At 38.6% G+C, this 144,179-nt stretch overlaps 1 protein-coding gene across 1 annotated transcript; it reads right to left on the reverse strand.

Moving 5' to 3' along the window:
- Positions 1–64,896: 64,896 nt before the first annotated feature.
- Positions 64,897–104,110, reverse strand: SLC35F5 (solute carrier family 35 member F5). The gene is made up of 16 exons (XM_077779613.1): positions 103,845–104,110; positions 102,808–102,898; positions 102,518–102,659; positions 98,746–98,889; positions 95,675–95,737; positions 93,522–93,603; positions 92,508–92,698; positions 87,116–87,197; positions 86,427–86,514; positions 84,613–84,677; positions 82,890–82,994; positions 79,313–79,472; positions 74,625–74,715; positions 70,645–70,799; positions 70,036–70,129; positions 64,897–67,972 (listed from the first exon to the last, which is right to left on the reverse strand). The coding sequence occupies exons 1-15, from the start codon at positions 103,882–103,884 to the stop codon at positions 70,054–70,056; spliced, it is 1,575 nt and encodes a 524-aa protein (XP_077635739.1). The 5' UTR covers positions 103,885–104,110; the 3' UTR covers positions 64,897–67,972; positions 70,036–70,053.
- Between the last annotated feature and the right edge of the window lie 40,069 nt (positions 104,111–144,179).

Consider the following 144,179-nt stretch of genomic DNA (forward strand, 5'->3'; position numbering starts at 1 on the left):
CCAGCGTTTGCTCTCTGAATGGAGAGGGGGCTGCGGAGCCGGTCCCACCAGGTACCTCCCACTTTTGTGCCCAAATGGGGTGGAGGAGAAGGCCCAGAAAGAGCCCAGAGAAAAGATGGAGGATCCTGTAGAGACCAAAGGGCGAGATGGTGGGAACAGAGCCCCCAGTAGCTGTGGGGATGAACGGTTAACATCTAGTCCCCCAGAGAACAGCGGACTTCTCAGCTCCCCGCAGTGCAGCCCTGCACCTTCGGACAGGGTGGTCCGAAGGACACCCACAAGTCTCTGATTAACTCCGCCCTGGAAGGCTATGTAGTCACCTCCTCGCATGGCCCTGCCAGAGATGTCGGGCCTCATACAGATGCTGCTGTGCTCTGCGAACCAGCCCCATGCTGCCGCTTACTGCAGGAGTCGTGAACAAAGGAAGTGTTGGGTGAAAACCATCAGTCTTCTGAGGGCACAGCAGACCCATCCAGGAAGCAGATCTGGGGTGGTGAGACTTCAGGCATGATATCAACAAAGGAAGTGGGCAGTGAAAAGCCATCAGCCTGTCCGCTGGAAAGAAAGACAGGCTAAGGAGCCTGCCACCACCACAGCCACAGTTGTGGGGCCACGGTGAGTTGCCCCCACCTCCTAAGCTTCCTTGCATAGCTATTGACAAAAACCTGGACACCTTGAAGAATACCAAATGTCAGAGGAATAAGATCTTGGAGGACAGAAGAGAGAGCAAGGCAGACTGCTCGGACACTGCCTGCCCCTGCGTTCTCCGTGCTTGCATCAGAGACTGCTAACTGCCTGCTTCGGGCACTAACACTGTGCAAGTGTTGCTGAGAAGCAACCAAGCACACTCTTCTTTCCTTAGGCTTCCAGAAGCCATCCGGCTAGTGAGGCCTATTTGCCAGGCATGTCCCCAAACCAGAAAGGTTCAGGGCAGCCATATCCTGGCAAGCAACTGCAAAGTTGACAATACAGATGTTTAATTTGGTATTTATGTTATTTTTTATATTAGTGAAATGAAAAGGGATGCCCTCTGGGAATATTTTTAGAAACACTTAAGAGAACAAAGCACATGATGGGCTTTGCTAAGAAAAAAAATGAAATGGAAAACTCGTAATCTTTTTAATGCTCTGGTTCTCAAAGAGTGATCCCTGGGTGACAGCATGAGCAAGGTCTGGAATTTGCTAGAGAGGCAAATCCTGGAGACTTGGCAATCTTTGTTACAACAAACCCTGCAGATGATTTGATGTCCATTTGACTGCATTTGAGAACCACAAGAAATTTGTGTGTGTGTGATTCCTTCTATAAACACAACTTTGGTTTGTGATGTTTTAACATAGTCTGATTCTGCATCAAACAAACATATTATTGCATTTCACAGAAGGAAATGTTGAGGCTAGTTGGAAGCAAAGGAGCAAACATTCCCCCTTTCAACTCTCAGTTAATTCCAATACCCCTGTTGCATAAAACAGGCACACTCCAGGAATATCAACAGCCTGGGAGGACATTTCTAAATGTCTGTCTTTCTGCTCAAGTCGTCAAAAGCAGGACTANGAGCAAAGGAGCAAACATTCCCCCTTTCAACTCTCTCAGTTAATTCCAATACCCCTGTTGCATAAAACAGGCACACTCCAGGAATATCAACAGCCTGGGAGGACATTTCTAAATGTCTGTCTTTCTGCTCAAGTCGTCAAAAGCAGGACTATCAGTCCTTCATATTTTAGGGGAAACATTCCTTCCCCTAACGGCAGGGACATTAAAAAGTCTAGGCAGTAGTATATGAGGAAGAAAAAAAATCACAGTATTTTTCCAGTAAACTGTGGAAGAAACAGAATCGGGATGGAAGAGGGGAGGAAAGGCTGTGAAAACCGGGAGGGATTGTTCAATTCTAACGTTGAGGAATTTTCTTCTCTTAATTCCTTCCCTTCCATTCAGTATCAACTCCCAGCCCCTCAACAGAAGGGACTTTGGAAGGGAACAGCCTAAAGATGAACCAGCTAAAAACAAAGGTGGGGTCCCAAATCAGATTCCCCAAAGCAAGATGGTGGCTCTCTCTGATAGGCAGCACTGGCTTTCAGTCTTTCCTGCCGTCTCTCAGAGCCCTCCCCCCGCCCCCCGGATCTGCTGTCCTTGATATTCTTTCTGGATGGAGCAAAACGTGGCTCTCCTATTATTCTGTTCGCTTCCTCCTTAGGAGCAATGCCAAGGTTTTGCTATGGAAACCAAAAAGTAAATTTTCTCCTTTCTCTACTAATGTGTGGGAAACTGAGGCAAAGGTAGATCACTAACTGTTTTTGCCAGTTCAGTACTCACCTTATGGATGTGTGACTCAGCACACAAATGAGTGGAAATCTAATAGGAAAAAGAAAAACAATGAATTCAAAATGACTTTCTGAAATACAGCCCAAGTTTAAGGATAAAAGGGGCACATATGATTGACCCTCAAATTCTAGTCAGTTCCCCTTGCTCCATGCCACCCATCAGCCAAGGTCACTCAGTGCCAGAAATATATCCCTCAGCTGGGCTGCACAGGCCGGCCCTGTCTTATATTCAGATGGAGGTAAGGTGATGGAAAGAGTCCCATTCCTGGAGGAGGGGTGGGACCTTTGGCCCCCTGCCGTGAGGCCCTCCTTGGTCATGGGAAAGGAATAAGCACTCCTTTTCCTTCTAAATCAAAGCTGAGCAGCACCCACACTCACAAACTGTCCCCTCCTCTAATCAGAGTCACCAAGTCTTTCACCTCTCAAAGCATTTCTGTGCATTTAATTATGCACATAGGGGCAGAAATTGGCAATTTCTACCTTCACAGTCTTGATGCTGGGTACCCGCCTCAAATGTGTGTGGCTATCACCTTCTCTGTGCCTCCAACTTCCTGTCAAAATGGTTGTCTCCCACTAGAGAATGAGCAGAGCTCGCTAAAGTGTTCCCATGTCTTTTGTGCCTTGGCAGAAAGGATCGAGTATACAGTGTTGGTTTCTAAAGAGAGGCTGGGCTGGAGTTCATGGCCATATCCCATCCCCACTAAGGCTTTGGCGCCATTGCAACTGGGCAACAGCTGCCTATCCTCACAAGACCTCCCTGCCCAGTGGTGGGATCCTGGTCCCTCTGGCTTCTTCCAGTTCCCATCACATCTCAGTGCCTGGAACAGACCTCCACAGGGACCCTCTCTGCCTTGTCTTTAAGGATGCAAGACACTCTGACTCAGAGTGGGAGCCAAATTTTTTAAAAGGGAAAAGACAAATTTTAAAAGGGAGGTAGAATAAACCCATGGATTTTTTCATCCTTTGCTGCCACTGAACCACATAAAAATAAAGGGGATCAATTTCCAGACCTCCTGGATGTGATCACAACTTGCCTTTTGCCCGGAAACTCTGCCTCCAGAGTGTTATTGAAAAAGGAGGAAGGAAAAAAAAGATAAAAAACCCCAGGCTGTTTATTCTGCAATTGTCCCTGGAGAAGGGGGCCATCTCCAGATGGCTGTGGGCAGGCAGTGATGGGGTGGAAGGTGCAATTGCCCCAAGCAGATTCTCGCCTGAGCTGGCGACAAGAGCCACTCAGCATCCTATCGCACTGTCATCAATCATGAACTTGGAAAAACTTTCAGTGTTAGAGTTTATTATCAACTCTTAATGAAAATATATGTGTTTCACAAAAGAGTCTGAAAAGCACAGAGTGACTGAATGTGAAATGGCAGAATTGTTTGATTAGGTGCTAGGGCAAAAGTGATCACCTGATTATAGCCAGGAGCAGTGAGGAGCCACGCCATGGCACCATCAGGAATAATGACGTCTGTGCAGCTCCAGCATGGATGGGAGCAGCCTGCTCTACGAGGTACCAGGAGGCTTGGTTCACATAAAATTCATAAAAATAAGCAGGTTTTTATATGGAATACTTGCCTGGCTCTGCACTTGACAGTGCAAATATCATTCCATCCTCATGACCAGGCTGAATAGCAGGAAGCATTATCCTCATTTTACAAATGAGGAAACTGAGGATCAGGGACATTAAGTAAGTTGACAGAGTCTCACTAGGATTCAAACCCAGGTGTGTCTGATGCTAAAAGCCTGGGATCCTACTAAGGAATTGGAACTTTTCCTGTAAAAGATCAGAGACGGTTGGTTTTGTGTCTTTACAATTCTTTAAGAATGGGCTTAGGATGGTAGGATGGACTCTGATCTGTGATAGTACCAAACAAGGTCACCTTCTGGATTTGGCTCACAGGCCGTGGTTTGGTGACTCCTGTTTATTTTTGTTTTGTTATTGTTGTTTTTTTTAACTTTATTATTATTTTTTCTTTCATAGTTTATTGTCAAGTTGGTTTCCATATAACACCCAGTGCTCATCCCAACAAGTGCCTTCCCCTGTTCTTAGTCATTGTACTATGCTCCCATCTGACTTGCAACCTTGGGTAAGCACTTGTCCTCTGGGTTACAGCTGCTTCTGTGGAATGGGTTGAAAAGCAAGCATGAAATGGGAAACTAGGAAATAGGAGAGTGGCCTTAAGTCAACTTCCCAGCACCCTGGGATCTTATTATTTGCCACAGTTACTACCCCAGGGGTGTCTTCATGGTTTTCCATTAGGTAAATCCTTCCCAAATCCAAGGCTGTGAGCAACTAACAGCAAGTGGCTTCAAATCCTTTTTGGAACAGGGTGAGTCTAATTAAACAAACATAAACGAACAGTACAAAATAACATCTAGCCATTCACAGCAATTAGATGTGAAAAGAGGGACATCATTTACTAACTTTAATCTACAACTTCTTACCTTTAATGACTTCAATGGATAAGGCCAATTTTAAACTCAAGAAGCATAGGATAAAGAGATACACTAATTCACCGAATGTTTACTATGTGCATCTTATATTAATTAGCTCTCTCTCCACCTACAAGGGTGATAGAGCTCTGCCAATCTTTAATATTGGTTGAATTTTTTATTTTAAGGATGATTTTTCCCCATCCTAGCATTTATGTTCTCAGCAGATGAACTGAACTGGGTGGAGGTGGGCAGAGAGGAGTACTTCTCTTTCAATCATCAAACTCTGTTCCTTCAGTCTAAAAGAGCCCATTAAAAAAAATAGATGATCAGAGAAATATTGGATGTCTAAGGCCCCTAATTGTGAACAAATCACTAGCAAAAGTGATGGAAATTCCAGGCCTTTCTTCTGGAACTGAGGTTGTTTGGGGCCAGGTTAGGTTTGCTGTGGTTAAGAAACAATCTTGACATCTTCATGCTTCATGTACCCTATGGTCCATTGTGGACTCTGCTCAGCATCATCCACACAGTGGCGCACAGACTGAAAGAGCCACCCCTGTCTGTAACAATGCTGGTCACCACAGTAGAGCAAAAGAGAGTTCTGGAAAGTCTAGCACTGGCAATTCAGTTCTTCAGCCTGGAAGTAACATATACCACCTCCATTTACAACCGATCAGCCAGGACTAGCATATTGCCCCCACTCAACTACAAGGGAACTATATGCCCCGAAGGAGAGAGAACCAGAAACATTTGGAAACAGCACCAGTAACTACCACAAGAGTCAATCGTGCAACTACATAAATTGGGGAAAAGGTATGAGTGTTGAGAAAAGCCAAGCATATACTATATTACAAGTGCCAGAGAAAGAAATAGAAGTTCAGAGATAAAAGTAAATATCCTGGAAGAGAACAAAGAGACAATTAAAAGACCAGTCTAGCTAATCTTACATGTGAATAACAGGATTTCCCAGAATGAGAGAACAAAGAAGATATGGATTGCATATTATAGCATTCTCATAGTCAGAATGATGCAAATCCTGTATGTAGCTCAAACTAAAATTATAATAGAATCCCCATGTGGAGTGGGGAACCTGGGTGGCTCAGTTGGTTGAGCATCCAGCTCTTGACTTCATCTCAGGGCATGACCCCAAGGTCATGGGATCAAGCCCCGAATCAGGCTCCACACTGAGCACGGAGCCTGCTTGGGGCTCTCTCTCTCTTTGCCCCTTTATCTGCTCATGCTCTCTCTTTCCTTCTCTAAAAAAATTAAATTAAAAAATTGTTTTTAATTTTTAAAATGACTCACATGGGGAGGATAAAAGATCAGGTGGTAGGGGTTGGTGTGATGGGACAGAAGAGTGAACATGAGCTGAATCTTTATCTTCCCTCATATGAAATCAACAGATAATGGCTAAAACTGGGGAGAAATTTTTAAAAACAGTAATATAAACAGAGTATTAAGAGATATAGAAGTAGATGCCAAGATATCAACTGAAACAGTTGAAGTGGTTGCCTCAAGGAGCAGGGAATTGTGATAGATGTACAAGGGATGGCTATTTCTTGCAATAAGAACTATTTGACTCTGTGCACCACACATACTTTGATAAAATAAAAACCAAAATTAAAAAAAAATACTAGAGAGGAAATAATAAACTATTCAATGAATAGTATTGTAACCCAAAGATGTAAAAGATCTGTAAGCTGAAAACTATAGAAAACGTATGAAAGAAATTGAAGAGGACAAAAGAAATGGACAAACATTCCATGCTCATGGGTCAGAAGAACAAATAATGTTAAAAAGTCAGTACTACCCAAAGCAATCTACACATTCAATGCAATCTCAATCAAAACTGCATTGACATTCTTCTCAAAGCTAGAACAAACAATCCTAAAATTTGTATGGGACCAAAAAGACCCCACATAGCCAAAGTAATCTTGGAAAAGAAAACCAAAGTGGGAGGCATCACAATCCCAGATTTTAACCTCTACTACAGAGATATAATCATTAAGACAGTATGGTATTGACACAAAAACAGACATGTAGACCACTGGAATACAGAACCCAGAATTAGATCCACAAGTGTATGGCCAACTAATCTTTGATAAAGCAGGAAAAAGTATCCAATGGAAAAAAGACAGTCTCTTTAGCAAATGGTGCTGGGAGAACTGGACAGCAACATGCAGAAGAATGAAATTGGACTACTTTCTTACACCATACACAAAAATAAACTCAAAATGGATGAAGGACCTAAATGTGAGACAGGAAACCATCAAAATCCTAGAGAAGAAAACAGACAACAACCTCTTTGACCTCAGCTACAGCAATTTCTTACTCTACACATCTCCAAAAGCAAGGAAATAAAAGCAAAAACAAACTATTGGCATCTCAAGATAAAAAGCTTCTGCCCTGCAAAGGAAACAATCAACAAAATCAATAAAACTAAAAGTCAGCCGACAGAATGGCAGAAGGTATTTGCAAATGACATATCAGATAAAGGGTTAGTATCCAAAATCTGTAAAGAATTTACCAAACTTAACACCCAAAAAACAAATAGTCCAATGAAGAAATGAGCAGAAGACATGAACAGACACTTTTCCAAAGACATCCAGATGGCCAACAGACACATGAAATGATCCTCAACATCACTTATTGTCAGGGAAATATAAATGAAAACCACACTGAGATACCACCTCAGATCAGTCAGAGTGGCTAAAATTAACAACCAGGGAACAATTGATGTTGGTGAGGATGTGGAGAAACAGGAACCCTCTTGCACAGTGGGTGGGAATGCAAACTGGTGCAGCCACTTTGGAAAACAGTATAGAGATTCCTCAAAAAAGTAAATATAGGACTACCCTATGACCCAGCAATAGCACTACTAGGAATTTACCCACAGGATACAGGAATACTGATTCATGGGGGCACATGTACCCCAATGTTTATAGCAGGGCTTTCAACAATAGCCAAATTATGGGAAGAGCCCAAATGTCCATCAACTGATGAATGGGACAAGAAAATGTGGTTTATCTATACAATGGAATACTACTTGGCAATGAAAAAGAATGAAATCCTGCCATTTACAACAATGTGGATGGAACTGGAGGGTATCATGCTAAGTGAAATATGTCAATCAGAGAAAGACAGATATCATATGTTTTCACTGATATGTGGAACTTGAGAAACTTAACAAAAGACCATTGGTAAAGGGAAGGGGAAAAAAGAATTTCAAACAGAGAAGGAGGTAAACCATAAGAGACTCTTAAATACAGAGAACAAACTGAGGGTTTATGTAGGGTGAGGGGGACTGGGGGAGAGGGGAAAATGGGTGATGAGCACTGAGGAGGACACTTGTTGGGAGGAGCACTGGGTGTTGTATGTAAGTGATGAATCATAAGACTCTACCCCCAGAACCAAGAACACACTGTACACAATGTATGTAGCCAACATGATGATAAATTATATGAAAGAAAGAAAGAAAGAAAGAAAGAAAGAAAGAAAGAAAGAAAGAAAGAGTTGTAACAATAAAGGAGAAATATAAATTATTGACAGTCTCTTATGCTACAACACAAGTCTCTATCACACAAATTAGCTCAAACACTAGCAGTAAATATAGCAGTAAATAAAGAAATCATGTCAGTATCATGTGGAAATTATTTTCAGAGGTAGTGTTTCCCAGAAAGCTCAAGTGTTTGCAATCAAGTACTAGCAGCTGACCACAACATCTGCTAAAACACCTCCACGCACAATCTGCAAAGAAAGTCTATTCTGTACACGGTGTCTGTTCACTCTATGCTTTTCTCTTGGCTTAGTTTGATAACAGGCTCATTATGAGGTTCCCCTAATCTTTGCACACTATCCATTATTGCTGTACTTAGCAGCCTCAATCTTTTCTTACTCCCCTGACTATCAGGCCATGCTCATTTTTGATCTGCTAGGTAGAGTTCTATATTTGCTATAATATATCATTATTTATTGGGCAATTAAACTGTCTTTTAAACTATGCTGGTAGCTTTATTAGGATTCTTACTGTCTTTTTAGTGCTCTGGTTACAAAGTAGCTTAGGTTTTGAGTATTCTTCCCTTGACTTTATTTTTTTTTTCCATAAGGCCCATTCTTTTTAGTGTATGATTGCACAGAATATGAAGGTTTTCAGAAAATTTTTGTTGTGTTATAACAGAAATGCATGTACTTACTATCATATACAAATGATTTAAATTCTAAGCATTCTTTTAATAGTTACAAAAAAAGAGCAGTGGACAGAATTCCGAGATGACCCCTAAGATTCCCCTATTCTGGTATAACAAACCCTGTATGATCTCTTCCCCTTGAGGGCAGAAAGGACCTGTGAATATGGAAAATATACTCGTGTTCTAAGTGGCAAAGGTGAAGAGATTTTTGCAGATATAATTTAAAATACTAACCAGTGATTTTGAGGTAATCAAAAGGGAAATTACCCTGAGTGAACCTGTCCTAATTGGGGGAGCCTCTGGAAGACAAAAAAGGTCAAAGACATGATGCCTTGGACATTCTCCTGCTGGCCTTAAAGAAGCAAGTCACCATGTGTTCCACTGCTGCAAAGAAGTGGATTCTGTCAAGGGAGCCTGGAAGATGATTCTGAACCTCAGATGAGACCCCAGCCCCAGATGGTATCTGAATTGCAGCCCTGTGAGACTCTGAGCAGAGGATTCAGCTAAGCCATGCCTGGACTCGTGATCCAGGGAAACCCAGTAATAAATCTATGTTCTTAATACCTGCTTTGTTAGTGGTAATGTTACACAGCAACAGAATACTAATACATACAGAAACAAGTTATTTTGATTTTTCCTACTCCTTTGATTATCTTAGTTTGGAGAAGAATTCCCCACAGAAGACAAGGAACCCAGAATCTATAAAAGAGAATTTTGAATAATAGATTTCCTAATATATATTTTTAAATATTTTTATTTATTTCTAGGAGAGAGGGAGATAGCGTGAGCAGGGGAGGGTCAGAGAGAGAGGGAGACACAGACTCCGAAACAGGCTCCAGGCTCTGTGCTGGCAGTCAGCACAGAGCCCGAAGCGGGGCTCGAACCCACAAACCACGAGATCATGACCTAAGCGAAAGTCAGATGCTTAACCGACTAAGGCGCCCCGATTTCCTAATGATTTTTAAGCTATATGATAAAAGTCACCATGAATGATTTCAAACGCCAATACCATGCAAGAGGAAAATATTTCCAGCACACATCACTTAACCACAGAGGGTGTGGTTTCTGCTGTGAATAGAGGGACCCATATGACATAAGCCACTATGTGTACAGCCATGTGATAGGCATGATGAAAGGCAGGGTGAGGCATAGGTGATACAGAATATACTGGAAGCTTTTCTTACCATCCTGACTGAGAAGCTGAGTTAAAGTTGAGCTCCCAGTATCTCGAATTCAGAGCTGGAACTCCAAGTGTGTTTTTCCATAGAAATAATGACTTAGCAGCCTATTGGATCTACAGCATAGCAGACACTCCATCTGCAGGTGGCTATAAGGAAAATCCTCCAGCAACTCCAACCAGATGTGGTGAGAAGTGAAACTTTCTGCTCAAGTGACAATAATAAATACCCTACAATAAGAGAGTACACTGGAGTCACACAGCCATTGGACTTTTCTGGGCCACCTAAACTTCAGTAATAATTAACTTCACAGTAATATTTAAATGTACATGATAGGGACCCTCCATTAACCACAGATTTTGCATCGTTTCTATTCAAGGAAGAGATAAATCTTATAGAAAACAAAATCTAATATCTAGGCCTGGTTGTCTAAAACATGCCTCTTCAAGAAAAGTCCTGAGGACAGTACACACTCTCCTGTTTTCCTCTGTAGTCACAATGGCAGCCTGAACTGTGAGTTTTAGTGATTGCCACAATCACCCCCCAAAATTCAGACAAACGTAATCAGCAAAATTAACTTCTGTTCCAGAGATTGTATTTATGAAGGCAGAACACCAGATACAAATATTTCAGAAAGAATTTTTAACACTGACAACTGGAACAGATTGAGCACCAGGAAGTTATCTTGGGGAAATACACCTAACCTTTGGAGGCTGATATTTAGGAGTGAAGAGTCACATTGCCAGATAGTCTTCCATGTGATACCAGGGGGAGAAGCAGAATCCTGGCTGTATGAGAACGTGCTGGGTGGCATTTCTGAAATGTGGGCCATTAAACATGTTGAACAAAAAGGAAAAAGCAATTACCCAAATGATTTAGGCTTGTTCCAAACCTCTCACATGAAATAACCAGATAATTGCAAAGGATTTATCTTGTATTCTGGGAGTTTGGGGGATGTGTTCGTGAATCATTAATATGAATTTTCCCATTGTCCACTTGCATTTACTTGTGTGGAGCTCTTCCAAGGCCACAAGGATACCACCACAGAATTCCAAGATAGTGTGTTGGCAATGGAGCCTGTGATGACGGATACAGGTCCCAGGGCCAGGAGGAACAGCATCGGCAAAGTGGACAGCCAGTGACTCCTTCATTTAAAGACCACGCAGATCAGACGCAGCTCTTTCTGGCCCTGTTGGTGGCAACACCGTTTTTTAGAGCCCAATCAAAAAATTAATGGGAATCTGTAGGATGCCTCAAGACCGGCACTTGGCAGCATGCAGGGCAATAATTATGCTCAATTACAGCCTAGCATGTGGTTTCTGGAACCATAAAAATCTCACATCAAACTAATCTCTAAGGAAGAGAAGAACCTGTTTTGACTTTTTTTCCTTTCTTTTTTCTTTTTCTTCTTTTTTTTTTTTTTGCACTGCTAAATATTAATTCCAAATTTCGTCTCCAGAGGGCTTCCACCATTTCAGATTTGTCACCAGCTGCCATGAAATCCCCAAAGCCAAGGCATTAAGCAATGGCATCCATGTCTCCAGGGAGCTTCAAGGCCCATCCTGAGTCAGGGATGAACCAAAGACTCTGACTGCCCCACCTTCTGGAAACAGATCTCCACTGAGGTATGGTGAGAGAAAACACAACCAAAGATCAGAGTCGACCACACAGAAAATGCCCGCACCTGGTGGTGGGTTCATTTTCATTTTAAGGTCTCAACCAGGCCTGCTTGTTTGTTACTTCTTGTGACCACACACTCACCGGCTGTTTTGTAAGAGAACAGAGGAAGCCAAGCCAAACAAAACGAGAGAAGCAGAGGGACAACAAGGTGGGCAGATGCAGAGGCATGAGCTTCCTCCCCACGGTGGCCTCCTCCCTGCCTGAGACTCTGCGCACAGAGGAGGGAGTCCAAAGGCTGAGAGCTGACATGCTAAGAATTCATTCATGCTCTGTGATATTAAGAATGTCTCAAAAACATTAGCTTCTTGGTTTCCATTTCTCAAAATGTATTTATCCTGTTAAAAACAAGACAATGGGCCCCAAATGGAGTCATTCATGCTAAGCCCCACATCATCAAGCTGAGACTTTTATGTAATTACAGTGTTGACTGTCTCAGAAATGGAATCTTAAACCAGCCAATCAAGATCGCCTGAGCAGTACTTGTTAGGTAATCTGCCCCATAGGATCCTGCCACCCCCTAAAGTGAGGTGACCTTGCAATAATCAGTTAGCCTTTTTGCCCTGCATAACTCCCTTCTGCCTATAAAAGTCTTTTATTTTGTACAGCGCCTCAGACCTCCTTCCTATGTGCTAGACTGGATGCTACCCAATTCACGAATCATCAAATATAGCCAATAAGATCTTCAAAATTTATTCCATTGAATTTTGTTTTTTCAACAACACTCATATCTCAAGAGATTCCAATTTGGGCTGATTTATCCAGGAGTCCCTGATTTCTCTGTAACACTAGGTAGCAGAATTCAGTCAGATGCAAGAGAGTCTGATGTGGAGGAGAAGAAGAGGGAGGGGAAGGACTCTGACCAGGAAATTGCCATCAAGTAAATTACACAAATGACCAGTAATATACAATGAAGTAACTATAAATGTCTGCAATATTAGAAGAGAAAAATTATAGTTCTATCCTTATAAAATGGTCATAAATGAATTGAATATATTGATTATCCAAAGGGCCCCAATGTACCATAAAATGTTACATAGAGAATAACTCTGTTTTAAATTTGATAAGAAATTAATATGCTGACTTTAAGCATTAAACATTTGATCTGCCTCTGTAGAATTAAGAATCAGTTAGAGGATCAAGTTAGATGTCCTGAGATAAGGAAAAACAAAATGTCAACTTTGAGTGACAGGATCATACCTTTCTTTTCTTCCATAAACTATCCAGTAGCAAATGGAGATCAGAAATTGGAACAATGACTAAGCAAGTGCTTTGAAAAATACACCGTTCAGTTCCACAGCTCACCACTAGGTGACACAGAACATTCAAGAGGCTCAGAAAACTCAAAGGCAAGTCTAAATTTATAAGTCTGATTTGAATCTGAAAATAATTCCAGGGTAAATGACCAACATTTCTCATATTAACTGTTTATAAAGTCAAGTGTGTCTACTACCCTTTGCCTACTGCCCAGAGATTGTCTCTGTGTGAGGGGCCTCTAAAGGACCTTTAGTGTAAAGCTAAATAACATGCAGTTAGTGGGGGCTGACTGGGGCAGCCAGGGAACAAAGATTGTCCATCTAAAAGCACCAAGAGAACTTGTGTTGCGGGCATGGGGACAAGGGGCATGTGTAATTTGGACTCCTAATTCCCTTGAAAATGTGTCATTAAGGGAATTTGTGACTTCTGAGGTATTGGTCACGAATCAGGAAAGGCTGGTGCTAAATACTATGGAGAACTTCAACCCCAGATGAAATAGAAACTTGATTCCATTGGTCTGAGGTCTTCTCTGTTCATCTTTCTTCTGTGTCCCTAGAAAATCATTCCCTCCATGCTGTCATGCTGCTGCTGGCTTTTCTGGTGTGCCATGTTCCCAGCTCCACCTTTTCCCAGCCCCTCCCATCAAAATTTAGTGGCCTTAGGTCCTCTTCTAAGACTAATTCTCTGCTAAGGAAGGAGGGTCAACTAAGGCATTAATTGTTAGTAAGGGCTCATTGGGATGTCCTTAGCAAATCTCATTTGCATTTTAATAGAGGTATTTTAGGCCTTGGTGGACAAGTTAATAATGAGGGCTTCCTGAGAGACCAGTGAGGAAGATAAATTAGAGCACCCTGACATTCACTGAAGGGTCCTGTTCCTCTATGGTCCATTAATATTCTGCTCCCAAGCACTTGCAGGACTCAACTGTCTCCTGTAGCTCCAAGCACCTCCTGAAGAATTTTGTGTGTCACACCCTCTCAGGCACACCTCACATGCAAGATCCATCCCTCTTAAGAATCCTGGTGATGCTCCCCTATTCTGCCGGCATGGGCTGCTCTCTCCCAAGAGCTACCAAGCTTAGTGAGTCCTCTTGTGATTCCTGCACCACTGGGGCACTGAGAACCAGGCAACAGAGAAGGACAGGGAGAGAAAAGTGGAAATCTTAGACTTGGTACAAATTCACACTGTGCTGAGAATTCACAGATTCCTCATGACCCTGTCCCCACCTTCAGTGTGCCTGGAATCTCTATAGACTCACCAGGGTAAGTGAGATGTCAGCACAACATTAAAACCCAGGTCTCTCTAGCTGTAAGAAGCCCCTTGCACACCCAAGAATTTCAATTCTTGCAGGTTTTTTCTCCCTCACTCCACACATTCCTGTAAATGCCCAGGCTATGTCTTACATGTGAGTGAGCACTGAGAAGACACCGTGCCACAGCTCTGTCCCTCTCCCCAGGGAAGCTGCCACCCACAATGGCTTTCACCTCTGGTCCAGTCAAGAGTGTGTATCTGTCACTAGTCTCAGAAAAGTTCAACAAGGTCTTCTGGGAAGGGAACCTCACTCTAACGATTGTATGCTCTCTAACTCACTTAAGGAGGATGTAGAGCACACTAAATACTGTGGGATCCTGGGATTCAGCATTATGGGACTCTAAGGCCACATACAGCTTTGTCTCCATATCTGGTTTCAGGGGGTGCATCAAGCTATCCTTGGAATCCTACTTCCTTACTAGGCCCTACTAAAAAATATATGGGTTCCCATGCTGGATTCCTTTTACTCAAGACTCACTCACTCTCCCTAATGTGGTATTCCATCAAACCTCCCTCCCACATGTCATGGAGGTTGATCTGCAGGCTGGACTCTCTACAACATCCTAACAAGGATGGCTCCCTCCCTAGAAAGCAATGGCATGCTTCTAGAGTTACTTTACTTGGAGGTCTTGTCCAGTCTAAATGTTACTATAAAGCACCTCAGGAGTTCAGATCCATATCCTCAGGCAGGCATTGGATTGGTTATCAATGAGGCTTTGTGAAGCTCTTTCTTACCAAAAAGCGAGACTGGCCTCAGGACATGCTCCTGTAACAGCAAGAGAGAGCCTTTCATCCATGGCTGAAGTACCACACCACATGCTGCAATGGAGGCAGAGACCAAGAGAAAAAGAGGCAGGTGACAGAGAGGGTGCCTCAGAGGCCCAGTGTGTGAGGTCATTTATGGCCTCAAGTTAAACCATGCTTTTGTTGACATGGCTGAAAGCCTGAGGTCACCAGAGGTATTTGTTGGGTGTTGAGAATCACAGGGCTGTGCAACTCAGATGCCCAACATTATCCAGAAGTAGAGTTAAAATCATCTGCTTAAATACTGAGGCAGGTGACTCCTAAAAAGAGCCATAGACACAGAAGCCTCCAACACATGATTCTGAGCATCCCCTGCTGAAGCCCTTGCTGTAGTTTTCAACCCCAGACTCTGCTGGAAGATAGAGAGCACTTGGATGACCAGAGGAAAATGCCAAACCATCTAAGGTCACAGCTGTGACTAAGACTCTCTCCTTGACCAAGCTCTTCTGGTCCCTCCCTTTGACTAGGCCTCATCCTTCCTTTGACGAGGCCTCATCCTGTGTCCAAGACTAACCTAGTCTTTTTAATTTTTTTTTATGTTTATTTATGTTTGAGAGAGAGAGAGAGAAAGAGAGAGAGAGAGTGAGAGAGAGCATGGAGGAGGGGGAAAGAGAGAAGGAGACACAGAATCCAAAGAGAATCCAAAGCAGGCTCCAGGCTCTGAGCTATCAGCACAGAACCCGACATGGGGCTCAAACTCATGGACAGTGAGATCACGACCTGAGCCAAAGTCAGATGCTCAACTGAATGAGCCACCCAGGTGCCCCTAGACTAACCTAGTCTTAGCTAAGAATCATGTGAAACCACTTCCCATCCTTGATATCTGATCACCCTTAATATATGACCAGGTTCCTCATCGCCCACCTTTGATGTCTGTCCTTGTCCTATCTTCAGCAAGAATCCTCCCATTCTTGATGTCTCCTCTTGGTAATTTTCTAGCTGCTGACCCTTTTACTCAGTTTGTTACTTATAAATCCTGACTTGTCCTTGTATTCAGAGTTGAGCTCAGTCTCTCTCCCCTATTGCAAGAGAGTTGACCCCTGTTGCAGTAATCTTGAATATTATCATCTTAACTAGTGTCAGAATAATTTCTTTTTAATAGCTGAGATGCCTGTCCAAGGTATGCTGGTCAAGGACAGAAGCATTCCTGCTTTGGCCCTCAGTCTGTAAGAATAAGAGCTGCATCAGGCAGACTATACAGGGGGCAGTTCTGGGATTCAAAGCCTGAAGAAGACATTACTAGAAAGTAGGAGCAGAGAAGAAGCTATCCCCTCTGGTCATCCTCAAACCTCCACCCATGCTGCTACCAGTCTGACATCACACACACTCTCAGTGTGACATCTCAACGTTAGAGGGAGCTGGGTCTGGAGTCCCAGCATGGTGAGGAAAGGAACCAGAGCTGGGTGGCAGAAGCTCTGGAGTGGACAGAGGGAGAGATGCTGGTGAATGCTCAATAGGGGGGCTGCCCAATTCACTCCTTGGTCTGTAGAACCTGGTGTCACTCAGTGACAACGCTGGGGACAGAGTTCTGAGAAACAGCAGAGTGCAAAAGACTCCTGCAAAGACTACTTTCTGTTAACCTTCCAGAACAAAATTAAGGTGAGGCTGATGGAGACTTTTTGCAGGTGTGGTGATGAACATACTAGGGAGACAGAGAGATACAATTTCTGCACTCACTCTTAGAGGCTGTATTCTCCAGGATTCCTGGTTGCAAGTGACAGTAACCCAGACTATTTTAAGTGGACGGAAGGAACCAATTAGCTCATGGAACTGAGAAGTACAGGTTTTAATTTGCCTGTTTCTAATTTTTAAAATTTCTAATTTGTCCATTTCAGGCAAAATTCGATCCAAGGGCTCAAATTCTGTTGTCTGGAAATTGCTCCGAGTCTACTTTCCTTTCTGCTAGCTTCATTCTCAGGCAGGCACTCTCTCCCCTTACAGGAGGAAAGAAGACCATGAGTTGCTCTGGGCTTAGAGTCCACAGGCTAAAAATCCAAGGACAAAGAGCACGACTCTTATTCAGTATTGGTCATATGTCCATCACTGGGCCCATCACTGTGCCCAAAAAGATACATGCTCTGACAGATCAAGCCTGAGGGAAGCCCTCACTTTGAAGCCTGGGGGTTAAGGGGTGGGGTGGGGTGGTATAAGAACTGTACGTTGAATGGGAAGGGTTACGTCTCCAAAAGGAAATAGATAATCTGTCACCCAGAGAAGGGCTGATGGACGGGCAAACCAGCACCCACTCAATGGGCTTGTGAAGCCTTCCTACTCCCCAAATGGCATCAGAGTTAAGTTCTGGAGCTCTGAAGACAGGCAGAGATAAGTTTGAGTCCTTAGGATTTCTATTACATAATCTTAGCAAATAGTTTCATTCCTTTAGGCCTCAGTTTTCTCACTGTGCAATGGGAATACAACCTACACTGTGGGAATGTTGGACAAGACTACATGTTCACTAGATGTTAGATGGGAATAGTCCTCCTTCCCAACCTCGCCCACCACTCCAGATTGGATTCAACTGAATGCAGGTAAGGATACTAACTGTTTATTTTCATGGCCATTTCTCCACTTCTTGTATACAGTAGGCACCTAGCTGAGATTTGTAAATTAAGTAAATGATGACAGAATTAATATATTTCTAGTAGATTTCTCCTCTTCAGTGTCAGCTTTCAAGCCTTAGCAAACAGAATTAGTCATTTCCTTCTCTTTACCTGTTGGCAGATTTTATTAACTCCTCTTACAGCGCTTATCAGCAAGACTAGAACCAGGCCTCCATGTGACTCAACTCTGGATCCCACTGCTGGCATAGTGCCAAAGCACAGTGCATATTGCTGAGTATAAAAGATTACCTAGTCCATAAAGGCCATATATGAAGGACTCACAGCTAATATCATCTTCAATGGGGAAAAACTAAGAGCTTTCACCCTAAGGTCAGGAACACTACAGGATGTCCATTCTCACCACTTTTATCTAACATAGTGTTGGAAGTCCTAGCCTCAACAATCAGTCAACAAAAAGAAATAAAAGGTATTCAAATCAGCAAGGAGGACGTCAAATTTTCACTCTTTGCAGGCAACATGGTATTCTGTCTGGAAAATGCAAAAGGCTCCACAAAAAAACCAAAATGCTAGAACTGATACATGAATTCAGCAAGGTCTCATGATATAAAATCAATGTTCAGAAATTAGTTGCATTTCTATACACAAATAATGAAGCAGCAGAAAGAAAAAGCAAGGAATTGATCCCATTTACAATTTCAATAAAAACCATGAAATACCTAGGAATAAACCTAACCAAAGAGATGAAAAATTCACACATTGAAAACTATGGAAAACTTATGAAAGAAATTGAAGAAGACACCCAAAAATAGAAAAACATTCCATACTCATGGATTAGAATATATACTGTTAAAATGTCAATACTACCCAAAGCAATCTACATATTCCATGAAATCCCTATCAAAAATAACACCAGCATTCTTTACAGAGCTAGAAAAAACAATCCTAAAATTTGCATGGAACCAGAAAAGTCTCTGGATAGCCAAAGCAATGCTGAAAAAGAAAATCAAAGCTGGAGGCATTATGATTCCAGACTTCAAACTGTACTCAAAGCTATACTCATTAAGACAGTATGGGACTAGCACAAAACAAACACATAGATCAATGGAACAGAATGGAGAACCCATAAATGGATCCACAAATGTATGGCCAACTAATCTTTGACAAAGCAGGAAAGAATATCCAGTGGAAAAAAGACAGTCTCTTCAGCAAATGGTGTTGGGAAAACTGGACAGTGACATGAAGAAAAATGAACCTGGGCCATTTTCTTACACCATAAACAAAAATAACTCAAAATGGATGTAAGACCTAAATGTAAGAAAGGAAGCCATTAAAATCCTAGAGGGGATAACGAGCAACAACCTCTTTGACCTTGGCCGCAGCAACTTCTTACGTGACATGTCTCCACAGGCAAGGGAAACAAAAACAAAAATGAACTATTAAAAAGTTTTGCACAGCTAAGGAAACAATCAGCAAAATTAAAAGGTAGCCAATGGAATGGGAGAAGAGATTTGAAAATGGTACATCAGATAAAAGGTTACTATCCAAAATCTATAAAGAATGTATCAAACTCAACATCTGAAAAACAAATAATCCAGTGAAGAAATGGGCAGAAGACATGAATAGACACTTTTCCAAAGAAGACATCCAGATCGCCAACAGACACATGAAAAAAAAAATGCTAACATCACCAAGAAACAAATATTCCAGTAAAGAAATGGGCAGAAAACATGAATAGACACTTTTCCAAAGACATCCAGATGGTCAACAGACACATGAAAAAATGCTCGACAATACTCATCATCAGGGAAATACAAATCAAAACCACCTCACACTTGTCAGAATGGCTAAAATGAACAACTGAGGCAACGACAAATGTTGGCAAGGATGCAGAGAAAGAGAAACCCTTTTGTGCTGCTGGTGGGAATTCAAACTGGCTCAGTCACTCTGGAAAACAGTATGAAGGTTCCTCAAAAAGTTAAAAATAGAACTACCCTATGACCCAGCAGTTGTGCTACTAGGTATTTATACAAAGGATACAGGAGTTCTGATTCGAAGGGGCACATGCACCCCAGTGTCGTAGCAACATTATGTACAATAGCCAAATTATGGCAAGAGCCCAAATATCCATCTACTGGTGAATGGATAAAGATATATAGTGGAATATTACTAGGTGATTAAAAAGAGTGAAATCTTGCCATTTGCAACAATGTGGATGGAACTAGAGTGTATTATGCTAAGTGAAATAAGTTATTCAAAGACAAATATCATATGACTTCACTCATATGAGGACTTTAAGATACAAAACAGATGAACATAAGGGAAGGGAAGCAAAATAATATAAAAACAGAGAGGAAGACAAACCATAAGAGACTCTTAAATATAGAGAACAAACTGAGGGTTGCTTGCAGGGTGTTGAGTGGGGGGATGGGCTGGATGAGCAAAGGGCATTAAGGAGGACACTTGTTGGGATAAGCACTGGATGTTTTATGTAAGTGATGAATCACTAAATTTTCCTCCTGAAATCATTATTACACTCTATGTAACTAGCTTTGATTTAAATTAAAAACAAAACAAAATCCTAAACAGAGTGGTCTGGGACACCCAGTCTGGGGAGGAGAGATTAATGTGTCACCATTTTTCTCCCTATCACCAACAAGTTGGGGGTTCAAGGAACAGACAGCAGGCCCACAGTGGAGGAGGTACCCGCCTTCACCAAACCATGCCCCTCTGTGCTTGGTGACAGCATACCTACCAGAGCAAGACTGACACTGACCAAATCAGACAGCCCCTCCTCCAGACCAGTGCAGCTTCCAGTTTCAAGGCACCATCAGATATTGGTCCACTGGTTTTTGATTTGACTTGTCTGATTTGATTCTTGATCAATTCTTATTTTGTGTATATGTATTTTTTTCCACTCTTTCCTTTCTCTTATTTCTTCCCTTCTCTATTCTAGTTGTTGGTTTGTTTAAGCAGACATTTTTAATCTATTCTTTTTAAACCTCTGCTGTATATCTCCTTTATTTTCTTCTTTCTCTGGATTAAGCCATATAATAGCTCTGATTCTCTACCTCATCAATTTTTTTCTTCTTTTCTTTTTCTTCGCCCCTATCATTTCTCTCTTTGTATGGGTTAATGCTTCTTCTACAACCCCCTTTAAAAATTTTTAACAGTGTTACTTCAACAAGAAAATCAAAGCACACCTGGCGGAAGCTTCATATCACCACTAAAAGTAGGTAGATAAATCAACATGAGTCACAACAACAGAGAGCATGCAACACACTCTAAAAGCAACTTCTGAAGGGCCAGGCCCTGGAAAGCATATGACCTCTTTTTAATATAGTAGTATTCACAGGTGCAGGACAAATAACAAGCTATTAAAACACATAAAGGACAGAAAACTAGACAAAATGACAAAATGGAAGAATTCTTCTCAAACGAAATTCCAGGAAGAAATGACAGCTAGAGAATTGCTCAGAACAGATATAAACAATATATCTGATCAAGAATTTAGAAGAAGAGACATAAGATTAATAGCTGGGCTTGAATAAAAGCATAGAAGACAGCAAAGAACCTATTGCTACAGAGATCAAGGAACTAAGAAAGTCATGATGAATTAAGAAATACTGTAAAAAGGTGCAGTAAACTACATACAGTGACAGCAAGGATGGAGGAAGCAGAGGGGAGATAAGTGAAATAGAAGATAAAATTATAGAAAATGATAAACGTGATAAGAGAGAGATTAAAAACAATACTAGACCATGAGGGGAGAATTAGAGAACTAAATAATTCAATGAAACATAGTAATATCTATATTATAGGAGTACGAGAAGAAGAGAGAGAAAAGGGCAAAAGGTTTTACCTGAACATATTGTAGCTGAGAACTTCCCTAATCCGGATTTGACAGACATCCAGGGGGCACAGAGAACTCCCTTCAGATTCAACAAGAATAGGTCTTCACCATGGCATATCATAGTGAAACTGGCCAAATACAAAGATAAAGAGAGAATTCTGAGAGCAGCTAGGGAGAAAAGGGCTTTAACCTACAAGGGTAGACACATAAGGAAAGTAGCAGACCTGCCCAGTGAAACTTGGCAGGCCAGCAGGGAGTGGCAGAAAATAATCTAGGTGCTGAATAGGAAAAATATGCAGCCAGGAATCCTTTATCCAGGAAGGCTGTCATTCAGAATAGAAGGAGAGATAAAGGCTTTCCCAGGCAAACAAAAACAAGGAGTTCATGACCACTAAACCAGCCCTGCAAGAGATCCTAAGGAGGACTGTGAGTGGAATCCTGGAAAGACTAAAAAGGACCAGAGACATCACTACAAGCATGAAAGCTACAGACAACACAATGACAATAAATCCATATCTTTCAATAACTCTGAATGTAAATAGACTAAATGCCCCAATCAAAAGGCATAGTGTATCAGAATGAAAAAAAAAAAACAAAAAACAAAAAAAACCCAAGATCCATCTATTTGCTGTTTATAAGAAACTCATTTTAGACTTGAGGACAGCTTCAGATTGGAAGTGAGGGGATAGAGAACCATCTATCATGCTACTAGACGTCAAAAGAAAGCTAGAGTAGCCATACTTTTAAACAAACTAGATTTTAAACTAAAGACTGTAACAAAAGATGAAGAAGGGAATTATATCTTAATTACAGGGTCTATCCATCAAGAAGACCTAACAATTGTAAATGTTTATGCTCCCCGATTTGAAACACCTAAATATATAAATCAATTAATCGCAAACATAAGCATTCTTATTGATAAGAATATGGTACTTGCCAGGGACTTTAATACTCCACTTACAGCAAAGGACAGATCATCTAGGCAGAAAATCAATAAAGAAACAATGGTCCTGAATGATACACTGAACCAGATGGACTTAACGGATATATTCAGAACTTTTCATCCTAAAGCAGCAGAATACACATTCTTCTCATGTGCACATGGCACATTCTCCAAGATAGATCACATACTGAATCACAAAACAGCTCTCAATAAATATAAAATAATTGAGATCATACCACACATATTTTCAGATCACAACACTATGAAACTTGAAATCAACCACAAGAAAAAATGTTAAAAGCCTCCAAATGCATGAAGGTTAAAGAGCACCCTACTAAAGAATGAATGGGTCAACCAGGCAATTAAAGAAGAAATTTTAAAATATATCAAAGCAAATGAAAATGAAAACGTGACAGTCCACACTCTTGAGGATACAGCAAAGGCAGTCATAAGAGGAAACTAGATTGCAATCCAGGTCTATTTCAAGAAACAAACAAACAAATCCCAAATACAAAACCTAACTGCACACCTAAGGAAACTAGAAGGAGAATAGCAAAGAAACCCCAAAGCCAGCAGAAGAAGAGAAATAATAAACATTAGAGCAGAAATAAACAATATAGAATCAAAAGGAAAAAAAAAAACCAGTAGAACAAATCAATGAATCTAAGAGCTGGTTTTTTGAAAGAATAAACAAATTTGATAAACCCCTAGCCAGACTTCTCAGAAAAAGAGAGGGAGAGACAGAAAGACAGAAAGACAGAGAGAGAACCCAAATAATAAAATCATACTATGAAAAATTATATGCCAACAAATTGGACAACCTGGAAGAAATGGATAAATTACTAGACACCCACACACTACCAAAACTCAAATGGGAAAAAATAGAAAATTTGAACAGACCCATAACCAGTGAAGAAATTTAATCAGTTATCAAAAATCTCCCAATAAGTAAGAGTTCTGGGCCAGATGGCTTTCCAGGGGAATTCTACCAGACATCTAAAGCAGAGTTAATACCTATCCTTCTCAAGCTGTTCCAAAAATTAGAAATGGAATGAAAACTTTCAGTCTAATTCTATGAAGCCAGCATTACCTTGACTCCCAAACCAAACAGAGACCCCACCAAAATGGAGAATTACAGGCCAATATCCCTGATGAACATGGATGCAAAAATTCTCAACAAGATATTAGCCAATCAAATTCATCAGTATATAAAAAGAATTATTCACCATGATCAAGTGGGATTCATTCCTGGGCTGCAGGACTGGTTCGGTATTTGCAAATCAATCACTGTGATACACCACATTAATAGAAGAAAGGATAAGAACCATACGATCCTGTCAACAGATGCAGAAAAAGCATTTGTCAAAATACAGTATCCGTTCTTGATAAAAACCTCAAGAAAACTGGGATAGAAGGATCATACCTTAACATCACAAAAGCCATATATGAAAGACCACAGCTAATATCATCCTCAATGGGGAAAAACTGAGAGCTTTCCCCCTGAGATCAAGAACAAGACAGGGATGTCCACTCTCACCACCGTCGTTTAACATCGTGTTGGAAGTCCTAGCCTCAGCAATCAGACAACAAAATGAAATAAAGGCATCCAATTGGCAAAGAGGAGGTCAAACTTTCACTTTTTGCAGATGACATGACTCTCTATATGGAAAACTGGAAGACTCCACCAAAAAGCTGCTAGAACTGATACATGAATTCAGCAAAGTCACAGGATACAAAAATCAATGTAGAGAAATAAGTTGCATTTCTATACACAAATAATGATGCAACAAAAAGAGAAATCAAGAAATTGATCCTATTTGTGGGGCACCTGGGTGGCTTAGTCGGTTAAGCGTCTGACTTTCAATTAGGTCATGATCTTGCGGTTCGTGGATTCGAGCCCTGCGTCGGGCTCTGTGCTGACTGCCAGCTCAGAGCCTGGAGCCTGTTTCAGAGTCTGTAACTCCCTCTCTCTCTGACCCTCCCCTGCTCACGCTGTCTCTCTCTCTCTCTCTCTCTCCTAGAAATAAATAAAACATTAAAAAAATTAAAAAAAAAAAGAAATTGATCCTATTTGCAATTGCACCAAGAAACCAATATCTAGGAATAAACGAACCAACGATATAAAAGATATGTATACTGTAAACCATAGATAGCTTATGACAAAAACTGAAGACACAAAGAAATGGAAAAACATTCCATGATCATGGATTGGAAGAATACATACTGTTAAAATGTCAATACTTACCCATTCAGTGCAGTCCCAATCAAAACGCATTGGCATTCTTTTCAGAGCTTGAACAAATAATCTAAAATTTGTATAGAACCGCTGAAGACCCTGAATGGTCAAAGTAATGATGGAAAAGAAAACCAAAGCGGGAGGCATCACAATCCCAGACTTTATCCTCTACTACAAAGCTGGATTAATCAGGACAGTATGGTATTGGCACAACAACAGACATGTAGACCAATGAAATAGAATAGAGAACACAGAAATGAACCCACAAATGTATGGCCAACTAATTTTTTACAAAGCAGGAAAAGGTATCCAATGGAAAAAAGACAGTGTCTTTAGCATTAAATGGTGCTGGGAGAACTGGACAGCAACAGGCAAAAGAATGAAACTGGGCCACTTTCTTATACCATACACAAAAATAAGCTAAAAATGGATGAAAGACCTAAATATGAGGCAGGAAACCATCAAAACCCTAGAGGAGAAAACAAGCAATAACCTCTTTGACCTCAGGCACAACAACTTCTTACTCAATATGTCTGAAGGCAAGAGAAATAAAAGCGAAAATCAACTTTTAGGACCTAATCAAGATAAAAAGCTTCTGTACTGCAAAGGAAACAATCAACAAAACTAAAAGGCAACTGATAGAATGGGAGAAGATATTTGCAAATGACAGATCGGATAAAGGGTTCATATCCAAAATCTATAAAGAACTTAACCAAACTCAACACCTGAAAAACAAAGAATCCAGTGAAGAAGTGGGCAGAAGACACTTTTCCAAGGAAGACATCCATATGGCCAACAGACACATGGAAAGATGCTTAACATCACTCATCATCAGGGAAATACAAATCAAAACCACACTGAGATACCACCTCACACCAGTCAGAGTGGCTAGAATTAATAACTCAGGAAAAAACAGATGCTGGTGAGGATGTGGAGAAATGGAAACCCTCTTGCACGGTTGGTGGGAATGCAAACTGGCACAGCTGCTCTGGAAAATAGTAATGACGTTCCTCAAAAATCAAAAGTAGAATTACCCTATGATGCAGCAATAGCATTACTAGGAATTTCCCAAAGGATACAGGAGTGCTGATTCACAGGGGCACATGTACCTCAATGTCTATAGCAGTGCTTTCAACAATAGCCAAATTATGGGAAGAGCCCAAATGTCCACCAACTGATTAATGGATCAAGAAGATGTGGTTTATATAAATAATGGAGTACTGCAAAGCAATAAGAAAGAATGAAATCTTGCCATTTGTAACAATGTGGATGGAACTGGAGTGTATTATGCTAAGTGGAATAAGCAGTCAGAGAAAGGCAGATGTCATATGTTTTCATTCGTATGTGGATCTTGAGAAACTTGACAGAAGACCATGGGGGAAGGGAGGGGGAAAAATAGTTTCAAACAAAGAGAGAGGCAAACCGTAAGAGATTTTTTAAAAATACTAACTTTTAAAATATTTTTTACTTATTTCTGAGAGAAAGAGACAGCGTGAGCAGGGGAGGGTCAGAGAGAGAGGGAGACACAGAATCTGAAGCAGGCTCCAGGCTCTGAGCTGGCTGTCAGCACAGAGCCCAATGCAGGGCTCAATCCCACAAACCGTGAGATCATGACATGAGCTGAAGTCGGACTCTTAACCGCCTGAGCCACCCAGGTGCCCCAAGAGATTCTTAAATACATAGAACAAACTGAGGGTTGATGGTGGGCAGGGGAGCGGTGAAAATGGTGATGGGTATAGAGGAGAGCACTGCAGGGGTCCAGCCTCTGCAGGTCAGAGCAGTCCACCTGAAGAGGCTGGCTCCGTGTCTTCTTTCGCCAACGCCAACCATCACTCTCTGGGCCAACCCTGGCCTGCAGAGCCTGGACACTGAGAACTGTTAACTTTTATACCCCTGGTATTTAATAGATGTAACAAAATTTCTATAAAGAGTTTCCGTTCTTTAGATGCAAAATGGCCCATTCTAACTTCAAGCCAAAACAAACAAACAAACAACAAAAAAACAGAAAACAAAAGCAAACAAAAAACGTTGTCTTCTGATTACTCAAATCTTTTACCTCTATAACCGAGGAGGGCCTGCAGCTTCCCTTATTTGAGATCCTATCCAACCCGATGCTTACTTACTTACTATATACATGATTACACTCCCGGGTCCCTGTTCAGGCGCCACTCTGCAGGGGTCCAGCCTCTGTAAGCCAGGGTTGGCCGGGAGAGTGATGGTTGGCGTTGGCGAAAGAAGACATGGAGCCAGCCTCTTCAGGTGGACTGCTCAAATTTATTTTTCAGCTTAGGGTTTTTATATGGCAAATTCAAACAATTATGCTTAAACAATTTACATTTTTTGAGTACAGTCATAGGATTTCTAAGTTTTCTTGACAACAGTGATTTCATGGTACATGATTTCCACTTCAACCAATAAAATTTAACCAGGTAGTCATAACAAAGTTTTACATATTCTTTACTACGTATGGCAGGGTATCTAAGGATAAGCGGACTATCTCCAATTTTGCTAATTGCTACAATATTCATTAGACAACATCTGATTGAGGGGGCAGACATGATATTTAGGTACATTCCATTTTGGAGGAAGGTGGGAACTTTGGGCGATTCTGGTTTCATATTAACCCTAGAATAGACAAACAGCAGAAGTGAGAGTAAAAGGTACAGACAAAATAGAGAAGAAGAATTCTTTCGGGGGTTCTTCTGACTGCCTTGCAGTCTTTTCTCACAGGTTTTTCCCTGGGCCTTGCCATCAGGGATGACCTGTGCAGTTTTGGTCTCTGGCAGGGCACTTGTTGGGATGAGCACTGGGTGTTGTATGTAAGTGATGAATCATGGGAATCTACTACCCCAAAACCAAGAACTAACTGTATACACTGTATGTTAGGTAACGTGACAATAAATCATATTTTTTTAAAAAAAGGATAGTGGGCCGCCTGGGTGGCTCAGTCGGTTGAGCAGCCGACTTCGGCTCAGGTCATGATCTCACAGTTCGTGGGTTCAAGCCCTACATCGGGTTCTGTGCTGACAGCTAGCTCAGAGCCTGGAGCCTGATTTGGATTCTGTGTCTCCCTCTCTTTCTGACCCTCCCCTGCTCACGCTGTCTCTATCTCTCTCTCAAAAACAAATAAAACATTAAAAAAAATAAATTAAAAAAGGATAGTGATTGACCATACAGAATCTTTTAAAATCTACTTGGCTACAGCTTTTATAAAAAATCATAGCTCCATCTTTTAAGAACCTTTGAGGCTAAGTATTAATGTCAAGAACTCACCATTAGACTTTACCTGGGATATCTATAGATTTCAGTGAATTTCTCTTTTCTTGAGGTCCCCAAGATATCCTGAGGTTCCTCAGCCTTTCAGGAAGTGATCTTTCCTCCTCACCTAGTAAGGCTGCTGGGAACCCTGTAAGCAAGGTAAAAGGCCAGGTTTTCCAGGGTACTTTTATTGTCTCCATAAAGGGAAAACTCCTAAAAACTATCTGGTTCTATCATATTTTATGCATACTCTCAAACATGAAATTCAAATCAAAGCCTTGGCAATATAACTAATGTTATCAATTGTGTCTTGTTATAAAGAGAATCGATTTTTTATTTCTTTTATTTCTATTATTTTTTATTTTTATATAGTTTATTGTCCAGTTGGTTTACATATAACACACAGTGCTCATCCCAACAAGTGCCCTCCTCCATGCCCATTAGCCCCCTTCCCCTCTCCCCCTCCCCTCCTTAGTCCTCAGTTTGTTCTCCTCATTCAAGAGTCTCTCATGGTTTGCCTTCCCCCCCCCCCATTTTCCCCTTCTTCTCCCGCTTCATCCTCCGTTAACTTCCTCCTAACCCACCTATATGTGCAAACATACGGTATTTGTCCTTCTCTGCCTGACTTATTTCGCTCAGCATAACACCCTCTAGATCCAACCATGTTGCTACACATGGCCAGATTTCATTCTTTCTCATTGTCATGGAGTATTCCATTGTGTAGATAAACCACATCTTCCTGATCCATTCATCAGTTGATGGACATTTAGGCACTTTCCATGTTTTGGCTATTGTTGAGAGTGCTGCTATGAACATTGGGATACATGTGTCCCTATGCATCAGCACTCCCGTGTCCCTTGGGCAAATTCCTAACAGTGTAACTGCTGGGTCACAGGGGAGTTCTATTGTTAATTTTTTGAGGAACCTCCATACTGTTTTCCAGAGGGGCTGCACCAGCTTACATTCCCAACAGTAGTGTAGGAGGGTGCCCGTTTCTCCACATCCTCACCGGCATCTATAGTCTCCTGATTTGTTCCTTTTAGCCAGTCCGACCAGCGTGAGGTGGTATATCAGTGAAGTTTTGATTTGTATTTCCCTGATGAGGAGGGATGCTGAGCATCGTTTCATGTGTCTGTTGGCCATCTGGATGTCCTCTTTGGAGAAATGTCTGTTCATGTCTTCTGCCCATTTCTTCACTGGATTATTTGTTTTTTGGGTGGAGTTTGGTGAGTTCCCTATAGATATTGGATACTAGCCCTTTATCTGATATGTCATTTGCAACTCTCTTTTCCCATTCTGTCAGTTACCTATTAGTTTTATTGATTGTTTCCTTTGCCATACAGAAGCTTTTTATCTTGATGAGGTCCCAATAGTTCATTTTTGCTCTTGATTCCCTTGCCTTTGGGGATGTGTCAAGTAAGAAACTGCTGCGGTTGAGGTCAAGGAGGTTGTTTCCTGTTTTGTCCTCTAGGGTTTTGATGGTTTCCTGTCTCACATTCAGGTCCTTTATCCATTTTGAGTTTATTTTTGTGTATGGTGTGAGAAAATGATCTAGTTTCATTCTTCTGCATGTTGCTGAAGATGGTTCTCCCAGCACCATCTGTTAAAGAGGCTGCCTTTTTTCCACTGGATACTCTTCCCCGCTTTGTCAGAGATTAGTTGGCCATCCATTTCTGGGTCCAATTCTGAGTTCTCTATTCTATTCCATTGGTCTATGTGTCTTTTTTGGTTCCAATACCATACTATCTTGATGATTATAGCTTTGTAGTAGAGGCTAAAGTCCGGGATGGTGATGCCTCCCATTTTGGTTTTCTTCTTCAATATAACTTTGGCTATTTGGGGTCTTTTGTGGTTCCATACAAATTTTAGGATAGTTTGTTCTAGTTTTGAGAAGAATGCTGGTGCAATTTTGATTGGGATTGCATTGAATGTGTAGATTGCTTTGGGTAGTAATGACATTTTAACAATATTTCTTCCAATTCATGAGCATGGAATGTTTGTCCATTTCTTTGTGTCTTCTTCCATTTCTTTCATAAGTTTTATATAGTTTTCACTATACAGATTTCCTATATCTTTGGTTAGGTTTATTCCCAAGTAGTTTATGTTTTTTTTTTTTTGTGCCGTTGTCAATGGGATCAGTTTCTTGATTTCTCTTTCTTTTGCTTCATTATAGGTGTATAAAAATGCAACCGATTTCTGTATATTGATTTTGTATCCTGCTACATTGCTGAATTTGTGGACAAGCCCCTAGCCAGGCTTCTCAAAAAGAAAAGAGAGAGCCCCCAAATAGACAAAATCATGAACGAAAATGGACTTATTACAACCAACCCCTCAGAAATACAAGCAATTATCAGGGAATACTATGAAAAATTATATGCCAACAAACTAGACAACTTAGAAGAAATGGACAAATTCCTAAACACACACTCACTACCAAAATTCACACGGGAAGAGATAGAAAATCTGAACATACCCATAACTAGTGAGGAAATCGAATCAGCTATCCAAAATCTCCCAACAAATAAGAGCCCTGGGCCAGATGGCTTCCCTGGGAAATTCTACCAGACATTTAAAATAGAATTAATTCCCATTCTTCTCAAGCTATTCCAAAAAATAGAAATGGAACGAAATCTTTTGGACTCATTCTACGAAGCCAGCATCACTTTGATTCCCAAGCCAGACAGAGACCCAGCAAAAAAAGAGAACTACAGGCCAATATCCTTGATGAATACGGTTGTCAAAATCCTCAACAAGATCCTTGCAAATCGAATCCAACAGCACATAAAAAGAATTATCCACCATGATCAAGTGGGATTCATTCCTGGGTTACAGGGCTGGTTCCACATTTGCAAATCAATCAGTGGGATACATCACATTGACAAAAGAAAAGATAAAAAGCATATGATCCTGTCGATAGATGCAGAAAAAGCATTCAACAAAATACAGCATCCCTTCTTAATAAAGACCCTTTGAGAAAGTCGGGATAGAAGGAACTTACCGAAACAACATAAAAGCCATCTATGTGAAGCCTTCAGCTAACATCATCCTCAACGGGGAAAAACTGAGAGCTTTCCCCTTGAGATCAGGAACATGACAGGGATGTTCACTCTCACCACTGTTGTTTAACATAGTGCTGGAAGTCCTAGCATCAGCCATCAGACAACAAAAGGAAATAAAAGGCATCAGAATTGGTAAAGAAGAAGTCAAACTTTCACTTTTCACAGACGACATGGTACTCTACAAAGAAAACCCGACAGACTCCACCAGAAGCCTTCTAGAACTGATCCATGAATTTGAGAATCAATTTTCTATAAAAGTATAGTTAGCATACAATATTATATTAGTTTCGGGTGTACAACATGGTGATTTATTAATTATATACATTATGAAATGCTCATTACTGTAAGTGTAGTTACTGTGTGTCAACATACAAAATTATTACAATATTATTGAATTACATTTCTTATGCTGCATTTTTTATCCCTGTGACTTTTTGTTTTATAGCTGTAAGTTTGTCCCTCTTAATCTCCTTCACTTATTTTATCCATTCCCTCTCTTCATTCTCCACTGGAAACCACCAGTTTGTTCTCTGTATTTATGAATGTATTTGTTTTATTATTTGTTAATTTATTTTTTAGATTTCACATATATGTGAAATCATGAAAAACATTTTTTTAATTAAAAAAAAAATCACCTAGTCCAATCTCCTGACCTTACAGATGTTGTCGCAGACACCCAAAGAGGTTAAATAGTTTGCCCAAAGCCACACAGCTTACCAGTTGAGCCATGACTTCCAGTCTAATACTCTTCCTTCTACTTCATACCACCCAGACCTTGTCTGGTTCTCCAATGCTACTATGAGCAAATACACACTGCTAGGGATAAAGTGAAGTCCTTGGTCCTCTAGAAGGGATGCAGCATCCTCATTACGGAAAGCCACCAGCAGAGAGAGCAGGGCCATGTCCCAAATGTTCAAGGATCATTCATGTGCTTCATCTCACATATAAGAGCATTTTCAGTCTCCAAGGGTTTCCTTTTGCAACTTCTACTTCTCTAGCTTAGGCAAGGTCAGCCATTCCTCCCCAGCTCCCACAATACATGCACACCTAACACAAAACCATTCATGGGGGAGGCCACCAGGCCTTCTATGGGTTGGAGATTGAATGTGAAAGGCAGCAATGGGTTGTTAACTTGTTCTCCACACTATTCCATCCCATCCTCCATCTGAAGGAAGAGGGCCCAGCATGCCAAGCCAGTCTCTCTTCTTTCCTAACCATTCCTAAATCCAATTTGTGAAGGCCCAGGTGCCCTTCTCAGTTAATTTCTATTGAAAACAGAATCTACCATTACCACCTTCAAGATAGTTTATGCTATTCTCCTCGAAGAACATTAAAAGATATTTCTTTTATTCACTCATTTGTCCAACAAATAGTGACTCCAATGTGGCTGGCACTGAGCATACCAAAACAAATAGATGAAGAGTGAAGAATGTATCTGCCGGCTAAGGCATCTACGTAACCCAGTAATAACATGTGTTTCAAAAATTCCTAAAGCAGAGAATCCTCCTCATTCACTGCCTGCCTGCCACCCATGATATTTAATTCAAAGAAATGCTTTGAAGAGCATGTCTTTAATAGATTTCTAATTAAGCAGAAAGGTTCTTTCAGGGTAAGCTTGATCTTTGACTGCCAAAAGATGTTTTTCTTAAAGATAAAAAATGAAAATAGCAAGTGGGTTCAGACTAATATTGCTAATAGATAATATTGCTAGAAGAAAGGTTGAGGTGATATGTTCACTGCTTCCTTAACACTAGGAGAAAAGCCTGCTTCTAAATTTAAAGTATGTCCACTGTTTTAATGTAAGAAAACATGTAAGACTCTATCAAACATCTCTTTTGAAGGAGCTCAGAAGAACCCAGTGCAATTTTCTCTAGGACTCAGGTGCACAGAAATTTATCTCAATGAATGAATTTGGCTCTGCATAAACCATTTGCTTCCACTTTCATTTGTAAAGAATTCATTCTCTTTGCAAAGTTAATGACCCTAACTTGTTAGTGTTGGTTGAGCTTCTGGAATGTTCCCCAGTATCTTAATGCTCCTTCCTTACAAGGCATAAGAAAGTATCCTTTGTAGTATAAAAAGGGACATTTTGGTTCCTTGTTTATCCAAATATCTAACTTCTGAGTGAGGAAACTGAGACCGAGAGTGTTTTGCTCAAGAACACACAGTGTGTTAGCACTAGAGCCAAGACTAAAATAAGCTTCTTAACTCCAAATTGAGAGTTATATTTAGAGGAGCCCATTAAATAATTGTATTTTTTTTTTGAAATTTACATAAGAGTTTACTGATTGTTAAGGATCTATTATGTATCAGGGACTTTACATACATATTTCTTCTTTTAATTTTTACATAAAACCTCCGTATAGATAAGGGTCATTAAACGATGCTGCTAAAGCATTTAAATATCATCACATGTAGCACTTATGGTATACTGGGTACTTTCTATATATTATCTCCAGTTTTCACAAAAATCCTGCAGTGCATGATTACTCCTATTTCATAGATAAGAGACTTGGTTCTTTGAGAGATGAAGCAATTTGCCAGATTCACACAGCTATAAAAGGATGGGGCTGGACCCAGATCTCAAAGCCTGTGCACTTCCCCTATAATGCTGCCCATGTAGGCAGCCAAAGATACTCTTCCAACCTAAATAAACAGTATCAGAGACACTCCTCCTCAGCAGGCCTATTGTCTCCCACAGAACACCATACCCACAGCATTGCATAGCTACCTCCAATGACTGCACAACTAGTAAAAGTCCAGGTGGGGCTGAGTGAACTTTAGAACTGTGGTGCCACATGAGGGGATCTTGCTTTGGGGTCTCAGGGTCTTCTGGGCCTTTAGCTTGTCAGAGTCAAAAACCTGACCCTATCATTTCTTTTAGGGGCAGCCTGTGTCCTTAGAAATAAATTCATATTAGCCACATGACAAGATATTAATCATAAGAATTATGATAATGATATTCATAAATATCACTTATTGAGTCTATGTTATATATGATGGGCTTTGCATTCATTGTCTCTAATTATTATGAAGCTAGACCTACCTGCCTAAGAGACAAAGCCCATTTTCCATTCAGGACACATCGTCATGTTGAATTATGGTGCTGAAGAGTATCCTAAAGAAAGTGAACAAAGAATTCTTATGGAAAAGGTAGGGGTCTTACCTCATTCTACAGTGATGTACTGAATATCCCCTAGTAAAGGATCATTGCCAAAAGTTGATTTTTCTTGTATAACTTGTAAATGTTTGGCAGCTTAGTCTACAATCAGAACTGAGGATGTTCAGTGCTCAAGTCTAGCCTAAGTCTATTGTTGTTTGCTTTTGGGGCTTTTATAGGGCTCCTTAATAGTGATGTTAAACACTTATGCTATGATGTCTAAGGCCACAATCTGCTAAGATTTTGAGAAATCTTGTCTGTGTCATCATACGATAGATAACACATTTACAAATTGGATCATAATATGTGTCACTTCTGGGAAGACTTAAGCAGTTAGGTAGTCCTTTCTATTGTACCTTGATTTTGATAATTTTTTGTCCTTATATTTTGGGAACAGAACAGTATGTTAGGCCAAGAAAGCCATATCACATCTTATGATGCATAGTGGCAACAACATCTTGTTTGTATCCTTATCAGCAAACAAGACCAAACTCATTCTAAAAAGGAACTTATTCACAAAGTGTATTAAAAGCCGCCTACTCTTGGGGCGCCTGGGTGGCTTAGTCGGTTAAGCGTCCGACTTTCGCCTAGGTCATGATCTCGCGGGTCGTGGGTTCGAGCCCCGCATCAGGCTCTTTGCTGGCTGCCAGCTCAGAGCCTGGAGCCTGTTTCGGTCTGTGACTCCCTCTCTCTCTGACCCTCCCCTGCTCACGCTGTCTCTCTCTCTCTCCTAGAAATAAATAAAACATTAAAAAATTAAAAAAAAAAAGCCGCCTACTCTTTTGTAGCCTTTGGCGCCTTTTGGATGGCCCTGTAAAGAAAGATCATGACAATAGGAATGAACTGGGGAACTTCGGGTAGAAGCCACTGATTCTAAAACATGGAAAAGTAAGAAAAGGTGAAAGTGCCAGTGTAAGTCCATCCTCCTATGCCCTCTGGAGAAAAAGTATTTCCAAGTACTGGCTCTGAGTCCATGGAAACACTTGATATATTCATGGAGACATTTAACATGCTGACCAAAGGAGAGAGAAGGCCCAATGCATTCTGAGCATCGAGATGAGGTAGTATTTCAATTCTCCTGCTGGAGCATATAACCATAGCTCAATTAGCCGAGAAAGAGGTATTGAATGTATAAGAAAGGCCCTCCATTGTTGTCAAAAATATACCAAAATGCTAAAAATGCTAAAATCAAAATGATGGGTTGAGGTTAGATACAGGAAATGATGTAGACAGGGTACAAAAGCCAAGTACAAAGAGTCATATTGGGCCAAATTCAGACATGACACAGCTCCAAATATAGACTAAACATTAGTGATTTCTGGAAAGTTTTCTGCAGATTAGTTTCATCTGTTACATGCAGATTACATTCATCTTGACATAGTGCAGTGACTCAGTTTATTTTGACTACCTACATGCCATTTCCTTCCACAGCTGTACAACATTCAGATACACATAAACAACATTAGTCTCACTTAAAAATCATACATAGAAACCAACTGGGTCTGGGTATCAGTTCAATCAGCCAAATGTTGTTTGGAAAATTGTCCACTCATCTGGGGAAAAAATAAAGTGATATCCCTTATCTCAAACTATAAATAAAATTAGAATTCTAGGAGGACTACAGACTTAAACATCAAAAAAAGGACCATAAATATAAATATATTAGAGATAATATCTGTAGCTATGGTGGCCTGAAAATGTTGGAAGATCCTCTCCCCAAGAGACAAATAACTGAAATGTTTTTATTTGTGTAAAACTACTCAGTTTTTTTTTAATTTAGAGAGAGAGAGCATGAATGGGGAAGGGACAGAGAGAGAGAGAGAGAGAGAGAGACTGAGAGAGAGAGGAGAGTAAGAATTTAAAAAGTGGGTCCCATGCTCCATGTAAAGCCTGACGTGTAGCTCAAACTACAAACTGTGAGACTGTGACCTGAGCCAAAATCAAGATCCGGATGCTTAACTAACTGAGCCACCCAGGCACCCCTCATATTTTCTTTCTTTTTTTTTTTTAATTTTTTATAGTTTATTTATTTTTGAGACAGAGAGAGACAGAGCATGAGTGGGGGAGGGGCAGAAAGAGAGGGAGACACAGAATCCGAAACAGACTCCAGTCTCTGAGCGGTCAGCCCAGAGCCTGATGTGGGACTCGAACCCATGAACCATGAGCTCTGACCTGAGCTCAAGTCAGCTGCTTAACTGACTGAGCCACCCAGGCGCCCCTCATATTTCCTATAAGGACAGCAGGAGTCTGAAGCTTCTTGCCTGGAGGGCTCTGATCCCGCACCCCAGTTCATTTGGCAATGTTAGTTAAGTTTTACTACTAGGGCAAGTCAGCTTTGCTGGTAGGGGCAGACTTAATTTGGAGCAGAGAATAAAAACCCTCACTGGTAGTGTTGTTAATTAAAATGGCAAATCTGGTTTACAAAATGGGGAAAACTTATAGCTCTGCTAGGCTGAGGTTGTGGTCCCGTCTGGGGCAAAGGGCAGCCCAGTCAGGAATTTATGGGGAGAAATGATAAATAATATAGTAATTTATTTCTTAGAAATAAGAAAGCTATGAGAGGGCTAGATAGACTCTCCACGCATCCCTGGATGATCGGGAAACTACACACATGTGCAAGGCAGATTTGAGAGAACCTGTTATAAAAGGAAAGCCAAAGCATACGTGAGAACTAGCTGAATATTGAATGCATTCCCCACCCCAGAAACAGATTCATTGGCAGAGAGTGGAATTTTACAAACTTAAGATATTTGAGCACTAGTGATTCTGCCTCAATCACTAGTTGATCACTAAGCTATGGAGACAGAGAGGTGACCCACAGGAAGTTAGGCTAAAATTTTCTTTTAAAGCATGGAAAAAACTAAGCAAATATATCAGTGGCCACTCACTACAAAGGAAATAGATTCTAAAGTTTAAGTATAGGAAAGTTACAAAAAGAAAGTAAAGAGAACCTCAGAGTGGAAAATCAGAACCTAGAGTTTCAACAAGATATTATCAATATACTGCCCAAAATGTCAGTGTTAAACAAGAATTATGAAATACACAAAGTAATAGAAAAATGTGACCATATTCAAGAATAAAAGCAGTTAATAGACATGAATTCTGACTGTGTCCAGTTGTTTGAAGTAGCAGACAAAGACATAAAAGCAGCTACTATAAGCATGCATAAGTATTAAAGGAACCTATGGTAAAAGAATTGAAGGAAAATACTATAACAATTGAAAATAGAGAATCTTCATATAAAAATGGAAGCTGTTGAAAGAACCAAAGAAAAAGTAGGGTTGAAAAATATAACCAACAAAATGAAAAATGGGATTTAGAATAGATGTGAGATGACAGAAGAAAAACAAAGTCCACAAATTTGAAGATAGATTAATAAATAGATTAATCCTCTCTGAGGAACACAGAGAAAGATGACTGAAGGAAAATGAATGAACAGAGACCCGCAGGACAACATTAAGAATACCAGCATACATGTAATGGGAGTCCTGGAAGAAGAGAGTGAAAGGGACAGAAAAAAAAAACAAAACTGAAGTAGTAATTCCTGAAAAGTTCCTAAATATGCTGAAAAACATTCATAGGCAGGTTCAAGAGACCCAACAAACCTAGGTAGGATAAACACAAAGAGATTCATACATCATAGTCATGTACAGGAGAACAGCATATATATCAGCCGACTTTCCAGCAAGAAAAATGGAGGCTAGAAGGTAGTAGAATGACATACTCAAAGAGCTGAAAGAAAAAGAGTGTTAGCCAATATATCTAGCATAACTACCTTCCAAAGTGAGGGCAAGATAAAGCCATTCAAAGATAAACAAAAACTGAGAAAAGGTATAGCAATCAGAACTGCCCCATGAGAAATACTAACGGAAAACTTTCAGGCTGAAAAAAAATAATGCCAGTTAGTAACTTGAATTCACATTCACACACACATACACATACACACACACACACACACACACACACACAATACTTTAAATGGTAATTATGTGGCTAAATGAAAGATTGCATAAGTAGGTATTATTCTCTTTTTTCTCTGCATTTCTTTTCTAAAGTGATTGCCTATCAATAATAAATAATGCTGTACCGTTGAACTTGAGACATATACAGATACAATATATATGGCAATAATTGCACAGATGAAGGAGAAAGAAATAGAGATGTTCTGGAACAAAGTTGCTGTATTTTACCAGAATCGCTATTATTAAACTGAAGCGGGTTGCAGTAAGTTTACATACATACTGTAACCTAGACCACCACTTTGAAAATTAATGTTTTAAGTAGTTAATACAACATAGAAATTGAAATGGCCTACTAAAAATACTTGTTTAACACAAAAGAAGGCAGCAAAAGAAGAACAAAACAGGCATGAGACACACATAAAACAAACAGCAAAATGGCAAATGTATCACCAGCCATAACAACTAAATTAAATGTGAATGGCAATCATCCTCAATTTCAGTCAAAAGGCAATCATCATCAACCTGGTAAAAAAGCAAGTTCCAGGTATATACTGTCTTCAAGTAGAATGCTTTAGATTTAAGGTCACAAATAGATTGAAAGTAAAAGAATGGGAGAAATATATATACATATATCATGCAAACATCATAAATAGCTAGAGTACCTACATTAATATCAGAAAAAAATAGAATTTATGACAAAAATATTACTAGAGATTAAAGAACACTGTGTAAGGATAAAAGGATTAAAACATTGGGAACCTAGGGGCGCCTGGGTGGCTTAGTCGGTTAAGCATCCGACTTTCGCTTAGGTCATGATCTCACGGTTCATGGGTTCGAGCCCCGCATCGGGCTCTGTGCTGACTGCCAGCTCAGAGCCTGGAGCCTGTTTCAGTCTGTCACTCCCTTTCTCTCTGACCCTCCCCTGCTCACGCTGTCTCTCTCTCTCTCTCTCCTAGAAATAAATAAAACATTAAAAAAAAAAAAGTTGGGAACCTATAACAATTGTAAATATATAGGCACCTAATAACAGAGTAACAAATACATGAAGCAAACATTGACAGAATTGAAATAGACAATTTAGTAGCTATAGTTGGAGATTTCAAGTCCCTTCTTTCAGTAATTAAACTAGAAATAAAAAGACTTGAACAACTGTAATCTAACTGTACCTAACACATATAGAACACTCCTTCCATCAATAGCAGATTACACAATGGTTTCAAGTCCACATGGAACATTTTCTAGGATATGTGAAATCATAAAACAAATCTCAATAAACTTAAAAGGACTAAACTCATGGAATATATTCTGAACCATGGTAGAACCAAACTGAAAATCAACAACAGAAAGAAATTTGGGAAATCCTCAAAATTTTTGAAAAACGTACTTCTAAATAACCTGTGAGTCAAAGAAGAAATCACAATGTTAATTAGATAATATTTCAAACTGAGTGAAAATCAAACCAAACATACTGAAATGTATGAGTGCAGGAAATGCAATATTTTAAAGAAAACTCATAGCATTAAATGCTTAAATTAGAAAGAAGATCTGTAATCAATAATCTAAGCTTGCACCTCAAGAAGGTAGAAAAAGAAGAGCAAATCAAACCCAAAGTAAGTACAGCAAAAGAAACAATAAATATCAGTGTAGAAATCAATAAAATAAAAACAGTACACAAAAAAACCCAACAAAATCAAAAGTTGATTCTTTAAAAAGATGAGTAAAATTGATAAAACTTCTACTAGACTTACAAAAAAGGAGATAAAGTATAAATAACCAAGATCAAGAAATAAAAAGGGATATAACCAGTGACCCTACAGAAATTGGAAGGGTTATAAGAGATCATGAACAACCTAATGACAGCAAATTATACAAATTAGATGAGATGGACTCATTTCTAGGAAGACAAAAATTACCAAAACTGACTCAATAAGAAATTATAAATCTGAAAAGACAAGTAACAAATGAGAAACTGAATTAGTAACTAAAAATCTTTCCACAGAGAAAAGCAAAGCTCCAGATAACATTACCAGTGGAGTTTTATCAAATATTTAAGAAAGAAATGTAACCAATCCTATACAAAACCTTTCCAAAAATAGGCGTCTTCATTTGCCATGATGAAATACCCCAAACTAAAAGGCCTAAACAACAGAAATGTACGGTCTCATAATTCTAGAGGCCAGAAGTCTGAGATCATAATGCTGGCAGGACTGCTTCCTTCTGAGGTAGGAGGGAATTGTCTGTTCCAGGACTTTCTCCTTGGCTTGTGGATGGCCATTTTCTCCCTCTGTCTTCACGTAGTCTTCCCTCTGTCTGTGTCAGTGTCCACATTTCCCCTTCTTATAAGGACACCAGTCAGATTATATTATGACCTACACTAACGATCTCATTTTAAGTTGGTTACCTATGTAAGGACCCCATCTCCAAATTAGATCACATTCTGAGGTACCAGCAGTCAGCAGGTCAGTACTTCAACATATGAATTCGGTGGAGGGGCACAATGCAATCCATGACAATTGGTGAGGGGCAAACATTTCCCAGCTAATCCTATGAGGTCCATATCATCACCCAGATACCAAAACAGGACAAAGACATCACAAGTAGAGAAAACTATGGACCAATATTCCTCATGAAAATTGATATGAAAAAATCTTTAAGAAATATTAGCAAACTGAATACATAAATATGTATGTTTTTAATTACACACCATAATCAAATGGGCATTACCTCAGGAAAGGAAGATTAGCTTAATATCTGAAAATAAATTAAAGTTATATATCATATAAATGGAATAAAGGACAAAAATCACACGATCCTCTCAACAGACACAGGAAAAACATTTGACAAAATCCAATACCCATTCATGATAAAACAAATTTTTTCTACAAAGTAGGCAAAATGCAAATTTCCTCAGCCTGATAAAGAACTTCTAAAAAACCTATAGCTTAGTGTTAAACTTAGTGGTGAAAGACTGAAAGTTTTCCCCTGAGACCAGGAACAAGACATTCCATTTTTACCATTTCTATTCAAAATACTACTGAATCTTCTATCTAAGAATATGCTAGAACAAGTAAAAGGCATCTAGACCGGCAAGGAAGAAGTAAAACTGTCCTTATTCACAGATGATGTGTATAGAAAATCCGATAGCATCTACAAAAAATTTATTAGAAGTAATGAGTAAGTTTAACAAGTTTGCAGGATACAAGACCAATATACAAATATCAACCCTATTTCTGTATCTTAGCAACAAACAACCTAAAATGAAATTAAGAAAATAAACTCCACTTGTGATAGTGAGGAAAAGACTAATTTAGAAAAATGTTAACAAAATAAGGGTAAGACTAAGAACTTCAAAAAGCATTAACAATGCTTTTAAAAGATTTAAATAAATGGAGACATATATTCATAGGTTGGGAAACACAAATTGTTAATAGACAGGGCAATTCTACCCAAATTGATCTGCTGACTCAAATGCAATCCCTATCAAACTCCCAGCAAAATTGTTTTTGTAGATATTAGCAAGTTCACCCTAAAATGTATTTGAAAATGCAAAAGACCTAGACTAGTCAATACAAGTTTGAAAAAGAAAGAGAAATTGAAAAATGCTCATTACCTCACTTTAAAATGTACTATAAAACACAGTAATCGGGAAAGTGTGATATTAGTATAAGGATAGATATATTGACCAATGGAATAGAATAAAGAATACAGAAATATACTCCTACATTAATGGACAACTTATTTTCAATAAAATGCCAAGATAATCCACTATAGAAAAGACAGGGTATTTTCCTCTCCAACAAATAGTGTTAATACAATGGAAGATACATATGCAAACAAATGAATTTAGACCCTTACTTCACACCGTATGCAAAAGTTACCTTAAAATGGACCATAGGCTTCAATATGGAGCTGAAGCTATAGGACTTATAAAAAGAAAACAGGAGGAAATCTTTGTGGCCTTGGATTAGACAAAATATTCTTAGATTTGATACCAAAACATGATCCATAAGAGAAAACATTGATAAATTGCACTTCGAAAAAATTTAACTTTTGCTCTTCAAAAGATACCATCAAGAAGATAAAAAGACAAATCCTGTACTTGGAGAAAATATTTGAAAATTATGTGTTTGAAAAAGGATGTACACCTACATCAGGCAAAGAATTCTTACAGCTCAATAATGAGAAGGCAATTTAAAATATGCAAAAGAGAGGTGCCTGGGTGGCTCAGTCAGTTAAGCGTTGGATTCTTGATTTTGGCTCAGGTCATGCTTTCACAGTAGTAAGATAGAGCCCAGCATTGGGCTCTGTGCTATGCATGGAGGCCGCTTAAGAGTCTCTCTCTCTCCCTCTCCCTTTGCCCCTCCCCCACATGCATGTGTCCGCACACGCATGTATGCGTGCCTCTCTCTCTCAAAATAAATAAATGTTTAAAAAAATGATGTAGCAATTCTACTCCTAAGTATCTACTGAAAAGAAACAAAGGCATACATCTACACAAAGATTTACATATGAACCTTTTAAGTAATATTATTCATTTACTGTGGAACTGGATATAATCCAAATGTCCATCCACTGGGTGAAGAGATAAACTAAGTGTGCTGTATCTGTATGTCTGCATATATAGAATGAAATGATATTTAGCACTGAAAAGAAACAATCTATTGATACAACATGAATATACCTCATAATCATTATGCTAAATGAAAGAAGATGGGTACAAAAGACAAAAAATTGTCTAGTTCCATTTATATGAAACTTCTAGAAAATGCAAATCCATATAAACAAAAGGCAGATCAGTGGTGGCCTAAGTCTAAGGGTGAGAGTGAATAATAACTGCAAATAGCTTTGAGGGAATTTTTGAGTTGGTGAAAATGTCTTAAAACCGGATAGTTGCACAACTCTGCACATTTGCAAAAATAAAACAGTTCATTTAGATTGGGTACATTTTTTGCTTATAAATTAGATCTCAATAAAGTCTTTAATTAAAAAGGGAAAAAGTACTAGAAGAGAAATAGAACAAATGTTTATTAAATATTGTAGAAGCAAGTGATGTGGGAATGAAATAAATATTTTAAAGGAATAATTGACAATTTGCTAAAGCTTGAAAGGGGAGTGGGAAGGAGAGGAAGGGATTAAAAATACCACAAGTTTTCACATCAAAGTTGGTTGTCTAAGCTGCTCTAAGGTGTAAAATGTAACTATTCAGTTCAGTTGAGTTTGATGGGCAATTGAAAATGCAATCCTGGAGCTCAGAGAGATGTCACTTTGAAGGATGCAGATTTGGACACCATCCATGGAGTTGAAATCATGGGAGTGGACGAGATCATGAGCAAGAATGTGAAGAGCAAAGAGGACAGGACAGGACCTTGCAGAATACCCACACCTGAGGGGCCTGGGGAGGAAGTCAGAATAGAGTTGGCCATGGAATATAAAAGGGAAAAATATCTGTGCTTTTATGAGAGTCACCCTGAAGAACAGACATGGTGAGGGGAGACTCACACAGAGACACAGATAGGGGTCAGGCAACGCACGCGCCCAAGTGTGCAGTATTTTCTAGATAATAAAGGTTGAAAATGTGACAGCTCCTGCCCTTTTGCCTAAGCCCATAAAATAGATTTATGTAGAAGAGACGTTTTAGGCGCACCTGGGTGGCTCAGTTGCTTAAGCATCAGACTCTTGGTTTCAGCTCAGGTTCATGATCTCACAGTCATGAGTTTGAACTCCGAGTCAGGCTCTGCTAACTTGAACCTGCTTAGGATTCTCTCTCTCCTCTCTGCCCCTCCCTTGCTTGCTCTCTCTCTCTCAAAATAAATAAGACACATTTTGTTTTTGTTATTATGTATTGTCTTTTCAAGTAGGTAATACATTAATTAATATGATTTTTAAATTGAAGACAATATTAAAAAAAACATAATAGAGCACCTCCCTACCTCCCAATGGATAACAACTTGTAGTAGTTCTCTGCTTTTCTTAAGGAAGATATTTCGAAGGAGACACAGGAATTGAGTACAATTATGTAAAAGGAGGTGAAAATAAAAAGAGGAGGGAAGAAGTTGAAAGAACAGGGAAGGGGAGACAGGGATAGAAGAACATGGAGAAGATACAAAGGGTAAACATGGGAGGTCTTGTGTGGAGCTTAGCTGACATCCCGTGGGTCCCTGTGTCCACCCTGCCTCCTTATGCAGAATCTGACCTTATTTGCTGGGACAGCAACATTGACCCTCCTCTTATATCTGTGCCCACATCTCTGCCTATGGCCTCCCTCCCTGTGAGAATGGGGACAAGAAGGCTTAGCTGACAGCTGCTCAGTTTTTAAAGAGGTACAAGTTGTCAAAATAGTTTTCAGAAACTCAGTTACTAAATGCAATGCCTGCTTTTGGATGTTTTACTATAAAGAACATCACTGGGACAGTTGAAGACCCTTGAATTTGGATGGTGGTAAAGTGTCAATGCTCATATTCCAACTTCAATGGTAAAATTGCAGTTACCTAGGAGAACTCCTTCCACTGCAGGAACTACTAAAATATTTAGAGCGATAGAGAATCATGTGATCAACTTACTCTCAAATGGTTGGGGGTGTGGGGGCAGTTCTTGTACTATACTTGCAACTTTTCTACAAATTCGAAATTGTTTCAAAAAAATTTTAAAAACTCTATGTGAGTGGGTAGGTTGGTTTGATGCTATGTTGTTGGATTGTGCGTTACTAAACCAAACAGAATGGAATGGAAAAGGGAGGTAGGCACGCATTCCCCAGTCCTGGTTTTTGCAGAACTCGGGGTTACATAAGCCTAGAAGTAACCCTGTTTGCCTTGCAAAATGTAAACAAAGGCATTACACTTGCAACAGGGTAATAATGTGCTTTCTTCATCCCAGCTAACAGCAGGACTCCAGGAATCAGACCAAATAAGCCCAGTCAATGGCCCTGGGAAGGTTGGTTCCCACAAAGAAAGGCAATTTAAGTAATTAGCCAGTCTTTATGGCAGGATCATCTCCCAGCCGCAGCGGGGTATGAGGGAGCACATGGCTGTTATGCAATAAAAGCGATTCTTCATTTTTACACTCTCTTCTTCTAACTCAAACTTTCAAAGCATGCCCAGAGAGGACACTTTTCCTCAGTGACTCTGTGGCTCAGATGGAAAAAAGGCTGAGGGCTGAGCCCACCCCGCACATGCTGACAAGCTTTTGTTTCATTTGGGTTTGTTTGTTTCCACATGAAAACAGCTTTATTGTTTGCCCGGATGATAAAAGGAATGTGTGCTTGTTATTAAAACAAATTTAGACAAAAACAAATACAGAGAGCTCTAAAGTTGAAAGTTAAAATTATCTATTATCTTCCCAGCCAGAGAAAGCTAGGGCTCATATTTTGGTCTATTAGCCTTTAAGTTTATGTAATCATAAATAAAAGTATAATTATACTAAAGAAGTGGCATTAGAACCATCATGATCTTTATTTTCCTCTTACTCTATCATAGTCATCTTTATCTATTAATAAATATAAATCTATGAGATCGTACTCCAGAGAGACCTTTGCTCAGATAACCCAAGAGAAAAATAGGCAAACAACTGAAGCAGTGTTACGAGGGCAATGCCTAATGAATATTAAAAGAATGCTCAGCTTCATTACCCACCAGGAAAAGCCATATCAAAACCATGATTACCCACCAGAATAGCTAAAACGGAGACAGATGAAAAGCACATGGTGGCAAGAATATGAAGCCAGCTGACCTATCACAGATTGCTGGGGGTTGTAAATCGGTATAACCACTTTAGAAAACTGGTGATATCTATTAAGACTAATAGTATATGTATACACAGAGGTCAGTAGCTCTATTCCTAGGCCGACAACCAGCAGAAGGGAGTATTCGTGTTCACTGAAACACAGGTACAAGAAGGTACGTAGCCTCACTATCCACTGATAGGTCCTAATTGGAAATAACCCAATGTCCACATATAATAGAATGGATAAACAAATCACGCTATATCTATAATGGAATGCTATATAATAATGCAAATGAAATGGAGCACAATTACACATAACAATGTGAATGACTTCCACACACCTGATGTTGAGAAACAGAAGCCAGCCACAGAAGATTATATGCGGTGCAATCCATTTATAGAAAAGAAACATCAAGAGCAAAAGCTGACTCCTCAGGTAAAGTTAGGATAGATGTTACCCTTCTCAGGAAATAGGGACTGCCAGGGGTACATGGGGACTTTTGGGGTATGGCAAAGTTCTCTTTCTTAATCTAGGTACTAAATACTTGTTCACTGAGTGAAGTTTATCAAGCTGTGCCCTTAGGATGTGTGTATTTCTCTGTATTTGTATGTCAGTATGTAAATATACTACATATTAGTAATCAGTATTACTACACAGGAAGACTACTAATAAGATCAAACTGATCGACTCTCCAAAGCCTAGAATCAATTGGATTACATTCAGAAAGTTTTTTCTCACAAATTGTAGGAGTTTCCTCGGGCACCTGGGTGGCTCAATCTGCTAAACGTCAGACTCTTGATTTCGACTCAGGTCATGATCTCACAGTTCATGAGTTTGAGCCCCGCACTGGGCTCTGCACTGACAGTGCAGTGCCTGCTTGGAATCTCTCTCTCTCTCTCTCTGCCCTTCTCCAAATCTTGCTTGCTCTCCCTCTCTCTCGCTCTCTCTGTCTCTCTCTCTCTCTCTCACACACACACACACATAAATAAATTTAATTTTTAAAAATTATAGGAGTTTCCTTGGGGCACCTGGGTGGTTCAATTGGTTGAGGTCTGACTTCAGCTCAGGTCATGATCTCACGGTTCATGGGTTTGAGCCCCGCACTGTACTGGCAGCTTGGAGCCTGGAGCCTGCTTTGGATTCTGTGTCTCCCTCTCTCTGCCCCACCTCCCTTGTGCTCTCTCTGTCTCTCAAAAATAAATACACATTTAAAAAATTTATAGGAGTTTCCTAATATTTAAGCAAAACAACATCCAAACTGCATACTATACTGTGGCATTTCCACTTTTAACCCTCTCCCACCATTTGACCCATATCTACCTGTCTCCTCTCAGTATGCATTGCTGTGTTAAATAATGAAGAATATCCCAATCCTTGGCCCCTACAGTGACCCCCAAGGGACTAGAACAATGGTTTTTACAAGGGCTTACACTGGACTCACCTTAAACCCACATGCACCTATGCAAGGGCAAGTGAGGTTGTTATGAATTACACGTTGTAGAGATGCTATCGATTGCCGCCTAGCTTCTGCCTTGGGGCTGCAGGAAATGTTGCTTGATAAAGACTCAGGAGAGTCTGTCCCCAGAAATTATTCTCTGCAGAATGAAGCTGCCTGCTCAAGGTTAGGCTCCTTCCTAGGCAGCCTACATCCAGTGACTGGTCCATGCAGGGATACAAAGGCTGACTTCTACATCAATGGGGGACCATGCTGGAGGCTCACCCCAGCTCCACGATTTGGCTGAAGCGTCTGATGAAATGTATCACAGTTCAAATGTGTCCTCTGCGCAGTCTTGCTTCCCTGATCCCTTCCCAGGTACTGTATCTGAGAACACTCCCTCATGAGCCTCCAGGATGCAAAGCTCCAGTTCAAAGTTTCCTTCCCAGGGGACCTGACTGGAGCTGTTCACTTATAAGAGCTCAAAATACATGCTGCGCCACCGTAAGCCAATGTTATCCTGGGTAGGTTCTCGGGAGAAGGTGAGCCTTTAAGTCCACACAGAATTGATTTTGGAGAAGCCAACGTACAGTTTTCCAGATGAGAAACCGCCATAAAAGCTGACGGTTAAAAGCATAGGAGGCCATTTGTTGGGATGAGCACTGGGTGTTATATATAAACCAATTTGACAATAAACTATTAAAAAAAGTATAGGTGGGCAAAGAAAGTGGGGGGAACCACTGCAAAGGCTGGCCTGACCAGAGCAGAATGGCTTTACTGGGAAACAGAGGCACCAGGTTTCATAGACCGATTAGTGTTCAATGCCAAAAAAAAAAAAAAAAAGGCTAGAAATCAGTTTTAATTAAACAGAGACCCTTTGATGATTTTTTGACAAGTGATTAATAGACATGATGCTCTTTTGGACAAACCTAGCAGCAAAATACAAGACTGATTGCTGGGGAGACCGGCAACTTGAAGATCAGCCTGGCAGATGGGGCCACAATCCTAGGAAAGGTGCGATGTGCCCAGGCTGTAAATAGCTCAGGATGGATAAGACGAGAGCCATGAGAAAGAGGAATCAGACTTGTTCAGGGAGGCAACACCAAGCTATTAAGGAAGCAAATATCAGCAAAATGCAAGAAAGCCTATTAAACCAGAGAGCTATCCAACAATGAATTGGACTTCTCTTTGGCAGAGGGGAGCTCACATCCCTGGAGACTTTACAGAGAAGCTGATGGTTTCTCATTAAAGGTACAGCGAGCCAGCAATGAGTGGAAGGTTAAACTCCAGCCCCTTTAATCTCACTTCTAAACCTTCTTCGAAAATGAGGAGGAAAGCTTAACTCTGCCAAGGAAGTTCTACTTCAGTGGCGTTTGTACATGCAGGGGTGAAGCAATGCTTTTAAGTTGCCTCCAAGTTTTCCAGCAGCAGAGGAAGGAACACATTTGGTTAAATTGTCTCCAGTGTGAACATTTAGGGTTTCTTAGAACAACAAAGTGACAAATCTGCTTCCATTTGAAGTAGAAACAGTGCAGGTGGCATCTTGCACCAACCACAGAACAGGAGCAGCCACAGGACTGTTCTCAGTCCCAGCTTTGAACCTGGGGCTTCTCACTGCTGCCTGGCTCACGTGGCTCCTTTCCAACACTCTTGGAGAAAAAGGGATTCCTAGCAGCAGCAAGGCAAGGCTTCAACATCCCCTATTAGTTTCTTCACTCTTGCTGCTGCGGTGGGGCGAGTAGGGGTGTCCATTGCCTCTGCAGTGCCAAGGTCAGCGTCTTCGGGCTTAGCCAGGTGCCTTTCCTTTCACCTTCTAGTTACAATTGGACTGACGCATCCTGGGTCTTTTAAAGAATCCGTTATTTTGTTGAGAGCTTTTCTGGCGACTCGGTTTCATTCTGGAGTTTTGTTTTGATTTGTTTGGGTTTTTTTTTTGGAAGATCTATCTTCATCCAAAATTTTAAAAGGAGCCTGTGGCATTTAATATTTATACTATATTTATTATTATATATTTTTAATGTTTTACTTATTTTGAGAGCAAGCAGGGGAGGGGCAGAGAAAGAGGGAGGGACAGAGGATCCAAAACGGACTTTGCGCTGATAGCATTGAGCCCGATATGGGACTTGAACGCAGGAACCGCAAGACCATGACCTGAGTCAAAGTCAGACGTTCAACTGATTGAGCCACAAGGTGTCCCTATTATATTTCTAAGATCAGTTTCTTTCTTTCTGCGGGACGTCTTTTTCTTTCTCAAGTTTGACTTCATTATATGATGCTTTCTTGTCCCCATCTCACCTTTCTTGTCCACTTTTCTGAAGCCTGTCCTTCTTCATGGCTTCCCACTTAGAGAGTCGATATTTTTGGTTCATACTAAAAAGAATATAAAAACAGAAGGTATCTGACCCATCTCCTTCCTCACACTGTGAGCCTCCATCTTTTGAACATCTGACATTTGTTCCCAGAATGACAGTCCTGTTTGTAGTATCCGCCAGAACCTCATGTGAGCCCAGGCCTGCTGGTCTAGCATGCAGTGTAAGGGTTCAGGGCACATGGGGACCACTGTGTGGTTTTAGATTTCCTGCCTCAAGTTCAAATATCTGAGACCACTTTTGCTCCTGTCTGTTGCCAGGCTAACCGCAGGAGCCAGAAAGGGGAAATATACTTTCATGGGAGAACTGGAGAATCTGTTATGTTGAAGAGAAGAACATTCTTTCAGCAAAAACAAGCTATAAACACAACTGTTTTTCAAAGGACTGAGAAAAAATTGCCAAGAGACACTTTTGAAACCGTTAAAGACCAGAGCAAGCTCTCCACAATTGCCATTAGAGTCAACCTGGATGGGTCATCAGCGATGAGGTTTTCACCTGTGTCTGGTTTCTGCAGGCTGAAGGTCAGACACGAATGTGCTAGAGAGTGTTATTCTTTCCAAGGACACCGATGGCCCATAATTTAGTGCCTAAATTCTTGTCGGTAAAAGAATAAAACCACGTATTCACACAGGTCTGTATGCTTTCAGTAAGAGAGGTTCTAGAACAGGCTTTCCCTTTAGACTTCTTGATGTGTAAACCTTCCCATGTGATGTTGGCTCCTTACCCTGTAAATGACGTTAGGGCCATTAGTTCAGCATCCTGGGGGCTGGTTTACTGCTCTGTTCCATGACCACAGACCATAGCTCTAACTTCAGTCAACAGCAGTGTGACTGTGTTTAGTATGTTAGGAGTCAGAAAATACTTGTGTTTCAACTGGGAAAAAAATATGTGCAATACCCAGGAGAATGTGGCTTTCTTACCCTATTCCCCCCTTGTTTTCTTCAGAAAGCCCTTCTAAAATTCTAACACATATTTCTGCAATTGTTTAATACATTTCCATCTTTTAAGAACAGTAGGTCAAANTTTCTTAGGAATCCTTGCAAAGCCTCTTTACATATATGTAAGAAATGTGCAGATACAGGGGCACCTGGGTGGCTCAGCTGGTTGACTTCAATTTAAGTCATGATCCTATGGTTTGTGGGTTTGAGCCCCACAGTGGGCTCACTGCTGTCAGCAGGGAGTCTGCTTTGGATCCTCTGTCCCCCCCGCCCCCCCGGCTTGGATTCTTTCTCTTTCTCAAAAAAACCCCACAAACGTTTAAAAAAAAAATCTTTTATTTGAAATGCTTTGCATTTAATGAATAACCAGAAACATCCTTAGCCTATTTCTGTAGGATACATTCCTAGAAGTGGAATTGGGAAGGATCTACATTTGCAACAGAGATCACCAAATTGCCTCTTCTAGGGGTTGCTTACTTCTTTAAAATGTAATTTTTTAATATTTAGAGAGAGAGAGTGTGTAAGCACACATGTGAGAACTGGGCAGGGGGGCGGGCAGAGAGAGAGGGAGAGAGAGAATCCTTTGTGCTAACAGCAGAGAGCCCCACGCAGGGCTCGAACTCTCAAACTGTGAGATCATGACCTGAGCTGAAACCGAATCCTTAACCTACTGAACCACGTAGGCATCCCGTATAACATGTAATTTTTAAAAATAATGTACCTTAACCTCATAACACATAAGAAATTAACTGGCTGGCTCAGTTGGTAGAACATTAAACTCTTGATTTTGGGGTTATGAGTTCAAGCTCCATGTTGGGTATAGAGATTATAAATAAGTAAATAATAAGTAAATAATTCTGAGGAACCAAATAAACCCCAAATTTCTCTTTGAAAAAATTAACTAGAAGTGGAACAAAGAAAGACCTAAATGTAAGATTCAAACTATGAGACTCTTAGAACACATGGGTAAATCCTCATGATCTCCGATTTAGCAGTGAATTTTTTGATCTGATACCAAACACAAGCAACTAATATCCAGCATATATACAGAAATGTTACAATTCAACAACAAAAGGACAGCTTGGTTAAAACTTGAGTAAACAATTTGTGACATTTCTCCAAAAAAGATCTACAAATAGCCAAAAAACACAAGAGAAGGTGCTTAAGATCAGCAGTCACTAGGGAAATGCAAATCCAAGCAATAGTAATGTCCAACAACATGAATGTACTTAATAACATTGAACCATCCACTTAGAATGGCTATAATGGTAAATTTTATGTTATGCATATATTACTACAATTTTTAAAAAGCATTAAAATATAGACCCTGAAAACAAAAACCAAAAAGCCACAATGAGATACCACTTCAACCTACTAGAATGGTTATAATGGAAAAAAACATTAAAAATAGAATAAAGCAAGTGTTGGTGAGGATGTAGAGACATTGGAACACTTGGACATTTATGGTCAAAATGTAAAATGGGATAGCCACTGTAGGAAATGGCTGGGCAGGTCTCAAAATGTTAAAAATCGGGTTATCGTTTGGGTCTACAATTCTCTCCAGAGAGATGAAAATATATATCCACACCAAACCCTGCCACAGTTTATAACAACCCAAATGTCTGTCAATTGATTAATGGTAAACCAAATGTGGCATCTCTGTACCATGGAGTAGTGCTTGCCTGTAGAAAGGAATGAAGTACAGATATACACTATAACGTGGATGAACCTTGAAAACATCACATTAAATGAAAGAAACCAGTCACAAACTACCAGATGTTATAGGATTCCATTTATGAAGTATCTTGAACCAGGCAAACATAGTGACAGGAAGTAGATTAGTGGGTGCTTAGAGCTTGGTAGGTTGAGGGCATGGAGGTAACAACAACGGAGTGCATGGAAATTGGGAGCGATGAAGAAAGTGGCTGAGGTGCCCGTTTCGTGACTCTGTGGATGCACAAAAAACTGTTGAAATGTATACTCTAAATAGGTGAGTTGTGTGGTATATGAATTACATCTCAGGCTGTCACAAAACAAAGATAATCTAACTACCAAGGAATGAATGCTCAATAGGGATGGGAATATCAACGATCAGGCTCATGATCACCCTCGCTTGAGAGCCAGTTGGCTCTTGACATTTATCACAGTCCAGCGTGTCCAGGACATTCTCTGAAAATGCTCCATCCAAAGCCCTGGGGATCTGAGAGCCATTTGGTAATTTTAGACCAGTGAAAAATGCGCCAACCACCACATTCACCTGATTCGTCACCATTTAACGCTTGGCTTTTCTCCACGTTGAAGTAAACTATAAAAATGAAAGATATTTGGCGTTCTTGAGGCAAACTATTCCACAGAGCAGACTATCCTAAAGTGACTGAAAAACAGTAGTTTTAGGAACCTGCCAACAAGTTATGTGATTAGTGCGGTCAAGGGAGCAGGGAGGCAGGGGAGAGCTCGGAAAGCCATTACAGCACTCCACTGTGGAAAAGAGCCATTTATTCTATTGTTAACTAAATCTTTTCATTGACCTCATCAAAAGAGCTCCTGCAAAGATCAATTAAGTAAAAGACCAGTAACCCATTGGGAGAAGAACATGAAAATACAGTTCACAGGGGGGAAAATACAAAAATAAGATTTAAATGTGAGAAAGGGTTCATCTTCTCATAAGAGAAAAATGCTAGTTAGTACTATCCCAAAGGGCCCTATTTTCTGTCAGCGTGGCAAATACTTAAAAGCTTACTTAGATGGTGGGTTTTCCGAGGTGTTAAGACTTTCGTGCGTCGTTGGTGCAAAATGAAAACGTCACAGTCTTCTCTGAAGACAGCCGGACAGCATGTAACACCACAGACACAAGACCCGGCTTGCCCTCTTCCAGGGCTCACGCCACATTTCGCTCGTTCCTCGGTCTTGTCTGCCCTCCTAATCTCTGAGGTCCCGTGTCTCAAGTGAAGTCAATAAATGGGCAATAATTCCCTTACGCTTTGGAATTAATTTCTTTTTGACTATAGGAACTGGCTAGGTTCAAGAAAAACCTAGATGCCTTCATAAAGACAAAACTTACAAACAAGTTCCTTCTATGAAGGTTCACAGCTATAAATGTAATCAGTGAAGCTCCCCCAGTACCGCACTGTGGGCCGGGTTAATAGTCCTGTTTGACAAGAGCGGGCATCGCACGCCTAGGAAGTGAGGCCCAGTTATCAGCATATGTGCTACCATAGCGCCCCCTGCTGACCCGATGCAAAAACAAATTTCTGTGGTTGGTTTGCATCAACTTTTTTTTCCGCCCCAAAAGTTGCTCTAAAAACGGTTGCATTTCCTGCGGGCCAGTTGGGCAGGTCCTCAAAACATGAAATACAGGGTTATCTGACGTTACCTCTTCTCTGCTCAAGCTTCCAACTCTATCTTGCGTCAGATAAGCTTGTCCTCTACTTCTCAGTTAAAGAACAAAGAGACCCTTGATACTTCACCTTCTAAAGAGATCGACTGCTCTGGCTGCTGTGTCCTGGCTGCTTGTGCCTTATCCTTCTCCCTTTTTTCAGCAATTCGAGCTCTTTTACCAGTTTTCCTCTTTCAGTCCCTCTGTTGGCTTCTTCACTGGCCACTTTTAACAGCGTGCCCACATTGCACTGGGGCCTGGCAGCCACAAACAACTGGCCATTCCCTCCTTCACTGCGCTTGCCGGCTCCCTACTCATACTTTAATCTAGGGTTTCTGTAAAAGGAGGTCTGTGGATCCTCCACATACATTTCACCTGGCTGCTTGCCTGAAATGTGGCTCCTGGGCTCCCCTGTGGACTTCCTGGAATTCCTGGATTAGAATCCTTATGTGTACACACACACACACACACACACACACTAAAAACCACCATTTTTCCAAATCTTATGCTCTGGTCCAGAAACTTGCCTTATCCTTTAAGCCTTCAAAGTCCATCTCAAAGGCCACTGTTCCTATAAAGCCTTTTTTCATTCCTCAACTGGCTAAATAACCCTTCCTTTCAACTCTCCATAATAGCAACCACTGTAACTGGTGATTTTTGTTTTTCTTTGTTTTTACTTTTCTTATCTTCCCCTAAAAGATCATAAACTCCTTGAGATGAAAGACATTTTATTCATCAATTCATCACTGAAGCTTTGCAAACAGTGCTATCCACACAGGTATTTGTTGAATTAAATGAGCACTTTCAATTAGACAACGGCTGTTTAATATATTTATGATGTTTTTAAAGGTAGACTTTAAAAAATGCTTAACATACTCAGGGGGAAGGAAAATTAAGATGCAAGTCGAATTCTCTCTAAAAGTAAAGGTTCCTGCTGACTAAAATATAGCTCGAAGTTAAGTGAGCCTCTATGTGTGTGTGTCTTGTAGTCATGGTCTTGACCTTCACCCCTTGACCAGGTCTTGACCTTCACCCCTTTCTCTCTCTTGCTAAGCCCAACAGGTCTTGAAGCAAAACTCTGCCAAAGAAAAACAATGTATCACAAAGTTATCATTTCTCCTATTATGTTCCAAACACTAAGGGTGATTTTTGACCATTATGGTCCAAATTAGCTAATGTATATTCTTATATTAAGGAAAATGTACTTGCTTGCCTATCATTAAAATTCAACAAATGGAATTCCAATTTCAAAACAAATGCACTTACCAAACCCCAGTAAAGTGCTGCTGCTGCAAATCCTCAGAGCAAATGGGGTCCTTACTCTTGATGGCTCGCACCTGCCTCCGTCTCCGCCCCTCTCCAGCTCCCGCCAATCCCACACCCTCAGAAACATTTTAGTGGTAATTGCAATGCTTCTTTGGGTTTTTCTGAGTCTGATTTTAAAACGATACGAGACATAATTTTTTTTACCACTTATCAATCTCATGCTGTGTGATGTTTTAATACAAGCTGATGGTAAAAATACTTTCTGTTTGTTAGGGACACATAGTTGCTTGCCAGAGCGCCTCAAATCAGCTGCCTCTGCTGGGAAAACATGTCATCTATTCAGCCTCTTCATGATCTCAGGAGGGGAAACATTTCTCCCACCAAAACCTCAAAGCCAGCAAAAATATGTAAGGATTCCTGACCTTCTGTCAGCCATTTGCCATCTTCAATATTAGCATTTTCCAAACCATATTCTGTGGAATGGAAGTGTCTCCACATATATGGATAGAGATTTATCAGAAAAGCAAGAACATAGGTGGGGAGGGAGGATAGGTGATCAGATAAGTTTTAAAAAAAACTGCAATTTGGCTCTTATGCCCTCTAGGGGCCATTGTTCATACAGGGTATTAAATAGTTCACGTGGTCCTGCCGTGAAGCAGCCACATGTACACAGCTTTCCTAATTTATTCAAACGCGACATTAGCCTTAAAAAAATTTTTTTTGGAACATCTATTAAGTTAATCTTGTGGGACACTAGTATTCGGTAGGACTTGAAGTGAGAAATAGTTTCATGCAGGTATGCTCAAATAATCCATCTAAAATGAATGTCAAAGAAAAATGATCTGAGATGAAAATTCAGAATCACACAAGTACATCCAAGATGGAATGGTTTCTGGACACTGTCCGTGAAAGCAGAGCTAAGGGTTCTGAAGTCATCGCACCCAAAGAAAAGGTCACATAGTTACATCCTTATTTTGGTTGCTGAAATGCTTCAACGGACTCTTGGTTGAACTTCTTGGATTTTTTCGGATCCAATCTAGCTCAGCATAGACGGATGCTGTGGCTCATGGCCAGCCTTTTTTCTTTCCATCACATTTATAGAACTTCCATAATTGATGTTTATTAAAACACTTGATCACTTTCTTCACACTGTTCACTGAGTACATTCCTTGTAAGACTGTGCCTATGCTCCCATAATTTATCATTCCCTACCTAGGCTTACCTATCTGCGTTATTTGGGAGTAACACCAGAAATATTTACTGGCCTGGGAAGTAATAATTGCTCCCTCAGTAAAGCGATTTGCAAACGCACCTGCTGAATTCATACTATTTTTTTAGGACCTGTCAGTTTGATTAGGTCTCAGCTCATTCTGGAGTAAGACAAGACACTTCTGAGATGTCGCTGTGTTGCTGTAGTTTGGTAATTCGACGAAATCATGGTTACCTGCTATTTTCTGTTTGAAGGTAGAGTGTATTAAGGTACGTTAGGACTTTTTCCTTAACCTTTATGAAAGCAGCATCCGTTGTAAAATTTGGTTTCTCTTCACTCTTGGGGTGATTTGGGTCTATGTGGCTAGATTTGATTCTAGTTGTTTCTCCTCAACGCGAATGCAAATATTTGTGGTGTCCAGCAAGATTCACAAGGAGGTGCTCAGACAAGAGGAAAGGCTGTGTGCCTGAAGGAGGAGATAGTTGCCCCTTAAGAATACCATAGAGAGGACATCACCCAGAGGCTAGACAGGAGACTCCCAACTTTCCTTCTCCCACCATCCATCAAATAGCTACACAAGGATCGATTCCCAATTTTCTCCAAAAGAGATCCAGAAACTAATTAATTGAGTGGCCCCCACACACTGGGTGGCTGAGATAATCCCTACCCTGAAATGAGTAGGAAACCCTGAGACACAGCACCCCCCCACCTCCCGCAGAGCTCCTGACAATCAGGTGAGCAACCGTACTGTCAGAGTGGTTATTCTCAAAACAACAGGGAGAACAAAAGCTGGTGAGCATGCGGGGAAAAGAAAACCCTTGTACACTGTTGGCTGGAGTGCAAATTCACAGCCACTGTGAACAGTAAGAAGGCTCCTTAAGAAATGATAAAATACAGGCACCTGGGTGGCTCAGTTGGTTAATCATCTGATTTCAGCTCAGGTCATGCTCTCGCAGTTTGTGAGTTTGAGCCTTGGATCCAGCTTTGTGCTGACAGCTCAGAGCCTGGACCCTGCTTTGGTTTCTGTCTCCCTCTCTCTCTGCCCTTCCCCCCCCCAAACATCAAAACAAAATTTTTTTTTTAAAAGAAACGAAAAAATAGAACTATCATATGATCCAGCAATCCCGCTTCTGGGTGTATATCCTAAGGAGAAGAAATCACTGTCTCAGAGAAGTATCTGTACTCCCATGTCCACTGCAGCTTTATTCACAGCAGCCTAAGTGTGGAAACAACGTAAATGTCTGTCAACATAGGAATGGATAGAGAAGCTGTGGTTCATATATATGACGGAATATTCAGACTTTTTGCAAAAGGATATCCTGCCATTTGTGACAACATGGATGAAGCTGCAGGGCATAATGCTAAGTGAGATGAGCCAGACAGAAGACAGACACTGCAGGGCATCACTTATATGTAGAATCTTTCCTGAGGGACCAGGAAAATGGGGAGACATTGCTAAAACACTACAAACTTTCAGTTATAAGATGAATAAGCCTTAATGATCTAATGTATAGCAGACTGATGATAGTTAATACTTTATCATATAGTTGAAAATTTGCCGAGAGAATACATCTTAAGCGCACTTGCGCGCACACACACACAAAGTAACTATGTGAGGTGTTGGATGTGTTAATTTGCTTGATGGTGGAAAACTTTTCACCATGTACATGTATGTGTTCTATACTTTAAATATACTAACCAATTTATTTTCTCAATTATACTTCCGTAAAGCTGGAAAAATAACGAATAAAGAATAATTAGCTTTAACTTATGTTTCCTGATAATAACAACCGGTGTATGGCCTTCCTTCCAAAGGAAAACTCCAGCTAATACAGCAAGCTGGATAATCCGGGTCTTCCCTCCATGAAGCACCTCAGCAACCCACGCCAGGAGGAAAATGACTCAACTCCTGATCAAAAGACCCAAGACTAATTGTTGACCAACACCATTATGCAAGCACACGGATCTAATATTAAAAACAAAACACTGGATTGGAAGTCAGAAAATGTGAAATTTGTCAGCAGCTTCGTTGTCAGGAAACATAAGGTGGATTAGGGTGGTCACAGAATTATCTAAACTATGACACTTGAGTGATGGTAGACACTGTTGGTAACTATACCAAGACAGCGGCTGTAAACTGGGAGTGTCCTTAGCAAATTAGAACACATCGTCATCCACATTCTGTCCCCAGATATTCTCTAAAGGCCCTTGCAGTTGTAAAACAATGGCTGCATGATTAGTGAACTTTTATCTCTGAAGGTTAGGGTTGACAAATGATTAATTTGTCATTTCAAAATAATTAGGTAGACGAAGACATTGGTTTTATTTATTTTTTTGTTTATTTATTGTTGAGAAAGAGAGAGGTGGGTAGGAGAGAGAGAAAATCCCAAGCAGGTTCTGGGAGGTCAGCCCAGACAGAGCCTGACTCTGGGGTTCCATCCCACGAACTGTCATGAGATCATGACTTGAGACGAAATTAAGAGTGAGACGCTCAACTGACTGAGCGCCATCCAGGTGCCCCAGAAGACAGAAGTTTTAAGCACTGAGAGCAAGATATTTTTTTTTAATGTTTATTTTTGAGACAGAAAGTGAGTGTGCACCAGTGAGGGAAGGGCAGAGAGAGGGAGAGAGAATCCCAAGCAGGCTCCATGCTGTCAGAACAAAACCCAACATGGGGCTCGAACTCATGGACTGTGAGACTCCAACTGGAGCCAAAATCAAGAGTTGGACACTTAACTGACTGAGCCACTCACTATCTCCCTAAGATCCTATTTTTCAGTCTTTTGTAAGTCTTCTAATAAAGTAAGAAATTATCATTCTTTCCCAAAACTTTCATGAATACACTATCCTGAATGCTTTAGGTCTTCCTCTCAGGCACCAAAATTTTTTTTCATGTTCTATTTTCATATTGGTTTTTTAAAAAGCAACCCTGTTGCTCACCTTTCCTTTAGCCCAGTCTGAAGAGAGGAGGAAAAGGGAGAGGTGGGAGGTAGGAAGTAAGTGGAGGAAGAGGGAAGAGTCTGAGAAATAAAAGATCCCGGGGCAGGCATGGTCCCTCCACTGCTGTTTGTGGAGCGGACTTGAGGTGTGTAAGGCCAGCAGTAGCCCCCAGGTGTTTCCTGGGCGATGCCATCTTCACGTGCTACGATTCTGTTGTTTAATGATAAGTGTTCTCCATGCAACCTGGCCTCCAAACGCAAGCGAGCCACTCTGCTTGCACCAAGGAATGCTCTCCTCTCCAATGCTGAGGCGTGGACACCCGAAGCCTCCTGGCTTCCAGTCAGGTCCTGCCAATGGGCATGAATGACAGAAAGAAAAGAAAAGCCAGAGCATTTCTTTGCCTCCTTTGCCTGGAGCAGCACTGCGTGGCTGGGCTTTCCCTGGGTGGCCCTGGCCTCGGGCTTTGCCTCACTTCCTCCCTTCGCCCCATGAGCCTAGGGACGGCGCTGGTGTCCTGTTCTGGGTATTTCTGAGTTACCCCAGTCTTTTGCTTGTTCTTTCAGCTCTTTAATACCTGAGCTATCAATTCTGTTTTCAATTCTGTTTTAAATACTCAAGGGTAGTTTTTGTTTTATTGGTGGAACCCTGACTCTATTATACCCAATAAAATAGCTGTTCTAACTGTGGAGGAAAAACTCACTGGAAGGGCTTATTCGTGGGATGGAATGTAGATCTCCTACAGGGAACTTCCCAAAGGTAATTTGATGATTCAAAAATTTCACCTTTTATGTTGGCTTTAGACCTCACCTGAGGAAAATGCCACTCACTCTGCTTCATGTTTGGTCTCTCCAAGTTGAACAAGTCCACAGGGAGATCTATTTTATCAAATACCTGAGACACATTTAGAGATTCAGGTATGGAAGAATAGCGAAGCGCAAATGTTTTAATAAAAGGAAACTTTAGAAGTCAAATACTTGTTTGCACTAGATCTGAACTGTTTGTTTTTTTACTGAGATACAAAATACATACTGTATACAAATGATTTTACAAAAAAATGAATTAAAAGGAATCATACATATTTTACATTGGGCAATTCATAGTCTATAATCTTTCCCAAATAAAAATAAGCAATGTTTCAAATGACCTTCAAAAACAGGATAGCTTTGGCCTCAAATTATACCAGAATTAGTAATATAAGTAATAACCAGAATTAATTTTATAATTGTGTTTAAATTTAAAAATACTCCAGGATCTTAAAATATGCATTTAAAAAAAAAATAGATGAATAAAAGTATCAAGTTCATAACAACAAATTTCAGGTAAAAATCTGCACTAAATTATCCACACCAAGAAAACTAAACCTAAAAGTGTTTCCTTAATTTATCATAAACATTTCATCTTTCTAAAGTACTCTTTCATTACATCTGGCCTTCTGGGCCTGGTAATTGAAGCTGACTTTTATAGAAAATTATTTCTATACTACTACTTTCCTGGGAGTATTTGAACATAGCTCCTGACTACTCAATACAGACCTATCATATAAAATTAAAATGTTGCCACTTGATCAGAATGATCAAGGCAAGGCATTCTTGCGTTATAAAAAAATATAAATCACAGTATGCTGACACTCGATAACTTCAGCTTTAATTTACTAACCTAAGGGGATTAAGAATATACTATAAAATTTTAGTATAGGAAATATCACAGATGTAAAACAAACCTGCACAAGAATTTACCAGAATTACTATAAAGAAAACTAAATAAATACACATACCTGGCCTCACACAAGTATCTGAGTATTAATACTAATCTGAATACTAAGACCCACTTTAGAGTATACTATTTGAACTTGACCTTACAATGTATCTTGACAACTTTTTGCCATTATCTCATATTTCATGTCATACCACTAAAAGGAATTAGCATTTTCAATGCCGTGTCTACATTTTGTTTAGCCTCTTTCACTCACGTTTTCAAAAACAGGTATTTCAAATGCACTTGCAGAATACACTATGTGGGGAGATCTCTCCCAGCCCATGCCGCCCCTGGGGCTCACCCTGCAGACACTCAGCAGTCAGTTGTTTCAGGGGACCATTCTTGATGGAGGCAAATGCTTTATTCAGGTTCCACTGATGTATCCAAACCCTAACCAATTAGTTACACAAGCTTTTTATTCTATGCATTCATTTCCATATTTATGGTATATCAGATTAAGATGGTGGGGGAAGGCAAAAGGACCCTGACTGTGATTATTTTAACAAGATGGAATTAAAAGATGAAAAAAATCTAGCCGTACTTTAGCCTGGTATTATTAGCATCCCAATTTTTAAGATTATAAACTCACAATACTGAATACACCAGTGACTACTTTTAAATAAAACCCTGAATAATTTTGTGCTACAAAAATCAGGTGCTCACAATTCTAGCTTGGATTTGTTGCGCAGCTTATTTAATGCTGTCTAGAAGCCATGCAGGTAATGAAAACTACGTATTTTGAACACACGTTATATGAGGCAATGTAGTGGGACTCTAATAAGCCTTATTAGTCACTTAGAAAAGTTAGTGCATTTTTTTTTATATACTCAGGCTCCATAAAACAGTCATGGATGCAGACTGTGCTGGAATTTAACTTCTGCAGTGTTGTTTATAAATCTGACTGAAAGCTTTTTCGAGTCCAGATGCTAAGCCCTAACAAAGCAAAACGGAACTATGGTCTAGGCAGTATTACTGCTATTACTACTCTCTCAAGCACCACCCACACTTGCAGTGTTTGGCATTTTCTCTTGAACTAGAGAACTTTCAGAATCACAGGATTTGGGAGCTGGGAGGAACTTAGAGGGCACTGATGTCGCTCCTCAGTGTCCATTTGAGAATAGTGATGGGGCACTAAGCAAGGAAGTCAACATTTATCAAGCACCCAGGCACAGAGGGCCGGGCACTTCCGACTTCACTGTCATATTTCAGATTAAATAATTCTGCCCGAATCAGATTGCTAATGGGGAACAAGGAGAATCCAGCTTCAAAGTTAGTGACTTTTCCTCAGGGTATCTACAAAGTGTGGTGTTGGGCCCAGTACCAGGGGCATTCCTTGGAAACTTGTGAGAAATGCAAATTCCCAGACCTTCTCTCAGTCTTACTGAATGGGCCCTGGNAGTTGGTGCTGATGCACATACAGTGAGAGTCGCTGCTCTCTAGCATGTCATCTCTTGTAAGCTTTCCTTATATGTATAGTAAAGTATAATCTTACACTAAGCTATTAAATACAAAATGTATTACTATACTTTATACTAGAATAAGACAAGGATAGGCTTCAACAAAATTCTGTTTTGATGTTACATGGTTTAACTGACACTGATTTCTTTCCTAAGAAAAATATGTGAAAGCTATTCCAAATAAGCAAATACTGGCAGTAAGATTCTAAAGAACTGTTTACACCTTGTGTCAAAAAATAAGATTCTTGGGGTGCCTGGGTGGCTCAGTCGGTTAAGCAGCCAACTTCGGCTCAGGTCATGATCTCGCAGTTTGTGAGTTCAAGTTCCGCATCAGGCTCTGTGCTGACAGCTCAGAGCCTGGAGGCTGCTTTGGATTCTGTGTCTCCCTCTCTCTCTGACCCTCCCCCGCTCATGCTCTGTTTCTCTCTGTCTCAATAAAAAAAAAAGAAAATAATAATAATAATATTCTTGAAACAAATCTGTATGCCTTTCAAGGACCTGCTGAAATTAATAAGTACTCTTGTCTGACTGATCTTATTTAATTACTTGCTCTTAATTAAAACTAGGTATAGAAAAGCTAAGTAAAGGGGTGCCAGGGTGGCTCAGTCAGTTAAGTGTCCAACTCTTGATCTTGGTTCAGGTCATGATCTCACAATTTTTGAGAATTGAGCCCATTAGGCTCGATCCCAAGCATGCTTGGGATTGTCTGTCTCCTCTCCCTGCCCTTCCCCTGCTAGTGCACTCTCTCTTAAAATGAATAAATAAACACTTAAGGAAAACAAAAAGAAAAACCAAATAAAGAAATACTGAAGGCTTAGAGTATATAGGATCTAAGTTAAGTTAATAAATGTAGCTCTTAAGAATGAAACAATATGTAAAATTAAAAACAAAAGTTCATGAAGTGCCTTGTTAAAAGTTTCACTTCAAAAGTTCCTATTTGGAAATATTTCTTTTCCAACTTTGAAATATCATGAAGATTTCATCTGAGTACTTCTCCACTGCAAATTCCCAACTCAGAAATAAATTCACATTCATCTGAGCAAAAACTCAAAATGTTCTCATTGGATATTTTTAGCATTTCAGCAAATATGCCTAACCAGAGTACTAGTTTCCCCAAGTAACTTTTCCTTAAATATCTGTCAATGATTCCATTGTTTGAGATTCTAATAACATATGTTGGACATGAGAAATTTTATCAGAAAGCATTGTTTTAAATGCAATGACATTAAGATGGTGCTTAGTTTTTAAAATATATAAACCACAATTTTTCTATATAACCATAAATCAGAATGAAAATAAAGTGATCTAAATGAGTTAAAGTTAAAATAAATATTTCAGTTATCATGTAATCATTATGTCTGACAGCAAAACAGAAAAGCTTCATGTCATAATAACAGTAAATTTCCAAGTCATTATTTGCTTCTAATTTATAATGAACTCCACTCTCTCCCCAGTTTACTAAGATTTAAAGGGAGATTACCTGTGCGCATACAGAACATGAACCACAAAACAAAATTATTGTAGAAACAGATATAGCTGATAATAGTAAAATAAGGAAATGGGGAGGCAGTCTAAAAATTGCAAATTTATGTAAAAAGTATACCTCAATTTATCTAAATGAAATTTCTGGTACATGACAGACATACTAAAATAGAACCCTAACTTCAAATTCTGTAAACTGAAAATCTCATATTAGCCACATCACCATTACAAAATAGAAATTAACTCTGCAGATGTCACAAATACTATTGATCTCTTTCTATGAATTCTTCCTAAAATATTATTCAGTAACAAAGAATATCTCAAAAGGAAAGTAGGGAGAAATGAAGGATTGTAACAACTAGAATTGCTTAAAATAAAAATAAGATTTCATTTATTTGCTAATACAATTCAGGGGGAAAATATTTTCTAATTCCTACTTTATTCTTCTTTCAAGATACTTTGTTTCTTCAGTCAGCAAACTGAGGATTAATGCTACATACCTTACCATACTGACTTTGGAAAACCCTTAGCTTCCAGAGAAGTCATACTTTGCAACCCCAAACCGGCTCTACGCGAATGACCGTAATGGGATATTAGCATTCTTCCTGCAATAAGGCTATATTCCTTTGAGAACATTAACATTTAACCTTATGATCTCACTTTATAGAAAAAATAAACTTTATTCATCAGCTACCAGAGGAAAATCAGTTTAATGTAAGGAATTCACTAAGTCAGGCTGATAGAAGGCAATATATCAATTTCTTAAAAGATCAAAATTTATTTAAAGTATGGTGTATTACATACACTTCATGGCTTCTATGAGCTCCAAAAAGCATTCATCGAAGAATTTGTAAGGCTGCTTCATTTTTCAATTTTGTTTCATTACAGAGTCTGATGTTCATCAAACATAAAGTCATAATTTGAAACATTCAATACTGGGATTTAAATTACATATAGGAAGAAGAGTAGAAGGCTGAAAGAAGGAATCAGAAATCCCTATTTTGTCTTTTTTTTAATTTTAGTTTTTCTTATTTTAGAGACAGTGAGTGTGTGTGAGTAGGGAAGGAAGAGAAAGAGAGAGAATCCCAAGCAGGCTCCACACTCAGTGTAGAGCCTGTGACGTGAGGCTTGATCCCACAAACCTTGAGATAACGACCTGAGCTGCAATCAAGAGTGGGACACTCAACCGACTGAGCCATCCAGGCCAGCTCCCCGCTCCAAGTGGTCTTTAGATTCAGAAAAATATAACTGTGGGCCAGGACTGCTCTAACACAGGAAGGGCAGGAGCAGTTACCGGAATGTATCCCTCCCAACACTTGCAAAGGCCTGTGATGCGGCTGCTGTGATCCAAGGGCCTCGATACCTACATGTCTGGGAGATCACAGAATGTAAGTAATCCACAACTTTCTTGAGAAGACGCACCCTGAACTACAAAGGTACAGAAAGGAAGTCCTCAATTGCTCATCTTCAATGGCTGCAGTATTCAAATTAAAAAAATCATTCAGACAAAACCTGAGAGAAAAGATACTAGGTAGATGAGCAAAGCAGCAATAATTTGTAGTTTCAGTTAACTGGTTTAATGATGCTTCCTTCTAAAGAGGTTGTTCATTGATTAAAAAACAAAAACAAAACAAAACAAAACAAAACAGTATCCTAGTGGAAGAAATCTATCCTGCATGCTAACAAAAGCTTATTACTGAGTCCTGGGTGACAATCCATGATCTGTAAGACATGTGAACACAGATCATACGAAAAACCAAAAAAATTCTAAGTTCAACCTCGTTTCCTACCATTTTTACAGAATAATTTAAAAGCTGAATTCTGCTTTCACTGCTTCGACGATTTTACCCTGTAATTTGCTGAAGGTATTGGTGACAAAACAGAAAAAACAGAAAGTACAAGTATCTAGATAATAAGCCTCAATTGAAATTAGTTTGAGCAATTGAAATGTTACTTTGTTAAGTTCTTTTTAAGAAAAAAAGCCTTATGGGGAGCCTGGCTGGCTCAGTCCATAAAGCAACCAACTCTTGATGTCAGGGTCATGAGTTCAAGCCCCATGTTAGGCATGGAGCCTACTTAAAAAAAAGGGGGGGCAGGAGGGGGGCACCTGCATGGTTTAGTCAGTTGAGCATCCAACTTTGGCTGGCTCAGGTCATGATCTTGTGGTTCGTGAATTTGAGTCCCGCACGAGGCTCACTGCTTGTCAGCCTGTCAGCGCAGAGCCCACTTAGGATCCTCTGTCCCTCTCTCTCTGCCCTCCTCCACTTACACTTTCCCAAAACTAATTTTTTTTTAATTCCTCATAAGTTCACATTCTTTACAATGTCTTTACCCTGGGTCATAGTAACAAAATCACTATTACTTTAGCTTTATGAGAATTATTGGGGGACCAAATAGGAGAACAGCTGTTTGTTTTTTAAATTTAACGTCATAAACAAACAATCTTTTAAATTAATATAAAAGATCTCAGGACAAGCAAAAAGATGGCTAACCTCCATTTTAGACTTATGGTAACACCAAAACAACCTTAAAACTGTGAACAACACAAACTGAAGCTAAATTCTGCATAGAGAATTTTTAAAATCAGATCTGTTAAGAAATTTTGAACAGAAATGAACTATTCTCACAAAACTTGAAAAGGAAATGGGTGATTCATCAAAAGTCTAGATGAATCCTGAGACACATGTTCATCCACTGGTGTGTGCAGTGAACAGGGGCAGTTGTGAAGAAGTACATAAAAAACTCAAGTTTAAGAGTTGTAATTAGGAGTATTTTATATTTAACTTAAGCCTGGTAGAGGAAAAATTGAAGTGGAATTTTTTAAGTGGAATTTCTTTTACCTTCCTTGTTATTTGAACCATTAAACATTGATTTCGGAAAACCAGAATTATTTAAGTAAGAGACCTCCAGTTCTAGAGTAATTTGGCACATATATGGGAAAAAAAAAACCCAGAAACCAATTCATAGATCTGTAACACACGAATACATATATATAAACATTTTATTTTAATAATACTCTTTATCACTTCAATTTAAATCATTCCATTATGAAAAGGTCTTAATTGAAGAGAGAATATTTCTTCAAAACTCTAAATTAAGCAGAGCTTTATCAATTAAATTTACAGCAATACAGCTTTAGAAATACATAATTCTTCATTTTACAATAATACTTCCCCTTTAAAAATTTGTCATAGTTTGTCACAGATTTAAAATACAAGGCACCTAATGCTATGAAAGGATAATACAGCATATGTAGTGTGAGTGAACCAGATTTTTCTCAGACATTGATTCTCTTTAAAGTCCCACTAAATTTGCATGGACACACTTGCATAAAGTTAAACTTTTTTTTCTGTGTTGTTAATTTGCAATGTTCTATGAAACTTAAAAATATAACCCGTACCTATTATAGGCAGCTTATTTTATATCATTTTATCTGTAAGAAACACTGATCTATATACTTAAATGATTTCTTGGAAACATTTTCATAATATAGTCCAGCATTTAACAAATAATGTGAAAATAAAGTCTCCAGAACATTAGAATTTTATTCCTTGATTAGTTCAAATTATTTCATCAGCTCAGTTCCTTGAGATGTGTAAGGCAGGTTGGTCATTTAGAGGGACTGTGGATCAGAACGTCTATCACTGGTGATACGTACACAGCTACATAGCAAAGTACTTCATTATGAATTGAAGAAAACAGATATAAGGAAAATATATTTTAGAGTTCCAAAGAACTGAAACTGTTATTTTTCAGACTAGGCACTGAAACATTTTCTACAAAAACCTGCCAGGGATTGTCTCTTCGCTGCATAATGTTCCATTATCAGGCTAAAAATAAAAATAAACAAACACAAAATCGTCATTAGATTACAACCATCACAGCTTTAATTTTCTATAGTTTATAACACAAAAAGCAAATTATCTTAACATCGAAATCTATAACAAACACAGTTTATGCACTTAACAACTGGATACTGGAACTGGAGGGGAGTACTAAGAACGCACGGAAGTGAGTTCCACAGCAGTGTCTGAGGCCCCCATTGCTTACTCCGGCCATGTGGCAACAGCTGTACCCCTGCCACACCTGTCCTTCACTCTCTGCCGCAGTCCATCTTCACTATCTCCCCTTTACCCAGTTCTAGCTCACAAATTTAGAGTCCTTGCCTGGGCAGGGGTGGGTATGAGTGTGAACGTGGGAATAATGCACACATAGTAGGGAGGGAGTGCATATGTTACAACACTCCCAAGCTCTTAAGAATAACTGGGTGTACTTTTTAAAATTTAAAGATGGTGAGTCAACATATTTAGTTCCACTCTGTTGCCAAAACCTCAGTAAAAAGGCAATAAAGGGATTTTTCTTAAGGAAAAAAAATCACATGGACAAAGAGAAGAGCAGAGACTAGAAAACAACTGTTAATCAGGTAGCTCTAAAAGGGGAGTGAAGAGACAACTAAAACCAGAAAGACTGGCATGGTCACAGAAAAAGCAGTTAGACATTTAACTGCCCTGCTTTACTTTTTACAGCTGGTCAAGTGCCTCTTCTCTATCCCTGGAGAAGAAGGGAAGTGTATTCTCTAAAAGGTGTAACAGAGGGTCTCTGGACTGGGAAAATGCCAGGCACAATCCACCATGACTCAGGTAAACGTACCATTTACATCAGCATGACTATGGACACAATCCTTACAGATCTACCCAAAATTACACAGTCACTGCACTGGGATGAGGAGGACATCTATCCTCACCTACCAAAGTGGGAACAGCCACTGAAGATGCTTAAAACAAAGAAATCAAGAAACAGAAGTAGAAGCATGGTGCTGGAAGAGTGTGTGAGGTGGAGGGGGGCAGGGGCGGTGGTCAAAACAAGTGACGAGTTTAAAGTGAGTCCCTGGAGTGGGACGAGAGCAAAAGAAGGCGGGCAGGGCAGGGCAGCTCTAACTCTCTCAACTACGTGCGCATGTAACCATCCTAACAGGAAAAGCCGGAACACAAAATGGCCAAAGGAAAACACACCACCAAGACACTTAGCCCTAGGCTGGAGGTGACTCTGCCACGAAGACGATGACACTTAAGCTTCAAAGGCCAATCTGAGTGCAAGGAGTTAATGTTCTAGGTGAGGAGGGGAAGCCCAGCTGAGTCAGAAAACATTTCAGTATAAACTGCCTCAAGTTATCTCAGAAGAAAGGGACCTGAATCTCCAGAATTTCAGTAATTTATTGTGATCTCTCATTCTAAGTAAATACATAACCACTTGTACACCTGCCAAAAATATATGTTAAATGTATTTCAAGCATTCATTCAGAACAAGATAAAACACCATGTACTCATTTGTCTTGACAGAAATATAAAAGAGTATTTCTTAAAATTTTTTAAAAATGGGGAAATGTTCTTGAAACATTAAGTGAAAAAGCACAGTCAGAGAATGAGGATATACACTATGCTAGTTGTGGAAAACACACACACACACACACATATAGAGAAAAGACTGGATATACACCAAATTAATATATTTTTTCTTACTTCTATACTACAGGAAAAATATTTTTTTAAAGTGTATTATTAAGTAAAATTATGATCCTTAGCGTGAATAAAAGTAATAGTTGAACTTGGGGTCACTTACTTTGAGTCAGGCACTATTGCACATCCCAAGTATTTAAGATTCCCAAAAATCTTATGAGAGAGGAGGGACTACAACAACCCCATTTCACAAATAGAAAACTGAAGCACAGACAGGTCAAGAAACTTGTATAACGTCACACAGCTAGTGCACGGAGAAGCCAGAATTGGAACCCAGGCACTCTGACTGCGGAGTGACTCCCTTACCCTCTAGACAGTATGTGAGATGACAGGAATCAAGAACCTTATTCAGCATGAATACCAGCTAACATACAAACCTGGACTACAGACAACAGCTAACTAGCTCCATCCTCCTGAGAAACACCGTGCATAGGAATGAGACTCTCGCACTGTTCACTGTCTTCTGGAACCCTTAAAAAAATTGTTTTTAAGACAATAGTTAAGGAAAGCTTTAGAACTGAAAAGAGCCCTTAAAAATTATCTCTTTCACTGACTGAAGCTGTGAGGTCAACGCTAAGACTGAGGCAAGATTTCCCAACAACCTGCCCCAAGTTCTTTCTATAGTAGGATGTAAAAATCTTTCTCTCTTAAAAAAGAAAGAAATTTGAGGCGGTGTTACCATATTTTATTATAAATGTTCACACCAATGAAAGTTTTCTACATTTAAAGTCATCACAGCAAAAGAGTAAGCACTTTGGTTTTACCATAAATAAAAACATTTTTTTTAAGTAGTTGTGAAGAAACGGTCTTACCACCCAAAGGATCTAAACAACTTATTTTAATTTTATGTGACATAGTACATATATAAATTATAATCTTTCAATAATTCTACAAAAAATGTCTACAAATTAGTCCAGCGTGATATGATTTTCAGTTTAATTAGCAAGGATTATACTTTTAAAACCTTATATTGGAACCAAATATACCTCTGAATACGATGTTTTCTGCATATAAAGGCAAAAATTCTTCTGATTCCCACCATCACAGGATCCCAATTATTATAATGGCATAGGAGAGTTACAATAAAAAAAGAAAAAAATACAGGGATCGCGCCTGCAAAAAATAACCAAGAAAACTGCACCTAAAAATAAAAGACAGAAAAACAGAAACAATCTACCATTATCATTTAGACAACTTTCTTCTTTAAAATAAGTTTTCCATTTATGAAAACTTGCAAGAATAAGTCAAAACACCAAGAAGATAATACTAAGCACTAATAATGCATTATTAAGTATACTACTAAATATGAGGAATCAGAACTTCAACATATTATTCCACTTGCTTAAATTACCAACAAAAATATCTCTTGCTTGGAAGACGGCCTAAAGGAAAGCCAGAAGGTATGCTTTCCATGTATTAGGGAGAGCACATCTGAGAGCAGAATTATGAAACATTTAGCTTCGTCTTCCACAACACAGTGCCCTTTTTTTTCTGTACTGATTTGCTGATCCTCAAGTAGATCCTCCCTTCAGTTTTGAAGTCATCTTCAAAAACTCATATTTTTATTTATTTATTTTTACTTTTTTATTTTGCAGAGAGAGAGAGAGAGGTAGCACGAGCAGGGTAGACTGGCAGAGGAAGAAAGAGAGAGAGAATCCTAAGCAAGCCCCATGCTCAGCAGAAAGCCTGACGTGGGGATCAATCCCATGACCCTGGGATCATGACCTGAGCTGAAATCAAGAGTTGGACGCCAAACCAACTGAGACAGCCAGGTGCCCCAAAAACTCACATTTTTAAAAACTATGTTATAATATTCTGAGATACACTGTGCTATGTTATGTTTCCTTCCTGAAGACAGCACCAAAACAAACTATAAAGTACAACTTGTGCAAACCTTCTATTAACAATTTGCAACAAATTCTAATCCTGATTATTTAAATAATTTGATTATGTAGTAACAAATGAAAAACTTTCTAAGGGAAATCATGACTTAAGTAAAATAAAGAGAACAAATAGAATAATTTTACTAAGAGCCGTGAGCCAGAGAAGACCAGCAGAAAGCAGAGCCCCTGGGGTGGATCCCGTCAGATGTCAAGGCTGAGGCTCCAATCCATCATTTTATCAGGGTTGTCAAGAAAAGGAAAAATAATGAGATGCCATAAAGTGAAGAAAAATCTTTCTTTCCCTTTGTTAGTCTACCTTTAGCATCTAGATTCAACTAAGAATCAAGAACAATGGTCAAAGAAAGCTGTACTGATGGAGACTTAGCTGCAACCCAGTGGTGTGATTTCCTTTCAAACTACTGATGAAAATAGTAACTCCTATCTTTAAAATAGGCAAGAAAACTGTGCTTATTCTCTGTAAGTATTAAAAAGAAAAAGTGAGGTTTAGAATTGTAAGCAAGACTCCCTCTGGTGGGAAACATATACTACTCCGGTTCACAGCACCATTAGTCAGAGTAAAGGGGTTTTGTGAGAATATGTTTTAGGAAGGATTCACAATGCATAATGCAAGAATAATCACTGACAACTTTTAACATGCTTGCCCCGCTTGTAGACACACACACATAGGCTGTCAGCCTAAGAACACCCAGGAAAGAGCAGTCAGTCAGAGAAACTAAAAAGCCTTCACACTGTTATCAAATTATTGGCATAACATATTCTTGGAATATTTACCAGAATATTTATAATCTAGAAAAGCCACGATGTATTTAAATGACCCAAGACCAGAAAAAGTATGAAAACTTATGACTAATGGAAGTTAAAAATGCAGATCTAACAGGTAAGAGTGATTTCATGAATACTGAACTAAATTATAACTGAGTAAAAGTAAACTTTGTAAAGGTGGGTAAAACCCTAGTTAACTTTTAAAGGCAAAGTTCACCTTTAACAATGCAGTTATTTATGTGTTGCCACATGATAAAAAACTTAATTTGGTTTCCAAAAGCTACAAAGACAATATTTTAAAATGAAGACACTGAGGGGTGCCTAGGTGACTCAGTCGGTTGAGCATCTGACTTCGGCTCAGGTCATGATCTCACAGTTCGTGAGTTCAAGCCCCACATCGGGCTCTGTGCTGAGAACTTGGGAGTCTGGTGCCTGCTTTAGATTCTGTGTCTCCCTCTCTCTCTGCTCCTTCCCCACTCACTCTCTCTCAAAAATAAATAACATTAAAATATTAAAAATAAATAGGGGCGCCCTGGGTGGCTGAGTCAGTTAAACGTCCGACTTCGGCTCAGGTCATGATCTCACAGCTCGTGGGTTTGAGCCCCGCGTCGGGCTCTGTGCTGACAGCTAGCTAAGAGCCTGGAGCCTGTCTTCGGATTCTGTGTGTGTCTCTCTCTCTCTGACCCTCCCCTGCTCGCACTCTCTCTGACTCTCAAAAATAAAAAAAAAAACATTAAACATAAATTAAAAATAAATAAATAAAATGAAGACAATGACAAAAAATTGCCTACATTACTGTCTAAAGCCTGACTATATGTGGATATAAATGTGAATACTATCAGAGATGCTTCCTATGATACAAAATATCAAATAAATAAAAATAAATAAATCAAATAAATAATAAAATAAAAACCTTTATTAAGCACAATAAAAATATTGACAAATGCTGAAATTTCACAAAGTATATATAAATAATGTTGCTTATTAGAATTTTTAAAAACCCATGAAAGTAGAGTTCTCCTGTTTCTATCACAGTTCTGGGACGCCCTACCACTTTTTCTAGAAGGTATCTTCCAACCCTCGATTCCTACTGGAGGCCCAGCCAACTCATTTAACTAGCTGTCCAATTCTAGACGTGAAGACAATCAAGAAAAGACTTGTTATGTTTTTCTAATCAATCATTTATTTATTTTCATTTTCCTTATATTTTGTCCTTATCTTAAACTATCTGAATCCATAAATTATATGATCATTAAATAAAATTAGATCCCCTGTGACACTTTTTTTAAAAAAGCCTAAAATTAACCTTCAATTTTTATTTTTCAAATCTGCAAAAGCTGATGTTTTCAAAATATCAGTACACAAAAGCTCATTTATACAGTAGTCTACCAACATCCTCTTATAACAGTGCCTCCCCAGTCTCACTAGAGCAATTTCGGTCGATATGCAAGATCCTGAAATGTGGAAGGACCTGGATATTATTTAAACCTATAAAGAAATCTAATGATGTGTAACTTTAGTGTTAGGTATATAATATTCACACTCTTTGAAAATGCATGATATTTAGAAGATAACCTAAATTAAGGAGATGCTCTCTGTTAATAACCATGACAAATAAGAACTTACTGAGCCATGAAACAAAGTAAGTATTGGCACAGAACTGTTTTTTAAATAAGAAAATACATATCACTGAGAGTATTTTGCCCTTATCCTAAGAACTGCAAAAAGATCTAAAGAAAAATATCTTTAAAAATTTGATTATAATTTCTACACATTATAAGCTTATAGCTTTCAAGTATTTCCTCTTCTACTTTTATTAAACCAAACCCCCCCACACACACACACACATTTTGTTACTTAATACATGGGGTTCTAAGTTTACAAACACTGAACTTAGTGATAAATGACTACACTACATCTTTTAGTTGTATACACATGGCATGCCTCTTTTCTCCCCGTTACCCCCAGAAGTACTAAAGAAACTCCTCCTTCAGGTGGTTATGTGGGATTCTCTCTACTGTGATGTTATCATTGCCAAAGTATTTATGTTTATCATAAAAGTCCCTGCATTCAGACCAGGACATCACAGAAGAGGAACGGACCACTTGTCCCTCCTGAACCAGGCAAGGAGAAACTTTACTTCTGTTACTCAGATCTATAATATTATCACACTATTATGGAATCTTTGGAATTTATCTTGGAAGTCAAAACACCACGGATTATAATTTAATCATGTGCCCTAACTTTCATTATCTGTTTTAAAAATACATCTAAAATATCTAATGAACAGTTTGCCTTACCTTTTGCATACACATGTCGGCTATTATGGACAGAGGTATTGTAAGGCTTAGTGCAAGTGTGCCTATCAACGATGAGGTAAGAAAGCAGCCCCTAAAAAGGAAGAGAGGAAAACAGATGTTTCTATATTAACAAAGTAAAACAACCAAAGAAAATAGGGTTGGACAGACTCAGGAACAATAAAGCAACTAGGATAATTCTTAAAGTTTACCTTCAAATACTAAAAATACCTTCAAATACCAAATATGTAAGAATAAAACTTTCTAAGTACTTTATGCCTTTTTCCAGATCTGCTTACAGATATTATTGAATTTGCACGAATAGCTTCTATTTCATTAACATTGTTAATAAAATTGTTGAAAGAGTTCTCATAATGAAGAGTTTTATAATGACGATCCTTAGCTAACAAAGGGAACAGCTTTATTAAACTGCCAGGATGATACTTCACACCACAGACTTTTAAGAAAGTGAAAAGCCAACATGGATCTGTCACCAAAGCAAAAATATCTCACCCTCATGAAAACTAAAATAGTCTTCTAACCTGTGCTACTCTTTTGGTTTGGCTTAGCACTGAAAAAAACTGGTTGATTTTTAATGATACTTCCTTATTGCTTTCCATTTTTCTAGTAGTTGTCTGAACCAAACCTAAGCTCTTCATTGTATTTTTACCTTGAACTACCAATGTTGGTATTAAAATTTGAAGTATCAATCTGCATGTGATTTTGTTTAGCTGAAAGAAATAAAATGACTATAAGCATTATACCAAGTAGATAAGCCATTTACACAGGCTAATAGTTTGAGTGTATAAAAGGAAAACAGGGGTGCCAAGCTGTCTCAGTCAGTACAACATGAGATTCTTGATCTCAGGGTCATATGTTTGAGTCCCACACTGAAGGCAGAGGTTACTTTAAAAAAGAAAAAAAGAAAAAGAAATTATAAGATAAAACCATAATGTATATAATTAGGACTATAGGCCCATGGAAATTCTAGTCTACTAAATTCTAGCTCAGTTTAGGCTAGAATTAATAATGCTATCCTGCAATAAAAGAAGCTATCTTGATAAAGTGTCACTCAACATATTCAATAGAGGCTGTACCATTAGTTCTTAACGCAGGAAAGAAAACTCAAGTAGTAGCGGTTCCCACTACTCATGAGCTGCTCTGTGAAAAGACAGTTCAGGAAGTCAAATTTTTTTAATGCAGCATATGTTCTTAGAGATTTATAACACAAAGTACAATCATAAAGAGTCTGAGATGAAGTATTAAAAAGGAAACTATTTGAGGGTGCCTGGATGGCTCAGTCAGATAAGCATCTGACTCTCGATTTCACCTGAGGTCATGATCTCACTGTCATGAAATCAAGCTCACCGTAGAGCACGGAGCCTGCTTAGGATTCCCTCTCTGTTGCCCACTGTCCCTCCCTTACTTGTGCTTTCTCTCTCTCTCTCAAAATAAATAAATAAATAAATATAAAAATAAAATATAAAAAAAACTATTTGACTTATACTGCCTGTTCCTAATTTAGCTGATCATTGAATCCTTTGATCATCCAGTATCATTTCAGGGGCACACTTTGGGAAATGCTGAGACGGAACTAGGTGCAACCATTCAACATCTACTCAAACTGTACAGATATGGGCTTTCCAGCACACCTCAATTTTTAAAAAACAAACGAGGGACAAGAACACATCTTTAATTTACAAAAAAAGTTCACAACCATGCTTTTAAACCTGTAGTTTATTACTCAGCCATTGTTTATATATGCTGAAGTTCACTGTTCTATTTATAGTTAAACATACAATAACCTGCTTAACCAAAAAAAGAATCATCATACATGCAGATTATGACTTCTGAGAAATGTATTTTCTTATGATTTAAAATGATGTAAAATATATAGAGATATGCTTCTTATACTTGTTTTGTTGCCAAGAACACCCAGAATTTAATGGATATGTTTGTTTCATTACTGATTCATTTACTGCTACTGAGTTGTTACCATTAGTACTCTAAACACTCAATATATCTGAAAAATATATCTGAAAAATAAACCTTCTTGAGACACTGAAAAATCCATCCTAGGTAAGGATAAACAGCTTTTTTCATAATAAATGACTTTGTATAATTTACCTATTTAACAATACTCATATAATCATATTTCAATATTTACATACACAGCTGGGAAAATAAGTTGTGTTCCCTCCATGAAGAATGACATTGAAATTTTCTATCAAAATCTAAAGTCCCTATGATTGACTCAGTCTTTTCCACTTACAGGCATTTATCCTACAGAATGCTTACATATATATGCAAACACATATAGGAGGATATTCAATGCTATTTTATTTACAAAGTAAAGTACTGGAAACTTAAAATGCCTCTCAACAAGGAATCAGTAAGACATATTATATTCTAATTATGTTACATAATGGATTGAAATATAATGTATTAGAACAATACACAGGCTTTAAAAAATGAACTGAACCCTAAGTGCTGATATGTAAAGATTTACAGGCCAATCTGTGAAAAAAATCTAAGTACAGAACACTATCTATAGTATGCTCCCATTTGTATCTTAAAATTTGCGGGGCGCCTGGGTGGCTTAGTCAGTTAAGCGTCCGACTTTCGCTTAGGTCATGATCTCGTGGTTCGTGGGTTCGAGCCCCGCGTCGGGCTCTGTGCTGACTGCCAGCTCAGAGCCTGGAGCCTGTTTCGGAGTCTGTGACTCCCTCTCTCTCTGACCCTACCCTGCTTGCGCTGTCTCTCTCTCTCCTAGAAATAAATAAAACATTTAAAAAAAAAAAATTTGTTGGGGGTGGGGAGATGGGTGAAAATTAGGAGACTGACACACCCCTCTGCCTGTATAGAAAATTTTGTAGAAGGTTTAGAAGTTAATAGTGGCTGTCTCTGGGAAAAAGAAATGGAGATTTGTAGTGAAAAAGAGATCATTAGACTTCCCTTTCATTGTACATCCTTTTGTATACTTTTGTATGTATTACTCTTTTCATTCTAAAAAAGTTAAATCAAAAAAAAATTCCAAAACATGTTTTTATTTAAATGTAAAAATTTTCCAAGGGAGCAACTAAATAAACTCACATAGAGAAATTACATGTCACAGCTCCTACTTGATCATCCTCCAAAGCCAACATTAAATTCTGTTAAACATAATAAAACTCTATTGTATATGTTTATTAAAAATAAAGCTCTCAATAAAGAATGAGTGTTTTATTATTTACAGGTGTCACAGTCCATGTTTTCTATGAGTCTTAATGTAATTAATGCAACAAGCATCATGCTAAACCCTTTCTTTCTCCAGCCTAACATCCAAAAAATATTTTACTTATTGCTTTCAAATATATTCATTCCCTTTGAAATTTTCTAATTTAAACTGAACTTAAAAAACTAGAAAATGGGAACTTGTATTAAAATACAGTGAGTACATTTATTTAAATTGCAGTCAAAAATGAAGATCAACAATTCTTCATGACTCAACTGAGTTCAATCAAAACACTACCACAGTAAATTGTTCTACCTGTCCAGACCCAAGAATAGAGAGAGGCAAGAGAAATGAGAGAAGAAATACCAGAATTGAGAGAAAAGAAGCAATAGGATAAAAGAGAGTATATAATATATATCAATATAGGAAAGAAACTATGTAACTCTCTTTGATGAGTACCGAAAATACAGGCAATGAAAGATGGAAGAATGAATGAGTAAATGGATTCTGATATCAATGAGATTTAGATCAGCAAAGGAATTTAAGTACATAAATTACTACAAATGAAAGTTAATCTTTACCACAAATGAAAGGGAGTGTGGAAGACCATCAAGAAAACAGAGAAATTTCCTTAATTGAAGAGGGAGAAAAGTATAGGCAAAGCATTAAGGAAATCTTCATGGAAAAGGCTACTTTTGTCCCAGTCTTTTGCAAAGGAAAATTAGTTAGTAGTCTTAACTGGCATATAATAAAAAATTCATTTAGGAGTTTAGGTACAATTTGTGTGTGTGTTTTTTTTTCCAGTTACTATTAGATGGAAACAGCACTAAGTATCAAGCTCTATATTTGAAAGATTTCTTGAACACAACATATAATACTGTCTTCAAGCTATTTTAAGATCATGACATATCAACATGTTTGATATTATAACATTTCAAAGCATGTTAACATTTCAAGTTAACTGGAGCTTAGGGTTACATATCTGGCTCACTTACATGAAAAGCCCTAAGAATAAACAAAACAAAGACATCTATGAACAACCAGACATTCCAAAGTCTCTTAGATAAGCAAAACTCCCTAGATTCTCACTCAGAACTCATGTTATTCGTGTTTAGAATATAAACTTCCTAAGTTTGGATGTCCATTAGGTAATGGTACCTTTCATTTATATAACATTCTACTTTTAAAACACTTTTACAAATCTAGATCATTTATATTCATCCATTCAAATATTTATTCAGCAAATATTTGTTGCGCTCCTTCTGTGTGCAAGGTATTACTCTACACAATGGGTGCACAGAGGTTAAAAGACAAAGCTCTTGCTCTATTGGAGTTACTTTATTAAACTGTGAAGTGTGTGGGGTGGGAAGGTGCCCAGGAGGAGCCATCAAAAGACAGAAGAAATATAAATGCTTAAACTTCCCCGAAGTCCATAAACTGATCACTAATGAATCATAGTGTAATAAATAGTACATACCACAACCACAGGAACTCTGAGAGAACCGTTCCAATAAGGCCATTAACAATAATGCACGTTAATACTACTTTATTGGGAAACTCAAAGTCCTCAAATCCAGTATAATGAAGTAAGAAGAAACCTGGCCATAAGAGCAGCAGATTAAACAGACCTACAAAACCTAAATATGTATAAAAGAGACAAAAATTAGTAATTGTGATTTATTTAAAATTTTCACTTATAACTCTATAATTAGAAAACAACAGATTTTGCACAAAGGGCTCCAATAGGTTTCCTTAACTGGAACTTCTGTTTCTTTAAGTCATATCTATGGACAAGTCAGCACCAGAAAAAAAAACTGCACTGAAAAAAACTTGGTGATCACTGAGTCTTCAAGGTTCAACTCTTCACACTGCGCGGAGCAACTACTATGGAATAAACCACGTAATTCAAAAAGAAAAGTTGTTAACCTTAGCTACTAATAATTTAGTGTCTTCAAATTTAAAGAAACAACTGGTATATGGTGTGTGCATGGATATTCAGCCTAAATTATGAGGAAGTAGGAGGTCTGCTCTCTGCTTCAACTCATATTTATGTTTAAAGCACCTATGGTATGCTCGGAATAATGGAAGAAGTTTCCAAAACAATACATTCTTGGCTCTTGCCTTCCAGGACCTAGTTGGTGAGATAACATACCTACAGAAATAGCTACTCGACATGGGAACTAAGCACAGACTGACTACTCACAGAGGAAGGCTGTAACATTTAGTGGCTGACTATATGTGTTCTGCGGTCTAACTGCCCTGGGTTCCAATACCAGCTCCACCATTCACTGGTGATGGAAACTTTGTGCAAGGTGCAGAACCTCTTTGAAGCCTCAGTTTTCTAATCCATGAGTGTAAAATCGTATCTAATTGTGTTACTGGGAGAGTTTGGTTAAAACACTTAGAAAATACAGCATAGAACTCAGCATAGAGTAAAAAGTTAGTAAAAGGTGAGCCACTATTATTATTATTATTATAGAAATGCAAGTTTATATATGAGTGCCTATGAATAAAAGACTATAAAGAAAAAATTTACAATTTTATAGTAATTTTATTGCACTTTCTGTACAGTTCAACACCACAGATCCACTATGACATTCATTAGATAACTGTAGAGCTTTCTTAAAAGAAAGCTAAATTATAATAAATATATATTTTATATTCGTTGCTAAATAATAGACTAGTATTTAGGATGCCTACTTAAATCTTAACAGGACTGGAGTACCCAGTCTCTGCTGTTAAAGATGCAAGCCACCTCCCTCCTCCGAAGAACGGCCTTGGAGCACAAATAAGCCAGCCTTTCCCAAGAAGTGATCACCCTCTGCATTCCCCAGCTAACCCATGGAGGATGCACAGGCTGCTCTCATGGCTGAAATCCTAATGGTTCTAGGCCAGAAGGTCTCTGAGGAGTATCTAGACATTACCTGCTCCTTCCCGCCGTCCATCTCTTGCCCCAACATGCCGTGAACTGGGCCAAATCTCAATTATATGTGACACCATATGGTTCTTTCCCCTACTCTATCCTGCTTTTTTACTCCCTTGTCAGGTTTCCCTGCAGAGCACCCCTTCAATAAATCGCCACAAGAAATCCCTGTCTCATATCCTGTTTTTAGAATACCTAATTTAAGACATCTCATGATAAAAAATAAAAACAAAATGACACACATACAGAAGGGACTCATGATCTGAAAAGTATACACAACATTAAGAAGTTGTCATAATTAAAACACCAAAATTTGGCATTATCAAAAACCAAACCTAGTTTGCCATCCCTGGACTATCAAGTCTATGGAATCCCACATGAATTACCAACCTTTGAACCTAAAGACAAAGGTCCCAATTGCTTCCACCTATTCTCCAGACCCTCTAGAATCTGGCCTGCATACGTTCCTGTTCTTCCCTAAAGTGAGCTCTTTATCACAATCACACAGATCTACTGATTGCTCCCTGTCATGCTCTGCTCACATCCTCATCCCTAAAGAACCCTCCACAACCCAATCCTAACTTCTTTATGGTCCTGCCTATTGTAAAGCCCAAGTCAAATCAATATTGTGTTATATATTATGACATATATGACATGTAAAACTCACATATGACTTTTTTGTCTGTGTGTACTAAGTTAAACAATTTTTCCTGAAAATTGTCAATCTTAAAAAAAATACTCAAAAAATATTAGCACTTCGTTCCATTCCAGGTGGAATTTTATATAACTCTAAGATGAGACATCATCAAAGTTAACTTCATATTTAAGGTATATTTCTTAAATTCCATACTTAAACTTGATTGATCACCTGGTGTGGTAGCTTTTCAAACATTTTCTTTTTGTTAAGCTTAGGTGAAGATATGCAAACATTTTTTTAGCAGAAAAATATTTTCTATAAATCAAATTATAATGCAAAATCCCAACAAAACAGAGCTGTTCCAGCTGAAGCGGCAAAGAGCCCCAAGAACCAGAACCACACCTGCAAATCCACCTTCCCCCACCCTTCCCAGGATCCTCTGCAAGATCAGTTTGAAAGCTATTCATCTGCCCAATTTCCTTATTTCTCAGATGAGTATGAAATAAGTGAAATTATAACACCATGTTCCTGGTCTATTAGTTCCCTATAAGCTATATTATGAACTTCTATCACCAGGCTTTTTTATCTACTGATCTTCAGATATCTTTTAGAAGATATCCACAGATAGGGGCACCTGGGTGGCTCAATCGGTTAAGCGTCCGACTTCGGCTCAGGTCATGATCTCACGATTCATGGGATCGAGCCCTGCTTCAGGCTTTGTGCTGATAGCTAGCTCAGAGCCTGGAGCCTGCTTTGGATTCTGTGTCGCCCTCTCTCTCTGACCCTCCCCTGCTCATGCTGTCTCTCCCTCTCAGAAATAAATAAAACACTAAAAAAAAATTTTTAGAAGATATCCACAGATAAATTTGACAGATAACACAAGTATTTAACTGAGCTGCTATCAGGCAAATGAGAACTTAAGTTCTCATATTTGGTATTTAATTTACCAAAAGTAAGAATTGATGTCAGAAACTACATTTGGGTAATTTGAAAAATCTATGTCATAAAAGAGACTGTATCTTAAAGTGCAAATGGAAAGCTTTAAGTGTCCCATGAGTTTTAATTAAAAGTACATAGACTAGAATAATATATCCATATCACTTGGGGGAGTTTCTCCATTTTTGCTTCTAAAAATTCAAAAATGGTAAAATGTGTAATACAACAGGTATATTCCAACATGCTTATAATAGCACAATTCTGTCATATCAGTGAGGAAAACATCTGATTCACAGGCTAAAGACATGAATGCAAAAAAGATATTAGGAGGAATTTCTTTCTTTACTTCACACTGAGGGAACTGGCATTCTGTCATAGGTACACAATTATGCAGGGCAAGGTATGAGAAAAACAATGAGACTGGACTTCAAAAGCATTAAAATATGGCGGTTTTAAAGAATCATATGGAGAAGAGAAAGCCTTCCTTATACCCTCCAAGACAAAACCCTAAGCTAATCATTCAGAGTAAATAGCCTCACAGGTTAAACATATTCTTACCAAAGAACATTGGAATATCCAACTTATCTTCTCTGTCTACTTTTCTCTTAATCATAACAATATAGACAGCATAGAGCATGGCTCCAACAAGAGACCAAATGGAACCTGTAAAAATCAACATAATGATCTAAAGCATTTGTTCATTAATTCATTCAACACATACTTATTTAAAATCTAATAACGTGTCAGACACTATTTCAAGAAGTACACAAATATGAAAAGACAAAGTATATCCCACCCTCTCCATGTCTTCCAGGAGTAAAGGAAGCAGTTTAAAGAGTGAACAAACACACGTGCAAACATCCAATGATCTAGCCAAATATACTTAATATTAAAACCATATAAGTAACAATTTTTTAATTTTGAAATGCTACTTCAATTTGACACCTGACACTGTCTGGTGTAACAATGCTTAAGCTGTTGCTTATACAGTCCTCCCCACTGCCATGTATCAACTTTAATGTATATTCTTCTGCCATCTTCAAGGCCCCGTTCAAGTCCCATCTCTGTGTGAACTTGCCACACATTTAATACTTCAATTAATTATCCAAAAGTCCAGTGTTTTATCAAATCTATTTTTAAAAATTTTTTTTAACTTTTTTAAGAAAGCAAAAAGAAAGTCTATCAATAAAACCTCACACATACACAACAAATACATATATCATTTTACATATACTAACTGCTCTGGGTGGAAGATGATACAGTTTGTCAAGGCACAGCTATCAGTTCAAGGGTGAGAAAGAGATAATGAAGTTCAAAGCATGAACTATGCCTGGACAGTAACCAGGGATAGTTTAGAAAGCAGTGTTCCATTCAGTGAATTTCAAATATCTAAATAAAGTATCCAGAAGAGAGCCATTAAACTGGGTACTGACTATCTTTGTTTTTGTTCAATCTAAACAATGGATTAAAACTGGGTGCTCACCACAGCAGTAAATGTTTCAGGCAAGAATCATGAGTGAACCACAAAATTAGTGGGTGCAAGTATAACAGAAACAGAGCATGTGCATAGTATCTCAAAGTATCTCCCTACAAGATGCTTATTACTTGCAAAGAAAAAAGTTAGGAACTTGACACTGGAGAACCCTGGCAGACGCTACATTAAAATTAACTAGTCACTCCTAATGGGACACCATATGATTTACTGATCAGGACACTTCCAATATCACTTCCGTGGCATCCTAACCAAAATGACACAACATAAATTCAATCATAAGAAAGTATCAGACAAACAAAGAGTGAGGAGCATTCCACAAAACAACTGGACAGTACCCTTCAAAAGTGTTAAGGTTACAAAAGACGAAACAAAACAGACTGAGGGACAGTTCCAGACTCAAGGAAACTAAGGAGGCATGACAACTAAATGCAACAAGTAATCCTGGACCAGAAAAAGAACATTCATGGGAAACATGGTGAAATGTGAAAAGGATATACAGATTAGATAATTAAATTATAATCAATGTTAATTCCTGATTTTTGTAACTATACTGCAGTTTTGTACATTAGAGAGAATCTGAGTGATGGCTAATAGTTCTATGAACTATTTTTTAATTTTTTTACATTATTTCCAAAGGAAACGTTTTTTAAAAAAAGCCCCATCAGTGCCCACCCTCTGCGTGTGTGTGCACATGCACATACACGAACACAATGACACAAATACTGATACGCACAAACTTTCTTGTATTCTGTAACAGAAAGAATAGAGTGTCAAGTACTCACTTACCTATTGTATCTCTTCCAGCAGATTTTTCAGACCCTGACAAGTTTACCAGCACAACGCCTCCAATGCTATGAGAATAACAGCATTACTAATCAGCAAAATAATACATTCCTTAAAAGAGCTAATAATGAAGATAAAAATTATTTACAAGTGATCAAGACTATGCTCAAAACTGGGAAAGACTAAAACGGTCAAAGACTTTTGTGATTTAATTAATAATATTTAACAACAATAACAGGATAGTGTTAAGTGCTATATTTGTATTCAAATCATTTAATTCTCATGAAACGTACAAATTACTTTATAATAAAGGCATTACTGTTGTTACCATTACCATTTGACACATGAAAAAACTAGTACACAAACACATAAAGTTAACTTGGCCAAAATCACACAGATAGAGGACTGAACCCACAGGCAGCCTGCTTCTGGGTAAATATTCTTACCTCCTCCGCTACCTGATGCCTTTTGGTTAATAAGTAACCAACTTGTCAGCCCTCTTCCAAGATTTTTTTTTGAAAATACACACACAGTATACCCATGTATACCTAGCAATAGCACAAATGCTGTCTATTGGTAAAACCTAAATTAACAATAAAACGATACTTAAATATTTAAATAATTAAATTAATCAATTATAAATTAATGGACAAAAATAAGACTGAATTAAACTTCATTTCCTTCCCAATACAGATATATTATATTTCCCTAACGCAAGAATATGTTTAGCTAAGACATTAGCCAATCATGAGTGCAATGTAATAAACTTCTAGTGACTGTACATCTAAAGAGTAAATTAGTTGGGTCATCTGGCCTATCCCTGGAAACTACCATGGTTGTATCAAAAAGAGAAAAACACGTCATAATGAGAGCTACACATATGTGACCGCCAAGTACCTCGGTCCCTACGATAATCGCTTTTTATATACACGCTCCAAATTTTCACACCAGGCTAATACTATCATCATTTTCTCACCTAGGAAACCGTCTTAGAGAGCTTAAGGAAACTGACAGGAACAAAGAACAAAGCTCTGACTCAAACCTAGCTCTGACAGCTAAGAAACACTACTCTCTTCATTAAATCATTCAACTATCTTCTCTGATTTCTGATTTTTTCTCATAAAAACAACAGCTTTACCAAAACCAATACATCTTTGTGGAGTACTGTTGGTAAGCAAAGCCCTATGCTAGACTGCTGGTGGCACAAATAAGCAAAAAGCAAGGCTCTGGCCTTTAAAAGTTTATAACACACAGAAAAGACAAGATAAAAAGACACAAAATTACATAAAATAAAAGATTTAAGTATAGTTATTGACAACACTGATGTTATACACGAATTCAAAACTGCCAAATGATTTATTTGAAAAACAACGAAAGATCATGTGAGGATGAAACAATCAGAGAAGACGGCGTGTTTGAATAAGAGGAGATAGAAAGCCCAAAACCAAAACAAAAAGAGGAACTTGTTTTAGGAAAAGGAAATAGGAACTTGGGAGGCTATGAAATTAAGTTGCCGCATTAAGTTAGGTGTAAACATCAGTACAATTCACAGTATTATACTGTCTTCACGTGAACGGGAAGCAAAGCTGCTCTGGGATCCTTCCCTCCAGTTACTCTCCCCACGACCATTCAGAAAATTAAGTAAGGACATGACCCAAGGCTGCATGGAATGATGTCCACGTAAACCCTTCTTTCAGCCTCATCTTTCTTTGCCTATACAGTATATGATAATATAAACTATCCTATGTCACTACCAGAGAATTTTTAAACATCGTATTTTTAAGCAGAATTAACTAGCTTTTATGTTATGTTCTCACCTTAAAATTACAGCTAATAGTTTAGAAAGAGTAAATCTATCTCCACTGTTACTTGGAAACACTGCAGCAAGAATTAAGGTAAAAAGTCCTGCAGGGAAAAAAAGATACATCAGCTTTAATTCTGTCAAAAGCAGCCTTTAAACTAAATCATGTTTATTTCAACAAAACAGATTAACTACAGCCCTACTTATTTCAAACTAATAAGAGTTAAGTTGAGCACTCAAAGTAACATTATAACCTCATCATAATCAAGCATGTGTGCTCAAGTTATTTTTATAGCTTCAAAAATACTTTTTCTCTCCCAGATTTGGAAGGTGATTCAATTTTTAAAATAAAACATCTTTCATTGGGTAAATTACAGTTCTGAAAAAAGCAATTACATTTAGCCAAAGGATCCAGAAAAAGATCTTCAGAAACAATATGTGAAAGGAATGACAACCACAATACAAAAACCCAGCGTAGAAAACTTTAATATGTTGTTATATGAAAAATACCATAACATAGTTAAAGGAATATAAATAGCACAAGGCCACAGCATAAAACTACAAATATTATGTAGTTATAACATGCTACTGTACATCAGTATGAATGTAATTTGTAATAAGATAAAAATGTGTATATATGTACATACACACATAGCAGAAAAAGGCTTCAAGTTATAATGTAAATTTTGAAGACAAATTTCTTACCAGAGGTTGAGGATAAAATATTAACTATAGCAACTTGTGTGTCTGAAAGTGCTTCTTGATATGATAAATTTGCCAGAAACCACTAAAGAAAAAGAAAACAAAGTGAACCCTACTGAATGACATGCATATTTATATCTGTCCCAATGTACAGGCCCCCTCCTTTCTTTCCTCCTAAATATTTTATCATAAGAGCTTTTAAAAGTTGCTTTCTATTGAAAAATCACAAGCCCAAAGAAGAAGGCATTTATAATTAGATTTAAGATCTTTGCTATTCAATTTCCCTTAAGAAATTAAGAACAGTTGATTAAAATTAGCATTCGAGTTTTTTTTTTTTTAATTTCTAGGAGAGAGAGAGAGACAGCGTGAGCAGGGGAGGGTCAGAGAGAGAGGGAGACACAGACTCTGAAACAGGCTCCAGGCTCTGAGCTGGCAGTCAGCACAGAGCCCGACGCGGGGCTCGAACCCACGAACCGCGAGATCATGGCCTAAGCGAAAGTCGGACGCTTAACCTACTAAGCCACCCAGGCACCCCTCAAGTTTGTTTTAAATGAGGGAAAAAATGAGTATCAACTTTAAAATTTGCTTTATCCAAGGATTTCTAGCATTCTATTGAAGTTAATTAAATCAAATTTAAATGTGGGGAAATTCTCCAATATTAAAATATGTACAGATAAATATAGCATGATGAGAAATCAACTGAACAAGATGATGCCTTATGGGGATGGATCAAGGTAGCTACTAGCTAGGTAGACTGATAAAAGGACATATTCATTTTGCAAATCTAAAAAAGTCCAATGAAAAATATGAATTTGCTAGCTAATTATTGTTATTTCTCTGACTCTCAGTTTGGAGACACAATACAAAGAATTCTCATAACTGGATATAATTAAAGGAAGTTTTCCGGTTTGAGGATTTTTTTTCCTTCTCTTTAGTTCATCTAAGCTAGGATATTCTTATATCCTCAATACTGTGCCTAATTTAAGGAATAAGAAATAAGACTTCTTTTTGATGAAGCCTGTGTGTATGTGCTGTGGGGGGTGGGGTTCCAAAACTCATTTATTTTCACTGCTATTAGATATATATCCCTATTTTCACACCTCATCCATTTTTCTGTTGATGGATATTTTTTGACTATTTCAAACAATGATACTATGGATATTCTAGTGCATGCCTCCTGGTACACATGTGCATGAGAGTCACTAACAGATATACTAAGCAGCAGACTGCTGGGTCAATCAAAGTCAAGTACATCTAACTGTTTTCAGCATCACTGTTACTTAAGACATATTCATATTCCACTGAAGAATGACTATCCTCCTAAGAGAGGGGACATCTCTTGATCTTTCTCAGAACTTTTAGTTGAGTGCTATAAATTTAGCATTTACATTTCAATGAAGCAACAGACATATCTTAGAGCACTGCTAGAAGGTAGCAGATAGCTGAATCTAGTCGATTCCACTGTACTCAAGGTGAAAGCCAGAGTAAAAGTATAGCAAAGTGATTCTGACTCCATCTGTAGTTCTCTGACTTCCTAGATAATTTCACTTGACTTTCTAAATGAGAAAATGAGGTAGCAGTTGCTAAGATGAACAGTATCAAACATATATGGCAATAAGCCACAATCTGCTTATGGTTCAAGTGCTAGAAAAGTGAAAGATTCTACTCTTAATTATCTTTTGGAGATCTGTCTGCAAGAACAGGTAAAACTTATAGGGTGAAAATTAACTTTCTTGATCCATTTTCCTTACCACTTTAACACATAAATACTCTGCTCATTTTCCAAACAATCTCACTGGTCTCTGCTAATACAAGACAAAGAAATAGAAACAGATCACTTAGGTAGCGGCCATTCAAAACTCCTAAGAATGCATCATGAGTTATAAACCCTTTCTAGAAAGACCTTCCTATTCTATACCTCTCCCCATTCTCTGGCTTTCAAATCCAAGGTACTTTCATCACAAAAGAAGACTCGCCTCAATTACCCTCCAATAAAAATTAACCTTACAGTGTTTCACTTCAGTATTCCAGAGTTGAGGACAACCACTTACTAATAAATAATCACAAATAAGTTATATATTTCATTATTTCATGAGTAGTAAGTTACTTCAAAATTATCATAAAAGGTATTCTAGATAAATACTATATGATCTAAATTATATTCTACAGAGAAAAATTAAAACACCACAAGTCCTCATGAGACAAAAGACATTCAAGGTGGACTGGCAAATATAGTAATCACTAACTCCTCTGTCCTGCACTGTACACTAGCCACTAGCCACATGTAGCTACTGAGGAACTGAAATGCAGCTAGCCTGAACTGAAATGTTTTGCAACTAAAATTGAAATAAAAACTGAAGTTGAAAAGAAATAGGAACTGACATAAAAATAGAAATTGAAATGAAATTGAAATCCTTAGAAGATTTTAGTACACAAAAAAGATATAAAGTATCTGAATTCTCATATCGATAACATGTTAAAATATTTTATACATAGTGGGTTAAATAAGAAGTTATTAAAATTAACTTCACTTGTTTCTCTTAACCAGATTTCTCTTTAAATTTTTTTTGAAAATATAATTTTATTTTATTTTTTTGAAAATATAATTTTACAAAACTGGAAGGGGTGCCTGAGTGGCTCAGTCAGTTAAGTGTCCGACTTCGGCTCAGGTCATGATCTCAGGGTCTGTGGGTTCAATCCCCACACAAGGCTCTGTGCTGACAGCTCAGAGCCTGGAGCCTGCTTCAGACTCTGTGTCTCTCTCTCTGCCCCTCCCTAGCTCGCACTTTCTCTCTCTCTCTCTCAAAAATAAATTAACATTTAAAAAATTTATTTTAATTCTTTTCTAATTGTAGAAAATTCAAAAATATACAGGACAACCGCATTTGAGACTCACATTTATTTGTATTAAATAGCACTGTTCTAAACCTTATCAAAGCTTATCACTCTCTTAAATTAGGTTTCCAACAAGCTCTATACCTGGACTATATTACTCTTTCTATAGCAATGCCTTTACTAAAGACCAACATAGCTTTCTAGGCTCGTAAGTTATTTAGGTTTTTGTATGTTTTTTTTTTTTTTAAAAAAAGGTGGAAGCAACCCAAGTTCAGATCAATGAATGAATAAATAAACAAAATATGGTATATCCATACGATGAAATAATATTCATCCTTTAAAAGGAAGAATGTTCTGGGGTGCCTGGGTGGCTCAATCAGTTAAGCATCTGACTCTTGATTTCGGCTCAAGTAATGATCTCCTGGTTCATGAGTTCAAACTCTGTGCTGGGCTCTGCTCTGATAGTGTGGAGTCTGCTTCGAATTCTCTCTCTGCCCCTCCTCCATATATGTGTGCATTCTCTCTCTCTCAAAATAAATAAACAAAAAAACTTAAATGAAGAAAGTTCCGACACATGCTACAAGGATGAACCCTGAAGGCTTTATGCTGAGGTAAGCCAGTCATAAAAGGAAAAACAGTTATGACTCTATTCATACAAGGTACTTAAGAGTGGTCAAATTCATAGTGACAGAAAGTAGAATGGTGTTTGTCAAAGGCTGGGGAAGGTAAGAAAGGGGAGTTTTTAATGGATATAGAATTTCAGTTTTACGAGATGAAAACTGTTCTGTTGACAGATGGTGGTGGTTGCGCAACAATGTCAATGTACTTAATGTCACTAAAGCTATATATACTTTAAAATGGTTACAATGAAACAAAAAGGTTAAAATGGTAAATATATAACACGTGTACTTTATCACAATTTTTAAAAGGCTTTTTATATCCATATATCTATCTCTATATCAACATGCTACATGGAATAGTACCTATGTAACGTATTTAATCTGTGTAATACATTCTCTCCGAGTCATGAGTTAGAAGTTTGCTTTATCCAAAGAAGGGAAATACCATATTTCCTTTTAATAGGCAATAAGCTATGTAATTCAGGAGGTTTTCCTATTTGCCTTTCCTTTTAGCAATTTGCCTAGGGATTAACTGTGTGCTCATTTGAAGTAGCTTTTTTCCTTTAAATTGAAGTTCCTGATATAATCATCCCTTTCCAAAGCCAGCTTCTGCCCTACACACACACACACACACACACACACACACACACACAACCTGTTTAATCTGGCTCTTATCTTTTCCTTTTTTTTAAAGTTTCTATATTTATTTTGAGAAAGAGAGAATGTGAGCAAGGGAGGGGCAGAGAGACAGAGAGAGAATCCCAAGCAGGCTCCATGATGTCAGCACAGAGCCCAATACAGGGCCTGATCTCATGAAGCGTGAGATTGTGACCTAAGCCGAAATCAAGAATTGGACATTTAACTGACTGAGCCACCCAGGTTTAATTTTTACTATATATATATAATACACTTTTATTATTCTTCACCTCAAGTCTCATTTGAAAATTAGAGTCTCATTTGAAAACATATAATTAATAAATCTTAATCTTGCCTTACATTATTTCAAAATAAGCGAACAGAAATCACAATCAACAGCATAATCCAAATGTATGAGCTTTTTAGTATATATGTAATTATCATAAGTCACAAAGATTTTCTGATTTGCACTGCCGAATATATTAATCAAGGTAGCACTCAGCTAGATGTTATTCAGGAAGAGGACAGAAAAAAGTGGGCTATGTGATGAGGCAAAACTGGGAAGTAAAAAAATCTTATAATCAGGCTAATGATATTGACATTAGTATTGCATTATCTAGTGTTTAAAAAAAGATCAATATAAATTTAAATCTTACAGGCTCATACTAAACAACCTTGGATTAGGCTGCTTCCAATGACATACATAAGAGCAATGAAATTCACCATTAAATTTTAAACTCCAGAGTTTTCACTAACTCAGACAAGTCTAATCCCAGCTTATTCCAAAATATTTGCTACACGATTGTTCTATGTGAAATCTTAAGCACCTTTTTGTTTCTATATTAATATAAAAAAGAAGCTATCAACAATACTGTAAGAAATTCTGTAAAAATGTTTACTATGAATACTTGCTAAAATATTTGACCACATATACATGAATTTACTATATAACCACCAAATCACTTTTTTGACAAAATCAATGCATACAGTAAACTCTTATCTGGATACTTATTAGCCCTTGTATACATCATATTATAAAATAACTATTAATTATTCTGACCTTGAAGCAATACCAAATTCTGAAAATATATAGAAGTAGCTATAACATTATTGCAATTATTGAATTCTTTGAGGTACGGCAAGCATTTCTTGACTTTGATACTCAAATTCCCCAATGATCCCAAATAGCTGAGTTTAGAGTCACGAGTAAGCAAACTAACAGCATTACACTTCAACAGCAAACTGCTGGTATGTACACTGTCTTAAAATTCAAGATCTAAATACATAATGAAAAGAAGACCTACCACAAAGCAAAAAAAAAAGCTAATTTTTGCTACTTGAGTTGCTGTAAGTTTCCCCACAGTTTTGAGTAAGGATTCTTGTTCTTTCACAGTAGGATATGACATGCGAGACAACTTAGCTTCCAATGCATGGCTTGATGGAAGCTGTCGAATCTCCATGATATTACTGAACCTTACACGAGACTTTTTGGGAGCTTAAAAGGAAAAGCATAATACAAAATCATTAAATGTCTCCCCTTACAGCCAACAAAAGCCATAAATTTTAATTTACTGATAAATATATATTCTTTCATCCATATATGATCAGACTTGGACAGCAAAGAAAACCAGAGATATATTATAACCTGGGGAAGCTCTGCTCAAAGAGTTAACAGGAAAACTATTTTCCTCTATAAAAATGTTTTAAAGGCTTTAAAATGAGACCAAATATTCAAACAAGGGTTCTGTAATTATGTACACATATTGCCTGCTTCAGGATTATAGTATGGTTATTATTTTAGCTTTTATTAGTTATTTAGTTATTATTGTATAACTTTTTTTGGATATTTCCTCATAGATACACACTTTCTGAGAATTTATTTTCCTGGTCAAGTACGTAGAACACTCCTCTAGAGGTTCATTCTTTGCAAGAGAATATTAGGGATAAATACCGTGTCTTATGCTGAAGCTGACATTGTTTACACAATTCATGGATACAACAAAACTCTTATAATTTGCTATTAGGGGTGTTTAGCGGCATGATTGAAGAGGAAAGTGTTCATCATATATATAATTTTTCTGTCATTATATATATAAAAACTGCCCTATATATATAATTTTTAAATTATTTCTAGTTGAATTAATAAAAACTTCTAGACAAAACCTCTGGAAAACTACAGACCAAGCTAACCCCACATGGAAAAGAAGAAATGTCAGGTGTTCCTACTCAACCCACAAAATCGCTAAGTTTGGGGATGGCTTAAATGAAACTAAAATTTCTTCCCATTTCTAAGTTATAAAATTATAAGCTTTGCTTACTTTTTTCAGTATCATTGTTTGTGTTCTCAGGCTTTTCACTTGGAATATCATGAAATTTCACAGGAACATACAGAGGTTCACTCTAGAATGTAACAAAAACAGAAACAAATACAAACAGCAAGTGTAATAGCTGGTATATTGTCTAAAATTTAAGTTGAGAGTGCGTAGTCACATATACCACAGCTTACCACCTTATTTACATGGTAGAATTCTCTAAAATGTATTGGAACAGCATTGGTACATTATGATATTCAGCATTTAAATGTCAAAAAAACAGACCTCTTTCTCAAACAGATTATCTCCTATTCCTTTTCATTTATTCTTTTAACAAATACATGCTAAGCTTCTACTATGTCAGAAACTGTTCTAGATCATGGGGATATAAAAGTGAAAAAGGATAAAGTCTCTGTCATCAATGATCATGTAGGTTAAAGGGGAAGGCAGGCAATGAAGAGATAATCAAGTATATACTGTGTATATATTTGCCGAACTGTTTCCTCTTATTACTTAAGATTCAACTAAAGATTAAGATTCCTGAAAACTATTACAGGTTTAATAGACAAAAAATGGCTACCACTTATCAGTTCTTGCGATGCACTAGGCACCAAGTCCAGAGCAGTTAAACACATATTTCCCATCAGTCCTCATAACACCCTCATAAAATTGTATTTAAAAAAACTTTGTGCATCTGGGTGGCTCAGTTCACTGAGCATTTTATTCTTGATTTCAGCTCAGGTCACAATCTCACGGTTGTGGGATCGAACCCAGAGTTGGGCTCCACGCTGAGCTGCTTGGGATTCTCTCTCTCCCACTCTCTCTCTGCCTCTCCCCACCTCACTCACTCCTCTCTCTCACAAAATAACTATTAAAGTAATTAATAATAAGTATTTAAAAAATACTTCTATAGAAGCTCAGGTATAAAATAATCAAGTGGTAGACAACAGAACTACCGGGTTTATCTAACCATGCTTTAAAAGTCTATGTTTTTAAATGCTTCTGAATTCCTCTACTGTTTTTACAAATGTTCTTTAAATGATCTATATTTAAGCACAATTTTTTAACTAGGCTGTTTCTTAAATTAACGGAAAATGTTTTAATTTCCCTTTTAGCTCTTGGTAGAGAACTCTGCCAATGAAAAATATTCAGTCAACGAAGAGACAACAGGAGGTTAAAATAGACATAGTCTCTTCATTCACTGAACTTTTTATTATAGCATTTGTTCTAGAAAATTCTGACATGTCCATCTCACAGATAATAGCAAAAATTAGTAAAAGAGTAGTTAGAAGAATAGTCTGCCACCTTAAATCTTCCTTTTATGTTGACAGAGGCAATTGATATTAATCTTGCTGATTTTAAAGATCTCAGACAAAAGAAATTACATTTTCTCTAAGTTTCATAAATTCTTTACAGTACCCGGTAGCCTCCCCTGCGTGAAACTATAGTTCTAAAAGGTAGACAAACAATAAGGTCACCGCACTAGTACTTTATAAAGTGCTGTTAAACTTTAGAGTAACATTAAACTTTTTACAAGATAGAATGCCACATTTGGAAAAATACATTTTAAAGAGAGGCTTCTCTTTAAACCCTAAAAAAACCCAGATTCCTACACACTTTCTCTCCAACTAGATTATACATGCTTAAAATAAGTGAATATGTTAATTACTTTACTTGTTCACTTATTATCTGTCTCTTCCTCCCTCTCCAAACACACACTCTCACGAGAACAAAAGCTGTATTTCTAAAGCCTAGAACAAGTGCTTAACAAATATTAAGTGCCCTTAGAATTTGTGTAAAAAAATGTGGAATAAATAAGCTGCTTATATATTCTCAGTATCCAGCAAAAATATTTGTTTCTAAGTGATAAAAATAATAATGAACACAGTGACAAAGTCAGTAAGAAACGAAGGACAAAGGATTGTCCCTTAGTATTTTCACTCCATAACCAATGTACTCTTCCTCTCTCTCCCCAGAAGGCAGAGTTGCTTACTTTTTGGTCCCAGGAAACAAAGTACTACATTACAATTCTTACGGAAGGCACCCAATATTAAGATATATCTACATCTTAATATAGTGGTGCTGTAAAGCTATTTCAGTCCTTCCTGTCATGGCTCAATTCCACCCATTCCACTCTGGATGAGAAAAAAAGCACTTACCAAAGAACTATTCATAGTTGTATCTGTTGTGCAAGCAGCAAAGTAACCTTCAGCATCTGCAAACTACAGATAATGGGACATAAAATTTAATTAAACTCATGTTATAAAGTAAGGCTGCTGTCATTCACAGCTCAAAGGAACAGAATAAAAAATCCAGAGTAGACCTGTAAGAGCATAATTATTAATAATAATAGAAGCTAATGTCAAGTATTCAATCATGCAAGGTGGTATTATCAACTTCATTTTACTGATGAAGAAACTGAAACTGAGAGATTTCATCTAAGTAAAAGAGCCAGGATTAAAACCCAAGTCAGTCTAAATACAAAACTTACCACCTTTTCACAGTACAATTATAACATTTCAGATCAGCAGGAAAACGATGCATGGGTTAGTAAAAAAGACAAATAACATCTTAGTGTTACACTGATAACAGTATTAATGCCAAGAACCACCTAAATGGATCTCAGGGACTGGATGCACTTGGAGAACTCTGGGCTAGGTCTGCATAAGCATGCTTTTATTCATTCCCACAGCTACCCTATTTTCCCTGCGTAAAGGCTGAAGAGGTTAAATAACTTGCTCAAGGTCACACAATCAGCAAATGACAGCACGAGATTCAAAGACCAGAGCCCAGGCCTTTAAGAATTCTTGTAGGTCAGTAAGAAGGAGTCAACGTAGAAAAACAAACAAAATATAGACAACTCAAAGAATTCTATTATGCAACAAATAAAAGAAAAAGCTACCAAAAACATGCAAATTAAACAAAGTATCACCATTCACCTGTCAAATTGGGAAATGTTGGAGTTTTGGTAAGGATTCAATCTCATGCACTGCTAATAGAGATATGAATTGTAGATGATAATTTAGTAATAAGTAGCAAAAGCCTGAAAAATGGCATTACTGCTTTATCCAGCAATTATGCTTTGAGGAATTTATCCTAAGTAAATAACTACAAATGTGTATAAAAATATTCGCATTTACTTACATCAAAATAAAAAGTGAAAACAATCTCATCACCAAGGAAAAGTTAAATAAAAAAAATAAACAAATGTTTATTAGCCTGGAAAAGTATTCATGATATACTGTTACATGAAAAGCAACATCTAGTTGACAATGACATAAACTAAACTTATTTCTACTATAATTTTAAATATATGCACATTACTACATAGCTCTAGAGAGTATCACATATATATAGTGGTGTTAGAATGGTGAGATTATGGACAGACTATTCTTATTCTTCTTGTTACCATAACTTGTCTTCAATAATAAATGTTCAATACTACTACAAAAAAATTAACATTAAAAATGTTCTAGGAATATTATTGTTCATGATATACCACTAAGAACAGAAAGCCAACTGTAAAACAGGACATAACAGCACAATTCCAGTTTACAAAAAATAAAATAAAAATAAACATACGAGAAAGAATGGTAGGATATATGCCAAAATTCTCTGGGCTCATTCCTTGAATGGTGGAATTTCTTATTTTCTTTTTTGTCCTCTGTATTTCTAAACTTTCAATAATGTGCATGTATTACATACACATAACACAGACCTACATGTGATACTACAGTATATATGCATTTCTATAACGTACATGTATTACTTTTGCAAATAACCAGAAAAGACAAGACGTTATATAATGTCTCTCATTAGAAAAGTCAAGAAATAATACTAATCTAATGCACAAAAAATAGTACACATAAAAAATAACAGAGAAAGAAAGTATTTGAGAAGAGTGGAGAATGGGAGTTAGTTATTATTTAATGGACAGAATTTCTGTTCTGGATAATGAAGAAGTTCTGGAGATGGACAGGTGATGACTGCACACAGCAAAGTGAATGTACTTAATACGACTGAACATTTAAAATGTTCACTATACGCCACTATACATTTATTTATAGTTTTTAGTTTTGAGAGAGAGAGAGAGTGAGCACAAGTGGGGGAGGGGCAGAGAGAGACGGGGACAGAGGATATGAAGCAGACACCATGCTGACAGCAGTGAGCCTGATGCAGGGCTTGAACCCACAAATCGTGAATTCATGACCTGAGCCAAAGCTGGACATTCAACTGACTGAGCCACCAAAGCGCCCTTATGCCACTATACATTTAAAAATGATTAAAACTGGGGGTGCCTGGGTGGCTTAGTCGGTTAGGCGTCCAACTTTCACTTAGGTCATGATCTCGCGGTTTGTGGGTTCGAGCCCCGCGTCTGTGCTGACTGCCAGCTCAGAACCTGGAGCCTATTTCGGAGTCTGTATCTTCCTCTCTCTCTGACCCTCCTCTGCTCACGCTGTCTCTCTCTCTCCTAGAAATAAATAAATAACTAAATAAATAAGATTAAAACTGTAAATTTTATGCTATATTATCTAAGTACAATAAAAAAAAGGGGAAGAGAAAAGGGACTAAAATGGTAAATATGGTGTTATGCATATTCTATCATAATTTTAAAAGAAGAGAAAAGGAGAAGGGAAAAAGAAAAGAATGTAAGAGGCAGTTTTTTACTCTTCATTCTCAAAAATTCAGTTTCTACTTCTACAAGGAAGATAACTGCCATTTCTTTCAACTCTCATGAATTAATACATTATATTACATCAATAAAAGAATTTGGTAAACCAAACATCTGAAACATGGCCTAAAAACTGCTCTTTTCATTTTAATAAATAAAACCTTGAATTACTTTATTTCTACAATCAACTTTACAACTAATTAGATGCTATTCATCCGGTCTGCAAATGACCAAAGACTCCAGATATTGTTTTTATTCCTCACTTACATCTTCATCTCCACATTGATTTGGGCTAGCTCAATAATTTTTAACAACTCAAAGGATGTTATAAGGTAACAGAAAGAAAGTGATTATGTACCTTTGATTTCTCATAAGATATTTTGATACCGAGCAGATTAGAAGAATAAATTTAAAATTTTGGACAAAAGGAGGTTTCTTTCAGGTTACCTTCACTCACTTTAACAACTTGAAATCTGACAATCCTTTAAGACACTACTAACCTTATACTTGGAAAAAATAAATCCCCTCTCCAACAAGTACTTAAAATTTAAAACTTACAAAAGCGGCATGCTTTCCTCGAAATCCTCTTGTACACTGTTGTCTCCATGGCTTCCAAACAATAAAGCCCAAAAGGTATAGAACAAACATAGATGTTTTTGCAAAGGTGCTGAAGAACGGCTTGTTGTACTGAGTAAAAACATACTGTAGAGGAAAAATTTATATAAACTATGAGATGACTTTAAACATTATTTATCTCTAATAAAATAAGCCCACTACATGATTTTTAACTCTAGAAGTGCACATGGAACAAAAAATCAAAAAGGACTATAAAAATATTTTATACTCATTTCTAAATACTGTATTTGCTTGTATACAAAGAATATTCCCAAACAAAACAGGAACAACTTCCAAAAAAGTGTTCTGTTCAACATTCATTAAAAACCTACTATGCAAGAGTACTTATGCTAGGGGCTAAGGAAAAATAAGACAGCCTTTCTTTTCATGAAAAGAAACACAGCATAGTATGTTAAGTACCACAGTAGGGGTGTACAGGTACCATGGAATTACCAAACGGAGACAAATCATTTTGAGGATTATGGAAGTTTCCTAAGAGAAGCTATTCTTGAGCTGTGTGTGGGGAGCTGAAGAATAGCCCAGAGGAAACCACATAAAGGAAGGTAATAAAGCAGAATAGTGTATGAATAAAACTGCATGAAGTTTAACATTGTTAGGAAATTATATAAAACCTGTCATCTTCATTTAAATTAGAACTCATGATTTTCTTGTTTCCTAAAAAAATATTCCTAGTTATGTATACTGAAAAAATGACCCAGAAGGAATAAGCACCTATAGAATCCTGATGGTAATCTGTGTCATCTTGTGCTAAAAGAAACCATGGGTTCTTAAAGAAATGACCAAATCCAAGTATGGAGCAGGAAAAGTACCAGATGAGCCTGGGGCTTCTTGCACCAGAAAGCAAATAAGATGTTAAAGATTAATAGGGTCATAGTGAAAGGACAGTAGAGCCAATTTGAAGAGGCTTCCACTGGTCAAAGATAGGACAGTGTAAGCATAAAACGGAGTAACTACAATTGTCTGAAACACAATAAACATGCAAAAATCCATGAATGTATAATGATGCTCTATGGTTACTACTGGAAGTTTGCTAGGCAACATTACTCTAAAATGAACAAAAGAAAAGGATCAAAATGTATTCAACCCTTCCTACATGAACCATGTTTCAGGATGAATACATAGTAGTGGCTGTGGAAAGCTCTCATTAAAGAATTCCAGCTAATAAATGCAGAAGTGATGACCTTTAGATAAATCATCATTTTACAACCACTAAATGAATACTCCATCTAGGCAATAATCATATGGATAATTGACTTTTACTTAAAGGTTCATAATAAACTTTATAGTGCCAAAGTTGGCATCACTCAAAGTTAAGACTTGCAGCCATTTGTGACTCGTGTATTGTCACAGGAAGTACCCAGTCCCACCAAGGTATTTTTTCCTAAAAACTGAACCTGAATCAAATCAAGACTTTACACCTAAGCACCATTTTACAGGAAGTAAGAGAAAAGGAGGAGTAAGTTAAATGACACCCCAAGGAAACAATCAGCCAAATCTGGAATGTGTGTTAAGAAGTGAATACGTGTCCTCCCCAAGTTCATGTGTTAAAATCCTAATCACCAACGTGGAAGTATTAGGAGGTGGGGCCTTTGGAGATAACTAGGTCATGGGGACAGAACCCTCATGGATGGAATTAGTGCCTTATAAAGACACCACAGAGAACTCTCCTGCCCTTTCTAGAAGCCTTAGAACACACAGTGAGAACACTGCCACCTAAGGACCAGGAAGCAAGTCTATTCCAGACACTGCATCTGCCAGTGCCTTGATCTTGAGCTCTCCAGGCCACAGATGTGAGAAATAAATGTTTGTTGTCTGAGCCACCCAGGCTAATGGCAGTCTTGTTATGAGGCCGGAATGTGATATATCCTATAGGAAAAATGATCCAGTTTTTCCAACAAATTAATAGCATGATTTAAAAAAAAACAAAAACAAAAACAAAAGGCAGATGTGGGGGAATACAGTTGAGGAACAAAAGTGACTTAAAAGAGATTTGAATATGGACCAGGTACCAGATGATTTTAAGAAATTATAATTAACTTTGTTAGATATGTTAATGGCATAGTGATTATACTTTTAAAAATTAGGACCTTTCAGTTTGAGCTGAATATGAAAACATTCACAGGTGAAAGGACAAGTGGTCAGAATTTGCTTTAAAATACTCAAGGAAAACATGTCTGGGGAGAGGCTGTTAAGAGAAGATTGACAAAATTTGATACTTGTTACATATATGAAGACACATTATACCATTCTATTTTGTAGATGCTGGAAAATTTTTATAATAAAACGATTGATTTTCTTGTTGAAATACACAATATATCTCAAAAGTCTGATGAACATATTTGGCTGATGAATTAGACATATCACATATGCTCTTGGATAACAAAATTATAAAATATTCTCTTATTAACAGATAGGGATTGCTTAAATTATAATTTGATCAGGTTCTCTTCTGTCCTTTTATTACCAGAGAAATAAAAATCAAACCATTTATTTAAAACTAAAATAAAGTTTTAAAACAGGCTTATTTCCCTGTCAACATTAAAGAGATTTCTTTGTGGTTAAACTACAGAATGTTAATCTAAAAAAAAAAATGTTATAGAAGAGTGAAAAATAAATGCCTGCTGTATTCCAGAGTTTACTTCCAAAACAGCTAAAAATTTAGGTATCCATTGGCTACAATATCTATGTCAATTATTTACTTAGCTATGATGTGAGATGACCACATAGCAAACTGCTTCTTTTGACATTAAAGTTCATTTTATAAATGCTAGTGTCCTTTTGTCTATTAGCCTTAAGAGTGCAACAAGTTGAAAAGAAGTAACATCTGAAAGTGAAATTGCATGTCGTTTTATAGAAATTATTAACTAAACAGAATAAAGTAACTACATATTTAATTAGAAAAACTACTTTGTGCACTCAAAATAGCACATTACTATCAAAAGGACTCTGATAAAGGTAAAATAAAATTTAACTGAATGCACTGTGTACCATGTATTTCACAATGTTTGAATCAGCAAATGTATAAACATGCATGCACTCATGCATATGCACAAACTCTGATCACTTTCACTCATTTGTCCAAAAGCATTCTTACTATGTACTAAATAGTGACAAATGGTTTTGCATCCTAGATACATGTTCCACTAGAAAATAGTATTTATAAACAAACAAAAAATAAACCTGAATTTAGAAAAAAACAACACATATTCAAATATTAAGAAAACACGCATATAGTCTCATTTTTTAAAATTACTCTCTAGAAGATGGAAGAAAAGCGTATGATGCAAAAGAAGTATCTTTTGTTTCAACCTGAATCGGCACAAATCACTTATCAAAGAAAATATAAGTAGTCCAAAATTCAAAATATTGCTTAAAAAATTTTTTTTTAATGTTTATTTCATTTTTGAAGAAGAGAGAGGCAGAATATGAGCAGGGCAGGGGCAGAGAGAGAGAGTGACCCAGACTCCTAAGCAGCTCCAGACTCTGAGCTGTCAGCACAGAGCCCTACACAGGGGTGGAACTCACAAACTGTGAGATCATGACCTGAGCTGAAGTCGGAGGCTTAACCGACTGAGCCACCCAGGCGCCCTCAAAATCCTGGTTTAAGTCAGCAGGAGAACTGGAAACGAAGAGGGAGATACTACAGATGAACAGCAGCACTGCTAGAATGCAAACCCTACAGGAGAATACATACCGAAGTAAGTTCTGAGGATGCGACCCATATCACATCAACAAGTAGGAGAATAACAATCCCAAGGGCCATTCTCCTGCGCTGAGTGAAACCACTGCTCTGGGAATTCATCCGGTTCATGATAAATACGCACACCATTTGCAGTCTGTTTTGTAAGAAAACAGAGATCCCATTAGACGAGATTTTGAAAGATAACCGTAGAACATGAGAAAATTAGCATTCGAGAAACATCGGATTCTTGTTAGCTAATGTTCAGTGCGAAGGTCAAACGGCAAATTACAAGTGGGCTTTACCTTATCTTGAAGGCCTTTCTGAGATCTTCAACAGCAATTCCTGAAACCTTGGCAGATCTGAGTCTAAAAGGAGGTAAAGAACTCAGCGCTCCTAAAAACAACCATAACATGATGATTATGAAAACACTGAGGACTCAAAATAAGGGTCATCCCACAACTTTTTTACTCTTAAAATTCAAAATGAACAAATGAAAAGAAAAATACCAAAGTGCGTTCGACGTAATTGACACTCTTCTCTAGCCTCTAATGGTATTCCCTGTATATTTCAAATTACACTCAGAAAAGTACAGAGACCTAATGGGATCACATGGGATCTACGGGTATTCACTGTATATTTCAAATTATACTCAGAAAAGTACACAGGTCAGGACGGGGGGGAAAGGGGGGGCAATCTTCAACAAACGGCAATATTTAACAATAGTTTGCTGCTGGTAAACAGATCCTCCAAGTTTCGTAAATACAGAAACTCCATTCGCCTCTCCTTACAGAGAAATCCACCACAGGGGACAATGTCTAGACTCGCGCCTGTTTCTAAGTGTCTTCTCGGCCCCCCATCTCTAGGAAGGGGAGTTTGATTATTTGAGAGGGAGGGATTTGTTGCGAGTCTTGGGGGCACGTTTCCAATCGCCTCACTTGGTAGAGTGGGAGGATACTCTACGCTCCCCCTCCCCACCCCTGCCTGTCACCGCAGCTAGTTTCTTGAGATCGAAAGAGTCATTCACGAGACGAGTGTGGAAACAGCTGTTAAACGGAATCCTCTTCTTTTGAGGGAGAAAAAAAAAGTTAAGCCGGTGACGCCTCCTCAGGGAGTGAGAAGAAGCCCGGAGGCGGCGCCCGGGCAGCTCCCACTAGTGCCTGAGTCTGGAGCAGGCTCACACGCCCCTGTCAGCCTTCCCCTCACGCCGCCCCTTGGAGACCAGTACCCTCTCGGCCGGGGCGCTCCGACCGCCACCAACAGCTGGGGGTGGGGCCGTTCGTGGGCACTCGGCGCCGGTTCGGGCTCAGGGTGACTCGGGGCCCCTCCCCTGACTGCCTACCTGGCCTTCCTGCCCCGCGATGGTGTCGTGACGGTACCATGAGCGGCCTCGGCCCGGACCCGCCGCCGCCCAGCGCCACGGCCGCGGCCTCGGACTCACAGGGCTGTCGCGGCGCCTGACATTGCGCTGCGCCGGAGGCCCAGCACCTGAAGCCGCGGTGTCCCTCGGGGCAAGGCTGCAAACGCCACCCGGCCCCACTCGGCCCAGAAGGGCGGGAGTGAGCGAGGGGAAGAGACCGCGCAGGCAGCGATGACCGCGGAGGCCCGGAGTTGNGGTGGGGATGGGCGGAGATAGAAGAAGTAAAGCAGGGTGTGGTGGAAGAAGAGCGAAGCGGGCGTGGGTGGCTGGGGCGGAATGAAGGACAGGGGAGGTGGCTGAGGCTCCACGTGGCCCCGCCCTAGAACCAAAACTAGCAACCCAGTTTCCTAGAGTTGGAGAGGACCTGAAAGCAAAGTGGCTTGGGAGAACTTTTGCTTTCTGAAATCTTTTGTGTGTAAATTAGATCCCGGTTCTTGGAGGTAGAAGCTGTATCCGTAGGGGAAATCTACTTGACCTCCTTGGCTCTCAGTTTTCTCATATACAAAAGCGATGGCACCTGCCTCTGTTTATACATTCATGTGTATATATATATATATACACACTCATATATGTACACACTCATTCTACATATATACACACGCATACATATATGCGTGCCAGGATTAACATTAGTTTACATATGTGAAGGGCTTAGATCAATTCGTGGCTAATGGAACTCCACAAATGTAAATAGTAAGCTGTGTAGATTTTTTTCTTAACTATCTTTTGACTATCCCATAAAAGATGCTTGGCCGACACCCTAACTTGTATTTAGAAAAGGAAAACAAGACTAAAGGGTTAGCTGGAGTTATCCACCGCCAGTGCATTTTTAACATCTTCAGGTACAATAATAAAAAATAGGAAGAAATGGAACTTTCTTGCTTCCATAATGACAATATACTGCATTTTAAAATTCTTTTAAATCTCTTGTTTCACTGAAATTACATATTCAGATGACTAATGAAACAAAATCAATGGGCATTTTTTGTGCTGATCCAACCAGTTTCTAATAAATGATCAGTATCAAGCACCTCTAATCAGTCATTCAGAAACCTGTCATTCAGAGTTGGAAAAATCTTAACCATGTTCTTAAAATTACTACTTAGGGGAAATGTGGTTGCATACAGTAAGTAATATAATCAGCACCCTTCTTATTCTTTTCTTTAACATTCTTTAGGGTGTCAAGCTCATAATATGCAACATTGATAATATACAGACTGAAAAAATAATAATATTACCTCTGACAATCTAAGAGTCAGGAAAACTTCTAATTCCTAGTATATGTGCTGCCGAAGTGAGCACAGGCAACTTTTAACTCTTAATCTGATCACAATTTGTTTAGTAATCTTGAGAATGATTCTACTCTCAATTTTGCCTCCGTTCTCCATCTATAATTATAGGGAGACAGTTGGCTTTTTCTTTATTAAATAATGCAAATGATTGTACTTTGTAAATGTATGTAAATGCAAGATACCATTATTACCATCTATTTCCAGAGCATCTGCTAAAGGACAATGCTGTGATATTCTTGTGATAGTGAAGATAGGGTAATTCAAGACCAGCTGTCCTCAAGCAGTCTCCAACCCTAGATTAATCGTCCATTAATATATTTTCCCTGTGCCCTCTGAAGGAGATTCCACTGTACTGCTCTGTGACTACAGACTCTGGTGTGACTTCTGTGCTGTGATACCATCCTAATCTCAGGCATTCCTTTCTTTGGATCCCAAGTATATATCTTGGATAATATATACTCAAGGATAAGTCCTCAGTAACTTCAAAATCCCACATCAAATACCAACTATTTTTTCTATATTTTCATATGTAAGTTCCACAAGAGCAAGGATTTTTGTCAATATTGTTCTCCATTATATCTCACCATCTAGAACCGTACCTAGCACAGAGTTGGCAGTAATTTGTGTTGAATGAACTTGAACTTTCTGCCGTCTCTTGACCATTATACCTAATTCTTTACCTAAGTCTCCATTTCTATCCATTGGCACCACCTTTATTCTAGTCTCACAGACTTAAACGGTTAACTTTTATTAATTTCCTTTTTACTCTTCAAAGTTGATTACTCTTCACTGAGATCTCTCAAAAGCAGACCCTTAAGATTCATCAGGTATTAATTAAGTCTGACACCTTCCAAAAAACACCAGAAATGTAGGCAGTATAATTTCTCCTGTTAAGTACATATGTCACAACATGAGTATGAAAGCAAAGTAGTATATGTACAGAGAAGTCACTAGCTAACTCTCCTGTGCACCAGCCTCAAAGACTACAATTCAAGTTCAAGCTCTAGTAAAATTATAAATGACGAGGAGTTACTGATCAAATCCTGGCCATTCAGGGCTAGTTGCTGCAGAGATTGTGGTTGGCTTTCTGGACTGACTGCTGCAATGATTGTGGGTCAGGGTTCTATTTTTATATATGGTCTGGTCATTGTCCCTTTGTATTTTCAGTCTCACAAAAGTCTATGTATCATCCTATTCTCTGCAGTAGCTACCAGCATGCTGGTCATATAGCTCAATGAATATTTGATTATATTTGCTTCCAAGACATAGTTTAATGGATTGAGGTTAGCAATTTACAAAAATGTATAGAAAAGACTGCTTTGAATGTGTCCTTTACTGCGTTTTATGGGGTAAATCATGCTTCAGGGAAAGTCATAAACTTGGGAGGTTCTGAGATATCTCAGGTACTAAGGTATATTGAATACAACCAAGTCTTAGATTTTAAAGGGTTTAAAGGCAGGTTAGACGAGCAAAACATCAATACAAATTTGACTAAAAGTTCCAATCGTACATAGAATGGGCATGCCAAGTCAGTGCTTAATTGATGATCATTCATTGCCATGTTCTTGAGGGCATGGACTAGAGTTCTGAAGGAATGATCACTTCAAACAGGGCTAGGTAGAGAAGGCTTTAGGAACAGGTAGAATCTGAGCTTCATTTTAGTGATGTGTAGGATTTAATGAGGAAGCAGGGAAACGAATGACTTTTTTTCTAAGAGTAAATGTCTGAGTGTAAGGGAGGAAAAAATCCTTTTCCTTTTACCCTCCTAGGTTCTCCAGCTGAGATGGTATAAAATTAGACTAACATAAGACAGATTGATAAAAGAAAAATAGCTTATTAACATGTACAACACCCATCATTCAGGAGACACCTCAATGAAGAGTAACTCAAAGGGGTGGTTAGAACTTGGGCTAATATAGCAGCACTCTCCACAATAGCTAAAACATGGAAAGAGCCTAAGTGTCCATCAACAGATGAATGGATCAAGAAGATGTGGTTTATCTATACCATGGAATACTACATGGCAATGAGAAACAATGAAATCTGGCCATGTGTAGCAACATGGATGGACCTTGAGGGTGTTATGCTGAGCGAAATAAGTCAGGCAGAGAAGGACAAATATCATATGTTTGCACGTATAGGAGGATTAGGAGGAACTTGATGGAGGAACAAGGAGGAGAAGAAGGGCGGAAATGGTGGGGGAAAGGGAGAGAGGCAAACCATGAGAGACTCTTGAATGCTGACAAAAACTGAGGACTGATGGATGTGGGGGGGAGTGGGGGATGGGCACTGAGTGTTATGTGGAAACTAATTTGACAATAAACTATTTGTAAAAAAATAAAAAAAAAGAACTTGGGCTAATATAGGATCTTAACAAAACAATAATTTATAGAGAAAAAACAATAGGAAAAGAGTTTTTTAAAACTTTCAAGAGCACTACACCATTGGAAGGTGAATATATGAGAGAAACTAATGGAATAAAGGTTTGTGCAGGTTCATCTTGACCCTGACCTTCCATCTTCTTCATGGCCATGAAACTTCCATGGGCAAGGGTGTTAATGAAAGTCCTCATTCTTCAGAAATTTCTGCTTTTAGTCAGATAAGAGGAGCCTTGAGAAGGCTTCTTTCTGCATCTATTGATTTTCTTTTGTCTCCAACTCAAAATAATCCTTATGCCAAAGTAGCATATTTGGGGGTGGCGTATTCTGGACCCCTACATAAGCAACAGTAAAAGGTGGGTCCAGAGGCCAGTTATCAAATTGATTTGGCAGAGCACAGCATGTATGTAGAGAAGCAATGGGAAATGAGACATCAGATGAGTTCTGAAGTTGCAGCATGCTCCGGAAACTAGGCCAGAGTTTGGACTTTTACTTTGTGTATGATGGAATCTAAAAATTTTAAATAAGAGAGAAACTTACAGTAAATCAGAAATTACTGACTACCCACTTGCCATTTACCAGTGTGGTAGTACTGTGGGGATATCGTATACAGCGAGGAGCCTGCCTTCAAGAAATTCATGTTATAGGCAAAACTGACTATGTAATTAGGGCAAGTATTTGCTAAGCTAGAAAATATTGAATCCAAATGATCTTCTCTAGTATCTCATTAGCACTCTGTGCTAGCCACCAGATTGATGCTTATTTTGAAAAAGGTCTTATTTGAATATTACTTCCTTTTATATTTCCCATTGAAAACATAATTGGCAAGGTACTGGACAATAAACTAAAGGCCATCTAATTGATCCTGAGGAACTTAAAATGGCACTGTCCATGCCCACCTTGTGCCTTCAAACAGCTGACCAGGCTCCAGCCAGCTGAGTGGCCCATGCCAGCAGGCTGGAGCATGGAAATGAGGAGCTCTCTGAGAGCCATATCCATTTCCTAACGTGATCTTGACCTCCTCAGCTTCTAACTTGTTCTCATATCTCCCACCTTTGGCTTGTGCTTTATTCCTGATACTTGATACCTGATGGCACTCATCCAGTACAGCCTTGGATCTTTCTTATCATTTTCACCAACAGCTGAGCTCCCATCTGCTGCTAGGCATTAAGTAAACAACTCAGACTGAGCCCCAGAGTCCCTGGAACCCTTCCTCAGCCCACGTGACTCATGAGGCCCATGTGGCCTTTGTACAGCCTGAGTTGCCTCAACTCCCAACTGAAAAGATTTGAAAGAAAAAACAGATGGAAGCCAAGACATGTGTAACAGGTTGTTAGGTGTGACTATTCTTGTTTTCTTCTGCTTTGAGCAGAGGCCCCAAAATAAACAATAGGAACCAAAGACAGTATAAGGTGAGGTCTCAGTCTGTGGGAGATTTTTAAAGGGGGGGTCCAACTCCAGTTTTACTATCAGCACACCACTTGTATCCAGGCTATATATGCAGACTAAGAATCCATGTGAGGATTCAAAAGATGGGAAAATATTTGCTTGAAGAGAGTTATCATGTGATCTGAATATCCCCATCAGCATCCCTGTAGGGAATGGGGAGGTGTGCTTCTCTTCAAGCCAACCACGGAGGCAGGCTCTTCAAGAGAGCATTCAAAGGTCAGCACATGTTCTCTCAAGAATGAGGACTGCAAGGGGGTGCCTGGGTGGCTTAGTCGGTTAAGCGTCTGACTTTCACTTAGGTCATGATCTCGCAGTTCATGGGTTCGAGCCCCGCATCAGGTTCTCTGCTGACTGCCAGCTCAGAGCCTGGAGCCTGTTTCGGTCTGTGACTCCCTCTCTCTCTGACCCTCCCCTGCTCACGCTGTCTCTCTCTCTCCTAGAAATAAATAAAAATATTAAAAAAAAAAGAAAAGAAAAAGAATGAGGACTGCAAGGACAGGTGTCCTTGCTGCTCTGACCACAAGATAAACAAAGGGAATTCTGATGGAAATGGCCTGTACTTTCAGGTGAGGCAAAAGAAGGTGAGTTCCTCCTTAGCCAGAAAGGATTCCTGTAGGAAGGAGCAGTTTGGGATTCTTGGGGTGACTTTCTACACCGGGGCTGCCTAGAGGAATGGGGTATCCCAAACAGAAAACTACTTGGGGTAAAATTGTAAGTGGTCAAGTAAATGAGACAAAATTTGCCAAACTAACTACAGGAAACACATTTTCCACCAGAGGCATTCCAGGAGAATGAAGATCTGCATTTGGAATGCACTGTGGCAGTGATATTCTTGTAAAGGTTTAACAACTAGATCTTCAGGAAAAGGGTCCAGATTTGTAGCATTTCTGACTTCCAAAGTATAATTCCATGGCTTCAGACTCCCACCACAGCCCATCTTCAGGCTACCCACGTGACATCTGCATGGCACTGGAAAAAGATGCATGGTAGAACGCCACTATACTATGAAGTACTTCCACCATGCAGATGCAGTAGACATGAGCAAACTCAGGAACATACATTATAGTAAAATGTAGTTGAGTAGGAGGTGATGACTATTTACCATCTTTTATTTTAAAACACTTAATCGTAAGTCTATGTATAATTTAATTTTTAATGATGGCTGTGTTTAACAAATACCTAGTATTCCTGATAATTGAACAATTAGCTCTTGCAAGTTGGTACAGGCAAACGAGTGTACCACTGTGCCATTCCCAGAAATCATAAATGTCATAATACCACCAATCCAATCAAGTAAGACCTTTTCTATTCCTTATCTGGCTTCCTTCCTCTACCAACCCCCTACCCACAGAGGCATCAGACACAGCCTAGGGAGTGGGGGAGAGGAAGTACAGCAAGATGGGAACTAAACCAACCACACTTCCCTCCCAACCCACATGCTTTCAGGCCTGAAATATATCTATGCCTGAGCTGGCAGAGGGGTGAAACTTAAATTGTATATGAGCTCAAGTTATAAGATTATTAGATAAAAAGGGGCTTTTTAGTATCCAAAAATGTCCAGAAAAGCTAAACAACATGGCTATTATTTCATCCTGAGGAGCAAAGAACAAAGAGAGAAAGTATGTTTATTAGGTGAAAAAGTGAGAAAGAATAATGTTATTATCCATTTGCATCCTGCAAAATCTAGCTCATTTAATAAATATGCTAATTATATGTTGCTTTGTGACGAGTTTTCACTGTTTATGTGAGTCAGGAATTTGGAAGTGGCTCGGTTTGTGGTGCTGGCTCACAGTCTCTTCATGAGGCTGTAGTCAAAGATGGTGGCTGGGCTGCCATCACCTGAAGGCTGGGATGGGGCTAGAGGCTCTGTTTTTAAGATGGCTAACTCTCATGGATAAGGACAGGAGGCCTCAGTGCCTCCCCTAGCGAACCTCTCCACAGACTCTTAAGTGTCCTCGTGACATGGTAGCTTGCTGGCTTCCTCTGAGCAAGCAGTATAAGGGAGAGCAAGGAAGAAACCACAGTGTCTTCTATGACCTAGCTTCTAGAGCCACTCCATCACTTTCACTCATTAGAAACAAGTCACCAAGTCCAGCCCAAATACAATAGGGATGGAGATGTGGAAAGGATAGAGGGTGTGAGAATTAGGTTCCACCTTTCATAGAGGGAAGTACCAAATTTGTGGACATTTTTAAAAATTAATTAATTTATTTATTTATTTCCTTTTTTTTTCTTTTATAGTTTATTGTCAAGTTGGTTTCCATATAACACCCAGTGCTCATCTCAACATGTGGACATATTTTAAAACCACAACAACCACTAAATATCTGAATAAACAACCACATGTATTTGCTATAGTCAAGTTAACCTAAACTATTATATACCCATTATTGAAGGCTTACCATGAATCCTTTTATCTCTTTGTAACAGAAGCTCTAGATGGAGTCTAAGAGACATTCAGAATTATCTGGGACTCTGATAAGTACATGAAGACCAAGTTTTTCTTGAAAATGGCTCACCCTGAGAAAGAAATAATCAGGGAGAAAGACTGTGGCCCTGTAAGAAAGTCTTGGTTCTCAGAGAAGAGGAAGCAATCAATGTTACATAAAAGCTTACATTATTCTCATTTCTAGCATATCAGCTTCACTGACCACCAGCAGAAAGAAGTAACAAAAAAAAGGGCTTCTTCCTTTCAAACTTCTGTAAGAAAGTGAGAAACAAGCAGCATTCTAAGAGAATAGAACACAAAACACAAAATGAGAAGCACGCAACCTTGATGCCATCAAAGTCATTGTTGAGTGTTCACTGCAGCGCAACAATGATGCTGAGAGGTAGCAGCCCTCTGTGGTGCCCCAAATGTAGTGGTTTCACCCATTAAGAGAAAGCTCACATACAGGTACATGCATGATCATCGCAGCACTCACAGCAGCCCAAAGGGAAGCAGCTTAGTCCATTTAGGCTGCTATAACAAACTATCACAAACTGGGTAGCTCATAAATAACAGAAGTTTATTTCTCACAGTTTTGGAGGCTGGGAAGTTCAAAGCGAAGGCACTGGTTGTATTTGGGTGAGGGCCCTTTTCCTAGTTCATACCCAGGACCATCTCTCACTGCCCTCACATTGCAGAAGAGGCAAGGGGTCTTCCCGGACCTGCTTTTGTAAGGCATGAATCCCATTCATTATGGTTTCATCCTCATGAATTAAGCATCATCCAAAGGCCCCAACCAATACAATCACATTGGGTATTAACATTTCAGCATTTGAATGCTGGACACAAGCATTCATTCCATAGCACAACCCAAGTGTCCATCAAATGAATAAATAAACTGAGGTCCATTTATATAATAGAATACCAGTCAAACATACAAAGGAATTAAGAACTGATTCATGCTACAACATGGATGTACCTTGGAAACAATATGCCAGTGTGAAAGAAACCAGAGGTCACCTATTGCACGATTCCATTTATATAAAATATCCAAGGGGCACCTGGGTGGTTGAGTTGGTTGAGCATCTGATCCTTGATTTCGGCTCAGGTCATGATCTCATATTGTGAGATTGAGCCCCGTGTTGGGCTCTGTGCTGAGTTTTGGAGCCTGCTTGGGATTCTCTCTCTCCTTCTTTCTGTCCCTTCTCTCTCTCTCTCTCTCCAAAATAGATAAATCCCTGGAGAGACAGAAAATATATTGATGGTTGCCAGGGGCTTGGAGGAGGAGGAGTAGGGAACAAATGCTTAATGAGATTAGGGCTTCCTTTTGGGATGATGAAAATATTTAGGAACTAGATGTGAATGGCAGTTGCAAAACATTGTAGATGTACTGAGTGTTCACTTTAAAATAGTTAATTTTATGCTGAATGAATTTCACTTCAATACAGAAATGTTTTTAATTAAAAAAAAAAGAGAGAGAGAGGGAGCCAGCCTCTGGGTGGCTGTCAGTTAAGCATCTGACTCTGGATTTTGGCTCAGGTCATGATCACACAGGTTTGTGAGTACGAGCCCTGCGTGAGGCTCTGCGCTGGCAGTGTGGACCCTGTTTGGGATTCTCCCTCCCCCACCCCTTCCTGCCCCTTCCCTGCCCATGCTCTCTTTCTCTCTCTCAGGATAAATAAACTTCTTTTAAAAATGCCTTAAAAAGAGAGAGAAGGCTCTTGTGTGAGCCCATGCTTGGAACATCTAGACTCCAGAAATCACTAGAGGTAAAGGAGACCTTTCCAGGGCATGAGGCCCAGTATTATGTATGTGTGCAAATAAGAAGGCAAGCCAGTGAAACAAGAGATCTAGCGGCTACATGAACATATACCCACTTGAAAGCCTGAATGAATTCGGATTATAAACCAAAGGTACCAAAAATAGTGTCCTGCTACTTGTTGCCCAGGCTGGGTAGTTCATGTAGTAGGAGTTCAAGTTTTCCAGTCCCCATTTGACTTTCGAGAGCCATCTGTCAGATGGAGGCAGGCTTATGTTTCAGAATCATGAAGGGGTTCATCTCCCCTTTGAGATTAATTAATTCATAAAAAGATTCCAGTTCCTAATACTAAGAAGCCTAATAAAGGGAGGCTTTTATACTTAGTCACCTACAATGACTGAGCTCATTCCTTAAAGCAGCTGTTCTCCATCACCACTTTCATTCCCTTTTGGTTTGTCCCCAAAAGTGTGTGGTGGGCACAGAAAATAACCACTTCACTGCTCTAAGTTACCCCTAACCAAGGGATAGGGTGTTTCCTAGAAAGTAATTCTATTGAAGGACACTTGCTTCTGTGGCCAGAGTTCGATTCTTAAAAAATCCCAGGATGGCCCTGAAACCTTTGCTTCAAACATGCCTTCAAGGACCTCTTTTTGCTCCTGGAGGTCACAAAAAATACATGTCAGTAAGTGAAGGTTATTCATAATGTTATAATTTTTAAATATCTAAGTGTGCCATTCCATGCATAGGACATCCTTTAGAAAGTGTTGCAATTCAGGTTTGTACTAATGTGGGTGTATATATGTATGTGCGTACATATATTTTTTTTACTTACATTAAATATTTTATACCAGAAGTTTACATATTATAATTCCTACTAACTCTGAAGAACAAAATGTAGAACTATAACTCAAAACATAATTCTGCCAAGGTACTGTTTTCTATCAGAGGCCCTCATAGTGCCATTGATCAAAAAGTATTTATTGATGCTCTCTTGTGTGACTATTGCTGGACAATATGGGGCAAATATCCATCGGCTCTACAAGTATTTATTGAATGCCTACTATGTTCCATCCTCTATTCAAGATACTGGACCATCTAAGAATTAATATCAAGGTACCTAGAGATACAGCAATAAAACAAATAGGGCCCTTATATTATGAAGCTTATTTTCTAGAAGGGAGAGGTACAAAGATAAGTAAAAACGAATTGTGATAAATGCCCAGAAGGAAGTAAACATGGGGATGTGTTAGTAAGGGACGCTCATTTCCAATAGATCTGTCAGGGAAGGGCCTAAGCAGGTGACTTTGGTCCCAAAGACTGAGACTGAGCCAGTAATGGAGAACTGCAGGGCTGCGAGGAGAGCAACCCCATGGAGGAATCAGCAGGTGGGTTTAAGAAAGAAGACCAGGTGTGGTTAAGTGCCCCACTCTTGGTTTCAGCTCAGGTCATAATCTCACAGTTCATGGGTTCAAGCCCCACATCCGGCTCCACACTGACAGCATGGGGCCTACTTAGAATTCTCTCTGTCTTCCCTCTCTCTCTCACTCTCTCAACATAAATAAATAAACTTTAAAAAAATTAAAAACATTAAAAAAAAGGCCAAGTGTTCAACACAAAAAGGTGTAAGATGGGAGTGGCAAGTGGTAGCCCGTGTGCAGAGTCCTGAGGCTCATGGTAAAAAATGAAGATTCCCTTCTTAGTGCAGTGGGAAGCCATTTGTCAATTTTCTTTTTTAATGTTTTACTTATTTCTGAGAGAGAGAGAGAGAGCGTGAGTGGGGAGGGTCAGAGAGAGAGGGAGACACAGAATCTGAAGCAGGCTCCAGGCTCTAAGCAGTCAGCACAAAGCCCAACGTGGGGCTCGAACCCACCCATGAACTGTGAGATCATAAGCTGAGCTGAAGTCAGATGTTTAACCGAATGAGCCACGCAAGCGCCCCTCCATTGGTCAGTTTTAAGCAAGAGAGTGACACTATTCTGGGTGATGTTAAAGAAAAGAAATTGCTCTGGCTGTCATAGGAAGCCTGAATGGGGGGTGGCTTAAGAGGAAATGGAGAGATCAGAAGGTCACTGCAGGAGTCCTGAGACAATGATGATGTCTCAGGCTTGCTGAGAAGCCATGAAAATGTAGCTAAATGGACAGCCTTAAGATAGGTTTTGAAAACAGAATTTGCTGAGGAAGCGGGTGTGGTATTGACATCAAGAGTATTAAATATCTTCCCAACAGCACAATGTGCATATCTTCAGTGCCTCCAAGAGTACCTGGAACATGCACATATTTGTTGAGTGGAGAAAACTGGCAGAGCAGGTAGAAATGGAGGAAGTGAAGAAGAAATACAGAACAGTATGGCTATCTATGATAGCCGCTAGGAAATGTCAAAGATAAAACCAGTGGCCAACTATTCCAGGGCACGAAATGGGAGTAACAGGTGGCAGAGCAGAGCAGCATGCCATTCCAAGCTGGGAAAAAGGCGTCAAGAATGAATGAAAGGCACCTGGGTGGCTCAGTGGGTTAAGTATCCGACTTTCGTCAAGTCATGATCTCACGGTTCGTGGGTTCGAGCCCCGTGTCGGGCTCTGTGCTGACAGCTCAGAGCCTGGAGCCTCTTCAGATTCTGTGTGTGTGTCTCTCTCTCTGCCCCTCCTCCGCTCGTGCTCTGTCTCTCTTGCTCTTAAAAAAATAAACATTAAAATAAATTTTTTTAAAAACAGAACCAACTAATAATAGGGTGTAGCAACTGGAAAACTGGGTTGCAGGAGGTGGGGGGAGTATTAATCCTGCTGAAAATCTTCTTAGTTTGCCTCCTAAAAGATTTAAATCTTCAGTCTCTCTTTTTTTAAGTACTGAGCTATCACGGATGTGGATATTGTTAGGCTAGATGTTCAAGCTAAACCTTGCAAAATCGAAAATACCTGAAGTGCTGTTTCCCCTTCCAAAGCCCTCTGTGTTGTGCTTTCAAGGGTTTTAAACTGCAGTTCAGTCAAGATATAGAATAGGTACTTTGAAAATCAGGCAGGTGTGGGTGGCAAAAAAAAAAAACCACAACGAAAACAGGCAGCTGAAGCTGTCAGAAAAGCCTCATCTTGGAATGACCTTCACTTCAGTTTCTCCCCCTGCCAGGAGTTTGCATCATTAAAGTCTCCTTGGCGCAGCTGTTATCACTGAAACCATGTGATTTTTGAGGTCATTGAGTATGAGAAGGACACATGAAATAGGAAGATTTGAAAAATGTAGTTTGAGTCCACTAAACATGGCATTAATGTCTTAGCAAATGTTAAGACATTTCTTTTTCCCCATAGACTTTTTAAAAAAAGTTCTAGGTTCACTGCAAAACTGAGCAGAAAGTGTCTAGAGTTCCCGTGTACCCTCTGCCCCCCACCCACCCAGCCTCCCCCTCTACCAACATCCTGCGCCAGATTAAGGTAGTATTTTAAATGTGGTGATTTAACATACACCCCATTTTCCCGTGCTTCTCCGGTCAGATGAAAACAAACCAAAGCTGCTTTTCCACACTGTGTACCTGCTAGAGCTAAAAAGGAGTCTCTGGTAGTTTAGATGATTGGCCCTTCAATTTTGCCGACAGACCAAGTTGATCACTCCTGCAAGGGCATTAAAACTGGCCCCTCTGTCTATTCCACACAGGAATTTTCAGGGAGAGATGTCAGCTGTCTTCATCCCACCACCTTCCATGCCCCCACTTAAACTGTCAACGATCTTTTCCTTTAAATAAATGAAATGAAACTACAGATGGTCTCCAATGAACAATGGTTGGACCTAATGATTTTTCATATGTCAATTTTTAATTTTTCTTACATCGATGTGAAAGCAATATGCATTCACTTGAAACTGTGCTCTGAAAGTTGAGTTTGGATCTTTTCCCAGGCTAGTGATAAGGGATAGGATCCTCTCCTGTGATCTGGGCAGCGGGCTGAAGCTTCCAGCCCGCCAGTCACGAGGGCAAACCAATACACTTACAACCGCTGTGTGCCCAGGGGGTCATTCTGATTTTCACTTTCAGCACAGTAGTCAATCAGTTCCATGAGGTCATCCCTTCATTATAACATGGGCTTTGTGTTAGATGATATTGTCCACCTGTGGGCTAAGGTAAGCGTTCTAAGCACATTTAAGATAGGCAAGGCTAAGCTATGATGTTTGGTAGCTAGGTGTATTAAATGCATTTTCGACTTAGAGTAGTCTCAATTTTACGATGGGCTTATCAAGCCTGTAACTCCATCATCAGTTGAGAAGGAACTGTAATTGATTACTGTGCTGTATTTATCCATCTGTATTTTATGATGGGTCACCTACGGCTTTGAACTTTAAATGAAAAGTATTTTTATCGTAAAGATCACATGGAGCCAACCCAGCCCTTCCTTTGTCAATCCCTGAGAAAGTCTGTGGTGGAGACAACGGAGTACAAACATAACAGGGATACTGAGCAAATTAGCACAAATCTAGCACTTTAATTCACCATCTTGCTCTTTATCACATCCTTATTCTGTGCCAAATATAGTGCTGGCCACACAATGAGTTAATCAGAAATGGCTCCTATCCTTGAGGAGTTGCGTCAAATGTGGTTCTCAATGGGCTGATTTTATCCCTGCAAAGGACATTTGGCAACCTCTGGAGATACATTTTGGTTGTCACAAAGCAGTAAGTACTACTGGCATCTAGTGTGTAGAGGCAAATAATGGTAGTAAACACCTTTAAAACTTAGGCTAGCACTTTAAAAAAGAATGTCAGTAGTGCCAACAATGGTCCTATCCCAAAATGTCAATAGTGCTGAGGCTGAGATACCTTGGTGTAATGAATGGAAATGTGTTACTTACCAATTTACTGAACAGTAAACTAAATTTTCTCTAGAGGATTGCCCCTCTGGGGAATGCACACGTAGAATGATGTGTTTTGAGGTCCATATAGACGTCTTCAACCTGCAAACCGAAATAGGTCCAGCCAACATCAGAAGAATGCACAGGATAAACAGCTTGTTTGGCTTACTATGATGTTCTCAGATTCTGTTACAATGACTTTCAACCTAAGGACCAAGGTAGAATTTCATGAGGAGGCTGTAAAATCTTTGGTGACAGGTTACACTCCTACCTGTATCCAGTAAAAAAAAAAAAATACCCAGACTAACTCAGAGAGTTGGAGGCTAACCCTGACCCTATGGTGCTTCTCCCTCTCTCTCTCTCCTTTCTTTCTTTCCTTCCTTTTTTTTCTTCCTTATTCTCCAATTCCTTGAGCTCTTACATACATCTTATATCACTGTTGACTATGTATAGCTTTGAAGCTATAGTCTTGTCATGTCATGAATGGAAATATTGTCTTCTCAAGAAATAACATAACAGGAAATTTCTTCTCTACTTTTTTGTCCTCCCTAGCCTTGTCCTCCCCTCCCCTTAGTGGTTAACGGATGCTTAGTGACTTAAATAAGGGAGGGAAAGACTCATAACATAAAGACTCTGACTATAGGGACAGGGAAAGAAAAGCATCAAACATGTCATAATGTGACAACTAAATATAGTGCAATGCAATGAATCAGAAGAAAAAAAGGTATAAAGGCCATTACTAGGACATCAAGTACAAGCTGAATATGGACTGTGAATTAGATGGTAATGGGTATCAAAGTCAAGTTTACTGGACCTGGTCATTGTCTGTGGTTATATAAGAGAATATCAGGAAATACATCAGGAAAAGATAAAGGGTTATGCTATCTGTAACTTACGCCTAAATGATTCCACAACATAAATAGCAGTAATAATAATATATGTGTATGTGCATTTATATGAATATGTACATATAAAGAGACGGTGGTAAAGCAACTATAGCAGAATGCCCGCAATTAGTCTAAAGGAAGAATGTATGAGAGTTTATTGTACAATTCTTGGCAATGTTCTAGAAGTTTAAAGTTTTCAAAATAAAGAATTTTAAAATTACATATATACAAAATAAAGCAAGGAAAATTAACTTTCTCTTGGCAGTTGCCTGAATGCATACGGCAGAGAAGACTGAAAGAGAGTTTGCTCAAATAGAAGCTACACCTCTGCCATCTGCTATAAGCATGACTTACTTATGTGGTTCCAGCAGGGTTCACGTGTGAGATGGAGCGAAGCCAATTCAGCAAGTGTTGTGCTTTTCTTATTAGGCAATTTATGCCAAAGCTACATTTAGATGAAAGCCTGTAAAACTTGGATAGAGAGGTTCTCCAGTTCCCTGTTCCAGCTGAAGGGGCAGCTTATTCCTACATGGTCAAGGAAAAAATTTACTTTCTTGAATCTCTACAATAGTAGATCAATGGAGGAACATGGTCAAGGTAAAAGTCAGAGGACTTAGGTGGAAATGCCTAATTCTTTTTTCTTTCATCCTTTACTTCAAACCCTGAAAATGTTCTGAGCTTCAGCCAGTGCTAACTATTAGTTATTTTTTTTCTGCCATGGCACTCCTAAATACTCTTTTTGCAAGGGTTTCTATGCCCCAGTGCCTGAAATTCTCTGATGATCTAGAATGATTCCCAGCCACTACACATACTCATCATCTCACCATAGCAAGGAAGTAAACTGCTCACCATCCCCATCATTGACTGTTGGATTTATTGGATCATTCAACAAATAATAAGTGCCAAAGCTTCTCCTCCCCCGGCCTTTCACCATCTCAGTAAACAGGCGTACCATTCACCCTGGGGTGGGGGAGTGTTAGTCTTTATTCACCTTTTTTCTCACACCCAAGTACGTCAACAAGTTCTGCCAGCCCCACCTTCAACATATGTCTGGGCACTTTTCACAACCTCTACCCCCACACCCTAGTCCAAACCACCATCACTTCTCCCCTCAGCTACCAATAGTGCATCCTACAGATCTGTGTCTACACTTGCCCTGTACAATCTTTTCTCCAAACTGCATTTAGAATGATCATCTAAAAATAGAAATCAAATCACATCATTCCCATTCTCAAAACCATCCACCGTTCTTATTGCACTGAATAATCCCATATTCTTATGGCACCTACATGGCCCAACATACACTGGCCCCTCTGTCCCTCTCCTGCCGTGTAGCCCCTTGCTCACAAGATCCCATCTATACTGCCTTCTTGCAGTTCCTCCATCATCCTTAGCCTTTCTTGCCTTAGCACCTGCCATTCCTTTCTCCTGGAACACTACTCCCAAAGTGTTCCACGTCTTCTCCTCAGAGAGGTTTCTCCCCAGTCCACCCAATCTAAAATTGCTGCCCTCCCATCACTGCACACATACCTACCCCCATCACTCTTCATGATCCTACCTCATTGTAGGATACTTTTCTTCATAGCACTTACCACTATTCATTTGTTTTCCACCAGATTATCAGCTCCGTAAGTGCAGGAAGTTTTTCAGTCTTGCTCGTCACTGCATCTCCGACATCTAGGTCAGTGTCTAAAATACAAAAGGAGCTAAATGAATATTTACTGGTGGAATGAATGCATGATAAATGCTCTCTAACAAATATTGCTAAATAATTCCAAATATTCCTGCTCCAGAGCAGCTAGCTTACACTTAATATTGTTGTCTTCAACTTTTCAGAACTCTTGCTTTACTGCTCCCTTGTCCTCCTAGGAGCTCTTGAAAGCCAGGAATATGAGAGTGTAGGGAATGAGATGAATAGATTGGAGGACATCAATTCACTTCTCAAGTGTGGCATAACACCCAGGTGTAGTGTGGGTGTGGGCATGTGGATCACCTGAGACAACAGGAACGGCAAGTATAACAAAAAAATACCTCCTCTGTGGACAAGTACGCAGCCTGAAATTCTACTGTTAAGAATTAAATTGTTAAGTCATCTACATTAAGGTGTTGATTCTTCAATTATTCAAACCATTAACAAGTTCTTAATGAATGGTACTCATCTCCATCCTCAGTGCCCAGCCCATGATTTGCACGTTTGTATTCAATAAATATTTGTTACAATAATGAGTAGACTCTTCTCTTTGAGTTTACTAACTCGTTTTCCTTGCCATTCACCTAAGTCTCTACTTTAGTTATCACTCAAATTCTGATAGTTCTTTTCCTACTTTAATCCTACATCTGGATTTTTTTCAGAAATAAATATGCTAGCTATTGGTTAACAGTGAAGACCTTGGCAGCTGAGAAAAGGGACAAATGCTTTTCTGAAATCTGAGCTCTTCAGCCTAGCGTTCAAACATGCCAGGAGACTGATCCCGGCCCATCTATTCCAATATATCTGTTCTTTCCCAGCCTGCGCCCTCTGCTGCGAGGTGATCAGCCACCACACTGTCCTCCAGGCCATTTTTACTCTCATCTTTATAAACTGCTCATGTGTTCCTCCACCGCTTTCTGCTTAAACTCATGGAAATGACACTCATTTTTCAGGGTTTGGATCAAGGAACAATCCTCCATAAATCCATCTCAGATCATGCTAAGCTAATTAATCTCTGTCCTCTGAAATCCCATAGCAATAAGTATTAGTGTCACTTGTTTGAACATATAATTACGTATTATCCGGGATCGAAATCTAATTCTTCCTGCGGTTTATCTTGTCTCTCCAGCCTGACTGTATAAGCAGGGAATATATTTTATCTTTCTCATGTATTTCTTCTGTGTTTTACAGAGCCCAGTTGGTTGCTTTTGTGCAATGGTAGAGCTCAGTTAGCACTTTTTGAATTGCACTGAGTAATGAATTAAATATATTTGACTACAGGAGAGATGTACCTGCCATATTAAAGGTTTGAGTAAAGCCAAAGATGAATTCTAGGTCTAGGCATTGATAGCAAGTTGTCACATTCTGGGCCCTGGTTTCAATACTGAAGAGAGGGTGAAGCTGACATAAGACACAATGGTGACCTTCCTCCTTTATTCTCTCTGAAGTTAGCCCTCACCAGATATGGCTTGACTCTCCATCTGAAACACAGTGAAAACAGTCTCATTGCCATAGTTAAAACTTAGAATTGTTAAAGCATGTTTTATATACAAATTGCCTTGGTCACAAAATTACTTAGTCTTCCAACTAAAAATAAGCTCTCTTCATACATTTTAAAAATTAAGTTGACCCTCCATCACTGGGTCTGTCTATATATTATAAAATTAAGTGTTGAATGCCTGATGTGAAGCCTGAAGCATCCTGTCATACCAGAAGCAATGAAGCTATCAAAGATTACTTGGTCATATCAGAAAGGTTCAGGTGTAACTTCCCAAAGTCCTCACTAGCAAAACCTGGAATAATTTGAGCAAAATCGGATTAGTAATTAATTGCTCTAGATTTTAAAATAACAAATATGTTTGAAATCCATCGGTTAACTTTTTAAAAAATTTTATAAAATTCATTTATTAGCTTTTGAACATGCTACATATCAATTAACTATTTTGAAAAACTAGTAAGTTTCTTTTTATAGAAATATTCTGGAGATGCCTGGTAGTTCAGTCAGCTAAACATCTGACTCCTGATATCCGCTCAGGTCATAATCTCACAGTTCGTAGGTTCAAGCCCTGAACTGGGCTCTGTGCTGACAGCAGAGAGCCTACTTCGGATTCTCTCCCTTTCTCTCTGCCCCTCCCGTGTGAGTATTGTGTGCTCTCTCTTTCAAAATAAGTAAATAAACATTTTGGGGGGGCACCTGAGTGGCTCAGTCAGTTAAGCATCTGACTTCAGCTCAGGTCATGATTTCATGACTTGTGAGTTCCAGCCCTCTGTCGGGCTCTGTGCTGACAGCTCAGAGCCTGGAGCCTGCTTGGGATTCTGTGTCTCCCTCTCTCTCTGCCCCTCCCCCACTCATGCTCTGTCTCTCTCTGTTTAACAAAAATGAATGTTAAAATTTTTTTTAATCTTTTTAAAAAAATAAACTATTCTGGCTAGTTAATAAGGAAGAATAATATTTGATAGATTTGGCCCAATTTTTTGGTCAAAAAAAGTCAAGGTAGTCCATTAGGGCAACAGCCAAACTGAAAGCAACAGTTAGGCCTTATTAACTCACTGCAACAATGCAGGTAAGAGGCTAAAGGGAAAGGCAGCAGCTCCCCCATGTTCCGGTTTTCCCTACGAAACCACACGGGACCAGGGGCAGGTGGATGCACTGCAGATGGGGGAGAATCAACTCACTTCCAAAGGAGCCCTGACCCAAAGGCTCCTGCCTTTTTGTGGACCCAGGAACTGGGAGGAAGGAGAGAGGGGAGGGCTCAGAGTACAAAAGTACTGCGGCTGAGTGGAGAAAAATGCCTCAGCGAAGGTCCTGATGAGAGTCTTGGAGCCTCTATCTGAGAAGGGCCTCACCTGAGATTCCCGCAAAGTGAAGTCTGAATGGAGTCACCTGGGCTAGGAAAGCAGCCATGTGTGAGTGCATGGCTTCTCCGGGAGGGGCCTGAGGTCCTCTCTGCATCTCCAAAGACTGTAATATGCCTTGTACCAAGTCTGGCATGGCGAGGGCAGCTTCTCCCTATGAGGCCTTCCAGGCGAAGCCTAGGGTCAGGCCTGAGAGGTCACACATAGGGGTGTGGCCTGCAGCCTAACCCTTCTCTTCTCACTGCAGGCAGAACTATGCTGCCACCTCCTGACTTTGGCTCTGGCCATATGACTTGCTTTGGAAAACAAGATGAGGTGAAAGTCAAGGCGCTGAGATACTTTGATCCTTTCTTATGTAGTGATGGCCGATACAATCTCCATTTCACAACACCACACTGACTAATATATGGATCGAGGCACTGAGAGTCAATGGCTGCTAACATCACAAAACAAGAGATAACCTGACGGAATGCGCCTCCTGACACAAATATACAACACCACCTATGACACAGCCTTGCCAATCCAGCCTGAAATTAATCAAGTTTCAGGGTGCCAGGGTGGCTCATTCGGTTAAGTGTCCGACTTCAGCTCAGGTCATGATCTCACGGTTTGTGGGTTCGAGCCCGCGTCGGGCTCTGTGCTGACAGCTAGCTCAGAGCCTGGCGCCTGCTTTGGATTCTGTATCTCCCTCTCTTTCTGACCCTTCTCTGCTCACACTGTCTCTCTCTCTCGGAAATACATAAAACATTGTTTTAAATTTTAAATTTAAGTTTCTATATCTAAACCACAGGCAATAGGAGCACTTATTAAATAACACTAAATCCCCACATTGTAGGACACTCTGAGGACAAATAATCCAGTTTCTTAAACAAATGATTTGAAAGGAAAAAAAGAAAAGGAAAAAGAAACCAATAGATTGAGAAATTTAGAGATATAAAAATCAGTTGCCATGTGTGTGGACTTCATTCAGATCTTGGTTAAAGCAAAATATTTAAGGGGTGCCCGGGTGATTGAGTCAGTTAAGTGTCCAACTCTTGATCTTGGCTGGGGTCATGATCTCATGGTTTGTGAGTCTGAGCCCTGTGTTGGGCTCTGCACTGAGCATGGAGCCTACATTAAAAAAAAAAAAAGGTTAAAAAATATGCAACAAAAAGATGACTTATGATTTCGAACACTGAATATTTGATATTTTAGGGAATTATTGTTAATTATTTTAGTGGTGATAATGGTAATGTAATTGTTCCATTGTACCCATTGCAGCATAATAAACCCTGAATTTAGTGGCTTAAAACGACAAACATTTTACTAAATCTTACAATTCTGTGGGTTAGGAATTTGAGCAAGCCTCAGCTGTGGGATTCTTCTGTTCTAGGTGGTACCACCTGAAGTCACTAGGTAGCATTTGGTTAGCCCATGGGCAAGATGAGAAGGTTCAAGATGATTTTGTTTGTTTGTTTAAGGATGATTTTATTTATATATTGGTCCCTTGAAGAGAAAGAATGGAAGCCTGGGCTCAACTGAAACTTTTGGCCAGAGCACAGAGACAGTGTAGCAGTATCCACGTTATTAGACTTGACACGGCTACTCAGGGCTCTCAGGGCTCTCAGAGAATGTGTCCCAAGAGATTTAGACAGAGCCTTCAAGCTTCTTAAGCCTTCACCTTGGAAATACCAGAAAGATACTTCTGCCACATTCTATGGTCAAGCAGGTCACTATGGTCAACCCACATTCAAGGTGAAGGGAATTGGGCTTCATCTCTCAATGGAAGGTATGGTAAAAAATGTGGAACCATCTATAATCTACCACAGGATAATGGTAAAGATGAAACAGGATAAGCCATGAATTTGTCATTCGTGGAACTGGAGAATAAGTATGTGAGGGTTCCCTGTGTTATTATATTATTTCTATTTCCCATTATTCTGTTTGAAAATTATCCTTAAAAAGAAACTTTAATAAAAATAGGGTGAAGTTTTTCTTTTACCTGGAAGCTGTGTATATGAAAGAAAATACCACTACAAATACCTCTGGTAGTGTGTATTTGGTATAATTTCACTGATATTAAACATTGAAAGGGCCTAAATAAATTACTGTTATGGATAGGAACTCAAAGATTTGGAATTTGAAGGAGAATGTTTCATTTCCTTAGATTACTAGTGTGCAATAGTGTNACACTCTGGTAGTGTGTATTTGGTATAATTTCACTGATATTAAACATTGAAAGGGCCTAAATAAATTACTGTTATGGATAGGAACTCAAAGATTTGGAATTTGAAGGAGAATGTTTCATTTCCTTAGATTACTAGTGTGCAATAGTGTATATGGTGTGAATTTACAGATGTCTTCTATTTGAAATATTGCCAGTAACTTTTGTGGTCTGTAAAGAGCTTTTATTTAAAAAAATTTTTTTTAAATGTTTATTTATTTTTGAGAGAGACAGAGCACAAACAGGGGAGGTACAGAGAGAGAGGGAGACAGCACAGAGCCTGATGTGGGGCTCAAACTCACAAACTGAGATCATGAACTGAGCTGAAGTTGGCCACTTAAACAACTGNTCAGTAACTTTTGTGGTCTGTAAAGAGCTTTTATTTAAAAAACATTTTTTTAAAATGTTTATTCATTTTTGAGAGAGACAGAGCACAAACAGGGGAGGTACAGAGAGAGAGGGAGACAGCGCAGAGCCTGATGTGGGGCTCAAACTCACAAACTGAGATCATGAACTGAGCTGAAGTTGGCCACTTAAACAACTGGACCACCCAGGCACCCCTGTAAAGAGCTTTTAATACCTTGTACAGAACAAACTGTAATTTAAAAATTTATATTCAAATAGTTACAGTGGTAAAATCCAGGGAAACAATAAACTATTTTCCAGTTAAAAACTAACATGCTTTAATAACCACATTTTTCCTTAGACATAATATGATGACTGAATTTTTTTCCTTCCTTTTAGATCTGTCATAAAGTTTCTTCTGCAAGCACAGCTTAAGTGAACTAAATGAAAATAAGAAGTGCAGGACATCTGAATGTGTAAAATGTACAAAATATCTTCATTCTCCCTAAACTCCATGTAACCACTTGTTTTCATACTCACTAAGCCTATTTTTGAACAATGTACAACTCTTAATAATATTTTTCTTGTTCACTTATCTTTATGTATAAAAATATGGAGGATAGGCCACTAACATTTACATTACTAACTATATGGTCAAATGTCTATAACCACCAACTTGGTTTTGTGCCTTATTATGTCAAATGTCTATAACCACCAACTTGGTTTTGTGCCTTATGAAAAGTCTCTTCATTTTCAATCCCTTTAGTATTCTGCACCATTTTACTTTAGAAAATCAGATGCCATAATTTTTAAAAATAGGAAAAATATTTTTAATTACATGAACACAGAAGTGACTACTCATCACTCACTTAGTAGGCACTCTCTCTTCTTCCATTCCGTTAAAACTAAGATGTTATTCACTGCGCCCAGCTAAAACACAGTACTTCCTGTCCCATATTATAGCTAGTTATAATCTTTGAATATATCCGAAATTGTGACAGCTTACTTAGGTAAACAGCAAAACAATCAGACAAGAGCATAGGATCACCACATTTTCCTCTCATCTCTCTCTTCACTGTGTTTCTCTGCTAGGCTTATTTTTCTGCATAGATGACAAACATTTTCCAAAGTGCTCTCAGCAAAGCCATCAGATATGGAAAACCTTGAAGGGCTCATTCACATTAAAGTGCTAATGGTTCATTGTAACTTAATATACTCAATGGTTGAATTTAATATAATTCCCCAATCAAAAGTTAGGCTAAGAAAATTCAATCTTGACACACCACGATAAAAACCTATAATGTTTAAAACTGATAAATGAGAAACAGCAGTGTGAACTGTAACAAACAAAAGAAACAACTAAAAGATTTCAAGCACAGGATAAAGAGTGCTGGGGTCGGGGCAGGGGTCAGAGTCCTATTGTTATTCTTAAGCGACAAATCATTTCTATCTTTTCTAAACGTTTAAGATCTTTGCTGCTTCTGGTACCATTCAAAGAAAGTCATGCGTACTTATTAAATTGATTTTTAAAATGTTTTTTCATTAGTTATTGATCCATAGTAATATCACAAGATATTTCCAGTGCTTTCATTTCATCTCACATATATCCAGGCCTTACTATTTGTTAATAAAAATCAGAGCTGTCAACCAAGGCAAGAAGATGAAAAGACTTTTTTTTTTTTTTTTTTTTACATTTCAGCACATACTTTTGGATAGGGCTTTTTATTTTAACATCACTTTAAATATATTAAATATTTTAGTATATTCTATCTCACCTCATTTCCCTTTGTCTTTGTTTATCTTTCTTATTCTGACCACTATCTATTTATTCTTACTGAGCTTTTTGGTCCATGGCTGCTCCGCGTATTTGTTGAAGATTTGAAAGCAGTGATTTGACTGTTGCTCCATTGTTAATATTATAATTTTGGTTCCACATTTTCCAACTGTGCTCAACTCTTGTCTTTATCTCGTTTGGGCAGTAATCCTGTTGAATACTTTCTTATCAGAGACTCCTTTGATTTCAAGGAAGAAAATCTTTCATTGTCCATTTCACATCTTCTGTAGAACACTGTTGTTGCTCAAAAAATGGTAAATGTTAATGAAACGTTCAATGAACAAAGGGTCTTTAATGCACGTATATTACTACTTACTGCAAAATAACTCAAAATTACACTTTAAACTTACATAGCTTCTTCCCCTGAACAAACTTAAAGGTTGGAAGAAAGCTAAGCTGTCTTTTCTCTGTCTATTGCAGTTCAACTTGGGTGGACAAAATGGCATAATCACTGAAGCAAGAGAATTGTTAGGGAAAGAATCAATGTTTTGTCTCTTGAAATTGTGCTTCACTCTTCCTAAATCTTCCTATGTTACCAGATGTACCGAAGCTAATACCTATGGGAAGAAGGTATGGTGTTGCGAGTTTTATGAAAATTTTACTGACTCTCCTAGAAGAACATTTCTGAGATTATATACTGATCACCTTGGCAGACCACTTAAATTTTCATTTAATGTGAAAGGAGAAAAAATATAAAGTCATTCATAGGTTTACAGTTGACCTTAAATATGTCATTGTTAAGCCATGGGTTGTCTTCTAGAAGAGGTCAAAAGGAAACACATCAGTGAAATCTAAGGCCAGCCTGCATAGTCATTCAATGAACATGCAAGTGTACTTGGCTGGGTAATATACTAAGCACTACAGCAGATAAATGAATTGAATGTTGTCAAATGAAGTCCTGCTCTGTGTGTGATTCATTATTTGACTAGGCATTTAACATCTTTTCATTACCATGTAAGTCTATTGTATTGAAAAACTAACAGTATAATACTGAATGGGAAGATCTACTTATAATTGGTATAAAAAAACCTATCATATATTTACAAGTATGCAGGCGGAAGACCTTTAGAGAGCCTAAATTGCCCTAATTAAAATTTAAAAAATTTCAACCTCACGGGTGCCTGGGTGGCTCAGTTGGTTGACTCTTGATTTCAACTCAGGTCATGATCTCACTGTTCGTAGGATAGAGCCCTGTGTCAGGCTCTGCACAAATAGCACAAAGCCTGCTTGGGATTCCCTCTCTCTCTCTCAAAATAAATAAATAAACTTAAAAAAATTCAACCTCAGTGTATACCTGGTCATGTCATAGCTAACAACATGTAAACTTGTAATTGGCCTCTTCTGTCACTATGGTAATCATTAGGGTTTTTATTCCATGAACCTGATCTATTGTCTTACCTAGGCTATCCTTTTGGGCCTCTGTAGTAGCAATCTCTGACCATATTTCCCATATTCTCTTGCAGTTGGATTGAACATGTGACTAACTTGCAGCTAATGGACTATGAAATTATACCTCCATCGTCCTTGATCTTTTTCCTATATCCCCACCAGTTGGATACAACAATGATAAAGCACTAAAAGATTCCTAGCCACATGATGGAGGAGCCTGAATCCCTAAATCATGCCGCAGAGGAAAGTCATTCCCACAAGGAACCACTCATTGGACAATCACATGAGCAAAAAGAAATTTCTACTATGTGAAGCATTGCAATTTTAGATTTTATGTATTTTGGCAGCTAGTTACTCCCATAAAGTCACCTAAGCTAAATAGTATTCTACCTCACTAGAAGAATTACACACACCTATATACACAAACACAAACAAATATACACAAATACACATACACCCTTTCTTTTTTTATATTGTTACTGGGACTATAAAATTTCACAACTGTTCTGGAATATAATTTGTAAATATTTATCCAAACCTTTAATTATGTGCTACCTATTTGTGTATAATTATGTGACTACCTTTGACCTATTTCTAGGAATTTATTCTGAGTAAATAATCACCACTGATGTGTGTAAACATTGAGCTCCAATGGCGTTCAGAGTAGCATTTTTTTATATTAGCAAGAAATTGTAGGCAACAAAAATATTCACACTAGTGAATGATTTAAATAAATTGAGGTATTTTAGACAATGAATATTTGAAATAATGAAAATAGTGCTAATACACAAGTGAAAACAGCAAGTGGCAATATAACATATATAGCTTGACCTCAATTATTTTTTTAAAAAGTGTGTATCTGTGTGTGTGTGTGTGTGTGTGTGTGTGTGTGTGTGTGTATGTACCAGAAAAAGAAATCCCCAAAGAGACTGAAAGAAAATATACTAAAATACTACAAGTATTTATAGATAAGTAGTGGGATTAAAGGTGATTTAAAATTTTTGCTTTTATTTCTGTATTTTCTAAATTTTCTGAAATGATTATACACGTGTGCATGTGTGTGTTTAATTATTTAACCCCCACAGTACCCATGCAGTGATTCTAGCCCAATATCCACATGAGCCATTCCCATCCTAACACCTTTTTCGCAACACAGCCAAACTCATGCGTGTGTCCAAGAGACCAAAGTTGATCATGGCAAATATGTATTTTGTTTTTTTAACATCCCCCTACATCCTGCTTCTTTGTCTTTCTGTTCTCTGTATTTTTTTTTCTTACTTTGTAGTAATCAGTAACCACCCAAATCCTAAAATTATTTTGGCTTATTTAATGTTTGAACTCTTCGAACCCTAGCTTCTTCCAAATCGGACATGTTGCCTTGAGAAGTTCACTACACCTCTTGGGACGTTATCTTTTCCCTTAGTTAGTGAAAGACTTGGCAGCGTCGTCTTCTGCTCCAACATACGGTGATTTTGTGGTAATGAATTACCATATCAGACCTGTCTTAAAATTCATTTAAGTTTATGGGGCGCCTGGGTGGCTTAGTCGGTTAAGCGTCCGACTTTCACTTAGGTCACGATCTCGCGGTTCGTGGGTTCGGGCCCCGCGTCGGGCTCTGTGCTGACTGCCAGCTCAGAGCCTGGAGCCTGTTTCAGTCTGTGACTCCCTCTCTCTCTGACCCTCCCCTGCTCACGCTGTCTCTTTCTCTCTCTCCTAGAAATAAATAAAACATTTAAAAGAAGAAGAAAAAATTCGTTTAAGTTTCTTCTTCCTGCATATCTGTTTCCTGATCTGAAAAATACCTAGTTCTCAGACAAGGACCCCAAGAAAGAGTCAAATCTGTACCTAGGGATTTTTTTTTCCCTATTCTTTTCTTTTTCTCTTCCTCCCTCCCTCCCTTCCTTTCTCTTTATTTTTCTTTTTATAGTTATTCATATTGTCTTTGTTAATGTTGTTTCTAGTCTTATTCTCCTCTGGTCTTTCTGATTCTCTATTAATGAGAAAAACAACAACCGTCCAAATGTATTGATTATATTCCCATAACTGAACTTCACCAGGAGGCTCTGTCAAGGAAAACCTGGGAATAAAGGGTGTGCTTTTGGTAAACTTCAGTAAAGTGAATCGTTCAGAATGCCTCTGAGCCATCCATAGAGTCCCTCCAGGCCACATCTGCATGATTGGGCCTGGAGACTAGGACGCTGGGCCCTGTTGCCCTGGGGAACTGTCCTCTGGGCTTCCCCCTTCTGGTAGAGTTCAGTATCACTGAAGTCTTTGTCTACTCTCCCTCTGATTTGTATTCTCTGGCCCTCACCTTTTGTCTATCATTCTAGAGTTCATATGTAAATGCAGTCTGTGTGACTCCCTCGGGAAGAGAATGGTGAGATTAAGAACTTTGGGATTCTGGTAGCAGTGAGTCTGTTTTATTTCCTCACAGCCAAATAACTTGTGTCTCTGGGTGTAATTTAATTCTGGAGATGTCCTCTGAGCTCTTTTTGACAGTACCATCCCTTTCCATGAGGAGAAAGAAAAAAACCCACATTTCATCATGTATATCAAAGTCATATCAAAAGGCTATATACTCAATACACCTACCTTTCATCAAGCACCTATCAGATGTTAAAAATTTTACACACACTTCCTCACTTCTGGAAATTAAGCGAAGAATAGACATAATACCTATTTTTGAAAAGAAAAGAAGAGTGGTTGAAATTTCACCAAAGGTAATGGTGAATATGCTTCAGTTTCCTAAAATGTATTATAATAGCACCTACCTCATAAGTTTCAAGGACTGCATGAGATAAGGTTTGTAAGGAGGTTTGCACATAGCTAACACTTGATAATTGTTAGCTGCTTTTTCAATTATTTTTAAATTATCATGAGTAAGCGGCTAACTCTGAAGCCTGTTTTCTTTTTTTCCTCCTTTCTGGGATTTGAATTTTTAAAAATTCCTTACCTTTATGGTGCTTACATGGGAGTGGGGAAGATACACAATAAATAAGTGAAAGTTAAAATGGTGATAGGTGCTGTGAAAAAATATGAATCAGGGAAATAAATCAGACATTTTAGAGAGAGAGTTGCAACTTTAAACAAGGTAGTCAAGTTACATTAACACAAAAGCGTCAATCAATAATACCAAATATTAGACAGTGAAGCATTTTATATCGTACTCTGTGGGTTCTCTATTATATTCTAAGGAAACTTTGCAGAAAATCTATTGGAAAAAACTTTTATGGAAAAGATTTCCCTGGGTGGCTCAATCAGTTAAGCTCCCAACTCTTAATTTCAGCTCAGTCATGATCTCACAGTTCATGGGATCGAGATCCACACTGGACTCTGTACTGACAGTATGGGCACTGCTTGGAAATATCTCTCTCCCTCTCTCTCTCTGCTCCTCCCCAGCTTGCAAATGCACACTTACTCTCTCTCTCTCAAAATAAATAAATAAATATTAAAAAAATAAAAGACTTCCATAAGAGTTTAACGTATGTTCCCAAGGCACAGCCTTAGTAACATTAATAAAACAAATTTAGTAGTACCATGACACTAATGCTCAGAATGTATTACAAAAATAATAAAGAAACAATATTAAATGGTATTAATTAAAAAAATAGTATTGATTTCTAAAAACTTTTTTTAATTTTTTTTTTTAATTTATTTCTGAGAGAGAGACAGTGTGAGCAGGGGAAGGTCAGAGAGAGAGGGAGATACAGAATCTGAAACGGGCTCCAGGCTCTGAGCTGGCTGTCAGCACAGAGCCCAACGTGGGTCTCGAACCCACACCGCGATATCATGACCTGAGCCGATGTCGGACGTTTAACCGACTGAGCCACCCAGGCGATCCTAAAAACTCTTTCTTGCATAAAAGCAGGAAAAACATGGAAAACTTGTCAGAATCATTGTTCAGAACTCTGGAAATTAACAAAAGGCTTGTAAAATCCCACAGTCACACAAGAAAAATGGTTAAATCTTGGTAAGAATGTTAGGCTCTGTGGGGTTTTAACTTGCCCTAGTCCCATCTCCTGTTCTCACCTCTAAAGTAGTCTTAAAAATTAATAGCTTAGGGGTGTCTAGGTGGCTCAGTCAGTTAAGTGTTTGGCTTTGGCTCAGGTCATGATCTCATGGTTCATCAGTTCGAGCTCATGCTGGCGTTGAGCTCTGTGCTGACAGCACAAGAGCCTGCTTCAGATTCTATGTCTCCCTCTCTCTCTGCTCCTCCCCTACTCATGCTCTCTCTCTCTCAAAAATAAAACATTAAAAATTATTTTTTAATTAATAGCTTATGTTTAAGGTAAAAACCAGCAGCCAGGTAGGAACTAGAGAATTAGAGCTCCTTCAAAGAAAGAAGACGGACCTTACCAAGTTAGTTTAGAACTTTCTAAACAAACAAACAGTGAACCAGAATATACAGTAAGAGCAACAAACACCAGGGGGGTAGGGAGTTAGGAAGAGAATCTGATTTCCAGAATTTCCACATTAAAATGTCCAGTTTCAATCCAAAAGTTACAGGACATAAAAAGTAAGAAGAAAATATGGACCATACACACACAGAAAAAGAAATCAATAGGAAAATGTCCCTGAGTAAGCCCCAATGTTAGACTTACTAGACAAAAGATTTTAAATCAGCTATTTTACATGGGTTTAAAAAACTAAGGGAATCCATGCTTAAGGAAATAATGTATGAGGATATAATGTACAGCACAGTGACCATAATTAATAATACAATATTGTACATTTGAAAATGGCTAAGAAGGTAGATCTAAAAGTTTTCATTACACACAAAAGATTCTGTAACTATTTATAGCGATGAACACTAACTAGACCTATTATGATCATTTCACAAAATACACAAATATCAAATTGTTATGTTGAACACCATTATCTTAAATCAGCTCAACAGTTGATTTGAGCAGGCAGAGCAAGGAATTAGAGAATTGGAATACAGATCAATTGAGATTATCCAGTCTGAGAAAGATAAAGGAAAAAAATGAAGAAAAATAAACAGAACTTCAAAGAGCTGTGGGTCATCATCAAGAATGCCAACATATGCATAATGGGAGTCCAAAAGAAGAAGAAAGAGAAAGGGACAGAAAGAATATTCAAAGAAATAATGACCAAGAACTTCTCAAATTTAGTAAAAACCTTAAACATTCAAGGAACTCAAGAATTCCAGGTATAATGAGCTAAAAGAGATACATGACACATGATCAAACTGAAAAACAAAGAGAAAGAGAAACTATTGAAGATAGAAAGAAAGAAGTGACTCATTACTTACAAGATATCTTAAGTATCTTAAAACCCTCCTCGTAAACGAGAGTCCACAATTAGTGGAATGATATATTCAAAGTGCTGAAAGAAGACTGTCAACGAAGAATTCTATATCCATGAAACTATCCTTCAAAAATGAACAAGAAATTAAGACATTACCAGGTAAACATAAAGTGAAAGAATTTGTTGTTAGCAAAACTTTCCTATCAGAAATACTAAAGGGAGACCTCCAGGCTGAACCACAAGGACACTAGACAGGAGATCAAGTCCACATAAAACATAAAGAACATAGATAAAGGTAACTATATAGGTAAATATAAAAAGACTATCTAAATGTATTTTTTGTTTATAACTTCCTTTTACTCCTGTATGATTTTATTCTTTTTAATTTTTTTCCTAAATAGTTTATTATCAAGTTGGTTTCCATATAACACCCAGTGCTCATCCCCACAAGTGTCCTCCTCCATGCCCATCCCCCTCCCCCTGCACACCCATCAGTCCTCAGTTTGTTCTCAGCATTCAAGAGTCTCTCATGGTTTGCCTCCCTCCCTCTCCCCCACTATTTTCCCCCTTCTTCTCCCCCATGGTCCTCCGTTAAGTTCCTCCTAATCCTCCTATACGTGCAAACATATGGTATCTGTCCTTCTCTGCCTGACTTATTTCACTCAGCATAACACCCTCAAGGTCCATCCATGTTGCTACACATGGCCAGATTTCATTGTTTCTCATTGCCATGTAGTATTCCATGGTATAGATAAACCACATCTTCTTGATCCATTTGTCCATTGATGGATACTTAGGGTCTTTCCATGTTTTGGCTATTATTCAGAGTGCTGCTATGAACATTGGGGTCCATGTGCCCCTATGCATCAGCACTCCTGTATCCTTTGGGTAAATTCATAGCAGTGCTATTGCTGAGTCTTAGGGGAGTTCTACTATTAATTTTTTGAGGAACCTCCACACTGTTTTCCAGAGGGGCAATACCAGTTTACATTCCCACCAAAAGTGTAACAGAGGGTGCCTGTTTCTCCACATCTTCGCCAGCATCTACAGTCTCCTGATTTGTTCATTTTCACCACTCTGACGGGTATGAGGTGGTATCTCAGTGTGGTTTTGATTTGTATTTCCCTGATGATGAGGGACGCTGAGCATCATTTCATGTCTGTTGGCCATCTGGATGTCCTCTTTGGAGAAGCGTCTGTTCATATCTTCTGCCCATTTCTTCACTGGATTATTTGTTTTTCGAGTGTGGAGTTTGGTGAGTCTCTTATAGATTTTGGATACTAGCCCTCTATCTGATATGTCATTTGCAACTATTTTTTCCCATTCGGTCAGTTGCCCATTAGTTTTATTGATTGTTTCCTTTGCCTTGCAGAAGCTTTTTATCTTGATGGGGTCCCAATAGTTCATTTTTGCTCTTGATTCCCTTGCCTTTGGGGATGTGTCAAGTAAGAAATTGCTGTGGTTGAGGTCAAGGAAGTTTTTTCCTGCTTTCTCCTCTAGGGTTTTGATGGTTTCCTGTCTCACATTCAGGTCCTTTATCCATTTTGAGTTTATTTTTGTGTATTGTGTGAGAGATTTATCTAGTTTCATTCTTCTGCATGTTGCTGTCCAGTTCTCCCAACACCATCGTTAAAGAGGCTGTCTTTTTTCCATTGGATACTCTTTCCTGCTTTGTCAAAGATTAGTTGGCTGTATACTTTTGGGTCCACTTCTGAGTTCTCAATTCTATTCCATTGGTCTATGTGTCTGTTTTTGTGCCAATACCATACTGTCTTGATGATGACAGCTTTGTAGTAGAGGCTAAAGTCTGGGATGGTGATACCTCCCGTTTTGGTTTTATTTTTCAGTATTACTTTGGCTATTCGGGGTCTTTTGTGGTTCCATACAAATTTTTGGATAGTTTGTTCTAGTTTTGAGAAGTATGCTGGTGCAATTTTGATTGGAATTGCATTGAATGTGTAGAGTGCTTTAGGTAGTAATGACATCTTAACTATATTTATTCTTCCTATCCATGAGCATGGAATGTTTTTCCATTTCTTTGTGTCTTCTTCAATTTCCTTCATAAGTTTTCTATAGTTTTCATCATACAGATCTCTTATATCTTTGGTTAGGTTTATTCTTAGGTATTATATGGTTTTTAATATGCAATTGTGAATGGGATCAGTTTCTTGATTTCTCTTTCTGTTGATTCATCATTGGTGTATATTAATGTAACTGATCTCTGTATGTTGATTTTGTACCCTGTAACTTTGCTGAATTCATGGATCAGTTCTAGTAGGCTTCTGGTGGAGTCTGTCAGGTTTTCTATGTAGAGTATCAGGTCGTCTGTGAAAAGCGAAAGTTTGACTTCTTCATTGCCAATCCTGATGGCTTTTATTTCCTTTCGTTGTCTGATGGCTGATGCTAGGACTTCCAGCACTATGTTAAACAACAGTGGTGAAAGTGGACATCCCTGTCGTGTTCCTGATCTCAGGGGGAAAGCTTTCAGTTTTTCCCCATTGAAGATGATTAGCTGTGGGCTTCTCACGGATGGATTTTATGATGTTTAAGTAAGTTCCTTCTATCCCGACTTTCTCGAGGGTCTTTATTAAGAAGGGATGCTGTATTTTGTCAAATGCTTTTTCTGCATCTATTGACAGGATCATATGGTTTTTATCTTTTTTTTTCTTGATGTGATGTATCACATTGATTGATTTGCGAATATTGAACCAGCCCTGTAACCCAGGAATGATTCTTACTTAACAATGGTGGATAATTCCTTTTACGTGCTGTTGGATTCGATTTGCAAGTATCTTGTTGAGGATTTTTACAACTGTATTCATCGAGGATATTGGCCTGTAGTTCTCTTTTTTTGCTGGGTCTCTGTCTGGCTTGGGAATAAAAATTATGCTGGTTTTGTAAAAAGAGTCTGGATGTTTTCCTTCAATTTCTATTTTTGGAATAGCTTGAGAAGAATGGGTATTAATTCTGTTTTAAATGTCTGGTAGAATTCCCCAGGGAAGCCATCAGGCCCAAGGCTCTTATTTGTTGGGAGATTTTTGATAGCTGATTCCATTTCTTCACTAGTTATGCATCTGTTCAGATTTTCTATCTCTTCCTGTGTGAATTTTGGTACTGAGTGTGTGTTTAGGAATTTGTCCGTTTCTCCTAAGTTGTCCAGTTAGTTGGCATCTAATTTTTCATAGTATTCCCTGATAATTGCTTGTATTCCTGAGGGGTTGGTTGTAATAAGTCCATTTTCATTCATGATTTTGTCTATTTGGGTGCTCTCTCTTTTCTTTTTCAGGAGTCTGGCTAGTGACTTGCCAATTTTGTTTATTTTTTCAAAAAACCGATTCTTGGTTTCATTGATCTCTTCAACTGTTTTTTTTTGGATTCTATATTATTTATTTCTGCCCTGATTTTTATTATTTCTCTTCTCCTACTGGGTTTGGGTTGCTCTTTCTCTCCTTCTAGTTCCTGTAGGTGCGCTGTTAGATTTTGTACTTGTGCTTTTTCTGATTTCCTCAAATAGGCCTGGAGTGCAATGAACTTTCCTCTTAGGATTGCCTTTGCCACATCACATAGCGTTTGGATTGTTATATTTTCATTTTCATTTGTTTCCATGTATTTTTCAATTTCTTCTCTAATTGCCTGATTGGCCCATTTGTTCTTTAGTAGTGTGTCTTTAACCTCCATGTTTTTGGAGGTTTTCCAGACTTCTTCCTGTGGTTGATATCAAGTTTCAGAGCATCGTGATCTGAAATTGTGCTTGGTATGATCTCGATTCTTTTATATTTATTGAGGGCTGCTTTATGTGCCAGTATGTGGTTTATCTTGGAGAATGTGCCATGCGCACTTGAGAAGAAAGTGAATTCCATGTCCTCAGGATGTAGAGTTCTAAATATATCTGTCAAATCCATCTGGTCCAATGTGCCATTCAAGTACATTGTTTCTTTAGTGATTTTCTGTCGAGTTGATCTTTTCATTGCTATAAGTGGAATATCCTGCTATTAGCACATTCTTATCCATAAGACTTTTTCTGTTTGTGATTAACTGTTTTCTGTATTTAGGTGCTTCCATATTTGGTGGTTAGACATTTATAATTGTTAGCTCTTCCTGATGGATAGACCCTGTAATTATTATATAATGCCCTTCTTCATCCCTTGTTACTGCCTTTACCTTAAAGTCCTGTTTGTCTGATATAAGTATGGCTACTCCAGCTTTCTTTTGACTTCCAGTAGCATGATAGATATTTCCCCATCCCCTCACTTTCAATCTTAAGGTGTCCTCAGGTCTAAAATGAGTTTCTTGTAGACAGCAAATAGATGGATTTTGGTTTTTTATCCATTCTGCTATCCTATGTCTTTTGATTGGAGCATTTAGTCCATTTACATTCAGTGTTATTATTGAAAACTATGGGTTTAGAGTCATTGTGTTCTTTGTAGGATTCATGCTTGTAGTGGTGTCTCTGGTACCTTGTGTTCCTTGCAACATTTCCGTCATATACTCCCCCTCAGGATTTGTTGTAGGGCTGGTTTACTGGTGACGAATTCTTTCAATTTTTCTTTATTTGGGAAGACTTTTATCTCTCCTACTATTCTGAATGAGAGGCTTGCTAGATAGAGGATTCTTGGCTGCATACTTTTTCTGTTCATCACATTGAAGATTTCCTGCCAATCTGCCAAGGAAGATTTCCTTCCCCAGATTCGGGAAGTTCTCTGATATAATTTGTTCAAGGACTCTTTCAGCGCCTTTCCCTCTCTCTTCCTCTACTGGAATTCCTGTGATATGGATATTGTTCCGTTTGATTGTGTCGCTCAGCTCTTGAACTCTCCTTTAGTGATCCTGGATCCGTTTATCTCTCTTTTTCTCATCTTCCTCTTTTTCTATAATTGTGTCTTCTAATTTACTTATTCCCCTCTCTGCCTCTTCAATTCGTGCATTGGACACCTCCATTTTATTATGCACCTTACTTACTGCATTTTAAAATTCATCACAACTATTTTTAAGCTCCATAGTCTTTGTAGCAATAGTTTCTCTGGTGTCTTCCATGCCTTTTTCAAGCACAGTGATTAATTTTATGACTATTGTTCTAAATTCTTGTTCAGTTATGTTGCTTACATCTGTTTTGAGCAGTTCTTTAGCTGTCATTTATTCCTGGAATTTCTTTAGAGGAGAGTTCTTCTGTTTCATCATTTTGGCTAGTTTTCTGTCTCTTGTTAGTTTTAAAAGTTTGTTATGTGCTCTGCACCTGCGGGTACTGCTGTATTAAAGAAGTCTCTTTGATTGTCCAGGGCCTGTCTGTTCAGAAAGTGTTCTTTGAATGGTGTCCCTTGGTCTCTCTTGTTGAGACTTTGGTTATTTTATTTCTCTAATTGTAGTGGTATTTGGGACTCTCCACCATGTGTACTTTGGCTTGTTTCTTGAGGTAGCCCTAGAAAAGAAAACAGACAGACAAACACACAGGGAACAAAGGCACACAAATGCACAGACAAATCTAAGAAACATACAAACTGAAAAGGATAAAGAAAAAGAAAAAAAAGAAGGGAAAAAAAGAGGAAGGAGGAAAAACAAATAAGAAAAATAAAAAAATAAAGAAATAAAAAAGAAAAAAGAAAAGAAAAAAGAAAAAAAGCCAAGAGACGAAGGACAGTCTAAGAGCTTAAAACCAGAATTCCCAGCTCCAAATAAAGAGCCAGGTGTATGCAGTGCTGATGGAAGAGCATCTACAAAGAGAGAAATGACAGGGTGGGGAGGAAGCAAAATTGGAAGAGAAATGACCAGGCAGAGAGACTAAGAGGCTTAATTCAGAGAGAGAAAGAGGAGAATGTGGTAAGAGGAGAGGAGAAAGAAACGAAGATAATGTTACTCAAAGAAACTATATAGTCTGATTACGGGGAGAGAGAGAGAGAGAGAGAGGGAGAGAAAGGTAGTGGTGGAGGTATAGAATGTACATCTAGAGAATGGATTAAATGTGACTGTTTATACAAACCAGTGACCAGAGTGCCCAGTCCAACAGAGGGTAGAGATACAAATGAGACAAAGGAAAATATATCTGAATAGAAAGAATTGATCTAGAATTAATAATGGTAGTGCATCCATGTTGGTCTTGCCCTGGGCTTTGGTTTAAAAAAAAAGCAGCTCTCCGGGGGGATGGGCGTGGCTTGGTGTAGGTGGGTCTCAGCCTCCACTGCGACCTGCAGGTTGCTCCCTGAGGTCCCACCTTGGTGGTGGGGAGAAAAATGGCGGCGCCCCAGTCCCCTCTAGAACTAAGCGTTGCAACTCACTCTTTTGGGTCTGATCTCCTGTGCAGTGGGGATAGCCGAGGTGGGTCGTGCTCTATATCCCAAGCCCTGCCTCCTTTCCAGATCTTAGTCTGGGCCCCACTGATACCGTCTGAAATATAAACCTGCAGGCCAAGTCCCTCTGAGCAGTTTCAAGCCTCTCGCCTCCCCACTGGGGATCAAGCCCAGTCAGAAGAGTGGCGGAGCGGCTTCAGGTGCGCCACTTCCTCTCCAGGTGGAGCTAGTGAGCAGAGGAGAGGTTTCTCCCAGCATCTCCTGGGACCAGTGCGTCCTGCTCAAGGTCAGCTGGACAGCCGGAAACTGGATCCCTTTGTGTCCCCAGCCGAGGTTTTCTCTTCTCCAGGTACTGGGACAGTTCCTTGAGCAGTTTCAGCCACTCTTTCTTTTCCCCTTGACTCACCGCGGCTCCTCGCAAAGGAGGCTCCCTCCCCTCCCTCTGTGTGTCCGGTCCTGGCCCGATTTTATCTTCCCCTGTTCACACTCACACTATAAGGTTTTCTCATGCGGACTCTGTCTCCTTTTCCTCCCAAACTCCTGGATTCTGTAGGGGTTCCTATGGCTTCAGGCCTTCTCCATTTGAGAGATGGGGGCAAGTGAAATGTACAGAGCTCCCTACTTCTCCGCCATCTTGCCTCCCTCCTTCCTCCTCCTATCTAATTTTAAAGATAAATGCATAGGCCAATAACAATAAATCTGTGTTGATGGGCATAACAACGTACAAAGATGCAATTTATATAGCATTAACAGCAGAAGTGGGAGGGAATGGAGCTTTACATTTTGTATAATATTGTAAGTAAGTTGGTATTAATCTAACCTTAATTGTTTAAATTAAAATGTCAATTGTAATCCACAGGGCGACCACTGAGAAAGTAACTAAAAATACATAGTAAAAAATAATGAGGGAATTAAAATAATATACTAGAAAATATTTAATATGAAAGAAGGCAGCAGAGGAATACTATTCCATGATAAAAATTGTTATAGAAAAAGGACATTTTATATTTAAAAAGGATCAATCAATAAGAAGTTATAGCACTTGTGACCATATATAAGCCTAAAAACACAGACCCAACACATATGAAGCAAAAAGGACAGAATTAAAATGACAAATAGATAATTCAAAAATAATAGTTGGATACTTCAACATCTCACTGTCTATAATGGATAAAATGACAGAAGATCAACAAAGAAATGAGCAGCACTAGACTTAACCAAGGAAACTTTACAGGAACTCCACAGAATAACCATGGGATACATGTTCTTATGTGCACATAGAACATTCTCCAGGATAAACCATATGTGTATACCATTAAGTAAGTCTCTATAAATTTAACAAGATTGAAACTATACAAAATATATTCTCCAACACAATGGAGTAAAATTAGAAATTGATGACAAGAAAATTTGGAAACTTCACAGCAACAAGAATACTATAAAGCACACTCAAGTAACCAATGATCAAAAAAAAAAAAAAACCTGACAAGGGAAATTAAAAAACACTTTGATATGAATGACAGTGAAAACAGAACATACTAAAACAAATGGAGTGTAGCAAAAGCAATACTCAAAATGAAATGTATAGCTATTAATGCTTACATTAAAAGAGAAGAAAAATGTCAAATAAAACTTAACCATCCACCTTAAGAAACTGGGGACAGGTGGAATCAAACTAAAGCTAAAGCAAGCAGAAGTTAGGAAATAATGAAATCACAGTACAAAAAAATGAAATAAAAAAATAGAAAAGCAATATAGAAAATCAACAACAAAAATTGGTTATTTGAAAAAAATCAAGAAAATGGGTAAACCTTTATCTAGACAGACTAAGAAGGAAAGACAGAAGGCTCAAATTACTAAAATTCCTAGAAAAACACACACTACTGAAACTAATTCAAGAAAAAATAAAATATTGAAATAGACCTAAAACAAGTTTTAAAAAATTGAGTAAGTCATCAAAAATCTACTGAAAAAGAAAAGCCCAGATCCAAACAATTTCGCTGATAGATTTTACTAGACATTTAAAGAAGACTTAGTGCCAATCCTTCACCAACTCTTTCAAAGAAAAAAGAGAAAGAGCCACAGACCAATTCATTCTGTGGAGCTAATATTACCTGAGTCTAAAACCAAACAAAGAAATCACAAGGGAATAAAAACAAACAAACAAACAAACAAACCCTACAGACTGATATTCCTTAAGAATAAAAAATGCAGGGGCGCCTGGGTGGCTTAGTCGGTTAAGCGTCCGACTTTCGCTTGGGTCGTGATCTTGTGGTTCGTTGGTTCGAGCCCGGCGTCAGGCTCTGTGCTGACTGTCAGCTCGGAGCCTGGAGCCTGTTTCAGTCTGTGACTCCCTCTCTCTCTGACCCTCCCCTGCTCACGCTGTCTCTCTCTCTCTCCTAGAAATAAATAAAAAACATTTAAAGAAAAAGAAAAAAAAAAGAATAAAAAATGCAAAAATCCTCAGCAAATTACTAGCAGACTGAATTCAGCAACACATAAAAAGAATTGAATATCATGACCAGGTGGATAGTATCCCAGCAATGCAAGGTTGGTTCAACACAAGAGAAGCAATCAATATAACACACCTTCTAAGTCTTTATAAGTAAAAGATAAAAACTGTATGATCATCTCAATCGATGCAGAAAAATTACTCAACAAAATCCATTATTCTTTCATGATAAAAACACTCAACAAACTAGGTATGGGGAGGACATCCTCAACTTGAAAAAGAACCTTTATGAATGTAGTGGTTGTCTGGGCATACATATGCTGAACATGGACCCCAATGGGAGGCTTGAACTTGTGAACCGTGAGATCATGACCTGAGCTGAAATCAATAGTTGGACGCTTAATTGACTGAGCCACCCAGGTGCCCCCTAACCAGTAGTTTTTAAAAAGTGAAATAACATTTGAAAAAGAATATCAGATGGCTCAACTGTAGTTAGGGTAGACATTGTTTGGAAGAAACTTAGTTTCCATTTTGTGTTCTTATGTGTGTGTGTATGTGTGTGCATGCCTGCAGGCAGGTGTATATGCAGGTATATTGAGTTGAAATTGAAAGCGCATTTCTTACATTTTACAGTGTAAGCTTACAAATAAGTTTGTAAAAAACATTGACCTGAAACACAATGTCTCCTCAAAATAGGTAATACATGAAAAGTAAATAAATAAAAAAACCATCAATGTCTGCTTTCTTTTTGCCTATAGATGTTCTGCCTTTCTCAAGAATGCGCTTGCTGGATAAAGGTAGCTGGAGTGCCTGATGTCAAGAGTCCCAGGGACCTCCTCTTCTACAGTTAGAGGAGAATAAACACTCTTGTGCCTCTCTCAACTTGTCCTTTGCCTTTAGCATTTTCAAGTGATCAT

This window comes from Crocuta crocuta, unplaced genomic scaffold (genome assembly GCF_008692635.1).
Source record: "Crocuta crocuta isolate KB4526 unplaced genomic scaffold, BGI_CrCroc_1.0 scaffold18, whole genome shotgun sequence".
Lineage (NCBI taxonomy): Eukaryota > Metazoa > Chordata > Mammalia > Carnivora > Hyaenidae > Crocuta > Crocuta crocuta.

Coding starts and splice junctions, on each gene's coding strand:
- SLC35F5 (XM_077779613.1), bottom strand. CDS start 103,884: ATGGTACCGTCACGACACCATCGCGGGGCAGGAAGGCCAG. Junction 93,604..95,674: donor CAACTATGAATAGTTCTTTG/GTAAGTGCTTTT, acceptor GTTACATTCTAG/AGTGAACCTCTGTATGTTCC. Junction 79,473..82,889: donor GGATATTCCAATGTTCTTTG/GTAAGAATATGT, acceptor ATACATATTTAG/GTTTTGTAGGTCTGTTTAAT.